This window comes from Chelon labrosus (genome assembly GCF_963514085.1).
Source record: "Chelon labrosus genome assembly, chromosome: 24".
Classification (NCBI taxonomy): Eukaryota; Metazoa; Chordata; class Actinopteri; order Mugiliformes; family Mugilidae; genus Chelon; species Chelon labrosus.
Window position 1 is genome coordinate 1,185,265 of NC_140357.1, and position 144,179 is coordinate 1,329,443.

The window sequence follows — 144,179 nt, forward strand, 5'->3', positions numbered from 1 at the left end:
TATGTGTAAAACTGACATATGGCGGAGTGATTGTGTTTAATCAGCTTAAGTTCAGACCCAATGAAGTGAAACTGTTTCTCTTGAGAGGTGATTGGTCCTCCTCGTGTGCCCCCATTATCATTGTGTCACTCAGTCCCCCTCACTGAGTGGTGATGTGTGAGAATCGTTCAAGCAGTAACGTAACTGCTGCTGAACACAGGGAGACATGAGACGCAGCAGAGTCTGCTGTCTCCTATTAGACCAAATCATACCTAATGAAAAGCAAGATGTGTTCCTTAATGAGCTAATACACAATGTGATTTGTTCCCTATTCCCCAGTGGAAGTGATGATAGAATAACACAGGTATGAATAATAATCCAATGAATTTTATTATTAAACATGACTACACATCGGATTAGATGGTAAAAATAAGCGGGAGTGGCTTGCTGTGAAGATGCGTCTTTGTGTGTGTGTGTGTGTGTTTGCATGGCTATCAATGAGAAGAAGGCAATCTTTTGGGGGAAAAAATTGGAGGAACAGTGTTTCCATCAGTGCACTCCAAGCCATACAAGAAAAAAGATGGAATAAACAAGATGACATCCCCCTCACTTATATTCCACAAGCAACGCAAAAGCAACAACGGCTAGGGTTGCCAATGCTCTGCTTACTCCATAGCTGAAGAGTCCTGCATTTACACAGGCATCAATGGAGGCACCAAAACCGTGTAGCAGGACCTTCATGGAATGGGTTCCCAGGGCCGAGCAGCTGCATGCAAGTCTCGCATCGCCAAGTCCAATGCCAAACGTTGGGTGGAGTGGTGTAAAGCACACCAACACTGGACTGTGGTCATTCAGATTTGCAAGTCTGGGTTTGCCGGGAGAACGTTACCTTTTTTTCAGGGTTTGGGCTAGGCCCCACATCGGAATACCACAAAATTTTGGACAACGCTATGCTTCCAACTTTTTGGCAGTTCGGGGAAGGCTCATATGACTGTGCTCCAGTGCACAAAGCAAGGACTGTAAAGAATCTTCTCAACCCCAGCATCTTTGGGGGGAATTGGAACAGAGATTGCGAGGCAGGCCTTCAACGACCACTATGACATCAATACCGAAATAGAGTTATTTAGATGGAAGAGGATGTGTCACTTTTTTTTTGTTCTTGTTTTACTGGGCTTCACTACACCAAGGCAAGTAGGAAAAGGAAAGGTGGGGGGCTCGGACTGTCTATTAACACTAGGCGGTGTAACCCAGGGAATGTAACAGTGAAGATAACCATCTGCTGCTGTGATGTAGAACGTTTAGCCGTGAGTCTCCAGCCATACCACATGCCCAGTTCTCACACACCATCGCTGTGTGTGTTTACATCATGCCGATGTTGCCTGTGACTCCACACGACTGTCGCCAGACTTCAGACACGGCACCCCGACGCCTTCACGCTGATCTCTGATCACAACTACGTAACACTGGACTCTACACTGCTTTCTTCCAGTAGATGGATTGTCCTACCAGGGCAAATAGGACTATTGACGTTTTGTACGCAAACATGAAGGATGCATGTTACACCTTTACCATTGCTGGGGAAATGGGTCTAAAATCTGCTCCAAACTCACTACAGGCCACAGGTTGCAAGGCAACCCACCACCACGTGGTCCTTCAGGAAAAGGTCAACTGACTACATCAACTTCTGTATGGATGTTATTCAAACCAGAACTGTGCTCTGCTTTTGAGGATGGCGACCAGAAAAAGCGTGCAGCAGGAACTCAGGTTCTGGCTCAGCTACTTCCAGATCTATGGTATTAACATAAAAACTAACTATGGCTGAGGCCTTTGGCAGTGGTATGCAATATCCAGGTAGAGAAACCACCACTATAATAGTTGCATAGTGAGTAATGGGATGAATAAAAGCTACAGTAAACAGCTTTATAAAGACCAGGCTTGTAACTTTTAAATTCCGCTTGGAGGTATTCATTTTAAATGATTTGCTTTGTGGGCCACAAACCACAAAGTAAATATTGTCCCATGAGAAGCCAATGACATCCACCAACCGAGTCGGATACAGATAAATTACTAATTTACGAGTTTATTTGGGCATGTATTTATTTGTTACGTTTTCCACCTTTTAAATCAATTTAAATTGCACAGCATGTAAGATAAAACAGCTAGCCCATGTAACCTCCCCACCTTTTCTGCAGTGCATTCTGCATTTTAAGAGGCTGCATACGTAGCTAAAGGTAAATAGCATTCAGCACATTGTAGCTCAATAAGTCTGTACTTCTGTATTGCTTGTGGATTCTTTTCCAAGTGACACACTGGGTGATGCCTGGGACATTAAGTAAATATAGTCTCTTTTTTTTTCGCTTCCCTCTTCTGAACACGTTATCAGCATTGGAACTGTCTTGGAGTGTGAAGTTGCTTACAGTTAACAGGCAGAACAGAGAATCACATGAAGCTACTCTTGAGTCCTTGTATAAAAAATATAGCTGGATAGATTCAGAATTGATATACTTCAGTGTAATGTTTAATGTATGTATGGATTCAGCACTTCCTTCATGTGTATATCATTCGGGAGGTGAGTCAAAGGAATTTCTGAAATATGATTTGAGCAAAGCATCCACACTGAGATATATTAAATCCGTTGAAATCTAATTGGAATTGCATTTTAAATCACTTCTGGGGTGTATTTTTTTAGCATCACACATGCTAACACATGCGCAGTAGTGGCCAGAAACAGCCGCCCGCACCATGAGAGCAGCTCAGCTATACATAAACATTTGAAGAGGAAACACATTTCTGAAAAGCGAAATGGAGCCCCAAGTGGACGGCTCCTGCGGGGGTATGGGGGTAGACTGAAGGAAGCATGGTTGTTGAAACCCACCCATTTAACTCCCAGCTACCGTGTTGGCTCAGGCTACTGAGCTAGGCTAATCGCTATCCGAGGTGTTAGCAGCCGGCTAATACGGTGGCCTTGTGGTCGTGTTAGTCCAGTTCTTCATCAAGTCTATCATTAAAGTCAACGTCAACGAGACATGAACGTCACCTACTTTACGCTGTGGACTAATATTTCCCAACCTCAAACTGACTCACTTTATTTGAAATAATTGCCGAAAGGTTGTCATTAGCTCAGGGGAGGACTAGCAGAGAGACCAAGGCTAGCAGTTAGTGGCCTCTGGCAGCGCCCATCCGTTAAGTGGGAACACCCTTAAAGGGGAACTGCCGTTTTTTTACAACCTGGACCTTATTTCTAGCCTAAAATACGATCGTTTACTCACCCATACAACTTTGGTGTTATTGTTAGTCCTTCGAAAGATATTTAGCTTCAGTGGAGCACCGCATATATCCATATAGTGGGAGTGAATGGGGCACCGAAACTCGTTCATTTCACCAATAGTTTCTTATGATACGCTAGCGCTATTCCCCATTGAGTACGGAGTTACCTGTTATCATCATCCGGGGTCTGCAGATTGACCTATTAACTTCTGACCTGGATGATGTCATCTCTGAGCGCCACGCGCACCTGCGACAGTCGGCTTGTTTACCTGTAATTTACTACTGCTAGTTTTTTGCAACATGGCTGAATATCTTTCCGATTCTGAGGTTGTGGATGACGACTTTGTTTATGACGTCCTTACCGTTTTGAGCCAGAGTATACGGATGAGGAGCTCGCTGAAAGGAGGATGCGGAGGCAGAGAGAAGAACAGCTAGCCAAAGAACAACAAACCACTGCACGTCCGCAAATAGATAACAGGTAACTCTGGACTCAACGGGACATAGCACTAGCGCATTTTTTTGCGCTTCTGCATGGGCTTCATTGCCAGACCCTGAGGTTGCCCCTTGGACGCACCTCGTTAAAATAGTTAGCTCCCATGCTAGTAGCTAGCCTATTACTGTCTATGCAGACGACAACTCTGCCTGTAGTATTTCTGCGAAGGATCATGACAGTTTAAAGAGTAATGTCGTCATTTTGTCTGACAATTTTTTTTTGTATCAAAATAGTCGTTAGTTGCAGCCCTATTGATGACTAGACCAAATCTACCACGTGTCACCTGAGCACTTCTTCGGTTGAAGGACACAACTCGAGGAAAGAAAAAAGTTCCCATGTTAATATAATAAATTTGGTTAAATGTATTTAGCTACTCATCCAAAAAGGAAATAAACATATTTTTGATGTAGTCTCAGAGCCACTGCATATAAATGACATATTGAATAACTGAATTTGCAACTTTACTATTATTTTGTTCACCAAAGTTTTTTCATAAATATAATGATTATCATTACAGCTTTATTGTGCCAAGAGTTTTGAAAAGTAAATCGGCTTACTACAGCTTTAAGTTATCCGCATACAGGCAGCCCATATAAATAAGATGAATACGGTTGCATAAATTCATTTCAAATTTCTCAGCTCCTCGTTTTAAATCAGATTATAGAATAAATTAAGTCATTGTATACTATTGCATAAATGTACAGATCCCTTTTCTGCATCATACAGCACTATATCTAAGTCTGGACCGTTATAAAAAACCTTCTGCCACACTGCAAATGACTCATCGCTTAATTTCCTGACTCTGACCAGCCAACGGACGAGAATCAATCTGTATGCTAAGTTTTTCCGTACTGATCCCGAAAATGACAGCCATTATCCAGATTTACATTTTATCTCCTGCTAAAATAATGACAATAAATCATCGGGGGTTGTCACGGCTGTCGATAATTACACAGTGAATGCCCGGTGAGGGGTTTGTCGTGGAAAGTGATCTGCTCACAGACGAGACAGGGAAAGAGGATGACAGTGAAAAATGAGGCTGCTTCACATACATGGGTGAACAAATGGAGCGCGCATCATAAATAAGTGATTTTGGTTCGCTTGTGCACTAATGTTGTTCTCACCGACTGAAGAGTTTGTTTGTGTGACGCACCCTGATCCTGTTCTCAGCGTCCCACTGTGTGTTTCTAGTTGCAAAAAGTGTCAGCAAAGAAAGTAATAACTGTTATTTAGGTTCACTATGCTCATAATTTAGCTTTCATTCATCCTTTATGGAACCATAGTGATGACTTTGTGAAACTACAAAGAATAATAACTTGTAATTATCTCAGTTGCCTCTCTGGCCTATGAAGATAAACAAAAAAAATGTGAATTTGTCCACCCCTTAGTTTCTGAGTGCAGGGAAACACAATGCACACATTGATCAGAGGCATTTTAAGGTCACTGGATCCTTGGAGCCAATCAAAAAAACAGTACATCTGATTGAAGTTGGACCTTTTTGGAAGCCGTCCTTCAACTGTAATTTGAAATCCAGAGAGTGGAAATTTAAAGTTCATTGGCTTGGCTGGCTCTCTTACCTAAAGTCAAAAATATGAGATTGATATCAATGTACTCTGCATGGATCATGAGCAGGTGTACAGAGACAGATGAAAATCATCAATCTTATTGCCTGGCTTTGTGCAAAGATTATAAAGCAGAGGGAATTTGTTAACCGAGCTCCATAAGAAGAGAGAGAGAGAGAAAACGAATCTTGACTCCTAATGAAGGGGAGAAAGGACTTTTGAGAAGCTATCGAAGAAAACACGTATGTTTGTAACGTACTTCTACACCGTTTTGTAGACTGATGTCTTGTCTTCGCTTCATGTTCCAGCCCTCAAACCAGGTTACAACAACCTCCCGTTCAGTTGTTTTCCGCATTTTCCAGTGTGAAGCTATTAACGCATCTAACTTTTTCATTGAACACGTGTGCAGTGATTTTGGGGACCGAGCAGGCCAATTGTTGCCAGCTACAGAAGCTGGGAGAAGAAGCTGTTGGCTGTTATTTAGTAGGGGTGAGGTGGTTTGGCAGTCGTGAATTAAAGGGGAACTACTGTTTTTTTACAACCCGGGCCTTATTTCTAGCATAAAATACAGTCGTTTACTCACCCATATAACTTTTGTGTCATTTGCACTCATTTAGGAGATAATTAGATCAACAGAAATCCATATAGCGGTAGTGACAGGGCACCGAGACGCAGCCTCTAATAACGCATTATCTGCCGAAACTTGTTCATTTCACCAATATTTTGTTATGATACGCTAGTGCAATTCCCCGTTGAGTCTGGAGTTACCTGTTATCATCATCTGGGGTCTATAGATTGACCTACAGACCCCAGATGAACAAAAACAATAGTTCCCCTTTAAGTCAGTTATGTTATTTGGACTTAAAGAATATTTTGTGGCAGTAAAATAATACATTCAAGTTCAATTAATTGAAACATTAATTACTTGGACATGTTACACACATGATGACATGTTTAGCTGCGGAACTGCATACTGCTCAATTGTGGTCCTGTGGTCCACTCCGACCTGAATGCATAATTCTCCAGCTGGCCTTTGATACCTCTTAAACCTTTTTAATATGAAGTCTGGCCGAGGTAGAGTTTCATATGCACCAAAACAGAAATTCATATGTTTCATTCACCAAATATAGTCTAGTCATACTTATTAAAAGAAACGTGTCCCTAACCTTTGCATGTGCAGTTTATAGTCGATCATCTTCTTTGGGGCTTTACAGTCGTTGTTTTTCTGCTATCTTCCGGATGTGAGAAGTTTCTCAATTAGAGATGTGACGTTCATGAACGAACCGTATCTATTGACCGGCTCGTTAAGATGAATGATGGGAGCATACTCCTAGTCCTAGGCATAGGCAGTTGCAAATAGAATATCTGTTAGTGGGATGGTGATAGTGGAATGATTCTGATCCAAATCTTTACACGAAACAATATTAAACTGACTTTATATTTGGACCTAATCTGGAAAAATTAATATGTCTGCTTTTTCTGTTGTTTTCTGCCAACATGATACAAAGAATCAGCAGTTGTAACTGTAAAGAATCTCTATCAAAATATTTCGGCCTGGGATTTTTTCTTCTCACCACTCTTTCTAGAAATATAACAGCACAGATACACCTAAACCTTGCCCATTTTGCAGCCATCTGACAGGTCCTAGTGGAACTGGTGTGTCATTTACATTCGCTTTGGGAGGAAGAAGCAGTAAAGAAAAGAAAAAGACTTAAAATACATATCCATATGTATTATTTTTTCCAGTTTGACAGGAGGACATTGAAAGGGAATATGTGCAGAACATCTGGGTATTACCTGTCAGGCTTCCGTTAGATGTGCCACTCCCCTGGGGCAACATATCAGGAGGCTAATCTGATGAAAATTGATTTGTAAAGGTCTGTACGGGAAGTAAAGGTCAGCGCTGCTTCAGATATTGTTATAATTAATATTTAACCATTTTCACACACAATTCTCTAGAGGACGCAGGTTGCGAAGAAGAAATCTGACAGCGGGTGATGCCATTTGTCGCAATTGAAGCGCGCGAGAATTACCTTTGCAACAGCATGAGCTACAGTTGTAACAAGGCTAAATTACAAAATGTAATGTTGTTATTAAAAATTGGAAAATACATTGTTAGCTAATTTGATTGATGGGAAATGCTTTATTTGGAACATGGAAATCCACAGATGCAGTCTTTCTGTGTGTGCTATTAAGGTGAACTGTTACCCTCGAATGTTTTAAATTTGCTATGTAGATTTCCAACTGCTTAAATCTTTATTCTGATAATAGTTTTAATTCGGCTATTGATTTGATTTCCATATTGATAGAATATCTTACTAGACTAAATGTCTAATTTAGTTACTGGGTCCCTGGTGTCATGGTGGTGCCCTGCAATATTTAATAGTTGTTAATAATTTGCTCATTCTAGTATTCAGTAATTATTTTAATGAAAACTGACAGTTGGTAATAACTGTACAGCCCTAATTTCATTTACAGTGTAATTGAATGACATCTGGCTAAATATAGCTTTACAATCTATGCAATAGGCAGACAGTCCATCTGTGGCCTATTTGCAGAGTTTTTTTGACTAAAAACAGACATACAAGGCCTGAGCATTGACCATGATTTACAAAATGAGAGTGAAATTGTATTTCCAGCTGCCATTCTATACAGGGTGAACAAATCTTGATATCGCTAAGTGATGTACAGTACTAATATGAATACAGTCTAATTTTATATCGCGGAAATTTCGCTATATCGCGGAAAAATCCGGCCAGTAAAATCGCATCATCCCACGCATACACCAAGCGTTCAGCATCTCGCCTTGTCCATTCCACCTCTTGATCTCACTGCACGTAGTGTTTCTACTTTCGGTAACACATTTTGCAGTCAATTAATTAATTTAAAGCCGTACGATGCCTCCCTTGTTATTGTTAAAATTATTACGTATGTATGTTTAAGAGTGTAGAAAGTGTTTAAGAGCGTTTATAAGAGTATGGAAGGTTAATAAGAGTGTGTTATACTGTTGAAATACACATACAACAGAATAATTAATGAAATAAATGCATATAAAACAGTATAAATAATAAAATAAGTATGCGGTCACTCCTTCGCGGATTCTCACTTTTCGCGGGGGTCTGGAACGTAAACCCCGCGATAAACGAGGGAACACTGTAATAATATAATTGTACTGTATTAGATAATATAGTATAATTAAAACATTTTTCTACATAGACAGGATGCATCTTTTATTGCTGCCAAAGTTGCTCTGTGGTCTTTATTTGCCATCTAAGGCAGAAAACCGTTGTTGTGAGAAAAAGTTTCATACCAGTCATTCGTGCAAGCACTTCATTACAGTCTTGTTTTAGAGTGACAGCGCACAAGTGGTCATAAATATAATGGAGTGGAAATAAAAGGAAAAAGGTGAAAGCTACTTGATGATGAAAATGAATGTCAGGCAAAGTACGGGGATCCTCAACACTTCAGCATAACCTTTAAAAATAATTGATAGGCTCTTAAGCACTTTATAATTCAGATACAAAGCACAGTACATTTTTGAGAAAAAAAAAAAAGTCCACTTTCTTTATTCATACTTTGCGCAGTAAAATAATCACCTAAACAAGAGACTAATTTCTGCTGAAAGGCATTTTGAGTGAAAGTACCTGGACAAGAAATACACACTAAATGAAGACTGTCGGACAAGCTGTCATAATTGGAATCCAAAGAATATGCACTTTCACTGCACAATGCAATTACTGCAAACCAAAATGCATTTAAGCCAATGTGTATCAATTCAAAATTTGTAAAAGGACATCTATTCACTTTCTCTACATCTCACAAAAACATAGTCGTTGATTTTTTTGTGACTGAATGTGAAGAGACTTCAAAAGTTCTTCACATTTTTCAGACTTGACTGAGCCTTGACAGACCCTCCAAAGACAGTAAGTGTGGTGGTACAGGTCAGGTGCTGGATTTAAGTGCAAGTGCGTCAGCAAATGAAGAAATGTGTCATAATGTTAAGACTTTGGCCTTTATCTATAGTATTTGTTTGATGTGGTTGCTGCTGTGCTGTCTTCAGTAACTGTATTTTTTCTGGCGAACAACAGAGCATAAAAATAAGGCTTTTATGAAAACAGTGAATGAAAAATTGCATACCAACACACAAACCATGTCTAATTGCTAATTTAGGCTAAAATAGAAGGCTCCAAGTGATCCTAAATGAAGAGCCGTTTGGGAGCCATAAGAGTCAAAAGAGTCGGCTCCTTGAAAAGGGACAGACTTCCCATCACTGGCGCTTCTCAAGTTCTAAATGACTTCAGAAGGGCATGGCTCAACACAAAGAGTCATTTTGTCAGGTCAGGACCCGGCAATCCACCTACCTACACCTGAAGGGCAAGGGACACTCTTTTGAGGACAACAACGTCCATATCTGCCAGTGAAGACAAATGGTTTTAAAGGAGCGTGAAGGAAGCCATCTATGGAAAATTGGAAAATCTTTCTTTCAACAGGGGAGGTGGAATGAGACACCATCGGTCCCTTGCAACAGTCAGTTGTTGTCGGTTGCAACAGTTAGCCTTAACTGATCAGGCAGTGTTCAGCTAACTGAACAAGCATTCATTACACTGACCTAACTCACTAATGTAAATGTAACTCAGCTGCATTGACTAACACTAACTGAACAGCTCCTTGTAGTTCCAACTTAACTGACTTAAATAATCAGTACTTGCATAGTTTTCTTTATTATCAAGTTGGTGATTAATGTTGGACTTGCTAAACCTAGTTATGTCAACAATTTCCACACAATGTAGTCAAGTAAATTCAAATTACAACACCTTAGTTCTGTGAAAAATATTATTTATTAATGGAAAAATACAACCATCACAAACAACACCTTCATTCATCTTCTTCCTATACCCGCTTAGTCCTGTTAAGGATCTGCTGGAGCCTATCCCAGCTGTCATCGGGCGAAAGTCGTGGTACACCCTGGACAGGTCGCCAGTCTATTGCAGGGCCCACAAACAAAACAAACTAATTTAAAACGGATTGTATAAAATGCCCAATGAAAACAAAAATCTCTTACAGGACCTACCAAAACCAAACCTCAAAGCTATATTCTTTAGGAAGCAGAATGAACATGGCCGAATACTTTTTTCCCCTCACAATTACTGAATTAAGATGAACTATCTACATGAATAGGGTGAACAAATGTCAAGTAAAAATACTTCAAAATAATCTTTTCCTCCCTGCCAAAATGGCAAAGATTCCCAGGACTGTCTGGTCCATAGCCTGCTGGTTGTCTTCAACATCCTCAAAAACAGAACAAATACACCTTCAGTCACAACATACGCACCATTTATTATCTATGCATATTTTCTATTGTTCCAGACTACATTTATATTGTCTGAAAGGATGTAGCACCATCCGTAAATCATACCCTAAGACAGTAGTTCACAAACTGCTATTAATGTGATTTCAATGAAGGGGTTTTTACTACGGAAGCAAGGCTCGAATCTTTCTGTCTTTTCTTCCCCGTTGGGCCATGTACATGTACCATGTACTCTCTTATGAGATTTTCAGGGTCTTCATTGAGGTAAACCATTAGTGCTTTCAGTACTTGTACTTGTACTTCTTGTTTCAACAGCATTGTAATACAGCAGAGAACAGAGAACCATTAGCTGCTTGGCTGCAACTAAAATACAAGCTAATGACACTGTTTTCTAACCAAGCTGTTTAAAAAACTTTCGGTCCCCAACTTGTAAATCAACAACACAATTTTTAAGGTCGCCTTACCTTGCTACCAGGAGCTCTACTGCCCACACAATGAATTGTTAACAAAAAAAATGCCATTAAAACTAAACCAATGTAATGTTGCATTTAGTGAGAAGCTAAGCTACAATTCCAGAGTTAAATTGTTATTTTAATGTACGTTTGTCATCTGGTATTTTGTTAATTGGCTAGCTCGTAAGCTAGCTAGCATGAGCTAACGTGTTCATATATGCTAGATTTTCGCAAGACAAGTGCAGTAGCACCGGCAATATCTCTCTCTAACCATTCACAAATGTTCCATCATCAAGAAATATACTTACTTAGACAGAGATAGATGCCAGTTTGATGAAATCAGGGTACGCTCTTGACTGAACACATCCACCCGCCAAGTTTCACAGCAACAGTGGAGTTTATGGAATCAGCTTCTGAGCATGCGTAGAAACCCATCGAGAATATTCTTGGTGTGATTGTGCAGTTCACTCAACAGTGTTATGCTGAATTTACTTAGCTGGCTTCTTTTGCTTTGACAAGTTTTCATTTTAAGTTACACTTATTAAAGCGGACTTGGTTTTAAAATCAAACACAGAAATGTTAATTAAATGTAATATGGGATCATTTATTTAATTCAACAACTCACAGAGTTCACTTTTTTGAGTGTAGTTGCACGGACTGAACCAGGAGAAGTTTTATTATATTTTTTACATGTTTGACCAAGCTTGTGAAGCGGTGTATCAAATAAGTATTTGATTTGATACACCGCTGATTTTTCAAGTGTCCCCCCTTATAAAGAATGGAGAGGACCGTAATTTTCATCATGGGTACACTTCAACTGCGAGAGACAAATCCAGAAAATCACATTGTATGATTTTTAAATAATTAATTTGCAAGTGAATTTGAAATAAGTATCTGATACACTAGAAAAACAGAACTTAATATTTAGTACAGAAACCAATTACAGAGATCAGACGTTTCCTATAGTTCTTGACCAGGTTTGCACACACTGCAGCAGGGATTTTGCCCACTCCTCCATACAGATCTCCTCCAGATCTTTCAGGTGTCAAGGCTGTAGCTGGGCAAGTCGGACTTTCAGCTCTCTGAAAAGATTTTCTATTGGGTTCAAGTCAAGAGACTGGCAAGGCCACTCCAGGACGTTGAAATGTTTCTTATGGAGCCACTCCTTAGTTGCCATGGCTGTGTGTTTCAGGCCATTGTCATGCTGGAAGACCCAGCCACGACCCATCTTCAATGCTCTTACTGAGGGAAGGAGGTTGTTGCCCAAAATCTCGCAATACATGGCCCCATCCATCCTCTCCTCAGTATGGTGCAGTCGTCCTGGTCCCTTTGCAGAAAAGTACCCCCAAAGCATTATGTTTCTACCCCCATGCTTCACAGTTGGGATGGTGTTCTTGGGATTGTACTCATCCTTCTTCTTCCTCCAAACACGGCGAGTGGAGTTTCTCCCAAAATGTTCAATTTTGGTCTCATCTGACCACATGACCTTCTCCCATGCCTCCTCTGGATCATCCAGATGGTTACTGGCTAACTTCAGACGGGCCTGGACAGGTCCTCCCTTGAGCAGGGGGACCTTGCGTGTTCTGCAGGATTTTAATCCATGGCAGCGTAGTGTGTTACTAATGGTAACCATTGAGACTGTGGTCCCAGCTCTCTTCAGGTCATAGACCAGGTCCTCCTTTGTAGTTCTGTGCTGATCCCTGACCTTTCTCATGATAATTGACACTCCATGAGGCGAGAGCCCCAGTCTGAGGGAGATTGACAGTCATCTTGCGTCAACACTTCTCACCAAGCTGCTTGCCTATTGTCCTGAAGCCTATCCCAGCCTTGTCAGGTCTACAATTTTGTCTCTGGTGTCCTTAGACAGCTCTTTGATCTTGGCCATGGTGGAGAGGTTGGAGTGTGATTGTGTGTGAACAGGTGTCTTTCATACAGATAACGAGTTCAAACTGGTGCAATTAATACAGGTAACGAGTGGAGGATAGGAGGGCTTCTTAAAGACAAACTAACAGGTCTGTGAGAGCCAGAATCCTTGCTGGTTGGTAGGTGATCAAATACTTATTTCATGCAATAAAACACAAATTAATTATTTAACAAAAGAATGATCCCAGTCTTTTCCGCATGTGACACCCTGTGGGCCTCAAGGCCTGTTTTCTGTTTAAGATGGCTACTAGGATCTGGGGAGGGGCTAATTTTCCCTTATCGCTGACACCTGTGACCGCCCACCTGTATATACTGGGACAGGCAGTCTCAATCTTTCTCTCCTTTCTGGGTTGTGGTTTGAAGGAACACAGCGGTTTGCATGTTCTCGCTTTTGCGCGGTATTGTTTAAGTTTGGTTAATAAATTTGAGTTTTACTTTAAAAGAGACGTGTCTGGTCTCCACATTTTGTCCCTCCTCTGAGCCAGGTCGTGACACACACAATGAGACATAGTTCGTTGTTTCGCACAGAAACTTTTCTGTTGTAGTAATGGTAAATGGCCTTGCTTTTATATAGCGCTTTTCTGCCTTTTGGTACTCAAAGCGCTTTACAGTCACAGACAGATCTACCCATTCGTTCACACAAACGCACACGCACATTCACACACCAGTGCCACGTACTGGAAGCAACTGGAGGTTCAGTGTCTTGCTCAAGGACACTTCAAACCGCTAACGCTCTGGTTCGTGTACAACCCGCTCTGCCTACTTAGCCACAGCCACCCCGGTGTGATGGCTTCTACGAATGCTTCTTCCACGAATGGGTTTCCATGCTGTGTAGCATCCAGATAAAACTAATCCCATGCAAATAGGGCTGAAGACCTAGAATGTACGTGTACGTTGCAGTTTACATTTTGAAACGCATTGGTATTGTGCGTTCTGACAAGATTTGACTTTTTGAATCTGTGGAGATGTCCTTCGATCCCACTCTCACTTAACCAGCATGCTTTAGAGAAAAAAAAAAAAAGTGACTAATTCTCCAGAGAGCAGCAGCCAAGGTCAAACCTCCACTCTTTTCCATCCATTTTTTTTATTTTTCTTTGCCACAAGACAAAGCCATCCACACACACAAACACGCTTCCGTGCTCCCACCTCCCAGGTGAGTGTCAACCCCTGCCAGCATGTCATGAGAACTGACATAAATCAGCGCGGCCTCATAGCTCATCAGTCCTTGGTCTAGATTAACAGGTGCAGCCAGGCAAGCAGTTTTTGTTCCAAAGGAGAAAGAAAAAAACTAGGAAGACTTTCAAACAAGTGAAAATAGGACAGTGTGCAATATTACCTGGTAAATTTGCAGAACAAGAACTGTGAAGATTAAAAAAAATAGCTAGATCAGATAGAAGGCATAATTCACTTATACCAACCTGCAGAAACAGGTTAGAACCGCATTTTGGGTGAATCACTGCAAAAAAAGTGGAAGCCAACCCAACTTTCAAGTCTCGACTGACACATTGCGTCAAGTTAAACGTCAGCTCGCCGCTTCATATCGCCGGCTTCCATTGAAAGTATTTTGTGGCTTACTTAGTCTTACTGCTATTGTCAACGCCCCATAGGCCTGTTCAGTGGTATATTCACTCGGTATCAGTAATTTTAAGTGTCGCATTAACAGTGCCGAGTGTCCTAATTCTGACATTGAGATGAGCTTGTCTGGCTAGAGCAAGGGGCTCTCTGTCAGTCATCTGCCCCAGCGTGTACAGGGTGGAACAGGACTTCTTCTGAGAGGCTTAGTGTCAGCATCACATCATCCCGCTTACATGCAGACAGCTTTAACCTCACATGCCACTCTGTGCTGCGTTATTGATATTGCCTCACCTGACTTTGGTTTGTAGCGAGAGTGTTTGTCAGTTGCTAAAAACTGACTGTGTGTGTGCAAACAACAGAAAAGCTCTAAGTTAGTGCTACTGTGCACTGTATTTCATTTGTGCTGCATGAAATTTGGTGGAGCTGCACTTGAGTAGCAGTCTTGACTCGTTATAAGGCAGTTTTTGAGCTCTGATTAGGTGAAAATATAATGACCGTTTTTGCTCGTAGGCGGCAAGAAAATGCCCAAGGTTGTTACTTTTAGCCTTGACCCCGAAGTAGTTCGTCTGAAGTTAGTATGCCGTAAAATACGGTATATTAACTTCAATAGAACAATAAAAAATACCAATGTTCCGTACAAATACGGTATTTGTATTCATCGCGGTGTCACTGTACGGGCGTCACGGTTCGGTGCAACATAACGGCAATGGAATGCGACCGGACAAAGACTTCAAAGGACAGGACAAAGACTGTTTCGCGGAGGTGCGGTATGTTGCTGGAAACACATCAGACATGCTAACACACATAAGACGGCATCACACAGACATGTGTATTTTTTACTTTTGTAACAGGAGGTGGTTTTTATTTATTTTTCAGTAAATTGGTATCTGTGAGTTTGCTTTTTTCCCGTTGTACTGAACAATACTGAACCGTGACCCCCACACCGAGGTATGTTCCGAACCGTGACTTGTGTGTACCGTTACACCCCTACTATAAACCAATTTAACTCTTGCAGCTGTGGAGTTGTTATGTTCAAAGTAGCGGTTTTAGAATTAAAATGACCTTTTATTGTAACTGCACAGGGAAAAACAGTTAAACGAAATTTGCTTGTTTGATTTGCTTGATTGATTAAAACAATGTAATAATGCAGCTTAGGGTTCCTCAAGTTTCCTCCTAAAGTGTAACACATGCCAGTGTATGCTTCTTTGTACGTATTAGATGTTCGACTATTATGTTGTGAAAGTCGAGTCGAAGTTGAATAGCTGCAGATGACGTCACTAGTAAAAAATACAGTAAAAAGCAATGTTCTGCAACAATGAAATCTATGTTCTTTACCTGAATACATATTGTAGCGTCTCACACAAAGGAAGGTACGGAGGCTTTTCTGCAAGTTCATTGAAGCTTGAAGACGGGCTACTGTCAGTAACAACCGTCTGTCAATATATGCGCCTCTCGCTCTTCAAACTTTTAGCTCTACTGTAACTTACGTCTCACGCATGGGGCATTCACTGACATCAAGGACAAACAAACATGTTCTATAACCACAGCAACAATATCAACTAATAGAACACCACAGAACCGAGTACAAACACATGCACTTATCTGTACTGTGCGCTGCAGATATGTATACCCTATAGACACCATCAATAACATTTAATAGTACTTCGCAGCGTGTTAAACCATTAAAGGATAATTGTGGCATCTTTTAAACTTCTACCATATTTTCATATTTTTTGGTTAATAGGTACGGAAATGTTTGACATGGGGAGGGAGGACACTATGACCAGCAAATACAAAACAGCAGTATTGTAATTAAATGTGGTGTTTGTCCGCAGTTCAGTAAAAGGGCTTGTTTATTTGTGCTTGCGCATTGCAATTATAATTGTCAGTCAGCATCATGGAAAGAATTCCTCCAGAGATAAATCCTTTTGTGTATATTCTTCAGTTATTGTCTCGATCAGTGATTGTATTATTTGTTCAGGCATGTTTTAATGTTTACAAAAGAAAAAGTAATGCCACAATCTTATTAGAGTAGGTAACATTTCCGGTAACTGCTGATCCGTCGTAGGAGGAGTATTAGCCCCAGTACACAACTGCTTCAACTCTAAGATGTTGGTGGGTTTCCTCACATGAACTGCTTCATGTCCTTCTATATTTCTTTCGGATTAAGGTCAGGACTTTGACATGGCCATTCCAAAACATTTTTTTTGTTTGTTTTTCTTTAACTATTCTTTTGTAGAACTACTTGTGTGCTTGGGGTCAGCGTTTTGTTGCTTGAACCAGTTCCTCTTAAGATTCAGTTCACAGACAGATGTCGTGACATTTTCCTTTCGAATTCACTGTTATGATTCCGAATTCATTGGTCCATCAATGATGACAAGCCGCCCATGCCCAGATATATCGAAGAAAGATATATCTTTCCTGTTATAACTCGCTTCTCGTTTAGTTACAACACTGAACTCAACAGAGGACCACATAGATATTAATATATATTTTTAAAATAAGATGCCGCTTGGGGATTGGACTTAGTCTGCTGTGTCAATACACTGACTTCTTTGGTGCAAGTTAAAAGCGGTTAGTGCGCAACCGCAGACGGCACCGGTGATGGTGGGACCCCCGAGTAGTTCGTCTGAAGTTAGTATGCCTATAAATTAGCTAGTATGCCAATTTTAATTGTAAATAATACAAACTAACACTTCATCACAAGCTCTGCAATAATGTTTTGGATGGATGGCGGTATCTAGCTACATGTGATAGTTTACTGCGCTGTTAATTCCATTCACTGGTAAATGTGACGGCTATTAACGCTAACGCTAGCTTAACTAGCAACCAAACAAACCATTGAAGTTTTTGTTTTTTATTTCATTAAATTACACAATGGTCTAGTTAATGATGTCTTGTATAGTTTGCGTTTATATATGTAGTATTAAAATCCTGCATTCCTGATTAATTGTCTACCAATATACTACTATAAATTACCATCGTCAATTTACTACTGGGTTTATTCATCGTAAGATATTCCAAGACATACCTGTCTTTTTACCGCAGATTGTGAAGAACACGGCTGAGGCTCTTGTCTCTCCACTGACCTGGGAGATCAGTGGAAATCTGAACACCACTGGTGTTACGAGCCCGAATGTACAACCCACCAGCAGTCATACTGTTACCTCTGCCCCAGCTCTTAGCGCCAGTCAACCATGCTTTAAAAAGGTTAGTTGGTACTTCCCAGTACCAAACAAGGACACAGATAAACTCCCCCTCTTACAACAAGTCCTCACACATGCTGTAATAAATATTTCCAGCAATCAGTATAGAATATTTATTGTAACACTGGTCAGTTAGGTGTTTTAGCCATTGTAATATTAAGTTAAAGAGATTGAATCAAGGTAATTAGTCCAGTTGCATTGATTAATAATATCAATGCATTTGATGTATTTTCATACTAAAGTTTAACTAAATAATGAATTATTTAATTTGAATTGTTTAACTCAAATTGTATGAACACTACTAAAATTACTAATTAATTACTTGAAGTTCAGTCAGCTGACTGTGCGAATAAAACACCTGAAAAGACTACTGAAGGGGTACTCGTGTCTGGCCACTAATTACCTCGAGACCAGATGTGGTTCTTGTCATTTTTCCCAGGGAATCTGATGTGTCCAAGAAGGTAGCGTTTATATGGCTATATCAGCAGTTTCAAATTTTGGAATTACCGACCTCATCCACCTACAATGAGCGTCTACCAAGTCATTACACCAGCTTTTCTGCTCTAAAGGCAGACACGACAGTATGTCTACAACCTGTGGAGGGTGGCTTTGGCCTTGTGTGATTAGTTAGCTCTGTGCAGTTTTCTTTTGTTAAACTGGCAACATTTAATAGTTCAAAAATGTCACTGAAACATTTAATGGCTGCCGTGATGGTCAGTGATTTACCACAAGTTTGATATTTTCTGAAGACATGCATTTTGTAAAACATTTGTTCTTGAAACTGACTGTGCGTTGCTTATAACAATGAATCTGCAATACAGTCACGCGCAACTAGATTGCTCGGTACGCATTCGTGACCCCCCATATTCACACACAAATCGTTGTACGCGTTTGTCAACCTCGCGTTTCACTTGTGGATCGCGGAACGTGCATTTGTGACCATTCTGAGACTAATTTCACTCCGAACTCTTTAGAGATGTATTTTTACATCTTCTCCAGCCTGATGAGCATCAGCTACAACTCACAGATATGTAATATTTGCTCATTTTTCTGTATAAACAAATACAGAAGTCCAATATTTATCTCTTATTTATTTGATTGGGTTCTTTTTGTCTACTCTCAGGACTTCTGTGAAAATCTGCTGATGCTTTGATTAATTTTTATGCAGAAATGTAAAAAAAAAAGAAAAAAAGAGACGTTCTTTTTTTCACTATGCACACAAACTTTGGCAACAATATTATTCGGATAATGTAAGCTTGTTGATATCCTCAAGTAAATAATTATGTATGCTAACTGCTGAATCTATGTAGTTATTTTATAATGAGTCGAAATTGATACGGGAGCAGTATTTGTGCGGTGCTACTGCAATGTTCAGAGCTAGCAGCAAATCTCTTCCCAGCAAGTTACATGGACATACAGCATCTGACATGTATGTTTAGATGCCGTTTCGGGATCCTTCAACCGGGACAGATCGTTTTTCACAATGTACTCTACCATTTGCAGATTTTACAAAGATATTATTGTCAGAGGGTTTCAACATAGGTAGTTCATCAGTACTGTTTTTGATGCTCCAGTGTCGCACAGGAAAGATACTTCCTGGCCCAGGATTGTTAGGGTTATTTCAGGTCTGCACTACTTCAACATGTTGCAAATTTAGAATTTCTTCATTGTCTTCCCCTTGTTTTTCTTCCACTTGACTTGTTTTATTTCTTGCTTACTCTTCATGTCCTGTACGCTGTCCCCTTTTTGTGTCTGCATAGTCGGGCCCAATGGCCATATTTTCCACAGACATAACACACATCCCTGTTTCCTTTGTTTCCTCCTCTTCCTTGGCCTCTGCCTCTTCCCTTTCCTCTGTGTTCTGTCACTAGATAGATGGTATCTTCCTCTATCAGGAGTATCTGTCCTGTCTTTCCCTTCTTCTTGCTTTTGTAATGCTGCTCTGCGTGTTTAGCATACTCTTGTACATCGGTCATTCTGGCAGTGCGATGGGTCACCATATGTTTAGTGATAAAGCTGCGTATTTGAGGCAGACAGCCTTTCAGGAAAGCATTCTTAAGCTGTTGTTCATAGGGGCTGTCCTGGTCTTGGTTTGCTGGAGGAGTCACTCCACTGTGGGTGTCGCAGACTTCCGTAAATCCAGCATAGTATGTATCTACATCCTCCTCTTCCTTCTGGACACACCTATTTATTTCTGTCCAGTCTGCTCTAACCTGATATTTCCCTCGGGTCCTTGCTTTAAGGGCATTCAATCTCTGGTTCTGGTCAGCGGTCTCATATGCTAAGGGTTCGCCATTGTTTCCTCTGAGATTTCAATCTCCACTAATTACGTACCAATCAGGACCCATTGTCTGGTGAACTGGCCTTTGTAGCTCTAGGCCATTCAGACGGTAGCTTTCTGATGCCCTCAGCCCATTGTCTAACATTTACTTTAGGGTGAGGGATACCTTCAGTAGCTTTCTTTACATCTTCAGCAGTCCACGGTCTTACTGGTTTAGTGTCTTTGCCCTTGCAAGGATTAGGATTGGACACTGCTATCATTGGGAATGTTTTAGTCTCGTCTGTATGGAGATGCAGTTGTGGTGCAAATGGGTTTAGTACTGACCATACGCCCAACTTTGTACTTGGTAATTCTTCTAGATCTTCGCCTCCTTTTCTTCTCCCTACTACTGTATTCTCAATTTCCTTCTCTTCCTCTTCTGTGCCTCACCTTGCCAATTTCTAGCCTGTGATTGACCATCTTCCTGTCTTTTCTTTCTAGACATGGAGGTCTTTCTGTAGGAGTCCCAGACTCCACCGTGTATGGTGTCGGTGCCCAAAATCTGGACGGAGGAAAGGCTGTTGGGATCTGGCTCAAAGGACCAAGTTGTTACAGACTCCAGAGTCACTGGAGTCTCATTCAAAAGTTTTACTTGCAGCAAGGAGTCAATACATGCACTATAGCAAGTACAGGATCGACTGCCAATAGTAAGGTTACATCCAATTCACTTTTATACAGTAGGTCCTGCCCTAGACACAGTTACAAAGAGAGACAGCCTTGCTAGGGAGACAGCCTTGTTAGAAATCAGCTAGTCATAACAAAGGAGCTGTAGACTGGGTGTATCTATTGTGATACACATTGTGATTCTTTCCCCTACTATTTAACAAGAAGATTAGAGAGAATATCTTGTGCAACAGTTTAACCTTGTATTTTTCCAACACTCATGCAAGCTTACACGACCTCTCTAGGGAGAAGCCTTGGGCTGTTGGTCATTGCAAATCATGCAAATGTGGGACATATATTAAAACGCTGTCAGCTCCACCTATCTGACGTTAAGAGCCTGTTCAGACCTTGCATTAAGATCCGATCAGGGCTATTACGATCCCAAGTGACCGGCTTTAGGTGCGTGTGTTCAGACCTGGCATTTAATGGATCTAATGGATCTCTACCGCTTTTTCAGAAATGAGAACGGCATTGTCTTATCTGTATCGGCATGACACTGGCAAACACGTTCAGTTATTATTTAAAAAAACTCAGATTATAACTCCAGCACTGGAAGTTTCCATACCAACCATAATCTCTGGTGATAAAGGTAAATAAAGACTTCCGTAAATACGTAACTTAACCACACATGGCTCCTCATATCAACATGACGGATTACTAATTAACACTGAATCACACTTGTGTACTCATATTAAATACTTACATTCACTGATATTAAATACATATTACTTGTGTTTTAGGACAGGGACAGAATATACAGATTGACAGTGCTCAGCTTTGGGTCCAAACCTTGTGTGATTAAAAACACAGGCCCCAGTTCTTGTCTGCGTTGACGAGCCAGTGGTGACTCCTGTGTTCTCAGGTAGTGGTTAAAAGGCTTGGGCTTGGAAAAGCATGGCTGCACAGTGCTAATGATCAGCCAGGAAGAATTTATTAGCCTCCATGGCCAGAACAAAAAAATAAATAAAAACAGGCTTGTGCTCTCCCAGGAGACCCAAACTCAATGTGTTCTAACAGCTTGGTAAAGCACACAGAAGTGTGCTTGAGGCAAGTTTACCACTCTGGCTTCAGTAGAACTCCAGAGGACTGACATCACATAATAGAACTTTGTGGCGCTCGCTGTGATGCCTCGTAACGCAAACAGGACATCCATCTGAACCAAGCTGAGGGCGAGGACTCAAAGAATTCCGACACCTTCAGAGAAAACGCTTTAGTTGTCTTGGAATTGTCATGAAGAGCTGTCACTGTGGCTCATGGGAGGACAAAATGCAACAGTAGATAGTAGATATGGACAATTTCACACTTTTGTTTTGTTCTCTTTGTAACACCAAACTCTTCCGTCCACTAGCTCACCACAGAATGGACTGTGAAATTGGTTAACAGAAGGCTTCTGTCCCTCTTCATGAAGAACAAATACTAAAATAAAAACCAAAACAAAACATCAACAACTACACACAGACACTATAGAGGACGCAACTATGTTTTCAACTGTTCAGGCCAGAATAGTGAGTTTAATTCAAAATTTTAGCCTGGAAGCCAGTCCAACTCCCCTTGCCTATTTATTTATTTATTTATTTGCAGCAGAAAGTTAGTCTGGAGGAGGTCTCACGTTAACTGAATATTTTCCGTCATTAACCGTTTTTTTAAAACTGACGGAAAAATCTGAAGGCCATCTGTCATTTTGACAAATTGCAATTCACACCCCTGACCACTTGGTGGCGAGTGAGGTTATTAATTGGCTCTTGTCTCTAATCACAGTTTGCATCCCAAGCATCGCGGAACTTTTGTCAGTGCACGATTTCCTAGTACACCGATTACACTGATGCACACGTCAGAGCTCGGCTAACGAAGGAATTGGACGGAGGAATCATTTACCATTTAATGAATGAATATTATGGATATTAATTAAAAATGAATGAAAATTAAACGCTATTGAATATGTCATTATTATCATTTAAAAAAAATTAAAGTGATTGGTATTTTTATGACCCTGTCAATCAAAATGACAGACAACGAAAAAGTCTAGCGCAACCTCTGGTCTGGGGTTAGTCTGATTATGCCCTGGTTAAGATCTGCCAATCAAATCGCCTGTTTCATGCAGCAGACTTGACGTAAAAAAGATTAACAGCCATGTAGTCATACACCTAATACGATTGCCATGGGGTTTAATTTGTTGACAGCAAAATGGCTCTGATTGGTTGTAGGAAAATCTAATTGCGTGTAGTTTTCAGTTGAAACAGGCCGTACAATGACTCCTTGTAGTGATGGGAAGTTCAGCTCTTTTCAAAGAGTCGTCTCTTTAGGCTCAGCTCCCTTAAAAGAGTCGATTTATTTAGTATCACTCGCAGCCTTGTATTTTAGCCTAATTATAAATCATTAAATTAAAAACAGGCCAAAGTTTTAACATTATGACACTTCTTTATATGACACAACACATAATGGTGTGATCCTATTTTGTCCTTGCATGTGATTGGCCGCATGGTGTACCTACTGGCTCATAGATCCGGCTCGTTTGAGAACGACACATCACTAACTCATAGTCTGCCAAGAATTGAGTCTGACTTCATCGGGCTATCAAAAAGTGTGCCACTTTTGTGGGATGCCTTTTTATAGTCACCACCGCTCTTAGCCACACGCCTAGCATGGTCCGCCGACCTTCTTTTGCTCTTGCTGAAACTTCATTAACGCCAAGAGAACATTCTGTCACGAAGCAAGTGAGCTGTGAGACAGAAACATGTTGAGAAAATGCTTGACAACAAGAGGTCAAAATATCATTGCACAGCTTGATTTGAGAGCAGCACACAGCAGGGTTGGATCAGGGTTAACATAGAATGGCCGTGTGCGGTACTAACAACTGGGGGGTATATTTAGCTTCCTTTAAAAAAGAGAAAATATTCCTCAGGGTCTTCATTTAAGATACTGCCGTTACATCTCTTACCTTCCTTTCAAGTGCATAAAAATGCCAACTGCTACAGAATAATTTTTGAAAATAACAGCAGGCAGTAGATGTGTGCAATAGGCACAATGAGGTATAATGCCATGAGGCACAAAGTATAATGACTGAAGTGCCCATTCATGAAATCCATGAACCCAGCCACTTTCAAATCTTCAGCACGCAGCGACCAGATGCCGTTAGCAGTCGACTGACTCTTCTTCACCTCCCGCGGACCGCTTTTCAACAGGTGGCTTTCATCCGCGCGGCGTACAGGTCGTGCCCAGGCATACTCATCGGCGCGGCCCGGCTCATTAACAAAAACGACGGCCGATGTTTTCATCAGGGTGCCCCCGCGCACAGCAGCCATCTGGAGCGGGAGCTCTCTTGCCCCGCTGCGCCCGCCGGCTCGCACGGATCCTTCTGTCAAAGAGGGAGAGGCGAAAACAAATTTTTAATTTTCCAATTTCGCACGCAGCTGTTCTGGAAGTCACTTCGGAGAAGAGTTGGAACCTGTGTTTGCCTGTGGGTTGCTGATGCGGCATGATGCACCGCCACCGTCAGCGGTTTGTGGATTGACGGATCTTACGTGGAGGACAAAGCGTGGATGCATCTTTTAAAACAAAGTTAAAAGAAATTGCTTTCACAGACCTGACACTGTGAATTTATTGAATGCCAAGCCTTAGTGAGGTGTAATATAATTTGACTTTGATTGTTGTTTTCCCTTACTTATCTTCAGCGTTTCACTGATGTACTGTGATATCATTCTCTCTCCTGTTCGTCTTCTTACATAAACCGCCAGATCTCTCTAATTTGGATTCATCATATCTTTTTATCCAGTCATCCACTGTGCGCTTCAGTCAGATGTATGCATCTACGACAGATGTACGTTTATCTCGTTCCACCTGCTGTTCTCTCTTTTCTTTCTTGTCTCTACCTGGCAGGCCTTAAGCAGATGGGTCCCTCCATATGAGCTGGGTTCTGCTCAAGGTTTCTTCCTGTTAAAAGGGAGATTTTCCTTGCAGTCGTCGCCTTCAGGCTTGCTCTGGGAATTTCAGACCGGATGTTGTAAAGCGCCTTGAGACAATTTGTGACTGAACTCAGCTGAAATGGTGGTAAGACTTTGTCCCCATCCTGAGCCATGTTTTGTACATAGAAATCCCAACAAATCAGCCACGGCGAACTTTTTTTCCCCCTTTTTTAAACAGAATTACCATTTCCTGTTAGGACAAATTGGTGATTGCTCTCTTAAGTGCATTAATCACGCGTTAATGTCATTTACTTTTCAGCACCATCAGGTGCCTTCAAGTCTAAACCCACTCCTACGTTAAAACCGCATCTATAATCAAGGACTCATGAATACGCACAGGGCCTTTCTGATTATACCTCTGAAGATGTAAACAAGTATAATTAACGCTGCGATTATCATCTTTAGAGGAATTAATTACTTTGGATGTGTGAACATCTCGAGGAGCTCCCTTTGGTGTAAAAGCCTGTAGAGAAACTTGGTGAAGCAACACCCGTGTTCATGGCCAACCTGTAAAGATCTGTGTACGGCTCCCAGTTAGCATGGATAACATGATTAAGTGACACACCGCCGCCTCTAAACAAAGCAATGGATACAGGCAGCAGTCATTAATTATTGAGGCGATGGCTTGCCCTTAGCGGCCTTCTTTAAAAATCAGCTCAGCTAGTCACTATCATTGATCCGTACAAGATGTCTTCAGGATGTTCTGCTTTACACAAAGGCAACATTGTAACCAGCTTATATGATTATACCTTTAAAGGTATATATCCAGGCAAGTCATATAGATTTATTCCACGCTGCCTTAGGATGGAGAAGTCAGACGGTACATTCGTCAAACGTTCGTTCATTCGCCAAACGTTCGTCCATTCTCTCCTCGAAACAGCTCCTACAACCCGGTTGGGAAACCATTTTTAAGGGACGACACTTATAAGATGATGCGAGTCTTTTAAAGGTAACTTTAGAAGACACGTAATATATCATGATCAGATGTAAAGATGCTTGTACCGCCTTTTTCCCAGGCATTAAATCTGTCAAAGCAACGCTCGCGAAAAGGTCCATTCTTGAGGGACAAATCCCTCAGTTGAGGACGGGCATAAGTTGGAACTCTCGAGGCGCGCGCGGACGAGGATAAAGTTAGTTCTTTGAGTTTTTGAGACGTTCAATTACCCCAGCACGAGGGCTTGTTCCAGGCAAACAAAGCTGATTTGGTGGTAAAACCTCGAGTGGCTCCTTGAAGGTTACTGTTAATTGGGGCTATTTATCAACACACTCCAGCCAATAGTGACAAGTACATGCTCTTTTCCCTGTTTCTCATTACCACTATCTGTAATGAGTTGAGAATGTATCTTTGAATTTACATACAAGGGCAGGGAAGGGGGAAACAGGGGAGTTTTGGAAATCGGTAAGTAATGGAATGAATCATTTAGCTTTCTCTGTAGAATGTTTACATGCCAGACTGGTGTGAAGTGACGTGATAGTGAGCCCTGTCAAACAAATTGCTGCCGTCAATGGACAAGTCTCACCGGGCCTTTGGATGGTGTAGCATTTTACCAAGGGGAAAAACAAACAACAACATTTAGTTACTTCATCCAATAGCCCTTTATTCCCCGCAGACCTCTTGATTTGTCCCGGTTCCATTAAGTGTCAGTAAGCTATCCCAGGCCTCCCCTAAGTGAAATGAAGTCATTGCTTTCCCCACAATGACTTGTTAAAATGTGTGCCGTGAGAAAGGCCTACCGGCTGTGCCACTTCGCAGTCCTGAAGTCAGGAAATAGTTCATCCTTGTTAACAGTTGAAGTTGCAAACCAGCTTTAGGTACGTGTGTTCAGACCTGGCATTAAACATGGGTCTCCAGATACGTCTCCATATCAGTTTTGCAAATAAATCCCGACATCGTCTGGGGCGCAGCAGAATATTATAACAGCGGCTGTCTCTGATGGATCTGATGGATTAGTTACACCTGCACGAAACTCGGATTATAACTCCAGCCCTGGAAGTTTCCACCGTAATCTCCTGAACCACACACGGCTCCTCATACAGCAACATTACCGCATCAATAATTAACACAGAATCACACTCGTGTACTCTTTATTTATTTATTTTTAGTCACAGCTACAAGGACAGAATTTTTTAAAAATGCTCTCATTACTAATGACCAAACATCACTCGCGGTGCTTACGGACACATGAGACCCAGACCACGACCAAATGTGGTCAGAGATCGGCGATCTCAGCGCGTCTTTTACGTGATCTGATCGCTCATATCAGATCTTAAAGGTGTACTACTATTTTTTACAACCTGGACCTTATTTTTGGCATAAAATACGATCGTTTACTCACCCATATAACTTTTGTGTAATTTGTAGATCTGTGTATATCCATATAGTGGGAGTGAATGGGGCACCGAAACGCAGCCTCTAAATAACGCATTACCTGTCGCGAAACTCGTTCATTTTGCCAATATTTTGTTATGATACGCTAGTGCTATTCCCTGTTGAGTCCAGAGTTACCTGTTATCATCATCCAGGGTCTGTAGATTGACCTACAGACCTGTATTATGTCATCTCTGAGTGTCGAAAGGTTAGCTTAACTCACTTTTGATGTAAACAATCGTTTCATTTGTAGAATCGTGTTTCTTTGCAAGATTTATGTACAATTTACATGTATTTTACCAGTCGTTTCCACATGACTATTATGATTAAACATTATAACTATGTAACTACGTTATAGGGTTTACTGTGTAGGGTTCAGTGGATCAGAAATGTTTAAGTAACCACATCGTACCTTACTTTGACAGCTTCTAATGACCTTTGAGGCACAGTGCGCTCACATTTCATTCCAACTGGTACCTGCTATCTAAACTGAAACAAATAAAGCCTGCATTTTATCTTGAATCCAAAAGGTGACATACAGTATGCAATCTAGGCGAGATAGAAACTGCCAGAAGAAGACAGGGAGGAAAAATCTCTGCACAGGGTCATCCCGGCTCTTTCATTTGCTCAGAGACTAACGGTGCTAGACTATTCCAGCTCTTTCATTTGCTCGGAGATTATCAGTGCCAGGTTGATTTAATCATCCAAATTAATGAAGCTAATTAAAATTCCAGCACCCATATTGGCGCAACGGCCTTCAGGACAGAACCTACCTTGAGATTGTTGTTTGTCCCCGGGATCATTGGTATGCAGAGGCGGCGGCGCTTCACGGCGTGCTTGACAAGTCTTATCTTCAGCAGTCGTCCACAGGTGTTCCCTGTCACAGGAGCGTGATCAAAATGCTGTGGAGATAGCGAACTGCAGCCAAACGCTGTTTACCCATCAGATTACAGGCGGGTCGCTGGGTCCCTGGAAGTAAAACATTGCCGCATGCATCTTCACTCCTAATAATGGTAACAGCAACGGTAAGATATAACCTATAAACAAGCAAACTAAAACATTTAACAAAATTGAAGGCTGTGTAGTGAAAAATATATTCACAAAAAGCAGAGGCAACACAGCCATTTAGATGTGTATTAAGATTTCCAATATGTATGCAATGATCGTGTTTAGGCAAGGGACCTCTGTTTTACATTATACAGCCTTGTGCTGCACAGAAGACCTACTAGATTTTATGACTCCCCACAACTTGAAAATGAACAGCATACACATACACATCATTGCATTGTCAGGCTTAAAGGGGAACTACTATTTTTTTACAACCTGGACCTTATTTCTGGCATAAAATACGATCATTTACTCACCCATATAACTTTGGGGTTATTTTTAGTCCTTCGGAAGATGTTTAGCTCCAGCGGATCGCCGTGTATATCCAGATAGTGGGAGTGATTGGGGCACCGAAACGCAGCCTCGACATAACGCATTATCTGCCGCGAAACTCGTTCAGTTCTGCTTTTAACAATATTTTGTAACAAAATATCAGATATTTGGATCCACGTATATCCACATAGTGGGAGTGACTGGGGCACCGAAACGCACCCTTTAAATAATGCATTACCTGCCGCGAAACTCGTTCATTTCACCAGTATTTTGTTATGATACGCCAGTGCTATTCCCCATTGAGTGTGTCATCTCTGAGCGCCTTAATTACCATGTGATTGGCACTAAATGAAAGTGATCATCCTGTGTTTGACATTAAAGTGAAAATAATTATCAAAAGGCCAATACATTTACATTGATTCCTTTCTTTAACACCACAAATATGACATGATTCCCTCACTCTTCACTTCACATTCAGGGTTTATTATTTGTCACATGCATGGCTCAGCAGCAGTGATACACTGTTGCCCGCAAGTAAACTTTATGGGCAACAGTATATATTTTTGCAAATAATAATTAAGTAAACGTCTAGCACTGTGCACAGAGTGAAGTAACAGCACTGCGTTAAAATATTGGGACCCCACTACTGAATCGATATGCATTGCTGTACTAGAACAGTCACTTCACTGTGCTATATTTGTTACAGGATTAAGAAGATACTATGACTCATCTAATGTGTTTGACTAAATCACATTTGTTTTATTTTGGTGGCCTTTCTTGTCCTTGCAGTGGAGGTCTGCAGACAGACTCTTGAGCACAGTGGTACGAGTGTGAGCGTGGGCTTATCGAATAAAATGTATAAACAAATTTTACACAAACTTAGAAATTGAACATTTGAGATCAGCCATAGAAAAAGTACAGCTAAAACTCTAACGAGACTTACTTCACCCCTGGGATGCAGGGACAGCAGAGACATGACAGTCTATTAGAACATTCTGAACAATTTGCAGCCACATCATTGATAAAGGGTTGGCTTTGGACATTATGTATTCAGTCATGAGGACTAAATATCTGTAAGAGTGACGGGTCACTGAGAGGTAGCTTAAAAATAGTTATTTTCCTCTTTGACAGAGTGTTGTCAGGTCGCTGAAAGGAAAATGAAATTCCCACGCAGATTTGTCTGCACGTTAACAAATCTCAATACTCTAGGCAGAGGTTACGCTAGACTTTTCCGTTGTCCGTCATTTTGACTGACAGGGTCATAAAAATCCCGTCATAATCTATTTTTACCCGTCACTTTAATTTTTTTAAATGATAATGACATATTCAATAGCATTTCATTTTCATTCATTTTTAATTAATATTCAGTCCAAAAAAGCTGAACAGAGAATCCACACTGTGGATACGGCTAACTTTTTCAGTGACAAAAACAACTAACTGTGGCCCCAGTAGCTACATATCAACAATGAAATGAAACGATTTAACTAAAAAATTGGGGTGGGACTAGATTTAAAATAATTAGTCTAATTAATTAGAGGCTTTGTAATTAATTAATCTCGATTAATCACATTTTAATCGCATAACAATATTTGCCCCAAAAGCAAAAAGTTTTTAATTTTCATGGGTTTTAGTGGACGACCGAATCAAATAATAGACACAGTGCTTCGGTTGTATGCAAACAAGAGCCAGTCAATAACGTCACTCGCCACCAAGTGGTCAGGGTTGTGAATTGCAATCTGTCAAAATGACAGATGGACCTCAGATTGTTCCGTCACAGTTTTAAAAAAATGGTCAATGATGGAAAATATTCAGTTAACACGACTCCTGACTCAAGGAGAGAGCTCAAGTTTGGATATAAAGTTGCTTCATTAATACCTCAACCTTTTTAAATGTACATGCTATAGCTAAGATCCTAATAAGGTTTAAACATGACCATTATCATGGTGAGAAACAGACTTGTGTGGACAGACATTTTAAAAAAAGGAACATAGACTTTTCAAAATAGGCAATTATGAAAAAATAAAATAATTTTACCTAGATTATCTCTAACAAGTAGTGATGTGTCATTCGAGAATGAGCCGGCTTTCTTTGCAGCGAACAAGAAGAGCCGACTCCCGCTGGGAAGAGCTGAATCTTTAGCCAAACCTGCTCTGCTCTGCTGAAAATCCATGCAGGCAGGGATGGGATTTTTTTTTAATAGGTACACTATGCGGCCAATCACATGTGAGGACAGACTTAATCATACCATTATGTGACAGAAGGAAGTGGCGCAGACATGAACGAAAACTGGACAACCAATGTGAGGATTCCGGTATTTCTAAATGCCAGCCTGCAAGACTTTTATCTAAAATTTTAACTTTTTTGTGTTTGATTTGCTTGCTGTTGCTGGAGCTGTTCATTTAAAGATTTTATTAAAATGTTCACACAAAATAACAGTTTAGTTTTGTAATGAAAAAAAAAATGCATAAAAGTAAGTCTTATGAAAATGAAGCCAAGAGCCGACTATTTGAAAAGAGACAGACCTCCCATCACTACCAACAATCTATGTAATATTTTCAAGGTACGTGTGTCCTTTGATTTCCTGGAAAATCTGATGCAGTTTTGCAATTGAAGCTAACCAACAATTTATGGTGTGTTTGTTTGTTCTCTTTGCTTATCCACTGCAGTTGTTTCCCCCAACTGAGGTGAGGAAGTTTGTGTTCAATTTGCAACAATCTGGGCAAGAATGGCTTGCTATTACAGCATCAGTGGGCTTTTTGTTAGGCTGATGTGGATTTCTCTGTACTGCTGTGAAAAATCTGACTTCACAAAGGAAATCCACTTTTCAGACTGGTAGTTATCCGTAAGACTGCAATACAACAGCAATAGCATTTTTAGTCAACAGAAAATGGCAAGATTCAAATTAAGAAAATCTGTAACTCTGTGACCATGTGATATGAAAACGGGATTTTAATCCAAAATCATAGGAACACTGGATTGGAAACAAGTTGAAAGGACAGAGATGTGTTTGTGTGCTCTTGTCCAGCTATCGTTCTGAGGACCAGTTTTTACGCCAACGTTGTGAGGACATTTTTGCAAAGTGAGGACATTTTGGCCAGTCTTCACTTCTTTACAAGGCTGTTTGAGGCTTAAGACTCAGCTGCATCAGTCTTATCCACACGTGTTACGCTAAATCTGTTTAAGTGAATTTAGCCAATTTCACTGACCCTTTGAAGACGTCAGGCCTATTTCTGCATACAAAGTTAATTAGGTCAGCTGCTTTTTGCATTCCAGTCCAAACACCTGAAATTAAAATAACGTGAAAAGTCGACAGCCAGACCAGGGCATATAATTAAATAACTCAAGGAGCAATGGCACCATCTTACCTTCCTCCTCCCGTCTGTGATAGGATTCCACTGGATATGCATTGTGGAGAGCTTAACCAAGTTAAACTGTCTGCGAAAGCTGGCAGAAAATACATGCAAAGAGCAGTGTGTGCTGCTAAGCTTTGGGCAGCTGTTCAGAAAAACGGCATTTACCAGTGGAAATATTGCCTTTCTCTGCCTGATGTCCCCACAATTTCTGACGCGAGGGCATTTACTGGGAAGTGAATCTGAAAAGTGTATTGCAGCCCTACAGATTTCAGGATGTTTTCACGGAGTTTTATAGAAGAGATTTGAACTTTATTCTTTTCAAAAAGTGTTCCGTGAAGAAAGGTTGCTCTGCAGGAACTAATGGACTAATGGACATTTACAATGATCTGTTTATGATACCTTAAACAGTTGCCCTTCTCATCTCTTTAATCAGTGGATTACTCTAGATAAACACAGTTAAACTCTGGACTTGTTTTGCCCTGGAATGGCGTGTGGAGTCTGTTTTTACCAGGGCTGCAAAACTTCCAGGTCTAAGCTTTTAAGTATGAAAAACAGCCAAAACCATTAGAAATGATAACTTACGCTACAGACACAATAGAGAGAGATAAATTCTCCTTTAAAGCAAACTCGCCTTGTGTTTTTAGATATTTCACCACAGGAGGCTTGCTTCAAAAACTGTGCAATGATTCACGCTTTCTCAGACAACAGATACAATACCAATCAAAGCGTGCAACCGCTTTTGGGCATTCTCCCTTCAATGTTTTTGACTCTGTCGTGAGTGGATTTTCGTAGCGTGAAAAGAATGAGTGTTATTTTCTAAAACGCCCTTTGGTTATTCCATTTGTCAGGCTTTCAGCTGCGCGCTGAAAATGCTATTGAGCCCTGTTTGATCCAGCAGCCAGCTGGTAGACACTGACAAAGGACTGTTGGAGCTGATTACCTTCAAACTGGTGCGTCCAGCAAGAAAATCTTATAGAGAGGTACGTCAAAATTAGCTGAAGATGTCTTACCGGTTAGAAAGCAACACCTTGGGCTCAGCTGCGTGTCTTTAATGTTGACAGATTAGCAGTTTTTCTTCCATCAAAGGCACAAGGCTCCCGGAGCTCGTTGGAGTTTTTATCTCCGATAAAGGTATATGCTCGTGGGCAGGCTGTGTGCCAGAGATAGAAACTAAAAGAAAAAACTGTTAAATGGGCTATTTTTCTTTGCTTTCTTGATGTGCCCTTGTAAAGAGACTATTAAGTTGTCTTCAGAGACAAATTACAATACTGATAAACTGGGCATGCTTGTTGATCCGACTGATCTCACAGTGCCATAAAGGAAGCTGGAAGGGTATAAGGTTTTGCTGTAATAGCCAAACAAGTGTCTGATAACATCTCATACCGGCATTATTTGGAACCAGATCTATCGCAGTGGTGCATTGTGTTCCACGTTAGCACATTGTCTTCCCTTAATATCCTCCCCTCAGCGAGCCCTCTGGAAAAGATAATGTATGTGTGACAACTTAAAGGGGAACTACCGTTTTTTTTACAACCTGGACCTTATTTCTGGCATATAATATGATCGTTTACTCACCCATATAACTTTGGTGTAATTTTTAGTCCTTCGGAAGATATTTAGCTCCAGCGGAGCGCCGCGTATATCCACATAATGGGAGTGATTGGGGCACCGAAACGCAGCCTCTACATAACGCATTACTGCCGCGAAACTCGTTCAGTTCTGCTGTTAACAATATTTTGTTATGAAATATGTTATGATGATAGCACTAGCGTATCATTAGCGTATCATAACAAAATATTGATGAAATTCACGTATTATATGCCAGAAATAAGGTCCAGGTTGTGAAAAACGGTACTTCCCCTTTAAGGTGACGGGGTATAGTTCTACTGTCCAAAAAAAATTGGCATAGCAAAATCTGAAAAAGGAAAGAGTACACTAAAAGAATTGACAGAAAGTGTTAGTAGAAAAGGACATGAAAACAGTTAGAGGCACCAAAACAAAGTATCCACTAATGAGTATAAAGCAATTCAGACTGCTGTCCATGTATTTTATTATGTGTAATGTTAGACGAGTGTGTCACTCTATTACGTAGGCAATGTTGAGGTTTTCCTCAGCCAGAGCAGATTTGGTAACCAAGTTCTTATAACATACTAGAGATGGGATATATGTCTCTTTGAAGGGAGCCGGATCTTGTGGATCTGTTCCCTTCAGAGAGCCATTCAAAAGACTGGCTCATTTTGATATTTATTTATTTTTGAGATGCCAGCCTCTGGGTAACTAATTTTATCCTCAAAATAACCCCTATGGTCTGTCCAGAACCCCACAGTATTTTGAGGTGGAATGGCTTTTCCTTGGACATGGAGCAAACCTGTTTAAACTGTGAACTCCTTGGCTGAAGCTTATAGGACTGCAGAGTGGGCCGAAACTCCCAGGGTCTTCGCATCAGATAGAGGCTCTCCTGACCGCAGTCCAGTCCCACCGGAGGTTTGTGAGAGTAGCACACACAAGTGCAACAAAGCCTGCAATCGATTCAGGTGTCCGTGCGCAGACCACCTGGTACAGAGCAACAGAGGTGATGCTACACATTCCATTTAATGAGGCCGACAGCATGTGGTTTTCGTGCAAAAGGCCAGGAGGTCCTGCTATGGCTTTCTCTCGTCTCCACATGGTCTGCTTTTTCCCTGGATTGGCTGTGTTCCCGGGAGAGGAACTAGTCCACAACACAGCAGTACGCTATTAAAGCCACATATGCGTATTTACATTTACAGGCTATCAAGCGTATTGTAACCAAGGAGTAACAAGCTTTTCTGTGTATTAAGAAAAACCTCTTTGACTTATTTTTTTCCACTGGCACTTTAAAGCATGCATTTTCTGAGCTGTGTGTAGCTGAGAGTAAAAAAGAGTTTCACAACCGCATGCTAGTATAAAACCTGATGTAAATAGCTGCAGGAAAATACCACAAAACGAAGCTACATGTAAAATATTCAGGCTGTGATGTGATGTGAGTATTTGTAAAAATGACTGTACAGGCGTTTGCACTGCTTGTATCTCATTTAAGCACAATTTGTTCTACACATTTGCAGATGTTATTTTTGATGTGTAGACCAAACACTATTTCAAAAGCATCATTGTATTTCGCTTTATTTGGAATATATTTACACAGGTTGAGACAGATTTTGTGAGGTCAAATACATTTTATTCAGTACGTCTTAGAGGTGTGATGTCCGCAAACGAACCGAATCTATTGAACGGCTCTTTAAAAACGAACAACGGTAACCGAGTCACAGTCCCAGTGATTAATTCCCGGATAAAAAGAGTTACCCCCAGGCTGGCACCTTGAAAAAATAAATATCAAAATGAGCCAGTCTTTTGAACGGCTCTACCGAGGAACAGATCTACAAGTTTCGGCTCCCTCTTAATAGCCGTAAATCCCATCTCGAGTACATCTGTAATTTTATCACATTAACTGTACTCATTTCTCTTGGATTTTCTCTTTGGTAATACATCTACACGAAATGACAACATCCAAGCCAAGGTTTAAGAGAAAACTCTGGTTTGCGGTTGTCATTTTCTAGAGAGCTGATTTAAATGTATTTTTCTTGTGTTTTATAAGAGTAAGTGCAACGATTCTACAGTATTCTTGTTTGCTAAAGTGAGCAGACCAAATTGGATGATGTTTGTCTGTGAAGGTTCTCAGTGATCCAAGTCATGGTATAGCCAAAAACAAATGTCTCAAACAAGGGCAACTAGATGTTTCTCAGGCTCTAGGTGGGGAGCTAGGGTTTAAATAGAAAACTCTGTGGATACCATCCACCTGGAACTCACATGACTAGGTCTGTTAACAAGAAGGTACTTACCTGTATCTGGAGGAAATCATTTCGACCCTGTTATCTTTCCTCAACGAATGGTTCGTCTTTGACCAAGGCAAACCATTGACTTGACAGTCGAACCGCAGGTAGCGCACGCTCAATTTCAGCTAAATTCCCAAGGCTCCCGCTCCACGCTGGGAGTCTCTCATACATTCACAGATGCGAGGCAGCATGACGCGAAGAATGAAATCCCGAATGTGCCCAGCGTGCCGTCATTGTCGCCGCATGTGTGTGCAGTTGGGCCAGTTATCTTTTGTCAAGATGTTTCGCGCCTGTGCACTCCGGGCGCACCATTCTGGCGATATAGGTTTCCAGATAGTTCATTTAAAAAGTGTCCCGCATCTCAGACAGTTCTGCTCGAGCTGACATTAAAAGTATATTTACTTTATTGATAGTAGCAAGTAAACTAGAACTTATAAAGTGCTATACGTTAAATGTGACTTGATAGATGAGAAGGCTCACCTGATACAGGAGAGGAAGGTGGTCCTTTTTCTGTCACCAATAGTCTGGTCTTTTGTCAGGGTGTCAACTCCGTGTAGACATGTTGAGCCACTCTGTCACATGACACTACTCCTTTAGATTAGGATGTGTCAGAGCTGTCACCACTGCAAGATCAGGAAGGGGACTGTACCTTTCAATGTCTTACCGGAAAATACAAGCCGCTGTTGAAATACCACTGAACGCAAGCGATGAGAGGAGGTGTAGAAAATGGAAATGAATGATATTACTGCCGGAAAAAAAGCTTGAGTTTTCATGTGATCACTGACTGTCACCAAGGAAGTGAAAACATAAATATGTATTAAGATTTATGTAACATGAGGATTTATGCCTCTGGCAATGTGGATGTCCACGCGTAGGCTAATTTCAAATTCAGCGTGCAAGTGTTCGATGTTGGAATCTGCTGGTGGCGACTGAGCCCCTAGGCAGCCGGGCATGAGGAGGCATCGGATTGCTGGATTACTTGTGACATTTTGGGGCTATTGTTTTCACAGCTCATAAGGTGCCTAAATCAAGCTTCGACATTTCCCACCTGTAGCTGTAGTCAAACGCATGCTGCCGGTACGCTGCACTTGTGCGTGCCAGTCGCGGAGGAGTGTGGTGTGTGCCGGAGCAAATAAAAGACAAGAGACCGAGATTAAATAACAAATCGAAAGTCCTTCACATAACTTTACTTAAAATAGGAGGGGAAGGAGTGTTCAGAAGTTGTTTACAGTGGTGCTGATTCAGAGGTCGGAGTTAAAACAGCATCAAATCAGCTACAACTGTACAGCAGCATGGTTTGATTGACCTTGTATCCCAGTACATCGATGCCTCCAAAACAGTTCTGACTCAGAGAATGGACATGGGCCTTCTGAGGGTGTCCTGTGGTGTCTGAGAACAGAATGTTGTTAGTGGGGGCCTTTGGGTCCTATGGGTTGAGGGGAACAATCAGGCTTGTTCCAGTGCATCCCACAGATACTTGATCAGGATACTTGATCAGCCATCAAGGAGTGTCATTGCTATGGGGTGGGGTTCCCGGTCTGGTCTAGGTGGGTGCTACATGTCTAAGTAACATCCAGATGAATGCCAGGTCCAAAGGTTTCCCAGCGGAGCATTGCATTGTCAAAAAAAAGCTGAAACAAGGTCAACCTGTACCTGCAGAGTTTCTTGAAGACGTTTTGCCACTCATCCAAGAGACTTCTTCAGTTCTAACGACCCAAAGAAACCCCGGATCAAAACAATTTCTTCAACTTACAGGTAAGTATCTGGTTGTTAACAGACCCTTGTCATGAGAGTTCAGGTGGACAGCATCCACAGATGTTCCTCTTTAAACCCCAACTCGTCTGTGAAGGTTCTCAGTCATCCAGGTCATGGTATATCCAAAAAAGGTTCAAAAAAAGGCAACTGGACTTGTAGATTTTTAGAGAAGACGTTTCACCACTCATCCGAGTAGCTTCTTCAGTTCTAGGGGACTGGTTAAACCTCAGACTTCTCACCAGTCCCCTAGAACTGAAGAAGCTACTCGGATGAGTGGTGAAACATCTTCTCTAAAAATCTACAAGTCCAGTTGCCTTTTTTGGATAAACCCCAACTCCCTACCAGTAGTTTAGAACTGAAGAAGCTACTTGGATGAGTGGTGAAACCTCTTCAAGAAACTCTACAAGTCCAGTTGTCCTTGTTTCTGCTTTATTGGACATACCATGACCTGGAGGAGTGAGAACCTTTGCAGACATGATGATGTATTATTAACAATAGGAATCCTTACTATTGTAAGCACTGGGTGGATTCTGCACAGAGGATTCTGTTCTATTCCACGTGAGATTATCTCAGTCTTGCTAAGGAGCAGCATACTGTACGTAGTGTGGGATTTTGTGGCTGTGTAGGCAGGTAAGGGATTAGATCACATTCAGTTTTACATAGTGCGACAATTTGCAAGTATAATCAATCTGAAAAGCATACATCTAGCTACACATGTGCATGAAGTCATTTGTCAAGTTAATGCACTGTGTTGTGCGTGTTCCCCAAGCAGCGCACATGCTAATTAACTGAAATACATTCGAAGCAAATAAAAGACATTCAGAAGGACATACCTGAGGGGGAATGAAAATTCAGCACTCGCTCGTATGAGTATGTAGTTGCACATCAAAACACTACCTAATTCACCAGTGAGTGATTCCCGATTTACTCGATTACCTGATTTATTGGTTTATTCACTGGTTTGAGTAAGTTGAGTGGGTATTAATTTGGATTTAGAGACACTGATTCACTGGACAATATGACATACAGTATATCAGTGACTACATTATTATTCGGATCTGTCTTTTCATAGCAAATTCTAAGCATTTAGAGTAAGTGAATATGTCTAATATTCACTTACTCTTCATTGTCTTTTAGTTCCAGGTTGTGATCGGATTTTTTAGCTGCTCAATTGCTGCACCCCAGCAAAGACTTTTTGTGGTGTCTACTGCTCAGAAGGTGGTGTACACTGGCTTTATAAGAGCCTGTAAAACAGCCTCCTGCCGAAGTCAAAACATCAACCATGATGTTGGTGAGATTGAAGCAGCTCAGTAAAGGTGTAATCTGAGACTTATACAATCTGCAATTTACTTTAAAACTCCAAATTCAGCTCATAATTCTCTACCAGTTAGTGTTTCCATTTTATGTGCATTGTTTCTCACAGCCTAGCTTCCTGAGATGAACCCCACGGTGACTCTCAGTGACTCTACCATCATCAGTCTACACATTCCTCCCCTTCATCCCATCCCCTCGATCCTTTTCATCCCATCCCTTCAACCCCTTTGACCCATTTTCATCCCATCCCCTCAACCCCTTCACATCCGTTTTTATCCCATCCCCTCAACCCCTTTTCATCCCATCCCCTCGACCCCTTTTCATCCCATGCCCTCAACCCCTTCACATCTGTTTTTATCCCATCCCCTCAACCCCTTTTCATCCCATCCCCTCAACCCCTTCACATCTGTTTTCATCCCATCCCCTCAACACCTTTTCATCCCATCCCCTCGACACATTTTCATCCCATCCCCTCAACACCTTCACATCGGCCCCTTTTCACCCCTTTTCCTTGACCCCTTTCATCTCATACCCTTCAGCCCTTCTCATTCCTCCATCCATTTATCTCACGCAAAGACCAATAAACTTATTTTCATCAGTTAAGGTGTGTTTTTTGTTTGTTAGTGAACTGTATATTAGAAGTGCCTCACTCTACTGTCTAATGTAAAAGAGATCACTTATAATATTCATATGCAGTTCACTAAAGCTCAGTGAAACTATAATTTATTTAGATCCACTTTACAGCTTTATATTTATGGTTTAATTTTAACACGATTATCAATTCCAAAAGAGATGCGACTAGAATTTTCTCTTCTTTAAGGCTATCAAAGTAGGTTTTAGTATATACAGTGGGGATCAAAGGTCCGAAGCCACATTAAAAATCTGCCATGTACATCCTGGGCATAATGGGAGAGTTTAAAACATTAAAAAAATCACACAAGAAGTTAATAACGTGCTGTAAAATGGAGATGAAGCATTTCAGATTCTGCACTAATTTGAATGAACTCTTCACCTGTGAAAGATGGCTGCGATTGAAGTTTCCAGTAGAACAGGGCTGTTCAATTAATTGCGAATTGGGGGCCAGCTCATGAAACTGAGGGAAACTAAGGGGCCAGAGAATATAAGTGATAACGGTAACAAATAAAGGAATTACAACAGCATACTGAGGGAGTCAATATATTCTATTTTGTAAATGCGGAACATATGGACAACTACTGGACTCACTTTTGTCAATTTTTGAAAATAAATCAGACACCTTAACAACTAGTCTAGGTCAGCTACTCGTACAGCCACTCGTAATGATGCCACCGTGCTGCTCTCTCTTGATCCATACAAGCCCGGAACAACATGTAAGCCCTGATATCTTCTGCCTCCGAGCGGGAAAGTTGCGTTAAAGTTAGCATGCGTTGTGTTGAAATGCCTTCCCAATGTATACTCTTTACACTTGACGAGGCACTCGTTGCAGATTAAGCACACATGATTCGCATCAACAGCAATAAACGCTTATTTCTCTGTCCATTCGTTGTTAAACTGCCTGTTCTCGGAGTCAACCTTTCATTTTTTGAAAGTAGAGAGAGACATTTTGTCTTGTTAGCCAACCTTCGTGCTTGAAAGAAAGAAGTCAGAGCGGTCGGAGAGTTGCACTAGAGCGCGAACGGCGACTTTAATTGGTCGTGTGCGGCCCTTCAAAATATAGGTCCGACTTAAACGTGTGCATACCACCTCCTACTGCACGAGATAATGTACAATTAGCCATAGTCATGCGCTGTATTAGACTATCCATATGTAATAACTACACTACACTGTAAGGGCCAGTACAAAATTAATCAGGAGCTGGACCCGGCCCGGGGGCTGCCAAATAAGTAGCCCAGCAGTAGAATATTGCTTACCAAGTACTGTAGCACTGTGGTAATTGGTGTACTATGAAATTCACCATCAGCTCCATCAAATATCTGTGAACTAGGGGTTACATGATCACTAATAAAAGTAGTCACTAAAAGTAGAAAGTAAAGAATACATATGAGAACAGACAGCTCATACTGTGCGCTGCAGATATGTATAGCCTGTATGAAAACAGGCTGCAACTCAGCACCATCAACGAGTGTAATGCCACTATTTCTCTGAAGCCTTCTCAGTGTACTGCAGCTAAAGGTCTAATATCTTATTGATTTCCAGCCTCCTTGTCTGGCTAGCATTAGCGGATGCCTTTTCAGAAGAGTGTGCGCTGCAGTAGTACTTTTGCTGACTTAAACATTTTGCATGTCACGGTAGCGCGGGCTTCATCTTTAGTGAACCATTTGCACACACTTAAAGATCAGATACTTCACCTGTGTTCTTGGAGGCGTGGATGTTGTTATTGTCATGTGATCGACATTATGCTTAAAGCATCATGGAAGTTGACAAACTGACTAGACAGCTAGTCTTTACAACCATTACTGTGCTCTAGATTTATGTTTGTGCTGGACACCCTTGGAACTGGGGTGACCTACAGTGTCCTTTGAGAGTCACCTCTTCAGAGAGCAGAAAGACATCAACTGTCGTTTGTGCTTGTGAACAAGTTGTCCTAGCCAGATGTCTTCCTGCCAAATATTAAGAGCAAAAAAAAAAAAAAAAAGACAAGGACACTAGCAGTTCTATAAACATGCAAGCCCCAGGCTTGTAACATCGCCAAAGGAGTTCACAAGCAGCACATAATGCAATCTGCAAAAGGATAACAGCTGGCGAGGTGTTCCTGACATGAATGCAGAGGCTCTGGCATCATCCAGATTCACTTATTAAAGGAAGGTCCAGGGCCCCAGCAGTCATTATCAGTCTGTCTCAATCATCTGCTACAAACAGGTCTTGTCCTTCGTGAGTGTCAGAAGAAAGATGCACCTGTTTTATTTCCAGATGTGACTTGAAACGCGAAAGTGCGTTCCTTTTATAGGTTTAAAATAAAAGGCGAGTTAACCAGCAGTAAATTACTGCTACACACAGACATCTTTTGTTGTTATTCTTCAATCTACACTTTAATTTGTTGTATTGTTAGTAGGTTTTTGTCATGACTGGTGTGTTCTCGTCCCTGTTACTTGTGTTTCAGGTATTTCCTCTCCTTCCTGTCTCTTGTCCTTGTTTTGCCTCCGAGTGTGAGTGTGTGCGTTTACCTGTGCGGTACCTCACTGTTACCGTTCGTCCGAGAATTCGATTTTTTTTGTCCTCGAATCCCGGCTTGACATTTTGTAACCCGTTCCTCTCCGTGTTCCGCGATCGTTACCAGTCAGCGTAATTGCCAGATCTCCATCCCTGCTCAGCACCAGAAATTGAAAGTGCGTCACACTAACTCAGCTTCTGTGTGCTGCTTGTGATCATCATTACCTGCATTTCATCAAATAAGTAGTTAGATAATCTAAGATAGAAAGAAAGAAAGACAGTCTGACAACCACCTACAGATTATTAGACCAGTTAATTCACTTTAAGAGCTCTGAAATCATTTGGTTATGTAAGTATAACAGTCATGGAGGTTACTCAGAACCTATTGGCATCGACACACGTCAAACTCAAGGCCCGCAGGCTGGATGTGACAATTGTATCCGGCCCGCAAGATAATAATATATATATATCTATCAGAACTTCAGTGTTACAAAAAGGAAGAGCGTGTGTTGCAGGTTTTCCATAAATCCAGTGGAACAAGTCTGAGTTTGACAAATTAAGGCAGGGTCCTGGGGTGCAATAGCTTTTTTATTTTAACTGATATAATTCAAAGTAGAAAACGTGAAATTATTCATAGTCTGGTGTACAGTAAGTCGACCACATAACCTTTTAAATATTATGCAAGCTTCTTTTTTATACTTTATTAGTGCCTGATAATTCAGAAGCACGAGGGCAGAGCAACGAATGCAAATACTAACCTTCTGATTTGCGGTTTTCACTGCGCAAAGAATGAATGGCCCGGTGCAACAAGGCGAGAAGTATTTTTTGGTTAAGAAAAAGCGAGGCAGATTGTTCATGTTGACCGTGACACCGTAGTGAATCAAGCACCTATTACAGAGCTTGCCGCTGTGAAGCCAGAGAGAAATGAGGCTTTAAAAAAACATTTAACAAGAAGGATAGTCCGCTGCTTTTCGCAAAGCTACGCCGCTCTGTTTCGTGTCCAAGGAACAGAGGCCTTCTGATTCTTTTGGAGATTTTTGGATGAAGCTTTTTTTGACCAGAGGATCTTGGCTCTTTTTGGGTGTCTCCCACTATGACCTTGTGATCTATATATATTAAATACACATATGCATAAAGTGGTAGCGCAGGATTTGCACTTTGTAGCAGATGTATTATGCAGAGCTTTGCCGCACTCAACAGAGTCAGCAAAGCATAAAATCTTGTACCGCTTGTACCTTTTTTTTTTTTTGATGACGAAGATGTTATGTGCAACATTCTTCTTGTCCAACCAGACTGTGTGAATATAAAAGCGGTGGAGGCACGATATACAGTGTGATGTGGCAAAAGTTGTTATTTGGAGTCCTTTGTAAGACATTTAGATCCGCGTATATCCATATAGTGGGAGTGACTGGGGCACCGAAGCACAGCCTCTAAATAACGCATTATCTGCTGCGAAACTCGTTCATTTCACCAATAATTTGTTATGATACGCTAGTGCTAGTCCCCGTTGAGTCCGGGGTCTGTAGATTGACCTACTAACCTCTGACCTGGATGATGTCATCTCTGAGCGCCACACAGGCCTCGTCTGGCTTGTTTACCTGTAATTTGCTATTGCTATTTTTTTGCAGAATGGCTGAATATTTTTCCGATTCTGAGGTTGTGGATGACGACTTTGTTTATGATGGACGTCCTTACCGTTTTGAGCCAGAGTCTACGGATGAAGAGCTCGTTGAAAGGAGGATGCGGAGGCAGAGAGAAGAACAGCTAGCCAAAGAACAACAAACCACTGCACGTCCGCAAATAGATAACAGGTAACTCCGGACTCAACGGGGAATAGCACTAGCGTATCATTACAAAATATTGGTGAAATGAACGAGTTTCGTGGCAGATAATGCGTTATTTAGAGGCTGCGTTTCGGTGCCCCATTCACTCCCACTATATGGATATATGTGGATCTAAATAGCTTACAAAGGACTTCAACTGACACCAAAGTTATATGGGTGAGTAAATGATAGTATTTTATGCCAGAAATAAGGTCCAGGTACTAAAAAACGGCAGTTCCCCTTTAAGTCCGTGGCAATAGGTCATGGGATTCCAAAAGCAAACATTTCTAGTGTCCTCGAGTGTATACATATTCTTTTTCACTGAGAGATAAGGGAGACGCAGAGGATATTTTGGCTCAGACTAATTCACGTGCATCAGCAATCAACCTGTAGCTTTTTCAATGTATATATTATGCACTCGAGTAAGAAAGATCCAAGCTCAGGTTTGATCAAGTCTGGTTGACAGCTGCCACACAGAGGGAGCAAATTGTCATGGATTAGAAGAAGAAGAAGCTTTATTGTCATTGTACAGGAAAACGCAATTTCGTTCGGCAGCATCTCTTGTAGCAGCTACATGTCACAAGCATAGAAAAAATAAAGGTAATATAAGTAATATATTAAAAGTAAATATTTAGTTGCTGTAAAAATATTATATATAAATAGTCTGTATTAAAAGTAGTGCAAAGCAGAGTTGTAAAACGCAGTAGTCCGTTTAGTGATGTGGAAGGTAGTAGTGTGGCATGGTTTGGATTATACAAAGGGGGATCATTTTCACAGAGGCATAACTGAATTCCCTTCAGCTTCACAGTAACAAGGAGAAAGCGCCTCTACACCTACAACGGAGGATGCTGGGCAACCTCACCGAACAAGAAACATTTTCCGTTAACCTTGATTTCCTCAAAAGAGAAATCGCTAACCCTTTATGAGGCAAGGAACTACATTTGGTAACTTCCACACACATTTTAAATTGCATCCCTGCGCCTCTCTTTGAGAGAAAAACGTGGTTTTCACCCAGCCAATCAGAGAAGACCAAGGCAACATCGTCAGGCAAAATCAGGGTCAAATGTGGTCTACAAGGTCCACCTCTGCATGAACACTGAGCACAACTGCTGTATTAGGTACCATGAAGAAGTGTCCATGATGAATGTTGAAGTGTCTGAATCAGCACTTATGTTCTAATGGTCTAAATGGTCTACATGTTTGCATTTGTTTACCACGTAAGGACAAGGAACCATATATGGTAACTTCATTCATCTTGAACTTGAATTGAACACTTCTCAACACTAACCAGTGTTAGTGTCGCTCAACACTAGTGTATAGTGTTAGATATCAACTTTCTCATAGTGTCAATTGTTAACTACTACAGGTGTTACATGTAAAATAAACTATGATGAAGTAAAGAGGCCATGTTAAGCTTAAAACATGTATTTTAAAATGCATGGAACACTTCACAGACACTTATATATCTGTGATATAGTCTTTTTGAGCCACCAAACAGTCAGTGAGTGGTGCCACAGCGGTACCAGGATACAGCAGCCTGCAGCGGTGCAGTAAAGTTGTACACGGCTAACTTTACTACCACTCGCTGTCTTGTTGGTCTCTGTCAACTTTACCCGTATTTTATTGTGGAAGACAAAAAACTCCCAAATAACGCATCTGAACTGTAGGATATTTGGAACTCTTTCTTTTCATTAGTGTATAACGGCAGCGATTGCGCTGGGCCCGCTAACCTGACACGGTTTAGCTAGGTTCAAACTCAATGCTAACCGACAAGCGTGTTAACACCACCGCAGTCATACAGACTATGTCTACTTGGCCGCTGTTTCTAACTGTTAGATTAGTTGCTGTTTCTGCATAGCCTACTTGTCATTGTACATGAATTTACTTACTAGGTGTGAACTCAAATGTTAGCGTTAGCTTGGTGCCCGGACACAGCGCTGTACAGGGCATGCGAGATTAACAGTCAATTTTTACTGGACGTCATGAATGCGTAATGCAGTTTTAGCGCCTCCCATTGGTTCAAAATGCGTGAAACCGCTGGTGTCACACACCTTGGTTATTTGTAAGGGTTACTCCCCACAGTCAGTGGTCTCATATATGGTCTTGTAGGCCTCCCTGCGCTTTGGAGATGCTGAAAACCAGTCTGCTGTACCAAGTACTCCACATGGTGTCATTGGAAGCATGACTTACAGCAAGCTGGAGAGAGTGACACACACAGCGAATAAGAACCAGATCTTTAAGGCCATACTCCTCCTTCAGCACTTTATGGACCCCATTGTAAAGCCCCGTCATAACAGAGGCATTGTCAGTCCCTATCCCCAAGAGTTTCTCTTTTTTAAGACAGCATTTCTCCAGGAAAGCCACAACAGCTCGGGCTATAGATCTGGCATCTCCTCCCTCCAACTCAACAAGCCCCAGAAATGTTGAGACAATTGTGTGTTTGGTGTCACTAAAGTACCTTGTCACAACCCCCAGGTACTTAGAAACACTTACATCTGTGGACTCATCGAGGAGGAGGCGAAAACTCTGGTCGCCCGCATCGGCGAACACCATTAATCATTTCCGTGCACTTTGTTGTGTGCATTTTGAAGTGAGTGGCAGCAGTGGAGTGTGAGAAAGCAGCTTTACATGCTTCCCCAATATGATCACATGCCAGCATGGAACAGTGTTCAGCAATAGCTAATGCCATGGTGGCTTCAGCCTTTTTTGCAGAGTCAGTTTTTCACTCATTAATGGCAGCTTGCTTTAAGTGGAACTGTTATGAGCCTTTGCTTTTTGAGTATGTTTTTGAGTTGTAATGTGTTTTTTATATCACATAGAAATCTGCCTGTATTACAATACAGGCAGTCTGCCCGTATAGCAGGGGTCTCAAACTCAAATGAGCTGGGGGCCACTGCTGGCACTGTCATCTCAGTGGGGGGCCACTTCAGTGTTTGAGACGAGTATGCAAACAGCTGGAAAGTGTCATGGTGAGCCATGGAATCAGCAAATCGCTCATCAAACTCTTGCTGCAGGTTTTCAATAGCAGAGACATATTCATCGCCACTGAATACTGTTCCTTCTTCTGCCAAAGATCGGCATGCAGCAAAATGGCAGAGGTTTTTTTTGCAGACAGTTGAGTTTTCCACAGTCTCAGTTTTGTGCAGAAGGCCTTCACGCTCTCATAGGCTGTTGTGATGAGCTGACCAGGACCCTGCAGCTTTAAGTTCAGGATGTTTAGTTGTTGTGTTATATCCACAAGGAATGCTAAATCCATTATCCATTTTGGATCATATAGTTCAGGAACATCCAGTCTGCCATCTTCCATGAATCTCTTTACTTCAGCTCTTAACTCAAAAAATCTCTTCAGCACGTTCCCCCTGCTGAGCCAGCGCACCTCAGTAAAATACAGTCCATCACTATACGATGCTTCGATTTCTTCCAAAAAAAGCCCGGAACTGGCGGTGCTGTAATCCTCTGGACCTGATGTAATTCGCACATTTCACGACGACAGACACGACATGTTCAAATTTCAAGCATTTGCTGCACAGCGCGTGCTGGTGTATAATGCAGTGCAGAGCGATCGCCGGGTCTGAGTTTTCCTCCGCTAACTTTCTCTGAACCAGCGCAACCAGTCCGTTTTTTTTTTTTCCCGGCTGTGGACGCCGCACCGTCGGTTGTAATGCCCACCAGTCTGTTCCGCGGCAGACCAAGCCGCTCCATCGCGCCACACAGTTGCTGAAATATATCTTTCGCTTTAGTGTGGCCATGCATCGGACCCCAACTCTTCTGTCACCTCAGACCTGTCATCCACACCCCTGATGAAAATTGCAAGCTGAGCATTGTCAGTTGCATCAGTACTTTCATCAAGTGCCACAGAGAATGCAGTGAAACTTTTTGCTTTGTCCCGTAACTGTTCATAGATATTACCAGAAAGTCCATTAATCCGCTCCGCCACAGTGTTTGCCGACAGCGAAAGGTTGTTAAACAGGCTTTTTCTTTTCGGGACACAGAGTATCAGCAACTCGTAGCATGCAGTGCTTCAGAAACTGCCCCTCGGTAAATGGCTTTCCCGCCTTGGCGATTAATTCACTGACCACGTAACTTGCCTCGACTGCAGCATCGCTGTCCTTAGCAGCTTTGTGGAAAACTTCTTGCTGGGATAACAGTCCTCTTTGTAGCTGCTCGGCTCGCCTTTTCCTGTCATCTCCGCTGTATTTCTAATACTGCTCTCCGTGTTTAGTCGCGTAATGTCGCTTGAGATTATATTCCTTAAGAACGGCAAGTTTCTCTTTACATATTAGGCAGATGGCATTTCCATCGAACTCAACAGAAAAATACTGTAATGTCCATCTTTCTTGGAATTGTCTGTGTTCATCATCCACTTTTCGCTTACGTTTGGAGGGCGACATCTACTGCGTCTTCTTCTTCTCCTACTATTTACCTTGTCTTCTTCTGCGCTTCTCTTTCATGTCGTCAGCACTGAAATCATTTTGGATTTATTTATTTATTTATTATTAGGTTTTTTAACAATTTAAATTGCACGCAAAATTATTCTTGTAATTGTGGAAAACAAATAAATAAAAATAAACTTGAAGGGCTAAATTGCGTTTAACTTTTTACGTCAAGATGCGGGCCGGATGTAGGGGGGCCGCGGGCCGGAAGTGGCCCCCGGGCCGGGAGTTTGAGACCCCTGCCGTATAGCATCTATAATAAACGGCTTCAACCAGCCTTTGAATTCAGGGTTTGATTCCCACTTCTTTCTGTATTTTTGGGTATACAGTTTAGACTGAGACATGATGAGCTAGCTAGCTAGCTAGATGTTTAGCGTATGTCACAGAGAGGCACATTTTGGCGCCTTTTCTTTTGCAGTCTGGACCCGGAGTGGTGTGGGTCTCCTTTTTGCTCTGCCTGCTGCTGGGACTGCTGCGCGGGGCTACTGTGAGGCTGACCACCTGTGAGTGCTTTGGGACGGGGGAGGGGCTCATGGCAGCGGTTGGTGGTGAGGACAGTAACTGCAAACCGATACGTGCTTTCACGTCAGAGTCTCCAAGACACCAGAAAAGTCTCCAGTAAGTTGCTCGCTTTGTTGCTAGTTGCTAGATTTGTCGCTAGTCCCTTTTGACAACTCTTCAAGGAGTATAATTAACTCTACTCTTGCTAAAATGTCGCCAACACCAGAATTTTAACTCCATAGCATTTGCTGTATACAGTTGAAATTTAGAATTTCCAAGTATTTCAATAAGTGAGCTATAAAGTGTCAAAAAGGAAAAGGTTCTCCTGTTGTGTTTGTGTTTCCTGGTGTTAAGTGTCTCTGGTTGTGTCCAGTTTCTCCTTTGAGGGATCTTTCACAGCACTCGGCAGTCTGAAAACGTGGGTCCGTAAAGGGGAACCACCGTTTTTTACAACCTGGACCTTATTTCTGGCATAAAAATACGATCGTTTACTCACCCATATAACTTTGGTGTCATTTGGAGTCCTTCGTAAAATATTTAGATCCGCATATATCCATATAGTGGGAGTGAATGGGGCACCGAAACGCAGCCTCTAAATAACGCATTATCTGCGTGCGGCGCTCAGAGATGACATCATCCAGGTCTGAGGTCAGTAGGTCAATCTATAGACCCCGGATGATGATAGATAGATAGATAGATAGATAGATAGATAGATAGATTCTTTATTAAACCCAAACTGGCAAATTTCACTGTTGCAGCAGCAATATACAGGCAACAAAAAGCTAAAATCAACAATAAAAAATAATAATGCAAGTGGCCATAGATGTGGGGCAACAACTATAGATGTCTGCCAGTCAAAAAGGCTCAACAGCCTCTGGCCAGGCTTACATGATAACAGGGGACGTGGGATTTTACTTATTTAGATGTCACGCAACCTGTAAGACCTCCTGCCCCGGAGGACCGGCTGGCACACTATGACTAGTGACGGCGGCTTGTGCGCATCCAGACACAACGTGGCATGACAGCGCGGCACATCTCGTTCCAGTGAAACAACAAGCTGCCTCCGCGGCGGGCGCCTGGAGGCCCGGGGCATTGTCATAATGATGCAGCAAAAGCAAATAAAAATAAAAAGTGCCTTCCTCTGCCTTTCTTCCTCTCTCTCGCCGAGGCTGCTGTCGCACACATGATTGACTCGCGGGGCAAATGATTCGCGGCACAGACTATCGGCTCAGACACTGAAACACCATGCATTTTGCATTTGTATAGCGCCGCTACACACTGCTTGAGAGGTGTATTTTTTTTTTTCTTCCTGAAATAGAAAAGATGAGGACCGTCGGTGTTTGCCGTCCTGGAAATGCATTCCCCTCGGAAATCCCCAACATGAGACAAACAAACATCCTTCCCACGATACATTAGCTATTCATTCACATTTGCATGGTTATGTCTGATGCTGCCAAGACTCACTCTCTGTGCAATGCTAATCAATTCCTGCAGCGGCTGGATAAGACCACTGCACCCTCCCTTTGAGCAAGAGCCAACACTAATATGAATGACTCATTTGCAATGTAAAACAAGATCAATTAGTAATCCAGCATGGAGGGTGCATGCAAACCACCCCTTAACCTAAAATATAAAAACCTGTTTCTTGAAATGACGGGCTGTTGTGGTGTTTTATGTCTAACAGGATTACACAGTTCTGCATGGTCTAGTGTTGATTGCGAGGCTGTGAAGAAATCTGTTTCCCTGAAAGGAAAATAAAATAACCTTTTTTTGCACAATGGACTCCAACAATCTTCCGGCGCCACTGCAGACCTTTACTTTTTTGACGCTTCATCGAGGTCGCGGCAGTCACGTTCAATTCAAATGCCTCTGAAAGTTTTGTGGCCTTTGCTCTTCTAGTCAAAACAAGTTTTAATATCGGAGACCTTGTCTGTCATTCGTTTTCTCTTTCACCCTCCGTTGCTCCTTATCCGTTTCCCTCCAAGCAATGGCGTCAAGTGAGCAACAGAGCAAGAGTACATCATTATTTAAGATGTGGGGGTTGACAGCCTCATTTGGAGGGCATTCCATCCTTGTTCATCCCCTACTGGAGATGAACAAGGAGTTGTCTTGTTTCACCCCCCCACCTCCTGCTGCGGTGCCTACCAAAAAGGAACGCGGCGCTTACTCTTGAGTGTCAGGAAAGCTTAATCAAGGCACAAATTGGATTTTGGTGTCCCTAAGATCAAAGTGTGTGTGTCGTTGGAGCAAAGAAGGAGTCGTGTCTCGGAGCTCCACAGATGCCAGGCTAAAACGGGAATGTTGCTAAATAAAGAGTCAGCTTGAACTTTCGCTTTCATATCTCATCTGGAGCTTATTACTTTTATGTCTGCATTTCCTGCTGCAAGAAGTCACTGTTTCCCTGTAGTTTGAATTGAACAGATGCGCGATGAGGAGGTGATTAATGAAGTTATTATAACCTAAGTTCAGGAACTAAACCGTTCTTCAACAAATCATTCTAACTCACGCACGTACCCATAAAAGTGTGTCCCAACCCTCTTTCTCTTTTTGTTCATCTTAGTTCTCAACCCCAACCCCATCACTCTCTTTTCTGGTCTTCCTCTTTCACCTTTCATTACAGGAACCATGGCCTGACAAGGATACAAAGCTTCCTGAGATGTGCCTCCACTCTGAGTCTCAATCCCTAGGTTCCTCTACCATCATCTGTCTACACATTTTCATGTCTTCTCTTCAACCCCTTTTCATCCCATCCTTTTGACCCCTTTTCATCCCATCCCTTCGACCCCATTTCATCCCATTTTCTCGACCCCTTTTCATCCCATCCTCTCGACCCCTTTTCATCCCATCCTTTTGACCCCTTTTAATCCCATCCCTTCGACCCCTTATCATCCCATCCCCTCGACCCCTTTTCATCCCATCCCTTTGACCCCTTTTCATCCCATCCCCTCGACCCTTTTTCAATCCATACCCTTCGACCCTTCTCATCCCTCCATCCATTTCTCTTATGACATGTCTCCCAGTAAACGTACTTGCACCAATTAAGGTGTGATCTTTGTCTTCAATGAAAGATAAATTACACCCTCACAACCCAGTTGTGAGTAATGTATAATAAAAGATAATCTGGGAGAAATGACATTTAAATCAGAACAGACAACACAAGTTAACAAGAATTCGGAGGCTTTATTTGAGAAAGACTTTGGCATTGACCCTGTCACTTAGTTAGACCTGCAGAAGAAGGAATCGATTGGAAATATTTCCCACTGAGTCAAGACATTTATACTGGCGGTTTAAATATCCTTCAGATCATCAGATGATATGAAACCTTGTCAACAACAACCTTGTCGATAAGAAAAAGCTAAGTAACGCAGAAAGAGAATGGCAATTGCCTTTCTACTTGACTTTTACCCTAAAAACGTACAATTAAATATGTTTCTGGGTATGTTCATTTCCTGTTTTATTTTGTAAGTCCCTAACTCCCTATCATTTCACTTCCCCTGTGGGGTTGTTGTCCCTGATTGTTTCCCCCGTCCTTATGTGTCTCACCTGCACCTCATTATTCCCTTTGTATTTAGTCTTAAATCTGTCTACAAATCTGTATCTGGTGGCCCATTGTATGATAATCTGTAATTTGCTGTTGACTTTTTAATATTTCAAACTTTTGTTTAAATTTTGCTTGAGAAAGTTGACCCATTTGCAGCTACTGGCCTTGTAAGAGCTACTGTATTTACACCTGACCTTTCTTTTGTGTGTCAAAATTTCTTTCTAAGGCGTCATCTACGAGCAGAAAATGTACCCTATACAAACCGTTTTCCCAATCCCATTTGTATGTCATTACATGCTTTAGTCCTTAGCTCAGTGCAGACCCAGAAAGGTGGGGTGGCAAGAACATTTCACACTGATTTTATATTCAAATCGTCATCTGTTCTACATGTCATAAGGAGATTATGACGTCGCTCGCCCCCCAGGAGCGCCGTCGGGGAACGCTGCCTCGGCACATTTCTCCTGAACATGAATGGAGGGAAGTCCTCCATGTCTGCCATCAGCTAGCCTGAATGCTGCTTCCTACTAAATCTTACCGCATGCATTGTTCACACTTATGGACTAACTCTAGCAGCTTCATAAAATGCTACAGCAGTGTGAAGCCTCTTGTTACCCACCCAGATTGTTGTCATTGTCGCTGTTTCGTGAGGACGTTGTGCTCTGTATTACAAGGAAAAGCAATATAACAAAGATAAGGGATGCGAGATGAAACATTTATAGATTTGTTAAAAAACATTAACTCTTATAGTAGTTGCATTTCTTTGTGTGTGTCAGGGGTTGCGTCTCCTTGCTTGCATATGCCGTTTGTGAGAAGCCTGATAAAGACGAAAGCCGGGGAGGTGTGAAGCTGTGCATTTTAATGTGCTCCGGTGAGCGTGTGATAAAGCGGTAACACTCTGCAAAAGCTCTCACCTCCGCTCAGCTGAACATGAAATGAAAATGCAGTAGCACCCGGCCGCAGTCTATTTGAAGGGGAAGCCAGTGCAATCTTTGCATCAGCACTGCATCACATCAAGGATTTTAAAGCACTGCAGGCGGCGCTTTGCTCCCGGCACAGCACTGGCTGTGGATTTCAGTTCATCTCCTATGACTTGAGCTATTTGCACTGAAAGCTCATCAGTGGAAGCACTCGATCACATATGGTTTATAGGGTTTGGGAGAACAACTCGTGCGCATGGTTGTGTTAAAACAGTCTGCAATATATGAAATCATATGCTCATTTAAGTCTAATAGGGAAGTGTTCTGATGGGTCGCCAAGGAGATCATGCAGTTGAAGCTGCCAGGATTTGTAGTGAAGCATTCTGGCAGGAAGTAAATCTCTCTTTTGTCTGGATAAGTTGCCACACAGAGAATGTTCTTTTTTTAGAAACTGCACCTGGCATAGAGTTTATGTACACCCAAGGAATAGTTTACAATGAAGGCAATGATCTTTTCCCAGTTTACTGATTTATTGGAAAGCAGCATGGCTACTTCATAGTTCCTCTGCCACACACATCAAGCTCAAGGCCCGTGGACCACTTACAGCCCGCAAGAAAATATTTTATATCTATCAGAATTGGCCCGTAGGTATTTTGCGTGCGCATCATTGACGCTACAAATCCCAGACTGCATTGCAATAGCTATGCTTTTGGCACCGGGCAGGTATATCACTCAGCTCTCCCTCCCAACTTTATTGACAGACTCATCGTATATGTTGATTTCTCGTCAGCTTATAACTGTATGCAGCCATACATTTTAGCTAACAGCCTCTCTGAAATATCTGGCTTAGACTAGGTACTATATGTTGGCTGGTCAACTTCTTGACTTTGAGCTCACAAAAGAAGAAGGAAGAAGGGCACGGCCCTGTGCTGGACATGGTGCAATAATTCATGCTTACAACTAAACGTCATTAAAACTAAAGAAATGCTGATCCATTTTCGAAAAAATCCACCTGTCCCAAAACCCACTTTCATTAAAGGGGAACTAATGTTCCCCTTTAATGAAACAATATTATTTTAATCTGGACCTTATTTCTGGCATAAAATACAATCGTTTACTCACCCATATAACTAGATAACAGATATTCAGATCTGCATATATCCATATAGTGGGAGTGACTGGGGCACCGAAACTCAACCTCCAAATAACGCATAATCTGCCGCGAAACTCGTTCATTTCGCCAATATTTTGTTATCGTACGCTAGCGCTATGTAAGCCAGTACAAGTATTTTCAAGCGTCACCTGATGACATTTATTAGTTATATCTATCTTTCTGTGTACTGTGGTGTACTGTTTTATGGTATGAATTTGCCTGTCGACTGCTGTTACAAATCAAATTGCCCAAATAAGGACAATAAAGACTTTCTAATCTAATCTAATCTAATCTAATCAGTCTGGGGGAAAAGTGTTTGGAACACACCTGAAAGTGTTTGCTTTTTATTGGCTTTTCTTTTTGGCACGCCACACGCCCTACTAAATGTAGAAAAAACGTTCAAAAAGTGAGATTTTCATCCCCCTTTATCCCCCTTCATGTCTCCTTTAAATCTTTTGAAGTTGTGAGAAAAAAAAAAACATTTTCAAGTCAGTGGAAATAGGGAGTAACACACAACAAAAGGTTATAGATGTGTCTTTTATTTGAGTTATTTTTTTTAATCAGTGAGCTTGGTTTTATTCTAAATTCATCATCATGGCTCAGAAAACATTGAATTCCTATTTCTGTGTGAATGATTTCTGATAATGAACCTGAAAATATCCATTCTGGTTGGCCCCTGATTTGGAGTCAGTTCTTCATTTTGGCCCCTTCAATGACTGAGTTTTACACCACTGCTCTTACCTTATGTCTTCCCATTGACCACTTTCATCCCATCCTTTTGACCCCTCTTCATCCCATCCCCTCGACCCCTTTCATCCCTTTTCATTCCATCCCGTCAACCCTTTTCACCCCTTTCATCCCATCCCCTTGACTCCTTCACTTCCCTTTTCATCCCATCCCCTTTGATCCCCTTCTTTCCGTCACCTTGACCCTTTTTCATCCCATCGCCTTGACCGTTTTCATGCCATACCCTTCGACCCTGTTCATCCCTCCCTCCATTTCTCTCACAACCTGTCTACAAATACACTTGTTCGCGTCAATCAAACTCTTAATTAAATTAAATGAGTTTATTCTATGAATGTCCCATCCCATCACCTCGACCCCTTTTATCCCTTTTCATTCCATCCCGTCAACCCTTTTCACCCCTTTCATCCCATCCCCTTGACTCCTTCACTTCCCTTTTCATCCCATCCCCTTCGATCCCCTTCTTTCCGTCACTTTGACCCTTTTTCATCCCATCGCCTTGACCGTTTTCATGCCATACCCTTCGACCCTATTCATCCCTCCCTCCATTTGTCTCACAACCTATCTACAAATAGACTTGTTCGCGTCGATCAAACTCTTAATTAAATTAAATGAGTTTATTCTATGAATGTCTACACGGAAACTTCCTCGGGAAAATCACACACCTTTAACTCAGCTACAGCTGCATGGCATGTGTTGCAGTTAAATGCCAGCAGGATGTCCTTTAACACAGGTTTGTGCAGGTAAACAGAGTCTGCAGCCGTGACGGTGCAATGTTGACTTGCCATATATATTTCAAGATACAGAATTATGAACCGTGACCTGCAACACCGCTCGATGCCAATAGACTAAATCCTCCACATATATATCCTTCAACGAGTATCTGATGCTTTGACACGACAAGTCACACATGTCTTGTACAGTCAATGCCTCAGTGGGTCGGATCTGGGTCGCACCAACAGGATTTTATGCAGGCGGTCGTGACGTTGTTTTGCACAGTTTGATGCGGCGCCGCCTAAATATCAACTTGGCCTGTCACAGACATTGTGAAAGCAGTTGATGGGAAAAGCATACCTTTTATCCTTCTGCACTTAAGAAAAGCCATTCTGTGCTCAAGTAACAATAGAACAAAGCAGATCTGACTAGGGCCTTGTAACATTGCGGGTGAGTCCTTGGATGACAAATACTTAATTCACTTGTAAACACTCCCTTTTCACTTACCTCAAAGTTAGATAAAAGTTTATACATGTCAATTACCGATGGGATTGAAATTAATAAATAGTATGTCACTTCAAATAGATAACCTTCAAAGCAGTATTCACTGAGTTCTGTTTATGCCTCAAAACTCACAGAGGAAGAGCTACAATTATTGTGTTTAAAACAGTTGTGACTCATCAGAGAATGGACATGGACCTTCTGAGGGTGTCCTGTGGTGTCTGAAAACTGAATGTTGTTAGTGGGGGCCTTACGGATTGAGGGGAGGGGCCTCTGTGGATTAGGCTTGTTCCAGCGCATCCCACAGATGCTTGATCTTGAGTTGCAATTTGAAGACCAAGGCCAAGGATGAAGTTATCATCATACAGCCCTGGAGACACAAAGAAAAGGGATTAAACATTAGAACACTAATATTTGCTCTCCCATCCTCTCCCATACTGCCTCAACCATAGAGGAATACATGGTTTAAATGCTCATTATTTCCCTCAGACGGACTAGACCTTCAAGCGAGCAGCCGATCGTGAATGCACAGAAAGACAGATTCAACCCATCAAAGGACCACCATGGCTTCATCCCTGCTCTTTGAGGAAGTGCATCAGAGCTCCTCCTCACTGAAGTCGAATGAGGACAGGACCACCGCTGCGAAGCCATCCCATAGGTGTCGCAGACACCAGCACAGGTGAATATGTGGTGTGCCACCATGTCAGTGCAGTACAACGACAGAGGCTTCAAAAGCTTGTTCATAACCGGCCAACTCTGACGCACTGTACTTATCTGTTGCCGTTTAAATACAATCAAATGTGATAAGCGCTGTTTTCTTGGAGCCTTTTGATATTTGCATTTCAAAAGCCAAAAGAACATGTGTGGCAGGAAGTAGAGTATCAGTAGTTTTAACATATGGAAATGTGGCCGCCACTCAGAGGACCGTTTTGTTTGGTGCATAAACAACTCCCCTGAAAATTCAAAAAAAAAAAAAAGTAGAACCAATTTCCTTCTCTTTTTTCCATTTCCTGTATTTTTTCAATGTGTGTGTAGATGAGAGAACGGAAAGTTTTTTTGAGGCTGGGTTGCCAAGAGAGAGCGAGTCACACCGCATAAATGGCTGCTTATCAGTGGGAAGTGGTGAGGCGTAACCGGGGCCGACGTGGGGGCCCTGGCAATGAGCTGCTCTCTTCAAAATGGGCATCCCGGTGTGGCCAGCTAGCCACTTCCACAGCCCTTTTCCTCCTCCTGGAACAGCAAATCAGAGATGAAAGGCTGCTGTCCTGGCAAGATGATTGAAGCTGTGTGAAGAACCCAGTCAAATGGATGAATAATTTTGATGGAAAGACTAGAAAGTGTTGAGAAATGGGTTGCTCTGATGTTTCATAGTGTGTGTGTGTGTGCGTGTGCGTGCGAGTGTGCGTGTCAGGTTCTCCTGCTTTGTGTGCCAAGATAAAGCAATGTAAAAGATGTAAAAGCAATGTAAAGTGCCTGAGATCTTTTGTTTTTACTGAGTTTGAGAAAAACATACATACGGTATATACGTATATGCAGAATTTTCAATATTTCTGTACAAAAATGACTCAAAACACACAGATTTTCCACACAAGTCCTGACAGTAGACAAATAGAACCCGATTAACCTGATTAAACAAATGAAACAGGAACATTATGCTTTGGTATTTGTTTATGACCCAATATTACATGTCTGTGAGGTGTAACAGTAAGTGCATCGCTAGGATTACCAGTTAAAGGGGAATTACCGTTTTTTTTTACAACCTGGACCTTATTTCTGGCATAAAATACGATCGTTTAGTCACCCATATAACTTTGGTGTCATTTGGAGTCGTTCGGACGATATTTAGATCCGCGTATATCCATATAGTGGGAGTGACTGGGGCACCGAAACGCAGCCTCTAAATGACACATTATCTGCTGCAAAACTCGTTCATTTCACCAATATTTAGTTATGATACGCAAGTGCTGTTCCCCGTTGAGTCCGGAGTCACCTAACAAAAATAATAACAAAATATTGGTGAAATTAACAAGTTTTGCAGCAGATAATGCGTTATTTAGAGGCTGCATTTCGGTGCCCCAGTCACTCCCACTATATGGATATACGCGAATCTAAATATCTATCGAACGACTCCAAATGACACCAAAGTTATATGGGTGAGTAAACGATTGTATTTTATGCCAGAAAAAAGGTCCTGGTTGTAAAAAGTGGTAATTCCCCTTTAAGGGCAAATTAAGAGTCCATCTGTTCGCAAATGTTTCTGATGAATGTAATGGAACTCTGGTGTTATTTAGTGCCATGTTCTGTTTAAAAAATGAGGGATTTGTCACAGTCTGTGGAAGTGTATGATGGCACGGGCAAAGGAGCTTTCTGAGGAGCTCAGAAAAAAAGAGTTGCTGCTGATCATTAGGCCGGAAAAGGGCACAAAACCATCTCTAAAGAGTTTGGAATTCACAAATCGACAAATCCGCAGTCTTAACATTGTGTTTAAACTGTGTTTGAATTCTCCTGGGTGATGCTGTCTGTGGCTGACAGGATGCACCTCTGGCAGATTTTGACAAGTTTCCTGGTCCCTTCCTGTTGTTGTAATAGTTTACACGGCTGCAGACAGTCACTACTTTGGCATTCTTTTTTAGAGTAAACTATTTTTTTCTGCAGCGTACAGCATTCATTTAACGGTTCATCTGGCATGCTTTCTGCTTTTTTCTTCTTTTTCTTTGTCAGTGCTCACTCTTGGAAGTTCTGTCTAAACTTAATTAAGTAAAATTAAGTATCTTTGTACCAGAAAAGCTTTTTTTTTTTCATACCCTCAGGTGGCATTTTCCTCTTACATTTTTTTTCTTTCCTCACTGTCTTGAGTTTAACATTACCTGTCAAATTACAGTGGCTTGTTGATTTGTGGTTCTCATATCACAACACAAGTCTGCTGTCCCTATATGGGTTTATTGGAGCATTTCCTTTGCTACCTCCAAAATGCCTGACACATGCATCCAATTCAACATCAAATGCGATTCATAGCTATACTCGGGAGAGTAAGAACAGATTTAGCTATCAGTGCATGTTATTGAATCGCAGCCTTTTCCTGACCCGGACAGTTTGCACACCTAAGTCCTTATGTGGAGGCCTGCTCCATGACTTATTGTTTAAATTGGGGGAATATTTCTTGGCAGGAAGTAGAAATTGCAAACCTCTTTGTTCACATATTTGTAGCTTATAAAGTTATGTCATGGTTTTGGGGTTTTGTCTAATTTATTCAGTTCAACATTCAGTCTGCTTTTTCTTTTTCCATGTTCCGCAGACATGCCTATTCACGACAGCTACACTCTTCTTACCTGATCACCTGTTAATGCACTTGCTTTCAATTAGTTTCTACTTGTTTTTCCCCTTATGAACTGAAGTGAATTTGACCATAACTAGATTTTTTTTTAACGCTATAATACTTCCTCTATGTCCAGTTGCCTTTCTTTAATTGGGACAAGCACTCTTCAACTAGTGCGGGAGTATGAGAGAACCTAGAGGAAATTTGCACACAGGATTACAGAAACCACCTACATTTTAGGGCTGGACTGAACCATCCCTTAGTCATGCTGCTATAGGCCTAGGCTGCTGGGGGACGCTGCACCGAACACATGTCCTCTTCTCTCTTCTCTCTCCTCTCTCGCATCCTCCACTTTCTTTTCTCCGGCACAGAGCTCTTGTCCTCTAACTTCCTATCTACTACTATTCATGCAGTTCTGCGCTATTACTGTATAGCATGTTAACTGCTGTGTGTCCTAAATTTCCAAATTTGTGGAAAGCGTACGAAGGGACGGCAGAAACAGAAGTTTCTTTTCAAGAAACTCTACGAGTCCACTCGCCTTTCTTTAACGTTTGCGGATATACCATGACCTGGATGACTGAGAACATTCACAGGCCTGAAAAGCGAAGGGAAACACAAATTGCTACTCACTGAAAGTGGTAGAACATGCTCATAAAAGACAAATAACAAAAGAAAGTTTGGAGACTATTCAGACTTTGCATTAAGATTTGGGGCGACTCAATCACGTAAAAGACAGGTGTGAACACACCCAGGACGCATTGAGATTGCATTTGAGAGATCCGTCTGAAGGTTGTCTGGTTCATGTGTCTGCATGTCTTTGGTAGTGTGAACACAATGTGTATTGAGTTGCATTAAAGACTGCCTATACTCAACAGGGGTTGAGTAGCAAAATTTTCATTGAATCATTCAGAAAAAAAACACACCGCTATTATAAATGATCGCCCGGAAAGGAAAAGACACTGTAAGTGATGTTAGTTAACAGCTACAAGGACAGAATATTTTAAAAGGCTCTCATTAATAATGAACAAACTAACTAAATAATTAATTTGGAGACATGTACCTGAAGCTGGTCACTTAGGATCGGACAGCCCAGATCGGATCTTAACGCAAGGGGATCCTGACTGATCTGCACAGGGAGCACAGATGAATCTGAATGGGGAACTTATATTAAAAGTCTGGACTCTGAATTTTGAAAATTTAATTTATTCACATTTTTTTTATTTTTTGTTTTTCTATCACATTTAGTGGAAACGTAGCCTAAGGGTTTCTGAGTCAATAGCCTTGACTAAGTGTATCATAGGATTAAGGTGATTACTACATCCTGAAATGTTTGGTGAATTTGCCTTTCTCTGTCAAGACTTAATCTATGCCATACTATTCCTGTTTTTTCCTTTATTTGTGCCATACACTGTATCTCTCTTTACTCTGTCAGCTCTGCGACCCCTCTCAGCTCATCTATAATTCAGCGTGAGTATGCTCCTTGACACAGTGCAATTAATTAGTCTTTCTGTTCATTAAAGGCATGGCTTTTAGAAGACCATCATGTTTTATTTTAGTTTTAATTACTTTGTGTATTGGCAGGATTCTATTTCCGAGATGTATGGAAGCCAGGGCCGCGGCCGCTATCCAATTAAACGATCTCCCTGTTTATCCATCCCGACGAGGAGAGCAAGAACATCAAGAGTGACTTTCAAAGTGTGGGGGATATTTGACTCTGTGCAAATCTGAAATTCATTTTACATGTCATGCAATAAGATTTGCATACCTTTGAAATGATCTGCGGTTCCTCCGGGTCAATTGATTTGCCATTCAGTTTTACGCCGACAAGAGACCCGTAATGCATGAGTCTTAGAGTGCAAGCTGTTTGATATGTGTGTAGTCTGCACACCAGAAGCAGGCCACAATCAGATGTGTTCGACAAAAAGATAAAAGCAGAGATAATGGTCGCTGGGATGGATTCAATGGCAAATTGCAACCCCCTGCAAATATACTGTACGTTCACGGTTTAATTAAATAATGGAAAGTAATGGTCCCCTGGAAGGTCAGAAAAAAAAAAAGAAGTCAATTAAATACTGGGGAAACATTTAAAAAAAAGCAAGAGACCTTGTCATTATTACACGATATACAGGGGCACATTGTCAAGACAGGCAAACCAATCAACTGTTTGATGGTTTGTCCTGTCCTGGCATAGTGGGAGTTTACGAATGGTACCCAATTGTTCGAAGAATCCTCACAAACAGTCCAAACCCTGTCTTGTCTATTCATAAAGGCACTTAAACTTAAAGCTTGACTCTTTTGCCTCTCACCAGCATTAGGCTAATCTCATTTGTGTTCTCGCGAATGTGTAACATCACGCAGAAACTCGTGACAAGAATATTGGAAGAATGGAACGTGCCAGTAATGTTGGCCTGGCTCCAAGAAGGCACAAAGAGAATGTGGCCCGCAGCAGATTTAGATTTTGACAGGTGAATAAGTGTAGTGGCCTTTAGAGTGCGGATCGGGCCGCATTTTTCTGTCCGAGCCCGGCCCGCGTCCGACAGAGCAGTAACCGAACCCGACCCGAGCCCGACAGGCATTAAGATATTTATGTCCGAGCCCGACCCCAGCCCGACACAGTTAAAATCAAATTTTTTTCTCATACTAATGACACATGCACTTTTTTGTGTGGAAAGCCCGCTTTTATTAAGCAACTGTAGGAAGGCGTTCGGAAATGTCAACAGATGAGCGCATCAGCGCACACGGGGCAAAAAGCGCTGTTATAACACAGGCGCACAGGCCCATTGGCTACCTACATAATAAGCAGTTTTAACTTTTAAATGGTCAATGCCTTATCGCGCTGATGTGACCGAGCCCGACCCGAACCCGAGCATCCTTTCTAAATATCTGTCCTAACCCGACGGTACCTGAGGGTATCCATCCTCTAGTAGCCTTCCATCGTCACAATTCTTTCGGTGTTTACTTTCTGGAACGACCTCGACTCATTGTAAAATATTTGTTGACCAATAAGGTGACATAAATGTAATTTAAATGAACTGCTCGTTGGCTAGCCTGGAAGCCAGACGGACTTCCTTGCCCAGGATTTTTTATTTATTTATTTATTCATTTTTTGTGGCAGAAAGGTTTTCTTGAACCGCTCTGCTGGAAACTGATTATGCTCCTTCAAAGATCTTCTGGGACCATCAGATCGTTTGGGCGGGCTTAACGCAGTAATGGACTGAAGCGTAACTGACTCTTTTTGAGCGCCGTGGAGTCGATTTTGTTTACAACAAAGCGGCTCTGATTGACTTAGACTTAGGCTTTATTGATCCTCAAGGGAAACTGCTTGGTTCGCAGTAGCTCAGTAGCTTGTCTGTGAAGGTTCTCAGTCATCCAGGTCATGGTTTATCCAAAAAAGCATTTAAGAAAAGGCAACCGGACTTGACTGGTAGAGTTTGCCTAGAGAGTCCAGTTGCCCTTAGCTTCTGAAGAAACTTCTCGGATGTAGTTGCTTCTATAAAATACAATAGTATACGCAAAAATATACAAGATTTGGATATGTACAAATCTACAAGAAATAGTAGAACTTGTAGAAAGTAAATATACATAGGAAGAATAAATGATAAGGTATAATAATATGGATGGAAAAGCATTTACATGAATAAGATTGGTTGTACGTCTATCCTATTGTGTGCAGAGGTATTTGTTTTGCTCTGTATCATTTGAAACGCATTCCGTATTGAAAACCAAATGTGCTGACAGCTTCATATTCTGATATGAAGTGAGAAGCCCCTTCTCCACGCCAATAACTTTGGAATACACTTCTCCAACTTTCTACAATGAAAATGTCTTGTCTGGTTTTTCTTCGAGTTTTTTAAACAACAACTGGATTTGTTCTAGCTCGGTTCGAATAAGCAATAAGAGCAAGATAAGAAAAACTTGTGTGAGACTCATGAAGTGCAAATCAAAAACCAACAAGCCGCAGCAATTTGACAGGTAATGTTAAATTCAGACAAAAGGAGAAAATTTCTGAGAGTGGAGCAAAATGGAAAACAAAATATATGTCTTAGGCTGAGTTAAGTAAAAAAATGAAATGAATCTCCTTATTAAAGACATATCTTGACAAAACAATAAGCGTGATCTTTGTAGTACCAATACTCTTGCTTAAGAACTTCCCCTGTCTCGAGTCTTTCAGCTATGCAAGACGCATTTTTACTGGTCACAGGTGAATTTGGTATCTATCCTCTGATCTGTTTCAGGATGAAGTAGGAAATGAAATGCATTTCTTTAAAGACTTCAGGACAGTTTTCATCTAGAGAGAACTGAAAATGTGCAACACGCCGCTGCAGAAATACACAGCAAAGACCGAGCTGTTCGTAAGTCAGGCAGCAACAAGAAGTCAGACATTCAAAGTCTCCTACCATCTATATCAGCATGCTCTTTGTAGCTGTGTACTTTTATCTTTCCCTGGGCAGCGATGGGTGTCAAACACAGCGTGAACGCCGAGCTCCGCCGCCTCCTGCCCTCATTAACTCCACCTTAAGTGACACTAAACGCAAGCAGTGGGAACGCTCAGGTGTCTCCGTCAGCGGCAAGATCCCAGCCTCCGTGCCGGTGCTTTTAATTACGCGCGCCGCCATTAAGTGTTGATGAACTTCCGCGGCGGTAGCAGCCGAACATCTGTGGTTCTGCCGCGCGAAGACCCAACAGCCATGTCTGACACATCCCCACGGAGCCGCGGAAGGAAGGGAGGACGTCGACATAGAGATGAACTCTGCCGCAGAATTATTTATACGTAATGTCTGATATAGTTACTTTTCACGTACACGAATTTTAGCCATTGAGAGGAATTCTAAGAGGAGTTCTACCAGCAACCAAATCAGCTGTTATAACAGTTATATATATGATGATTGTTATAGGGCAAAACACAGTTGTTGATTTATGTAACGTCTTTAATGGAATGCATAAGCCTTTTACCTTGTCAGTTCAATTATAGAATGTTAATGGCCTCTTAGTCTTGCCACACTTATGTGTTGTAGCAGACTATAGGGACATAATTCACCATAATTGTTGGTTTGGTGTATGTTCTAGATGCTTACTGTATGTATTATGCCGGTCTGCATTGGTGGTTGGCAGCCTCTTTAAAGGGGAACTACGTTTTTTTAACTACCTGGACCTTATTTCTGGCATAAAATACGATTGTTTACTCACCCATATAACTTTGCTGTCATTTGGAGTAATTCGGACAATATTTAGAGCTGCGTATATCCATATAATGGGAGTGACTGGGGCACCGCAACGCAGTAACTGCCATGAAACTCGTTCATTTCACCAATATTTTGTTTTGATACGCTATTCCCCGTTTAGTTACGAGTTACCTGTTATCATCATCCGGGGTCTGTAGATTGACCTACTAACTACTTCGGCAGGCTTTATGGCGAAATGGACAGAAAGGTTACCAAAATGGAGTTTAATGTGCAACAAAATGGCTGTGACTGGTTGTAGGACTCATAGACACATAGACGCCTCATTGAGCGGGTTGGCCCGTTGTTGCGGTACGTCAACGTCGCCGCCATATTGGGGGAGGCAGCTCTGTCCCGCGAACCAATACGAGTCAATGGAGTGAACTTTATTAAGCGTCTAATACAAAGTGCTGTAAGTTAATGCCTCTCATTTACATGTTCACACACGAATGTATATATTGAGGAAACCGATAGGAACCAAAAACAACGTCTGTAACATTAACTACTCAGAATGTAATCAGACGTTGTTTTTAGTTCCTATCGGTTTCCTCAATATGTTCGTGTGTGAATGTGTAAATTCTTATAGTACTTTGTAGAAGACGCTTAATAAAGTTAATTCTATTGACTCGTAGGCCTATTGGTTCGCGGGACAGAGCTGCCACCTCCAATATGGCGGCGACGTTAACGTATGGTCCAGCACTCAATGAGGCGTCTATGTATATGTGTATGGTAGGACTATCCAATGAGGTATAATCTTTCTCTGTATCAGTTGAAACAGGCCCCATAATGAGGGTGCATCTGTAGGGGGCAGTGTTCCCCGTGAACTCACGTCAGCTATCGCGTGAAGTCGGCACCTGTGTGCAACGCTACTTCCTGTAAAACGCAAAGCATACGCTGAGCAGACAGCAGCAGATGCGAGGTAGACGGTGGTAAAACGCTAAGCAGACAGCAGCAGATACTGAGCGGATAATTGGAAACAAACATTTGTAAACAGACCCCGGTAGTCACAGACAGCAGGTCCAGGTTTCGTGCCGATAAGCTGTGAGCCGAGGAGGATTACCCTTATACTTGATGACACTCTGGTGAGTTAGCAGGTTGTTAGCTGGCTGTTAGCTAGCTGTTCTGAAGGAAAAGGGGCATATATTGTGCTATTAATTTGGTATTTGCTGGTCTATAATGTCAATGTGTGCACTATATTGTTTTTTTAAGCTTGAGAAAAGATCGCTAGTTTTTATGCTAACGCAAATCGCTAATGTGAATTGCGACCGCGATATGCTAATTGCTTGCAAACGCTAGCGATTAGCTAGCTAATTGTTTGTTATATGTAGCTCTTGCTAACGGCTAAGTTAAAACTAAGTTTACATACTTTGTATTAAGGAGATGCACTTCATTTATTTTATTTTTTTATGCATCCTGAATTCCTCATTTTGTGCTTCTAGCCACGACAGTGGTTTACAGTGCCAGTAAGGTGTGGTATATTTCATTTGTGGTTGAAAAATGACACAAATTGGGTATAAAAAATGGTAATTAATTTTATGTTGCTATTAAAAAGGTGGATTAAATAGCTTAAATTGATGTTATGAGTCAAGTAGAGGTTAAAATAGATGCATAAATTATGTGTTTGTTAAAAAAAATAGTACTATGTATGGTAATTCATGAATATTTGGTTACGTTTATGGTTAAAACTAATTGTTATTCATAATAATTTAGTGTGTGTATGTATTTCCTTGATGCTTGGTGATGTATTTCACGCATAGAACTGAGAAAGATGTTGAGATCTCATGAGAAATGGACAGAATCAGATGAAGAATCTTAAAACTTTGGACTTTCTGTTCAGGTTTTTTTTTTAATTATTGTTTTTTATTTTTGCTAGTCTGATCAACTGTCAGAGAAACAGAAAGAGACGACTTGGACGGCGAGCCCAGCCCAGCGATTCTGAGAGAGAGGGAGAGTTGGAGATGCGGCGTGGCCAGCCACAGAACCTTCCTTGAAGACTCCAGATCACCTGAATTACAAATTCAGAGAACAGATAAGACACACACACTCCTCAACTACCCGGATAACAGAAATTAAGGACGCAATAATCGAGTGGACGCAAAAAAACAAACATTTGGATCCCTTTTCATAAGTGAACTCACCAGAACCTTGACTTCAACGGACTCTTATTTTGTTTTCTTTTATTTTCTGGTGCCTAATTGTTTTGGTAATTTTATACAGCCAAGCTGTCACTGTTAATTAATTGTTGTGTGCCGACATTAAAGTGTCACCTGTTCATAAACCAACACCCACTCCTTTTTGTGAGTAACTTCCTGGTGTAACTCCTACTGGACCTAGAGCAATGCGAGTATTTCTTGAATCTAAAAGTTAGGACCAAAGGTACCTCTCCCATAAAAGGGATAAAAGTATGTAATTCAGTGGTTTTCAAAGTGGGGGCCGTGGCCCCCTGGGGGGCCGTCAGGGGGCGCTAGAGGGGCCTCAGACAATTGGAGGGAAGATAAGAAAAAAAAATTGAAAAATGAAAAAAATGTAATCGAATTATTTTTAACCATTATTATACAATATAATCTAATTGTTTTTTAAATCATTATCATAAAACGTAATTATTTATAATATATCTAAATGGGTTAGGGTTAGGGTTCTGATTCCCTGCCAGTCAAAACATCGTTCATGTCCTCATAATCTGTGTAGACCTGGCAGTTTGCGCCATTTATCAAGCTGCTTTGCTCCTCAGGCTAGCGTGTAGCTAGCGCAAAATGGACAGGTTTTTGACAAGAAAGAGACCGAAGGAACAGACCAACAGCCCTGTCGTGGAGGACACTGCTGCAAAAAAAAAAAACCTAAGAACTCCTGGCCAACTAAAATCAGAAAATATGAGGCAGCACTTATGCTAAACAAATGTAGTAGTTATTGAATAGTGAATAAAAGTAAGAAACATTATAAAAGATGATGTTTCTTTACATATTTTGTATCATTGTCTGAAGGTTTGCAAAGGGGGTCCCTGGCCAGAAGCTAATGCTGTTTGGGGGGCCTTGGAATGGAAAAGTTTGGGAACCCCTGATATAATTGACCCACCAATCACAGTCAAGTTCCTAAGCATGGTGATAGACCTAAGCTGCTAAACTTGCGAAATAAGATAAGATAGGACTTTATTCATCCCCGTGGGGGAATTAGGGTGCTATAGCGGCAGGGAACAACAGTGCAAGATCCAAAAAAGATGCAAAAAATAGAATAAGGTAGACAAGAGAAAGTATATAGAAGTAAATACGTTATGGTACAAAAAATATTTACATATTGCATCAGGTTTTCAGTGGCTAACCAGAAGTTTAAATAACCCACTAGTGTAAATTGAGGGTTGAGGTGGTAAGGAGGTTAAGTATACATATTGACATTCATGAATATCATGAATAAAAACAAACTCCAATAGGAGTTGCAGCAAGTATTGCACTAGAAAGACGTGAGATAATGACAGGTTGTATATACTGTGCTCTTGTGGGTCCTGAAGAGAAATGCTGACGTTAAAGACCCAAAACACGCGGTGGATTGGTTCACAAAGGCACAAGGTGAACTTTGTCATAATAATTAGTTATTTTATGCGTCCACTTTTTAAATTAGTAGTCCAAGCACGTGCTTCGAGCCATCGCAGCTGAGCAGGCTGGGGCATCATATCAAAGGGTTGTTGTCACTCCTGAAAATCAATCAATTTGGAATTAAGATTTATTTTTATTTATTTATTTTTTTATGCTTCTGCTAAAGCAATTACAGGATCTGTGTTAACTGTGATAATCTGCAAAAAAAAAAAAACAAGTTTCTACCACAACATGTTAATATTACATTCAGTCCAGAGATGAATCTCAGGAAAGGAGATCAAAGCAGCTGTACCGATAATCATGGCTCTTTTGAAACCATGAAAGACAGACAGAAAACCAAAAAAAATAAAAGTTTTTATTCATTTTCTTCCTTCTCTCTCCTTCTTGTGTCACCGACTGCTGTGTCTCAGACCTGATTTTTATGCTGTGACGCAACATGAGAGAGTGGGGGGGGGGGGATGAAAGCAAGAGACACATCTGGTCAACTGCAAAGTTACTCCTCCCTCAGGACCTCCTACGAGCGCCTTCGCCCGGCTCGCGCTACTCCTTTTTGCTGTTAATTAGGCAGGTAGCTGGAGAGTCTCATTTGCGGGCTGGGTTTTTCCACAAACTGTTTGATCCTCGATGGCCCGCAATGTCAAGTTCTAGCAACGTAGCATCGCCATGCAAAACGAGTAGAAACTGAAAGTTTTGCCTTTTAATTTTGACTTGCTCAGTCGTGGGAATATGAATCATTTTACCTCTTTAGCTCTCACATATTTTTGTCCTACTATAGGTGTCGTTTGTAAGATAAAGCCTAAAGCAAGTATCACATTAAGAGTGTCAGCTTGGCTGCGTTCATTAGTATGCCATGTACACATCAACCCAGCTAGCCCATCCACCTCGACACAAGGCCGTGGTCAGGCGGAATAATAATTGCACTCTCCTGCAGCAGGGCTTTAATGCACGGAGGACACAAACAAGGTACAATGTGATACACACACACACATTAGGTTTTGTCGGGTTCATCGCACCACCTTTGATGCATATATTTCTTGAATAGCCTCCAATATGGAGATGAAACAATCTACGCTGTACACACCCATATTCGCAGCATGTCCTCATTAATTTGCTTGGCATGTGTGCTAAAGCCGCAGCTAATTAGTCAATATGAAGATGAACACATGCTTCCTTTGAGTGTGTTAAAATGAAGCCAAGAAATCTGAAATACAGTTTAGAGAAACGCAGAAACTGCATCAGTCTGTTGGAGGTCAAGATTAAGTATAAATGTCAAGTAAATCTCTTTAAATCTATCTAATGTTGTGGGAATGATATCAACAAACCGAACCGCTGAATCATTATATCCTGGGGAAATACAGAAAGAAAATGGAGACGCGTAGATTCCTTTCTTTAGACAGGACTCAGTATTTGGAACAGCTACATTCACAGTGGAGAAAAAGGACTAAGGGAGATCTTTTTCTTAAGATGATATAGTTGCTATTACAGCAGTAAAATGATATGCGTTAATGTTATTGTCACCAAAGAGAAATTACAAGAGTTGCTGATAATTACAAGTTGATATTGAATGAAATATTTATGATTTTGTGCTGTAACCAGTGTTGGAGGAAGTATTCAGATGCCTTAAGTAAAAAAAAAAAAAAATAATAATACCACAGTGTAAAAATACTCTAATACTTTAATAAATGCAAATATACAATACTGGAGAATGGAATGGATACGTTAGGATTAGTGATGTGTTGTTCTCTTACGAGCCGGATCTAAGACATGATTTTTCATATCGAATGAAAAGAGCCGATTCCCGAAGCTGAAGCTTCAGTGGCTTCTGAGAATCCATGCAGGCAGGGGCAGGACTTTATATTGATGAGCACACCATGCGGCCAGTCACATACGAGGACAGATTAGGATCAGGATTAGGATAGTGTGTAGGAGCTGAATTTAAATGCAAGGTTGCTGGGAAATAAAGTGAAGAAATTAACAAAAACTGGACATCCATCCTGAGGCATCTGGAATTTCTGAATGCTAACCTGCACTAAAGACTTTTGTCTAAAGTTAAATAAAGTTAAGATTTTGGCCTTTTTTATTTGATTTGTTTCAGCTGTTCATTTGAAGCATTGATTCAAATGTTAAACAATAGTAACAATTTTTTTTTTGTAACAAAAAAATGCATAAAAATAAGGCTTTTTTTTGAAAACAGCGAATGAAAAATTGCAACACAAACCATTCATTATCGCTAAATTAGGGTAAACAGAAGGGAAATGAAGAGTCATTTTGGAGCCATAAGAGCCGGCTCTTCTAAGGGAGCCGAACCAAAAGAGCCGAATCATTGAAAAAAGCTGTAATTCCCATCACTAGTTAGGATGTCATCAAAGAAATCCAGCAGAATTTCAGGAGAGTCAAAGACTGTCACAACAACACGACTCAGGGGAAGATACAGCAGAACAAATAGATACTGTCGACTAGCTTAAAAAAAATGTTTGATTAAAAAAGAAAAATTAAGTAATAATAAGCTACAATATGATTTATGTGGGATGAAATATTGATTAAAACATTAACCAATTAAAAAATGGAAACATATGGAACATAAGCAGTGATATGCTATAGATGTACTGTATATTTGTGGTCTATCTATCAAAAGTAATTTTTATACAGACAGTATACACATCAAGGGGAGTGCGAGGATCCCACAGCGTTAATAATAACAGAGTGGAAAAGCGGATAGACCTCGAAACATTTATGTATTGATTGTCTGAAAATTCCTGATTCTGAGTGTGAATACACACTTCTCTCTCCATCTCAAGCAAATCCATTTTAGTGATCCTTTCTAATCCAATTATTATTATTATTTTCTCAGCAAAATTGACTCATTGTCCACTTACTGCCAATTGAAAAATATCCTGTTTGTGCTAAGTGGCCAATGAATTTCTGTCTCACACACTGCTGCCTTTCCCTATCTCCCTCCCTGATCCCCACCACTCTGGAAAAAAACACTTTTACAAACGCACTCTATAAGTTTGGAGGTGATTCTGTACACTGTATTGTATCGTAATAGCCTTGTGAAAACCTAAGTGACATAGAACAGTGGCTCAGCCCGGCTCTGAAATGACAATATCCAATCACGACTCACAGATCTCATTGAGCAACTTTGTAGAGCTCCACTTGGTTGCTTTGTGGCATTTTGCATAGGTAGGGAAAATAAAATTGAATGTTTTTCCTTTTTTGTGGCAGTTAATGACTTTTCAAAATTGATTTCAACATACTTCGAATATGCAAAGATGAGATTTATGGCTCTTTGTCAAAGAGCTGTTCAAAAGACTCATTTAAAACTTAGATATCCCACCAATATATATTCTGTTTGTGGGATATTTTAAGTCTTTATCTATATCTAAAATAAGATTGAGAAAACCTATAGATTCTAGATAGACGGATGCTTTATTTGTTGTGTGAAAAACACCTTTGCGCTGACCAGGAAACGAACACAAGTCCACTGCTATGCTCCATACCAGCTCCGTCGCCAACACTGCCTCATGGCAAGGCGGGGGCTTCTGTGCGCATATGTGTGAAACACAGCAAAAAATGTAACAAAGCAACAAACAAAGCAAAAAACAACAAGTGTAACTGTGACTCAGTTCCCATTGTTCGTGTTAAAGAGCCAGTCAATAGATACGGTTTGTTTGCGAACGACACAATTCTAGCAAATGTGTCAATGTTCTTTCTTTGTACATTATGATGTGCCTACGTTTCGTTATAATATTTTGTATTATATGTAGATAGATGGAGAGAGAGAGACAAAGAGAGAGATGTATGTGCATCAGTATGCAGCCGCTCTTTCAAGGATTGTCTATTCAGAAGGGTCACACTTTGAATGCTTGCTGTTTCCGCCCATGATACATAGAACACGGTAAGACAGGGCTAGAATTGGATTGTTAATGGATTTTTTCGAAGGGATCAATACAGTTGCGGCTGAACATGGAAAAAAACCTGCCAACTATACAAACTTCGTCAATACAAAACGGCAGGGGTGCACCGATAAGCGTTTTGGCAGCCGATCGCGGCCGGCTCCATTGGCCGATATTGATCATGGAGAAACTTATTTTGGCTCATTTATATGCACGGACTGTGGTTCCAATGAGGGGTTAAAGAAACACTGTAGTGTCTTTTTTTTAAATTTTTTTATACAGCAGTTACTCAGGAACCTAGAAAGTAGCAGACATTTGTAACACATAAAAGAATAACAGATATAGCCCTGCTTTCCTGTGGAGTGGAAAAAAAATATTAAAATTTTGTTTATGAATCAAAAAAATTGAATGTGCACAGACCACCGAGTTTGAAAATAAACAGAATTATACCGAAGCGACAACAAAAATCAATTTTAGTAGGCTAATATAAATACAAAAAAATATATATATGCTTTATCTATTTGCTCACTGAATGAAGAGTCTTTATCAATTTACTCCTTAATTAAATTCCGGTAGACTCATGATGAATAAATGGTCTGCAGTGCTGAAAATCCGCTCGCTATCTGCACTTGTGGACCGTGCGCAGAGGTGAACCTGTTCTGCATAGGGCAGAGCGAAAAAGAAACAGGGGTGATTGCCTCAGATAGGAAGATGTTTATCCGTGGTGATGCTTGGCTGCTGACGTCGGCATACATAGCAGTTCTGGTCGCTTTCTCCGGCCTCTACGTTCTGCTTCTCCTGTCCAGACAACGTATCTGGGGCTTGACCACGTTTTGGGAATGGGAGAATTATTGAATTATTATCTGATTGGACATTATAGGTTGTGGATCGAACTATTTAAGTGGAATATTGGCCGATAATGATTGGGTTGGTGCACCAATCACGTATTTCCACCATGTGCATGGAAAGTGCTTCCTGTAACCTCTCTTCAGTAAAGCTATTAATCAGCGTCAGGGTGTTGCTCCGGTCCCTGTCAACGCCGCTTCACCTTCACAAGATAAAAGATGCTCGTTTTCTCTGCCATTGTCTCTCTATTGAACGCGGCCCCGCTCCCTCCCGACGTGACGACCTTGGCCTGCTGCCTGCTCGCCCGTCTGAGGTCAGTTTATCAACACGCAGCCGGAGCGTCAAGTCGGCGAGCGCCCGGAGGCGGAGGCTCTTTTCTTTCGGAGAAAGCCCAGAGATAACGGAGGGATGGGCTGCAAAACGGCAAACGAGTTGGAGTTCTTCCTGCAGACATGTACCTGGCTTAAGCTCAATCAATCAGTGCTGTCGAGGACTTTAAGCTCCCGTTACTGCAGCTATATCACTAATCCAGAACTACAAGGGCTTCAGCACTAAGATGAATCTGGTGCAAATTGGATGTTGCAGGGGAACAATGCTATCCCCCTCCCAGGTTAGATTGCTTCTCAACTGTTCCTCATTAGGGGACAATCGCTTTGGGCTTCACACCGGACAGGCAAGGCAATACAATTCTGTTAAGACCACAGGACAGAAATTAGAGTCTGTTCACTGACTGTCTAAAAGCACATTAGTGGAAGACGGCCACCGCCTACCTGGAAAACCTGCTGAGGAAACTAAAAGCGAACGAGGCATTTTAAAGTGGGAGCTGGGAGCTTTGTTTACCCTCTTTAGAAATCAGGTATGAATTAATTTAGAGTTCCAAATTTGTTAATAAACGACGCAGGCAAAATTGTGAGTGGGTGAGTGAAGTTAATATTTTGTGACATTTAAAGACTGAAAAATGACTTCTGTACAGTGGACTAACCCCTTAGCAAAAAGTAGTTTATTCAAGTGTACTACAAGTTACTTATTTTATACTAAAATTGAGGCAGTATACTTGAAGTTCATTTTATTAAGTATGCTTGAGTATAAGTACACGTATAGGAAGTATACTACAGACCAAGTACTTGTAGTGTACTAGAAAGTATACTAATTTAATGCTTCTTCGGACTAAATTGGAACATTTTTAAGTTTATAAAAGTATACTTTAAGTTTACTTTATAAGGTCATTTTAAGTTTACAAAAGTACACTTTCAAGTATACAACAAGTACTCTCATCTATATATTACTAGTGTACTAGGTATATACTTCTAGTCCACATTTTAGTTTATAAAAGTATACTTAAAGTATACTTTAAATGTTCCAATTTAGCCGGAAGAAGTATTAAATTAGTATACTTTCTAGTACACGACAAGTACACTCATCTATATACTACTAGTGTACTAGTTATATACTTCTAGTCTACATTTTAGTTTATAAAAGTATACTTTTATAGGTAAACTTAAAGTACTTTCATATACTTAAAACGTTCCAATTTAGCTGGAAGAAGTATTAAATTAGTATACTTTCTAGTACACTACAAGTCCATGGTCTGTAGTATACTTACTATACTTATACTCAAGTATACTTAATAAAATGAACTTCAAGTATACTACTTTTTGCTAAGGGACCACAAGCTATTGCTGGGAAAACAAGCTACAACTGAATTTACTTTTTATTGTACACACGTTTGCATTTACACCGATCAAGCATAACGTTAGCACCACCTGCCTAATAGTGTGAAGGTCTCCCTTGTGTACCTAGATGCGTGGAACATGTCTTAGTAACGAGTCCACATGAATGCCAAGTCCAAACGTTTCCCAGCAGAACATTGCATTGTCACAAGATGGTCAATGTTATTTACTTCTCCTGTCAGTGGTCATAATGTCTTCCCTAAAAGAGCAGCAACTAGGATTCTGTTAAAGAGCTAAACCTTCTTAAAAGGGACCTGCCAAAAATAGAGAGGCCAGAGGAGTCTATGCCTGTGCCAGCGGACTGATTTGTAGTCCTCGGCCTGGTGTGGCAAATGGGAGACCAGGCGAATGTCTTCTTTATGACTCTACAGGTCAAGTTACCCATTAACCAATGTCAACATTTGGTATTCCTATGCATGAATAAGATGTAAAACGGGGATGCTAGTGTTTGGCAAAGTCAGTAAATTATTTGTTGGATTGGTGAGCTCAATGGCTGAAAAAGGTGAATAGGAGACTCACTAAATTCCCGCTGTTGGCATATCTATGCTAAATCAGTCGCGTAAAGGACATCCGGAACATTGTTTGAAAAAGAACTGCAGCAGTATAGAAACCATTTATAAAGGGTGCATAGACCTGCATAGTCAGACTCAAGTCTATGGAATTACTCAAAAGAAATTGTTGACCTCGCATAGGTCAACACAGCATACCGATTGAACACAAATTGACTGCTAGTCAACTGGTTGTTTGAACTGACCAGTTGCTGTGAGTGTTGCTGCAGCAATGCTTTCCCGGATACAAGCCTAAGCGTCGTCTATTGTACATATGCTTTTAAAAATGAATGGGGTAAATTTAATGGGGTAAAATACTACTCAATTCATCGCAGATCATAAGAACTGTCCAAAACAGTTGTCACTGAGACCTCTTAAAGACACTCTGGGAGTCATAATACCGATACATTTAAATGTATGCTGTGTTTTAAGTCTAATTGAGGGATGTGGCTATAGATAGGAACCAATCTTCAGGTTAAAGTAGTCTCGCAACTTTTCCCCCTTAGTTCACCCTCCATCCCTCAGACAAGGGCAGAGAGCGATCCCGCGGAACGCTACCGGATTCCACACGGCGTGTTAGTGAAGAGTCTCGGAGTGTGAGATTATTTCGGTGCGGCGTGCAGAGGACAGTGACATGAAAAATGGGGGAGGAAGAAAAAGGGATGACATCCGCTAAAGATCATGAATCACAACCGAGCCTCTAACGGGATTATATGGTGTGCACTTGAGCTTTCGGAGTCACCAGACACGGCAGCCTCTGATGACAATGAAGCTCATGTGGTGGACCCTGATACTGGATCAGCAGTGCTATACCGTAATACTATTCAGCCAGCCGTGGTAGCATAGTTAGCATATGCCCATAGACATTTCTATCTCAGGACGCATATTGTAAGAGTCCCCTATATGATGATGCCACTTACCCTATGATCAAAATGCGCATGACACACATCCACTGTTAAAGACGGTTGTGTTTTCACCACCCACCCTATGTCTGCATCATGATATTGTGCTTTAGTACCTTTAGTACCGCCGTAACCTACGTTTGGTTTCCTGTTTTATTCTGTATTGATTTTCTCTTTGTATTTTCATTTTTATTTTCTATCTTGGTTTGGGTGTTGGGAGGCAGACCCCCTCTCTACTTTTGAGGCTAGGCTTAAGACTATTACTTTTTTTATGAATAGCTAGGGCTGTCTCAGGTGACACTGAACCATCCCTTAGTTATGCTGCTATAGGCCTAGGCTGCTGGGGGATGATGCTCTGAGCAAATGTTCTACTGTATAGCATGTTAATACTTGTGTGTCACATTTAGACTGCCTGCTTTTTCATGGCAGCGCTTTATGTCACCACCTCAAGTAAGTTTTCTTACACGCCATTTGGGCACGACCTCCTTGCCACACATCGTAACAGTCCCCTGTCTCTTAAACTATCACCGCTACAGTATGATTGGTTGATGCATCGCCGCTTCAGTGGAGCGGCAAAACAAAAAAAAAAAAGTTGAAGCCAGCCCAACTACAGTATCATGTTGCGCGTCTCCTGTCAGCTTGTCACTTCATATCACCGGCTTCCAGTGAAAAGGTATCGTAAGCTTGTCACTCTCTCACAGCTTGTGTGAACGCACTATGAATACTTTGGCTGACCTTTCTGGGCGCAGCCCATCGCTGCGGACCCATAGCAAATTCCAGTCCTTTTGTGTCAAAATGCCTAGACTTAACAGTAACAAGTGTTTCTATAGGTTTCACAGAGACTAGAACTGCATTGAGATAAGTATGGAGCCAGAACGGTGACTTCAAAATTTGGCATTGGGATTGAAACATTTGTGTTGAAAACAGTTGTATTGGCATTGAAACAAGCTAGCCTCAGTGTGTAAATGACTGTTTTTTTTCCCTGACACCCAGGAGCTTAGCTACACAGGGGGTGGGCAACTCCATGTCGATAAGGTTTGTAGCGGGTCTGACTAGATTTAATGTTGGGGTGCCAGTCAGAGTCAAGTCTGACAAAGTAAAATAAAACAGACAAAACATAAAATAAGGAAATAAACTCAAAACAACCAGAGTCGGACATTGCTCCACTGGACCCAGCATCTCCCGACTCCTGAGACAGCTGATCCAACGGGAATAAACACATCCAACAGGCAGTCGTGCCGACGGAACTCTAGCGAGAGGATTTAGTAGACAAGACGGCTATATCGCAGAATTCAAAACACGCTTAATGTCGCTGTCGCTCTTCTCCTCCACAGACTCTCCTTCTCACTCTTCTTTCTTCGTTCACCGGCGACTCGCACTCATCCCAAATGTCCTGGAGGACGGATTCAAACTGCGCGGGAGGGAATCGGTGGCTTATTTCCATTGGAGTAGGAGATGAATGTGGGTGGATGACGGAGGAAGACATGAATGGAGGTGCGTTTTAATGGAAAGGTGTGTAGCAATGGGATTCTGACTTTGCGGGCGCTGCAGGTTTTGGAGACATTCTTTAGAAATTGCAAGTTTTGGCTGTCCCCTACCACCCCCCAGAACCTATACATAGGTGGCAGCTGGATAACTCTCCTCTTGTAAACAAAGAAGTCTTAATAAGTCAGATAAAGCACGAACAACATCTTGAGGCAGTTCTACTACACTGGCAAAAGAGCGTACAACTCCCACTTCATGATTTAAAACAAAGTGTAAATAATCCAAATCCACAGGCTGACGTTGCAGAACTTCCTGAAGCCTTCTCAGCATTCTCTCCATGAACTGCCTCACAATCAAAGGTTCCTGAAATTAATATAAAAAAAACCCCACTAATGTCACGACGCATTTATCAGCGCTAAAGTTGCCATGACAAGCTACTCTACCTTAGACCTGCCATACAGCTATAGAAATGTTGAATTGGCGCACATTTAATTAAATATTAATTACATTTAAATCAAATAATTTAATGTTAGAAACGTCTCTTTCCACCTATGAGCAAATGCAGAACTTTAATTTTGATTTCAAATTGTTACAGAGAGCTAAGCAGAACTCAGTGCAATTCATGAAATAACAAAATATGTTATTTAAAGAAACTTGTCATTTCCTTGGATCGTCAGAGCAAAAAGCCAAATATATAAAAGCTAATAGGCAAACATATTTTGATTAACTTACCGTCATCTGTTGGGGTCGCGATTCTGCTCTCAACTTCAACACCACCTCCCTTGAACTGAAGTAATATTCCGTGTTTGTGCTTGTTGATTCTGTTGCTCATGTGACTGCACTGGATTCTGCTGTGCTGGGGTGTGATGCTGCTGAATATTTTGCGTTAGCACGTTTATGAGGCCTTGTGCAGCAGCAATGACACTGGCCTCTAACTCCTAAAGAAAAAGAAAAGAGACATCACAGGGCTGGAGAATTAACGCTAACTAGCATTAGCCACAGATTAGCTAGCCAACACCTATTAGCTTAGCTTTTGTTTCAGTGGACCGCTGCCAAACCAGCACAACAGCCGTTCAAAGTTAACTTTAACTCGGCCAGGGTCTTTGTGAAAAACACAACGGCAAAACATCACAGGGCTGGAGACTTAACATCAGCTACCATTTACCCAGGGTCCACATTTAACTTTGTGGCTCATCTGCTCAGACTCTCCGCTGGAACATTTTTATCGTCACCAGAAGCAAATTCACGGCCCTTGTAAGAGTTATTGTGTACTACCTGCGTTGAAGCTGAGCTAGCGGCTCAAAGATGAGAGGCTGTATGGTGCGTGTGCGTGTGCTGGGGATGTCAGTATCTTAACTTGCACAGCCGAAGCCCTACTGTTTATCATGTCAATGTTAACGTTCCAGGCTATGTTACTGTTAGCCACTGATGTGACTTTTTTGATCCTGCATTAACCACAGGTTAAGTTAGCCAACACGGCTAATGTTAGAAACGTACATGTATCCAGCGGACCTCTACAAAAACAGCATAACGTGGAAGTTCCCGGTGAACTAGACGCCAAAGTTATATGGGTGAGTAAACGATCGTATTTTATGCCATAAATAAGGTCCAGGTTGTAAAAGATGGTAGTTCCCCTTTAAGGTCGAGGTTTGAAAAAGCCCTGTGGTTCAACAATCATCTCTGGCAGTCTTTTCACGTTGATATCGAGCCATAAACAAACCAACAAATGGCACAAAATACAAAGTTATGGATCTATAGTAAAGTCTAGTCTTTATCAAGCCCATATGCAATGCTATTGCATGTTGAGCTGAACGAAGTGGCATTGCTGTAACAACAACAACAAGCGGCTATTTTGTCAATTGTGATATTATGAAAAAAATAACATAAGGTAACCCTTTATTTATCACACAGTCCAAAGGACAGCGCACACAAGAGATGAAACAGAAAATCAAACACAAGCGAAATTACGTATTTAACACTACGTATTTTCAGCAAAGTCAAGTCATTTTAAAATGGTGACTTGAGCTTTGATAATTTCTCAAATTATTTAACAACGTGCGATTTTATTCATGACCCATTCTCCAATTCATGTGATTTGTTTCATAATTATTTAAAACCGAACACATTCTGTTCTCTGTGATGCTTGAGCTGGAAGAACAGCAGCACAGCGCGTTATCGCCCGCGTCACTTGTGCCCCTAGCGCCAAATGGGAAGTGGCGTGCTGCATCAAGAAAGCCACACACCCCGAAATGTCATGTGCCTGTTGCGGTGTTCTATTTTTGATTAACAACTTGAATTATATCCGAGCCAGGGCAGAATGTTTTGAAAGCAGCAGATGAACCAGTGTAATTTGTAGCTATGATTTACCAGGTCTTTGTAATGGCAGGATTGAGGGTCAGAGACAGTGTATAACCAGTATGTGATGCTTATATTAAGCTACCACAGTAAATGAAAATCGTAGAGGGTGACCAGATTCATAAGACTTCAAGGATGGCGAATGACAAATATGAAATACATGCCACAACACTGCTGGGGATGTAAACCACATTAAATTACAGCATTTGTAGGACAATCCAAATAGTGTGCATGTTGCATGTAATGAACTGGCATTTGGCTCCACATATCAAGCGTCTAGGTTACAAGATTGAATTCCACATGGGCTGGGGCTCACCATCCATTACACAGAAGGTTCTTATATTTTTTCTGAGTTCAAGTCTGTTCTAGATTTTCTGAAGCTGGGTGTCTTCATCTCGCTGGTCTTCAGAAATCACACTTAAAAAACTCACTGATAAACAAGGTAACAGTTTGATCCTGCTTTTTCTATAAGTACACACTCAGAGATATGACAATGCATCAATAGCACTGTACTACCAGCACAGTAGTTCAATGTACACATTTTTCACATTAGTCCACCTACATCCAGAGCCACTAACTGGTTTGAACAAGAGAATACTGCAGTTAAAATTACAGATGCCTTAGTATTCTCTCTATTATACACACTAGAGTTGTGACATTTGCGAACGAACCGAAGCTAATGAACGGCTCTTTAAAACAAACTTTTTTTTTTGCTGAGATTCAGCCAAAGAAAACAGAGAAGCATCTGGGTGCACTTTTGTGATGACAAAAACGGTAAAACAAAGTCAACACTAAGGTCATTACCAAATATCCCACGCCGTAAATAAAGTACCTATCCGAAATCAATATTTCAGGTCAGGTCAAAGTCAGGAAGCCCACCAATGACTCAGATCCCAACCTTACCTTATTATTCCTCCCAGTAATTAATTGAGGGATAAAAGGAGTTGTCAGGCTGGCATCTTAAAAATAAATATCGAAACGAACCAGTCTTTTGAATGGCTCTTTAAAAGGGGAGAGGGAGCCATAAGATCTGGCTCCCTCTCAAGAGCTGTAAATCCCATCTCTAATGCACACATTTTGGATTTTTGGATTTGTTGCCATTTTTTTTTTTTTTTTTTTTTATTTATGCCGTCGTCTTGACAACTAACAATACTAGCGTGAGTGATGTGCATTCACATTGCTCCAGGTTAGACTTGGACTTAGACAGACTTTAATCATCTATATGGGAAATTGCTTGGTCACAGTAGCTTAGTTGCGCTTAAAAAACACTCTTGAGAACCACTAAACATGCTTGAGAACCACTTTAAGTAAAAAGAAAGATAAAATAAAATAAGATTAAAATAAAAATAAAAATAAAATATGAATAACGTCCTGTACTGGGAGATACTGGTGACCTGCTGCCACTCTTCATAGATCTATCTCTGGGTTTGGAGCCACTGGCTCTTTACAGAGGGAACAAGGACTTATACAGCTTTGGGTGGGCTCTATGTGGACGCAAAATAAATAAAGATGTAAGGCAGAACTGTGGACAAACCTAAGGATTACAATAAGCACCATGGACAATGCTATGTCAATAGACCTTGAACTGATGATTTATAATCAGCTCAATTGCTATTTCACTAAGGTACCACGGATTTCATCAATGGTTTGCTCAAACGTCAGTCAAACAAAGGATAAATCAGTAAGGTGGACAGGACATTCTCAATACACAACCACACATCCATAACAAGCCACATCAAACTATAGATGACTGCAAGTATGCAACCAGTATCCTTGATCTTATTCATTATTCCAACAGAGGTAGTGTTTAGTCTATGAAGATGAAATGCCCTTTTTTGCATTTTGTTTTTTTGCAAATAATGGATGGCAGAACACCTTCTCTGGTGCTGAGCTTTAATTTTTCCTGCACACCGCATGGAAAGAAACAAATTCATCCAACATCCGCTCAGCCGTAAAGCAAGTTTCCAGCACAGAAATTGGCTATACCCTAGATTCGGTTGGTTGGCTGTGCCATCTCTGGAGAAGTTTTGGATTCAGGACTGAGGAAAAAAAAGGCTGGTCATTTGTCAAAAACCTGCGCTCCAGCTACCTGACAGAGGTTGCTACGTGCACCTCATTAACAACCTCACTTGCTTCATCGCGTAGTAGCGGGGGCTAGCGGCAGGACACGTGTTGGGGTTGGAGGGCTGGGATGAAGTTTGGAAGTAACACATTAGTCACAGAGAAAACACGCCTACCCCTGGCAGAGATAGAAAGATATTTTGTTCCTTATCATTTATCCTTTCTGTCTATACAGTGTATATTTACTTAAATTACTTGTAGATTTGTACATATTCTAATCTGCTTATACTATTGTGTTTTATTTTAACTATATTAAACCTTTTCTAAGTGCAGTTAAGCTACTGTGACCAAGAAATCAAATAGCCAGGGTGGCAGGGGCCACCTTTTTTCTGTGTTTCTGAGGTATTTTTGCAGTTGTTAATTATGACCACCAACCCATTCCCTAATGATTTGGCTATGTGTACAAAGACGTCATTCAGTGGCTCAATTGGATTTGGCTCAGGCTGCTTCATAACAGACCTTGCCCATTGTAATAAAATCAAACATCAACAATTTTTTCTCCGTTCGCCGTTCCTGTTACTGTTATCTGTTGTTTATTCCGCGCTTACTCCCACAATATAATCCCTTTGTAGGGCCATGGGGGTCTACTGTCAACACTGACATTCATATACACTCAGTTGCCATGTTCATTGTGTACACAAATGCTTTCTAACGTAACAGTTCTGCACCGAATAGCTTTGCTAAGGTTATGGGGTTCAGCATTTATCGAAAATAATTGAGAGAGCTGCTTATGCTACTACTATTAAACTGTATCGGTGGTTTTGATTATTATTAGCCTAAACTGTAGGACTGTTGTATTAGAATGCATTTGTTTTCAATAGCGTACCTAACCTATGATGTTTGTAGAAGTGACCTAACTACTTCATTTCTGTATTAACTCTCGCTCGAAACTGGCTTCATCTGAAAGCAATCATGTCTAAACTGAATAGAATGAGTACACTGTTTACACCGATCAGCCACAACATTTAAACCACTGACAGGTGAAGTAAATAACATTGACCACCTTGTGACAATGCAATGTTCTGCTTGGAAACCTTTGGACCTCAGTGTATTCATGTGGATGTTTCGTAGACATGTACCACCCACCGAGGCCAGACCAGGCACCCCCACCCCGTAGAAATGACAACCCTTGATGGCAGGATGACACAATCACACACACACAAAAACGGGTTTAGGAACAACTAAAAAAACATGAAAAACAGCACAAGCCTCCAAATTTCCTAGATCCCAAACTGATCAAGTATCTGTGGGATGATCCACAGAGGCCCCTCCCCTCAACCTATAGGACCAAAGGCCCCCACAAACAATGCTCTGTTGCCAGACACCACAGGACACTCTCTGAAGGCCCATGTTCATTCTCTGATGAGTCAAAATTGTTTTGGAGGCACAAGGGACACCTACATAAGATTAGGAAGGTGGTCATAATGTTATCGCTGTATATACACACATATGAGTGCTGCATTATAATTCTAAATATCATTTTTCCTCCTAGGATCCCAACTGGCTGCTCAACACTCCAATGAAAAGCTGTCAAGCTTGTAAGCTACTATTCAGAGTAGAGATGGAATTTGCGGCTCTTTGAAGGGAGTCGAATCTTTTGGATCCGTTCCTTTCAAAAAGCTGTTCAGAGGACTGGTTCATTTAGATATTTATTTATTTTTAGGATGCCAGCCTGGGGGTAACTAAGTAGATAAGATTTGGATCAGAATCAAACTTCGAGAGTCTGCCAATATATATCCTATTAGTGGGATGTTTGAGTGAGTTTGAATTATCATGAAATATTGATTCTCGATTGATAGATACTTATCCCATGGGAAGAAACAGTAAATTCCTTTGCTTTTAGCGGGAATCAAACCTAGGAAAACTACTTGAAAGGAAGGTATGCTTCTTGGGACACTCACCTGTGAAACAGAGAAACCAAAAAGAACGGCTCACAATTGCGACTCAGTTCCCATTGTGCATTTAAAATTGCCGGTGAATAGATTCAGTTCGTTCCCAGACGTCACAACTCTAATTCAGTGTGGCAATCCCCAAGTCACAAAGGGGAGAATATACACTAAAGCCAACACAAGTAGAGCCAACACAAACTTGTTTCTAAGAATAAACAGAACTAAAGAAAAAACACTTTTGCACTTTTATGATGACAAAAACTGTAAAAGCAAAGAGTAATATTTTTCTGAATATTATTGTGGACTTTACCAAATTTAGATAAATAAAAAATCTTTCTAGAATCAATATTTCAGATTAATTCAAACTCAGATATCCCACTAATAGAATATATATTTATGGGATGTCTAAGTTTGAATGATTCTTATACAAATTTCACTCCAGTGATTATTTCACGGATAAAATGAGTGAGTCTTTTGACCAGCTCTTTGAGAGGAACCACAAGATCCAATTCCCATTAAAGAGCCGTAAATCCCATTTCTATTATATCAATTGTATCATTTCATTAACGTTGTAGGGCTTACAGCCTTCACAATGTGCCATTTTAACGAGAATGCTGTCAAGTATTAAAAATAACTTGTTTTATGTAGACATAAAACTCCAGTCCTTGAAAATGTCCCTCTTGGGTAATACCCACTAAGCTATGTGTTACTGTAGCAGCGTTTAGATGTAATGTGCAAGGCTGTTTTCTTACTGCTGGGTGCCTACTGTGAATAGTAATTAATGTTATAATTTATGAAAAACAAATAAATTAATGGTATGAATTATCTTAGCAACGTTACATACGTTGATGAGATTTGAAACCTGAAGTGAAGATAAGGGGTTACAACTGGGAATCCACTTAGCCACATATCTAATAAATAACTAATGTTAACATGTCAGATGGTGTTGGTTTTATTCCAATTAAAATTACAAAATAAAGAGCAAAAAGAAAAAAAAAGAGTTATGTGCTGCACTATTTAATAGGAGCAAGCAGTTACCAGGCAACCACCGCATGCTCCAAGTTCAACAATTAGTGATCTTTATAGGTGCTAATGGGGAGACTTTTGTTACCTTCAAGCAGAGCCAGGCAAGCTGATCTCTGGGCCAGTTCAGACCTTGCATTGAGATCCGATCACGTAAAAGACAGCTGTGAAAACCCCTAGGACGCACTGAGATCCGAGTTTTGGGAGATCCGATCACTGACCACATTTGGAGGTGGTCTGGCTTGCACTTGTCTGGATGTGCCCACATTCCGCTAGAAGTGTGAACGCGATGCGGGCTGGGTCGCATTAAAGGGGAATTACCGTTTTTTTACAACCTGGACCTTATTTCTGGCATAAAATGCGATCGTTTACTTATCCATATAGCTTTGGTGTCATTTGGAGTCGTTCGGACGATACTTAGATCCGTGTATATCCATATAGTGGGAGTGAATGGGGCACCGAAACGCAGCCTCTAAATAACGCATTATCTGCCACGAAACTCGTTCATTTCACCAATATTTTGTTATGATACGTTAGTGCTATTCCCCGTTGAGTCCGGAGTTACCTCTGACCGTATTTTATGCCAGAAATAAGGTCCAGGTTGTAATAAAACAGTAATTCCCCTTTAAAGACTCCCTATACTCAACCTTCCTGCTAAGCTAAGCTACACAGCCAAGTACTTTTTTTGATTGAGACCATTAAATACTGTATATTGTCCTACTATCCATTACTTATTACTACTTATTACTGAGCTCCTGTCCTCTAATTTCTTCTCCATGCAATTCTCGGCTACTACTGCATTGCATATTAACCAGATTCAAACCAGTCAAACCAGATTTTGTAAAGCATCTTGAGACAATTTGTATTCTTATTGACGCTATATAAATAAAATTGTATTGAAACTGAAGTGAACTTGTGCAGGACACCACTACATGAATGAGTGTCGCTTTATATGCTCAAGTGTTAACGGGCATCTTAGGGTGTGAATGTGGCGTCAGATTCGGAATGTGGGTTGAATTTCCATAATGCTCATCTGGTATGTGCTGTACTAAAAGTGCAATGTCATTCGAGCGTGTAAATGAGAAGAGGGGCCTTGAAAACTGCGTTCGAACGACTGGAGACGTTCAGAAGGAATGCGTGCTTTTGTGCTTGTCGTGGAAGTCTTTTGGAGTTTTTGGAGGAAAAAAAAAACGGGGCAGGTAGACTTACAAAGGCCCATTACTTTCTTTATATAGTCACAGCCTGTCCAGAATATAGATCAGGTTGCGGCACGGTATCTGCTCCTCGCTGTTCTGTCCTTGAGAGGTGGAGGGGGGGGGGAGGAAAAGAGACGAGGAGTATCTCTTCCATAGTGGACTTCTTGAAAAGTTGGTCCATCTACAGAGCGGGCAGCAACGTTTTGATAGCATTGATTGGACAGGAATGGGGGGGAAACCGAATAGCTACTGTACCTCATCAGCCAGCAAAAGCGTGCCCTTGAAATATTATTTTTGTATACTGGATTGGCGCCAGAAAACATATGGATGGACTTCTGTTCTTCAGACATTGGTAATAAAATATCTCAGTTGCCTCCTCTTTTCTTTAACTTAACCAACTTTGTCAAAAATGTCTTCTTTAATCAAGCTTCCAGGAAGTTGAGGATATATACATAATATATTTATAAGTGAGTGACACAAACAGAATATCTGAGCTTCTTTTGTGTGTCTTCCGTGTCCCACCTGTGTCCTTTCAGGTGCTGCCCTTGCCCAAGGCTGCAGCAGGTGATTGAATGCCCCTGGGGCCACTTCCTCATCAAGGCGGCGAACATAAAACTCGGAAAGAAGACACAGTGTCTCATTGCTAGTGGGCCAGTGCCAGGCTTTGTACTGCGAGTTTTTCTTTCCTCAAAGGATGGTGATCGACATCTCTCCGCTCCTCTTTATTGGAGACGGCATTTCGTGTGTTTTATCCACATTCTAATTGACCTGATTTTGTGCTTAATGCGCTCGGAGGAAGCCCGGTGTTTCCGCTGATCTTTCTTTCGTTGTCTTTGTTATAGATTTTTTTCCCTTTAAGTGTAAATTAAAGCTGTTAATGTGTGTTCGAATGCCTTCCACTGACTCTTTTCCACCCAGTTAACTTTTCAGTTGTTATACCCCATATTCTCCATCCAACAGGAATCAGCCGATGAAACTGGTATTTTTTCCTTGTGTTTCCTGTTTTTATTTTGTAAAGTTCTTCCATGGAACTTTATGTCGATTGACCACGCCAGCCCCAAGGTCGATCGACACTCGGCCCAGGCCAGCACCACAGTTCCAGTCTGCTGACACCTCCCAGGTTGCGGTGTCAAAGGTTCCTTCACATGTGTCTGAGATTCCTCCAAGCGTCATCGTCTCTGCCCCTCGTCCTGTTCCCGAGGTCGGCTCCATTCCTGTTGCCGACGTTGGCCTCGGCCCTGTTCACAAGGATGGCTCCGGCCCTGTTCCCGACGCCTTTTCAGCTTCTGGGTCGTCCAGCACCTCTTCGCCACCTGCTCGGGCCCCAGGGTCGTCCGATGTCTCTTTCCCCACTGGTTGCCTTCCCGGGCGGCCTCTCTTGTCTGCCCACCCGAACGGCGTCTTCGGCCTGCACTGCCACGGGGCCAGCCTGGTCTGCCTCCGGGCCGGCCCCCTGAACTCTGAGCCTGTGTCTGAGATTTGTTTCCTCAGACTTTTCTGCTCCTTGTAAGTTTTTCAGATAAATCCTTCCTTCTAGACCCCCTCTGCCCACCTGGTTCAATTGGGACTTTTGGTTTTTGGACAGTTTTTTCGTTTTTTCCTTGCGTTTCCTCTTTTAATTTTGTAATGTTCTTCCTTGGTGCCTCTTGTCTTGCTTTACCTTCGATGTCTGCCACCTTTGATTGTTGGATTGGTTTCTCCTTGTGTGCTAATTAATTTCACTTTTGTCTCATTCACCTCTGGTGTATATGTCGTCCTGCTTTTCCCTTATCTTGTGATTCCTGTTTTTACAGAATTTTTGTATCGCTTTTGGTTCTTGGATTACCCTGCCTCTCCACTGCAGCACTTTTTGTTTCCTTAATTAGGTTAGCATTAAACTGAACTTCGTTATTTCATGCGCTTTTGCTTCCCTGTGTTTGTGTCCTGTGTTTGGGTTCTACCTCACCACCACAAATGTGGCAGGCCGAGTGGGCTGTCTGCTCATCGCGGAGTTGGAGGTTTAATCCATGTGTCAAAAAGTCCTTGGGCAAGACATCGAACCCCAAAATTGCTCCCGATGGCAGGTGAGTGCCTTGCATGGAAGCTCTGCCGCCTGGTGTTTAAGTGTGTGTGTGTTTTTACACCCCTGATCTAAGGCTTAAATTAGCATGTGAGACACCTGACAACACTGATGAAGAAACATTTGTACTGAGGTACAGAAGTGGATACGAAGGTGTTCAGCAAGTGATGTCAAAGGCCTTCTGTAATGTTCCCAAAGTGTGTTGCATTGGTTCAGACCGTCTACTAGCAATTCTAAAATTCTAAAGGTTTAACACTCTTAAGAAGTCTTGTTTCAGACAGGTCTGTTACTGGGCTCATTAAAGGCTGTTTCAAGGTCTTGTATGGGGATGTCATCATTTCTTGCTAGATAAAACATCTAATTACACGAGCGACAGAGGAGCAGCCACGAAAATAACAACCTCGAATGAGACTGATCGAGCTGTAAAGGTTGGACGTCAATTCTGTGATTTAAGAACACGCCATGTTGGGCGATCCTACGTTTCGTGATTTAGTACACGCAGTGGTAGCACTCAGTAACTCTGTAGCGTGCCTTTTTGTGTAATGAGATGGGGAGCCAGCTTGGGAGATGCTAATGAGCATGAACTATAGGATGGAAAACTTGTTTTTTGGCGTAAGCACCACTAAGAAACTCTCGTTTCGAGGTATCAGCCATGTTTGACTGCAGTATCCAGTTCTGCGGCATCGTCCCTTGCATTCCATAACACTTTACTGAGTCATATACCCAACAATAACGCTTTACCTAAACATGAAACTTAAAGGGGAACTACTATTTTTTTACCACCTGGACCTTCAATTCTGGCATAAAATACAATCGTTTACTCACCCATACAACTTTTGTGTCATTTTTAGTCAATCGGGAGATATTTAGATCTGCGTATATCCATATAGTGGAAGTGACTGGGGCACCGAAACGCAGCCTCCAAATAACGCATTATCTGCCGCGAAACGCTAGTGCTATTCCCCGTTGAGTCCGGAGTTAACCGTTATCATCATCCGGGGTCTGTAGATTGACCTACAGACCCCATCTCTGAGCACCACGTGCACCCGCCGGTCAACTTGTTTACCTGTAATTTGCTACTGGTAGATTTTTGCAACATGGCTGAATATTCTTCCGATTCTGAGGTTGTGGACGAACCATAGAACCCCGGATGATGATAGCAGGTAACTCTGGACTCAACGGGGAATAGCACTAGCGTACAATAACAAAATATTGGTGAAATGAAGGAGTTTCGCAGCAGATAATGCGTTATTTCGAGGCTGCGTTTCGGTGCCCCATTCACTCCCACTATATGAATATACGCAGATCTAAATATCTCCCGATTGACTATACATTACACAAAAGTTATATGGGTGAGTAAACGATGGTATTTTATGCCAGAAATAAGGTCTAGGTTGTAAAAAAACAGTAGTTCCCCTTTAAGGAAGCCCGATTGTCCAGTTAAGAAGTTTTAACAAATTTATTCTTTCATAGAATATTAGTGCCTTTATAGGACAGACTGAGGACATTTAAATAAAAAAAACTACTTGCCACCTTTACTGAGCGAACACTTCAGACTACCTTACGTCTCACGCATGTGTCTGAGCTTCTTTTAATCAGACAAATTGCTTCACCTCAAATACATTCACACTAAAGAATACGCCGACCTTGCTCTGTAATCTTACCATTAATTAATCACTAGGTTCCGCTTTGGATGTTCCTTGGGCTGCTTTCTTTCAGTCGTCATATGGTCAGTTTTCTCTCCGACACAGATAAGAGAGCATTCCTCATCAGTGCTAACGGGGGTCTCCGAGACGAGCCCCGATAACGCCGCATCTGCTTTATCTTTTGTGTTAAAATCCCTCCCCTTGTTAGCATGTTAAATGATGGATCGTGCTCTCGGAGTATAAGGGGCCTTCATGCCCCTGCGGCTTGTAAACCACGGCGGCCTATAGTCCAATGATAGATTGCCCCGCCGTTATCTCAGCTGGCTGATTATTCCTCCTCTATCACAAAAGCCGAAAGTCTGAGTAAGGGTGTGATCGCCTCGTAATGTGACCTGAAATAGCTTTATTATTATGCTCAACCTCATTTTTACCTTATTATCAGCTTGGATTACGCTCTTCACATTCCAGCAACAGTCTGTCATTAGTACAGTGCAGCCACGTTAAGATTTCCTGTTTGAAAGATATATGGCAACGGGTGGTGATGCGGCTTCATTGTATTGCCCTAATAGCTGTCACATATTTTTCTTACGTCTGGCAGACACTAAGTATAATCAACACCGAATATGACAGGAATTAAGTAGCTTCCTCATTGGTATCCCTAACATCATCAGCGCGAGCTTCAGGAGGGTGACCTATTTAAACCGTCTATCAAAGAATTATTAAGCCAACAATCACTCACACAGTAAGAAACTAATTACAAGACATATTTAAAATGAAGGAGGGGCGTTCTACATGACCGTCTATTATTACTGCGGTTATTAATGATCACAGCTTCACTGTTTCGTGGCATAAAATCACAGGCTAGTTAGTGCGATGTCTGACCTTCAGATGACTTAGATAGACTTTATTGACACATAAGGAAAATTGCTTGGTCACAGTAGGTCAGTGCATATTAAAAACACACTGTTGAAATCCACTAGTAATAGAAAAATCAGTGTAAGTTAGAGTATATATATATACATATATATATATACTCTAACTATATATACTGTATATAATTATAAAATAAAAAATGAGAAAAATAACAAAATAAAAGAAAAATTGTCACAGTAGCTCACATAAAAAATACTCTTGAAAACCACTTGTAAAAATAAATATAGGTGAAAGGTGCCATTTATACCTCTGCGTTAATTTCGTAGCTATGGCACCGTACACAGATCCTAATGCTGTAGCCTGATGTGCACCTCCCCAGAAATAAAACTATGCGTCACGACGACGCAGACCGCAAGAGCTGTGATTGGTCTGCTAGGTAGTTGCGTGTCTCCACTTTAGTATTTCCGACTGCTTCTCCAGCTCCACAGTTTTCAAATTGATTGCTTTGAATCAATAAAGATGGAACACATCGAGGAAAGAAAACTCGCCACTGTTAAAAGTGAAGCAGGAAGTGGAAAGTGAAGCAGGAAGTAGGCACAAAGTTTAAAGGGGAACTACTGTTTTTTACAACCTGGACCTTATTTCTGGCATAAAATACGATCATTTACTCACCCATACAACTTTTGTGTAATTTGTAGTCATTCAGGAGATATTTAGATCTGTGTATATCTATATAGTGGGAGTGACTGGGGCACCGAAACGCAGCCTCTAAATAGCGCATTGCCGCGAAACTCGTTCATGCTACTGCTGGAATTTTGCAGCATGGCTGAATATTTTTCAGAGACTGCGTTTCGGTGCCCCAGTCACTCCCACTATACGGATATACGCAGATGTAAATATCTCCCAAACAACTACAAATTACACAAAAGTTATATAGGTGAGTAAACGATCAGTAGTTCCCCTGTATATCTATATAGTGGGAGTGACTGGGGCACCGAAACGCAGCCTCTAAATAGCGCATTGCCGCGAAACTCGTTCATGCTACTGCTAGAATTTTGCAACATGGCTGAATATTTTTCAGAGGCTGCGTTTCGGTGCCCCAGTCACTCCCACTATACGGATATACGCAGATGTAAATATCTCCCGAACGACTACAAATTACACAAAAGTTGTATGGGTGAGTAAACGATTTTATGCCAGAAATAAGGTCCAGGTTGTAAAAACACAGTAGTTCCCCTTAAAGCCGATTGGCAAAAAAGACAGCGCCGACTAGCATTTGTGCGTAGAGCAAGATTTGCATATGTATAAATGTACAAGAAACGGAAATATAAGTAAACATGCACTATATACATAGGAAGGACAAATGATATGGTGCAGTTATTGCAAATGTGGCTTCAACATACCATCTTCTGCTGTGAAGGCTCTCTTTCACCCAGGTCCATATCCAAAAATACAAGGTACTTCTACGTGGACTTGAAGACATTTGTGGACAAAACACCCAGGCAAAAACAGAGCAATGAGGAATATACAGACTTGTACGCCTGAAGGACAAAGGACAATGCTTTAAAGACAACAATGTCCACATTTTAGCCAAAGAGGACCAATGGTTTGGAAGGTTAAATTGGGAAAAACTCCTCTCTAGTTTTAGTTGCAAATGTTTGCCCTTGCTGGGTACTGACACTGGAAAATCACACATTTATTTAACAGTATTTCCATTTCATTACTTCTTCTCTTTTGTTGTAGTTGGCCCCTTTCCAATTCGTGGCGATGTGTCAGAGCCTTTGCACTCGGCGTAACACCTTCCCTGATTTAGTTATTAAGGGGACATTTTTCAGGTCATTTGAGGTCCTGAGGTAAATCATTTGACTTTTGCTGAGTAGTGGAAAAAGTGGCCTCTTTCCAACAATGGTAATTGCAGATTTCTGGTGTATTATCTGCTGGGCTATTACCAAATGAAGTATTGAAATCCCTAAAGGCATTTTCAGTTGTTACACTAGCCTCGGGGGACTGACAAGACGCGCACACGGTCACACAAAATGCACGTTGCAACAGCTTCTTTCAAATTTAACTGCTCTCGTCTTAACACAGGCTTTCAGTTCAGTTTGTCTGATGATTGAAATCATTCACTAAAAGAGGTTAGACGACAGAGATCTGACATTTAAAAGACCACATTTAATTTCCCTCTTCTGTTCTACCAATGAATTTGTATTGATTTGTATGAGGTTCCTATGAATAGCTCCTCTTTTGTTGTTTTTTTGATTTAAAGAATCTGGGAGCAGACAGAATATCTATGGAGTTTTGAGAGATTTGGGTGTGAGACAGTCCTAGAGAAGTGGCAGAGAAGGGGGTTAATAAAATCGGCCATATTCCTAGAGATGAGAGTAGCAAGCACTAAAGTGGGGTGGATGCCATCTCGCCTAATCAGACCAGGCTTTCCCCAGAAAGTTTTAAGAAATTTTACCATATTTAGCCTTAGCCTTAGCCTTAGCCAGCAGTTTAAGGTAAGATTCAGTGACGCCCGCTCTGGTACCTGGAATGCAACTATGTTTGCTGGATTCTCTATCTAACCCTATCTTCACGTTCCGCAGAATAAAGTCGCCAGTTGCCAGAGTTGGTTTCTTAGCGGGTGTGTCGCTAAGTGGGGAATATCGGTTGGAAGCGTGAAGAGGTTGGTGGTGATCCATGGGACAGGTAGGACTATGCTTCCTTCGTACTGTCATGCAGCTGTCCTGCTCGGGAGCTGCCGGGGAACAGCTAACAGGAGCTACTCTCGGTCGGTCGGCACCGGCTACAGGGCCCTGGCTAACTATTGGTTTGTTTTCCATGGTGCGGAGCCGTGCTTCCAATTCAGAGAGCCTCACCTACAATTTTACAAATAAACTACATTTATTACCCATACCATTACCGCTAAAGGAGGCAGAGGAGTAACCTAACATATTTCAGGTCGTGCAGGAGAGAGAAGGAGAAGCAGAGGGAGACAGAGTGGTCACCGCTAACCGCTAAAGTTAACAGACCAAAGTTGATAAAGTGAGAATGAGATGTAAGGTTCAAAAGGAGCTATGGAGAACACACGGTTGAGTAAAAGACATGTAAGAATTCCCCACTGTACACAGAACGTTTTTTTTGTGATTTCAAAGAATCTAAAGCAGGAAGTGATGTAATCAACCATAGCAACCGTGGCGCTGACTGACTGTTCACCATTTGAATCCATTATTAGCTTCACTCAGTGCCAAATGGCTCCGTATTACCGATTTTGATAAACACCTTTTTACTGAGAGTGGTAGCTGACATGGTTCTAAGCTAGATTTTGAAAGTTAAAATATCTAGTTATAGAGATAACTGTGACATTTGCTTGAGCTGCTGTCATCCCACTTCCTTCTGGACTTGCATCCCTTGCATCATCTCACCACCCACTGGACCTTTTATCAGTGTCCACAATTCATTATAGTTCAACTTCTTCGTCATCCTCATCTTTAGGAGCCAGGTTGAAAAGTCTTTTTTTGCCTGAGTAGATGAGATTGGTAACGTTTGTGGCCTTAGGTAGAAGGAATGCATTTTAGAAAAAAACAAGCTCATACATAGTCCCCTTCTACATTTACATACTTTCTCCGGCAGTCCTGGAGCATATGGTCCCTTTGCATTTCAAAAAATGAAAGTCATCACAGCAATCTCCTCTCAGATTTGACTTTCTCAGGAGCCAGAGAAATTGTTCTTTGTTCTCTTCTTGGAAATCTCTCATCTGCAAATTACCAGAGAAATCTCCGGGGATCTGCCTAAAAAGTGGCATCTGCTTCATATCAGCCCCAAAAAGTTTTTGTACCCTGCGAGCTGACACTTTGGTTGTTGGAGTTTGTTGTGAATAGTTGAAGGTACATGCTCCTGAAAAATACCGAGCACTGTGACAATGCATCGTTATGTTGTTCAGTGATATGGCGCTTTATCCATGATCCAATCACAAGTGAGCAACTTAAAATGCTTAATTTTCACGCCTGACATTTTAAATTTGTTCCATCAAACTTTCCATAAGTAGAATAATCAAACAGCTGCTTGACTTGGGTTTGACTTGATGACATGACACACATTTTGGAACAAGTGTCTTTCACTGACTGAAACCACACATGCTGAGCGCATTATATTTTTATTTATGGATTTATCCATCCATAAATAACCATAGTTATTATAGAGACCTGCACAAAGCTCAGATTATACCTGGAACCCTGTAGTTTTGCCACTATGCTGTTTGCACGAGTGAAAGAAATATTTGCGGTAATGAAGATAAAATTAGATGGGTCAGTCGCTGCTGAGAAAATACGTCAGCTTCACTCCACATGACTGCTTTGTATGTATCAATATGATCACATCCATAATTGACCACATGCCGATGCAATAATTCTTGCTTTCTTAGATTTATTTATCATTTAGCTGGTTAACAGCTATACGGATGGAATATTTCGAAAGGCTCGCATTACTATTGAAAAGACAACACTTACTGGGCTTTTTTCCTTTTGAGGCGATCATTTATCACAGGGGTTGTATGTTTTTATCTGAATGATTTGGCGAAACCCTGTTTATGCAAGAGAACCTCTGCTGTGATGGTCTTAAAGTTGGCCACTTGAGGACACACTACAAGATTTGTTGCCAGATTTCACAAATGATTCCCCGTTGGGCAAAGTCTGCACTAGTTGGGGACAGTCGGCATGGGTAGTTGGCACAAAAATCTCTTAGCGTGCGATGGGGTGAAGACGCAAATCTGTAAGTGTGTGAGGGGTACAGACCTGACACAATCTTAGTCACAGTCAGTCAAACTGAGATTTTTTTAGCCCAATCTGGACACAATCGGGTAGTGTGAACCGATTAGCGACCCGACTGCAAGACACGTGTCGCCAACAGCCAATGAAAAAGTGAGGGTGGGTAACGGGAAAGAAGATGACGTGAAGTAGGGGGAACATCAAGACAACGATGGCAAACAGGAGTGTTGGTTGTCATGCATATCATAAGAGTCGCCCTCACGAGAGTTTGCGCAAGAGTTTGATGCGTTCAGTTGGTTTGACAAATCTTGTAGTGTGTGATCCCCAGTCTTTGAGTCGTCATCCAAAAATCTGCCGAAGCCAGTCTGTTAGTGTGTGCTCCGAGTCCTTTAAAAATCTGTAAAGACTCTGAAAGCTGTCTATTTTGTCCCCAGCTTGAGATACAATCTCTCACATAAACAAAACCGTTCTTATTTTGTCGGACAGTATATATTGTACTTCACTTTATTATCATTTAAATAAATCCTTAAGAATTTATAAAGTGGTTTATATAAAGTTGTACAAGAGTGAATGTTTCCAACCTCTATTCAGGTCTCCAAAATCCTTCCACCTTTCATAACTATTAAACTAGCATTCTAATTTTGATTGTTCTTCCTTGTTTAATCAGTGGACTGTTTAGAGAAAGATTAGGCAGTAGATTAAAAAAGATTAATTAAATTAAAATAAATGAATAATAAATATGGGGCGGTGGTTGGTGTGGTGGGTGGCACTGATGCCTCACGGCAAGAAGTTTTTGGGTTCAAATCCAGGCCGACTGGGGCCTTTCTGTGTGGAATTTGCATGTTGTCCCGTCCAAAGACGTGCCCGTTAGGTTAATGCTCGTCAGAATGCGATCGACTGGTGACCTGTCCAGGGTCTATCCCGCCTCTCACCAGATGACAGCTAGGATGGCTCCAGCCAACCCTTTGGGGCCTATGGGTTGAGGGTAGGGACATCTGTGGATCATCCCACAGATACTTGATCAGTTTGTGATCTAGTGAATTTGGAGGCCAGGTCAACACCTTGAGCCGTTTTTTTTTTTTTTTTGTTTATGTTTTTTTTAGTTGTTCCTAAACCTAGTTAGGTTAGCTTCCTAATTTTGTGCGTGTGTGTGCCTGTGTCAGGCTGCATCCTGCCGGGTATGGTTGCTGCGATCACAGAGTGTCATTGCTATGGGGTGAGGGTGCCTGGTCTGGTCTAGGTGGGTGGTACATGTCTAAGTAACATTCACACGAATGTCAGGTCCAAAAGATTCCCAGCAGAACATTGTACGGTCAATGTTATTTACTTCTCCTGTCAGTGGTTTTAATGTTGTGTCTGATCGGTGTATATTTCCGTACAGAGGTTTTAGGCCCCTTAGATATTTAGATTATATAGCAGTAAAAAGCAACAAAGTGCTTCGGGGAACAAAGCAGTAAAACCACAAGATAAGAGTCATTTGGATAAAACCAATAGCAGGACTGTCAGAAGAATGTGAAACCAAAATTAAAAAGTAAATAGTCTCCATTTAAAGGAGAATTACTGTTTTTTAGAACCTGGACCTTATTTCTGGCATACTCACCGTTTACTCACCCATATAACTTTGGTGTCATTTGGAGTCGTTCATAAAATATTTAGAACTGTGTATATCCATATAGTGGGAGTGAATGGGGCACCGAAACGCAGCCTCTAAATAACGCATTATCTGCCGCAAAACTCGTTCATTTCACCAATATTTAGTTATGATACGCTAATGCTATTCCCCGTTGAGTCCGGAGTTGCCTGTTATCATCATCCGGGGGTCTGTAGATTGACCTACTAACCTCTGACCTGGATGATGTCATCTCTGAGCGCCGTGCACACCCCGTGCAGCTTGTTTACCTGTAATTTGCTACTGCTATTTTTTTTTGCAACATAGCTGAATATTTTTCCGATTCTGAGGTCGTGGACGACAACTCTGTTTATGATGGACGTCCTTACCGTTTTGAGCCAGAGTATGAGGACCTCGTTGAAAGGAGGATGCGGAGGCAGAGAGAGGAACAGCTCGCCAAAGAACAACAAACCACTGCACGTCCGCGAATAGGTAACTTCGGACTCAACGGGGAATACCACTAGCGTATCATAACAAAATATTGGTGAAATGAACGAGTTCAGCGGCAGATAATGCGTTATTTAGAGGCTGCGTTTCGGTGCCCCAGTCACTCCCACTATATGGATATACGCAGCTCTAAATATCATCCAAATGACTCCAAATGACACCAAAGTTATATGGGTGAGTAAACGATCATATTTTATGCCAGAAATAAGGTCCAGGTTGTAAAAAAATGTAGTTCCCCTTTAAAGCATGGTAAGAGGCAAGATGTTACTGGCTCAGTCAAGGATATATCCTAAGTCAGGCTGTCTGAGAGACTAAATTGTGCAGCAGGACACAGAGCCCTAACTAACTATTTTGAGCCACAACAAGAACACAGAGTCCTGGAACAAATAGTATGACTAATACGAACCCCATAGAGCCCTTTACTCTTTTATAATAGTGGTGTTATTATGGAGTTAGACTCGGAGTGCATGAAAAAACAGAAGATACTAAATCCACTGCAGAGCTGTGGGTATTCGTCCAAGGTGTTTATGTTTAATCGACTTCTCACAAAATATCTATAGCTGTGTATATTTGTGTGGATGTATATATATTACTATATGTAAACTTCACTCACTTTAATTTAATGAAAAAGAAAATAACCATAAAACAAGAGAGGATACAACAAATAACTCATCAGTCCGTGCATCCAACCTCCATTATTCATTTCCCTGGTCACTTTCTCTCACCACGCACACTGCTGCTGATAGCCACACATCACCGCTTTTCAACCTTTTTTTTTTTTTTTTTCCATTATTCGTATCCTTACTAATAAGAATAACGATGAATAAAACATGATGCTTTGTAAATGTGTTTGTCCGGACTTTTCAATCAGGTTTCCAGAAACAAAAATTAAACGGAAAAAAAAAAAAAAAAAGAAAGGAAAGGAAGAAAATTGGATGTGCTTTTTAATTTTAGAATGTGCAAAAGGAAAAAATAAATAAATAAATAAAATGAAATATTTGTTTTGTTGTCCAAAAACAACAGATACCAGTGTGAACTGGGTGTTTTCCCCCTCCTCTTAAGTCCATGGTGCGGAAAGATACGCATCGGACGCCAGTGGTGACTTTCCAGTGGTGACTTTTTGTTACTTATTATTATTTTTAAATATAAATAATGATTAATAAAAGCTGAATCAAGTGCTTTATAGATGTTGTACTGTAATGTGCTCTAGTGAGTTAAAGGATATTACAGTATGACAGAGATTGCCTTTAGAAGCCTAGGTTTGTTGGTTTGTCATTTTGACAGATTGCAATTCACATTCTGACCACTTGGTGGCGAGTGACGTTATTAATTGACTCTTGTCTCTAATCGCAGTTTACGTTCCAAACATCGTTGAACTTTTGTCAGCGCACAATTTCCTGGTACACCGATTACACTGATGCACATGTCAGAGCTCGGCTAACCATAGACATATATACAATATATATATGTCTATGCGGCTAACGGCTACCAAAATGGAATTTGCATACCACCGAAGCCTTTCAACCCTACGGTACTGTCTAAGAGCTGTTAGTGCTAGCAGTCCCAGTCCGAGTACGGACAAGGCGTGTCGGCAGCCCAGACTTTTTTATTATTTTTTTTTACCATTTAGAGTCAATACTGTTCTGAAAAAGTACTTAAAGTTAATGAAAATTAAATGCTATTGAATATGTCATTATTATCATTTTAAAAAATTAGTGACGGGTAAAAATAGATTATGACGGGATTTTTATGACCCTGTCAGTCAAGATGACAGACAACGAAAAAGTCTAGCGCAACCGCTGATATTAAGTGCCTGTTGATGGATGTTCCACAGCCTCTACTGCACTTAATCTCGTGTCATATGGCGTCAATGGTTACATGAATCATGACGGATATCCATGTTGGTAAATCCAGACTTTGATCATCCGTGGGTGTACCGATCTGTCAATATTTCACAAGCCTTCATGCACTTCTTGGTGCTTTCTGATGTTATTTTGATTCGCCCAGATTGCCGTTGCGCCTCTGTCGGAGTACTTGACTGATCCCTAGCAACAGCCTCTTGTGCTTTACCACTGATTTTATATTGTAGCAAGAGTGACCGGAATTCAAAGGTTTGGAGGAAGGCGTACCTGTAGCCTTTGCCGGAGTAACAGATACTTGGGCTTTAGTCTGAGCCTCAAGCTGGCGCAGTCATACTGCTTTGTCAACCTAGATTTCCAACTTTGTCACCTCTAGTTGGAGCAGTCTGTGCTGCTCTCACGAGACTCCAGCCGCAACCAGGCAAGGTGTACCTCCCTTGAGTCAAGCCTCGACTTGGGACCCATCACTACTGTCTACTGTCAGGAGTCTTAGTCCCACCACCAACGGCATCGTCCACTTTAAGTATTTTCGGGCATCTCAGTAGCAACAGACTCGGACTGCATTGGCAACACAACTTTCTTCATTGCCATCAATTTACCCAGAACTAAGGATTTTAGCTCTTTAGCATGTGAGACAACAAAAAAAAAAAACTGCTATTTGCAACAACTCGTCTTTTCTACACAGGTCCAGTTGATCAAGAGAGGGACTGGCCAAAAACTGCTCAAGATCAAACTGTGCCGTGATGACAAACGAGAGCAATCAGTTGCAGCTGCACAGCCTAATTACACACTCAACTCTCTAATCACAAAACAACCCACCTCAACTTTTAGATTTGCCGCTAAAAATATCCTGGTCCTGGATGGAATTATCCCAGACTTACCGTGGATATCCCGGAGGAGCCCCCATTAATGTTATGACCCAGCTCTGCTAGGGGATGAGGGAAGCAACATTAAAACAGATTTAATTGGTTTTTGTCTTAGGAGGGGAGTTGTTATGGCCCCTGCCATTACTGCCCTGGCTCTGTTCTGTTCTGTCTGTGTTATGACTGTGAGTCATGTAAGTCTGAGCGCCTGTGTGGTACTATGCTCCCTCCCTGCCTGCAGGGGTTGCTGTTTTTCTTTTTTTTCTTTTTTTTATTCAGCTTCCTGTGGGCCAGCCAGTGATTGGAGGAGACTGGCTGAACTGGAGTTTAACATAAATTGTTAAACCCCAGTTTCTGTGAGTGGAGTGGTTCAGCTCTGAACCACGGCCCTTCGTTGGACGGTCGTCTGATTGGTTCGGGGTCCTATTTAAATGTGCTGATGTTACTCTGCGGCAACCGGAATAGCAGTCTGACAGTTTGCCCAACACTGGCGTATGGAACCGTGTATTGTGATTTGTGCTCATCGTTATTATGAATTACCTTGAGAAGTAGTTAAAGAGAACTTGGAACTCTTTTATTTAATGACTTTGTTTTGTGGTTTCACTGTGACGAGCCATTGTTTGTATAGACAGATTTAGCTTTGGATTGTTGCTTATTGATGTGTTTTGGGTTTGGATAAGGAGTTAATTAATTAGTGTGTCTGGTATGGTGTCACTTGCCTTTCCCAGATCGAGCCAGACCACTGTTAGATCCTTCTTTTCCATCTTTCCCAGAGATGTGACGTCCGTGAACGAACCAAATCTATTGACCGGCTCCTTAAAATGTTAAAACGAACGACGGGAACTTTGTCAAATTTGCTGTGGTCAGTTACAGAATTTCTCACACGATAAATAAAGCATCTGTCTATCAGGAATATATTTTTTTAGATCTAGATAGACTCAGATATCCCACCAAGTGAGCATGTATTGATGTGATGTCTAAGTTTGAGTGATTCTGATCCAGATCTTACCCTATCAAAGTGCTTATTTTGGCGATAAGTTAAGTTTCCCCTAGGCTGGCATCTTAAAAATGAGTAAATATGAAAATGAGCCAGTCTTTTGTACGGCTCTTTGAAAGGAACGGATCCACAAGATCACTTCAAAGAGCCATAAATCCCATCTCTAATCTTTGCCTTGCTTGAAATGACACTGGTATGATCCAAGCAGCTGTGAATCAGGGAATGGCACCATTTTTTTTTTGGCACCACTCTGTTGATGTGTTAGTTCTGTGTCAAGAAAAGCTACGTGACATTGAAACTGTCATGACTACATACTGTGTATATATATATATATATATATATATACACACACAGTACTTGACAGCTACAGCGCATGGAGCTGGGAATGTGCAGCCACAAAACAGAATGGTTTATTAACTTGCAAATTAAACCTGAAGCACTCAAGCCTTGCTAACATTTTAAATATTTAAACAGAGACGAGAGTAGAGCCTTTGGTGGAGCCTGAAACACAATTTTTGATTACTGTGTCCAAGCCAAATTAAGTTTGCCTGTACGGCAAATAATTAAATAATTATGTTTTGTTGTTGTCATTAAAATCCTTTTATTAATTTTCAAAGAAAAATTCTCCGACCTGATCCTGTTACCGGCTGTACCTCTATCATTCTAATGTGACGATATGGCAAACACACTTCTGTGTAACTGTGTGTGGATGGAGACATTGTAACAGTGGAATGGCACTGCCTCTGTGGTGTTTAACTGGAAATTTATACTTTTCTCTAGCAACTTCAAAGGTTATTACGTACTTCAAAGATGTCAAATGTCTAAAAACTCTGGGTTTTCATTGAGTATTTTCAAATGACAAGTAATGAGAAATACGAGGCAGCCAGGAATTCAAAGATCCAAAAGGTCCAACATTCACTGTTCAACCACACTATTAAAGACACCAACCTGTAAAATAAATAACACTGACGGTCTTGTTACAGTGTAATGTACTTCTGGGAAACCTAGGTAATGATGTTTATGTAGATGTAACTCTGATATCTACCGCCCCATGGACGTTTTTGCAGAATAAGCAATGGCAACCCGGAGCTCCATACAAAAGGAGCTGACAGCTTCCTATCAGAACCAGCAACTCTTTCAGCAATTAGAGCTACCGCGGCTTCGCCGCTGGATCGGACCACAAAGGCCAGCGTTCACTCCCCATGTGCCTCGGTGAGCCACGACCCTGTTTGCTGGTTCACCACTTTTCCTTCCTTGGGTCACTTTTGACCACTGCAGACAATGAAGACCCCACAAGAGATGCAGTTTTTGAGATGCTCTTACTCTTTGACTCGTATAGAATGTGTCGTTCGCAAACGAGCCGGCTCTAAGAGCTCTATAGTATTAGTGTATTTTTTATGAAAACAGCAAATGAAAAATTGCTTACCAACGGAGAAACCAGTCATGATTGCTAAATTAGGATAAAACAGAAGGCGCCAAGTGAAACTAAATGAAGAGCCGTTTGGGAGCCGTTTGGGAGCTGTTTGGGAGCCGAGCCAAAAGAAACGCCCCTTCCATCACTGTACTAGTGATGGGAGGGGCGTAGTATTGGTCTTTTCAAAGTAGCTCAAAAACTTTCACTTGCCTATTTTCCTTCTGCTAATACATCATCTTTGAGGACAAAATATTCCCTTACTGCCTAATGTATTCCACCCAGTGTCAGTTGCCATGGTAAAATGGTAAGATAATCAGTGTTATTCACTTGACCAGTGACCATGACCAGTCAGTCATAATTGTAAAATGTAAAACATTTTCTAACATGTAAAATGTAAAATATCTGAATTGGAAAGGAGGAAATACAAAAAAAAGTATTTCAAGTACGTACAGTACTTTTGTAAATGGATGCCCATAATTTAATCTAGTTTGGAACCACGACTCATCAGCTAAATGAGATCTCACTGGGACAAGCCAACACTTTGCCTGGAGGTTTTTTTTTTCACGAAAGAGACTGCGAGAGAAGCAAGGCTCCGAGATAAAAGTCTTGCTTCATTCGGCGTGACTTTGTTCATAAATCAGATTGAGTGGAGGAATGCACACTCCGAATCGGTGATGGCAGAAAAGCGTTGGAAACAAATGTGCTATGTCGTTCTCGCTCACGGAGCAGAAGCTGATAATGCAGTTTGATGATTACGCGCGCATAATGAGCGAAACTGGCAATGGCGCAGTTGCATCAACAAAGCCGGAGATGTAGGCAGGGAGTCGACTGCAGCAAATCTGCTGTATTGGAACACAAATCTGTTGAGATTTGGAGTAAATCACAAGGCGCAGGCTCTTCACTTTACCCGACTCTTAAAGATAGTTATTGAACACTTATCAGACAACCAGCGCAACAATTTATTAGTTACTTTCCTTCCCTTGGATAATAGGAATTCATTCTTACTCATCAAAAAAATATATATATATCACAGCAGAACGTGCCACTGTGAAATGAGTTTTGTGTGTCTGTGTGAAGTACATGCTAGTCGCTGTAATAAGGAGAACTGGATAAAGATGGTGCCGGCTCACTTATATAAGTTTTGTAGCTTCTGGATTTGCCTCAGCATTGTGCAGATTAACAATGGGAGCCCGTAGATTTTACGCTGCGATGACGAAATAAAACTCACATTTCTATCAGTTGGGTTTCAAATATGCTTTAAAAAATCCATTAGAGAGAAGTACAAAACGACCTTTTTGTGTTGTGGAAAAGAATAAAATAAGCTTTTTTGGCCGCATGCAGCAAGTGACCTCTGGGGAGCCTGGCAGCGAGCAGGCAGGTGCCATGTTCGCCTCGCTTAGCCCATAAAAATTGTTCTCACAGCCTTGGTTTGGCTCAGGTTGCCAAAGATTTTCAGTGGGTAAAGGAGGAAAAGAAGTGAAATCGGAACCATTTTCGTAGCCTCTGGTGCAGGTGGACGATTGCCAAGGGGGCCTGCTTTCAAAAGCTGCCCAGTCATAACAGAGCCAACTCATCAGGAGGACTCAGGAGCCTGTTTTAGAAGATGATTTGTCTGTAGAGGCCCAGAATGAATGCAGTGTTGATGTCCGCTTCCCGTTCAGAATGCTAACAACCAGGGAGATAAAAAAAAACTGCCAGTGTCGCAACAGTTAGCTAAATGTCGGCTTTGGTTAAAGGTCCTTTGTGGAGTACTATTAAAGGCTTTTTTTGTTAATTAGTTCACTTTGAGGTCTAACGGATGTTTTGAAAGCTATGTTATTTACACCCAGCTCTGCAGCATACAATCAAAATGGCGCATAAAAGAACTGCTTTGTCGCACCGATTACTGTCCAAGGCTCAACAGTGCTAGCCTGGATACCAGACTCTCTGACTTCGCAGAGAGTCTGGTCTAGATCCATTGGCAAACGTTTATTTCCTGGTGGGAGGGCACAGTTTGAGGTTTAAAATCATTGGAGTTCCTTTAACCAATCACTAACGTTTGGTAATGACGTATGTTATGCGCCGGAGCCTTCAGGCTCTGCTGCCTCGTACCTCCGCTTTCAAGAACGCAACAAGTAAACAAATCGCTACTCTACCATCCCCCATTGCAATTCAGGACGCGAAATTGGAATAAAAGTGCTGTAATGCCAGGAAGCATATCCACAACGGAGCGAATGGCTTCGAGTATGTCCGTCTCCGTCGCCATTGTTCGTGTAAACATTTCAAACTCGGCGCGCAACTGAAACGTAATCGCTCTCAGACCCGCCCTCTGTTCGCTGATTGGTTCGCCGACCAGTTGGCCAGAGTAAACGTAAGCGGATCAAGCTATTCCAGACGGAGTACTGTAGGGAATGCAAATGAGCGGAAGTACGTAGGCAGGCGGAGCCAGGCTGCAACAGTGCACTATTAAGCCGAAACCCAAGAAGGCTAATTGAAATTCTTTAAGGTTCAGCGCCACTCCATGATCTTCCCTTGACTAGATCTTTTTGGCGGTAATGTAATGGTTTCTGTTGAGGTAATTGAACTCCAAACCCCCAAAGAGAGAGAGAGAGAGGGGGGAAACAACTATCATCAAACTACCTGATGTGTTGAGGAAGCCTCTACGGTATGAGCTCGCATAAACTCACCTAGACGTGTCAGCGGGATATATGACACCAGAACAAGTCTGAAGCAAACAATTAGGACGATCCAGTATAAAAGTTATGAAATTGGGATAAGAAAGGAGCAGTTATTAAATTACACAATCACGTTAAACCTATAATGATTAATTATCCTGGATTTAATAAGGGAGTAGTAGGAGGTTTAGCCTCATTATAATTAATTAAAAGGAGGTTTAGCCTCTTTTAATTAATTAACTAATTTAACCATTGTGGAAATTCCATATCAGACACAATAACCTGAGGCAGAAAATGTCTACGTCCTGAAACATGTCTGGAGGAGGTCTTGAAGTTATTAAATGAAGTTATTATAACTTAAGTTCAGGAACTAGACCATGTCCGATATTATTTTATTTACCTATACAAGTGTGCCCTAACCCTCTTTCTTTCTCTGTTCGTGTTAATTCTCAACCCCCACCCTCCCCATCCCACTTTTCTTTTGTTCCTTTTCCATCTTTTATTACAGGAACCAGCGGTCAAGGAGCCGAAGCTTCCTGAGATGCGCCCTCAACCTGAGACTCAATCCCTGGGTTCTTCTACCATCATCTGTCACCTTCATCCCCATATATATACATATATATACATAGACGCCGCATCGACTGTGGAGGGACGTGCCTAAAGCGCCGCCATCTTGGTGCAGGGCTCGCAGAGGCAGCGGTGCATGAACCTTCAAAGGAAAGAGGTACTCCTCAATCTCAAAGTAGAATTATTCGCTGAACTTTGGACCGATTTCCAAACGTATTGATTTGTTAAAAACGTCACACATGTAGATATGATAAAAAATATGGTTTTACTACCCAAATACAAATTCTACTGAATGTTATCAGCAGACTAGCTTCTGACAGAAGATTGTAAAGAAAAGATGCCGGACTTCAACTGAGCGATTTATGATCACTTTTATTGTGTAGAAACACCATTCCTCCGTAGATGTAATGCACTGTAGGAGCGAGTGGCCCTGTTCCAAGATGGCCGCCCTGTAGGCACGCCGCTCCAGCAGGCGACAGCGCTCAATGAGGCGTCTATGTATATATGTCTATGTTCATCCCATCCCCTCGACCCATTTTCATCCCATTCTCCCAACCCCTTTTCATCCCATCCCCTCCGACCAATGTTGTGCAAGTTCACACTAATCAAGAACTAGTTCAAAGTTCAGTTGGCAGAGATAAAAGTGACCTAGTTCAAGTTCATAGTTCACATTTTTTAATTTTTAACTAAGTTCATAGACTCCAAAACAAACAGTTCGAGTCAATCTTCTCTGTTTTTTGTTGTTGTTATTTTTTTTAAATGAGCCGCTTCAAACTATTCTTGTTCAATAGAATCTCTGACTGACCTGCCCATCTATCCCGAGCCTGTGAATTTTTTTCCGCCAGGATCTGTGCTTTTTTGAATAACCATTGAATGTATATACTAGGAAATAACTCAGCTGTTTGTGTGGATTAGTTACTTCTGTGGTGCCGGAAGCGGCTTGTGTTTCAGCTGCACCAGCCATGCTGTATGTCGTAAATCGCACGTCGGCTGACAGCTGTCATAAAACTTTTTTTTTTCTTTTTTTTCCTGAACGGGGGTGAACGTCATTATTTCTCTCCAGACTGAGCGTAACTCACATCTACACTCACATTTGGAAAAAGTTCAGTTCACTGTTCACAAAAATGTGAACGTATTCAATGAATGGCATTCTTTGAACCCTTTCCACCCCATCCCCTTCGACCCTTTTCATCCCATCCTCTCGACCGCTTTCATCCCTTTTCATCCCATCGCCGTGACCCCTTTTCACCCCATCCCATCCCTTCAACCCCTTTTCATCCCATCCTGTCGACCCCTTTCATCCCTTTTCATCCCATTGCCTTGACCCCTTTTCACCCATTCCCATCCCCTTGACCCCTTTTCATCCCATACCCTTCAACCCAGTTCACAGTTAACAAAAATATGAACATGTTCAGTGAATGGCATTCTTTGAACACGTTTATACACAACACTGCCTCTGACCCTTTCCACCCATCCCCTTCGACCCGTTTCACCCCATCCCCTCAACCCCTTTTCGTCCCATACCCTTCAACCCTTATCATCACTAAATCCATTATTCTCACTACTTGTAAAACAATTAAGTTATTTGCATTAATTAAGGCATAGTCTTTGTTAGTGAACAGCACTGATAATTTGTTGTGGATTATTTGCTTGTACATTTTTGACTAATAAATGTGCATATTTCTCATACATTTAATCTCAGATACCAGATTAAACGTTTTTTTCCAATAAATTAATCTTAGAAATATCACTCCCCCTGCCCTGGGTGTGAAGGCAGCTGCCAGCATTAAGTATGTAAGAGAAGCGGTGAGCAGGAAAAAAGAAGAGATAACACGCTGCAGATTACCGCAGGTTGGACTGAACGTGTTTCCATTTATTTTCATTCACACACACACACACACACTTACAGCAGGGTGAGAAAACAGCAATGTACATGAAATCTTACAGGCAGAGCCACATGAGATAAACACAGACACGGATGGGAGAAAATTACTATGTTATTGGTTTGTGAATGGAACTAGAGACCTGTGTATGTGTGTTTGTGGGGTGGGGGGGTGACAGACTCCTGTGTTGTCTGTGGTGTGTGCATTGTTCCGTCTCACGGTATGCACGCCGCTGGCAGCTCCTCCACGTCAGCGTTGTGTTAACACGACTTTACATGGGCAGCATGTCGCCGCTGGCGGTGACAAGGAGCGGCAGGCAACAGCCAGCTGTGTCTGCAGACGCCGAATGCATCATGGACCTAGGTAGTGTTTGTAGTGGGGAAAAAGCGTAAAAAAAGCCACAGCTCTAAATCACCTGTAATGAAAACAAGCAAGGGGGAAATCTATAGAATTATTCATACTTTTTTGTTTTTATTATTGAACAGGAAGATGGTAGCGTAAAGCAGGAGCAGCAGCAGGGACAGACACAGGCCCCCTGGTGCATTTCTGAGATGAGAAAATAAACTGAATCAATATCCCCACTGTTGATGCCACGTGGCAGAGATTGATACTGATGCGTATGAAATATGCATGCCTTTCTAAATCTGAAAACATTGTTTTCGTGGAGCCGAGACGTAAGGCTCCGGCAAACTTTAAGATTGTGTTACAGCGGCAAAGAACACAAGCCCCCCCTCCCCACCCTCTGTGGCTCCGTTCGGTACCTGAAACAGTTTGCTACCCTTTAAACATTACCTCATGGACACAATTGAGCTGCTTCAGTGATATCATGCCAAGCTTAATAGATGCCCATGTCGTAAGGTATATAAGATTGTCTGTATTGATTAATATGGATTTAATTAATGAGAGGGCATGTGGGACAGAAGCCTAAAAAATTGCATCTCAAATGCCTCCTGTGTGGCTATGGCAGTGTGTTACAGTCAATAATCTTGTCAGCTGCCAGTCAAAGATTCTACTTGAAACTACATTGAGGATATTCACTGGCTGCTGTTAGACCTGAATTTAACGTATAATATGTTCACATTGCTTGGCAGTTATTAAAATGTGAATTTTAGTCGTTGTGAGATGTGACGTTCGCGAACGAACCTAATCTATTGAACGGCTCTTTTGTCTCAATCGCGAGCCGTTCTTTTTGGCTGTTTCAGGCAAAGAAAACACAGTAGCATCTGGATGCACTCTTGTGATGACGAAAAACGATATTATCTGACAGATTATATCGTCAGGGGTAAAGTGTTGAGCATAACTGCCTGCCCAGTAGCTAACCCGGTTCGATTCCCAGGCAGGTAGGCACCAATAAATTATATTTCGAGTATAAGTTTGAATGATTCTGATCCAAATCTTGCCCTATCCCTGCCAGGCTGGCATCTTGAAAATCCAAGCGAGTCAGTCTTTTGAACGGCTCTTTAAAAGCAACAGATCCACAAGATCCGGCTCCCTCTTAAGAGCCGTAAATCCCATCCCTAGTGAATTCATGACCACCCAGATTCACACAGAAATCGTTCTACTCATTTGCGAATCTCGCGTTTCACTTGTGGATCATCGAACATGCATTCATGACCATTATGAGACCCTGATTTCCGTGAAATGAAAAATATTTTATTGACTGACTGAGAGATGATCCCCGGTACACACAAATCTCATTCCAAACATGGCTTTAAAGCTGCAACCCTCGACTTTATAAAGCTATGTATTGTGGTATTTATTTATCTGGAGAACTTATATTGTTTGAAAATCAAAATACACACATTGAAGGCTCAGCGATAAACCACACACTAAGCCACACACCCGCTCTCTTTACCTGGATATTGCCTTCCGCTGCCAACGGACTCAGCGACAGAAGTGTGCCGCACCCAATCAGCATCTTTCCTCGGCTTTCATATAGTTTGCGGACGACTATGACGGGCAGAAGAAGAAGCAGTTCCCGTCAACTGGGTATTATTAGACGAGATCCTGCTGGTAGCTTATTTACCTTTTACTGTGTAAGCCTGTTGATGATAAAACGCAAATTTATCACCAAATTATTGAGACTACATATTCCATGACTTTAGAATTGATTCTTAGACCAGAGAAGACAGGATGGAAGTATTGAAATGTCAGGCACATTCTGCAGCCTTCTGGCAGCCCAAACCCCGGTATGGTTGCAGCTGGGTAGGCTTTGGCTGTGTGAGTTTGGCCCAATTTGGTTCGACAAATGGCAGGCGCATTTGGACAATGAGTGGGGGTGAGAAATAGCAGAACCAGACTAGTTAATTAATGAGGATGATTTCTTTTAAAGATTATTTTATGACCACTATATTACTTAATGAAACATTTGGATGTCATGGGATTTGCATGCTATAAACTTTTACTCACATTTTAGTGATGTGTCATTCACGAACGAGCCGGTTCTGAGAGCCGACTCTTTTGTGGTGAACAAGAAGAGCTGATTCCCGTCGGGGAGAGCCAAAGTTTCAGTGGCTGCTCGGAGTGAAACTAAATGAAGATTCATTTGGTAACCGTTTGGCAGCCATAAGCGCCGGCTCTTCTAAGGGAACCGAGCGAAAAGAGTCGGATCTCCATTAGTAACAGTCATGGTATTTCTGCTACTTTCTACTCCACTATAAGCGCTTTTACCACTCCACTTTTGGACAGCTTTAGTTTACCGATCTGACAAACACATAAGTGAATCACTAAATAAAATCCAGTCCGTGAAAATGTGCTGCTGTGCACCTCAGTCTCATCATCTTTCTACAATTTGCTCCTCATGATTGACTTTTGTATGAATGAGTGTCCATGCTGTGCAGCAACATCCCAACTTTGTGCAATTGCAAAACTGCTTTCCAGACTTTCATTAATAATTGGAGACACAGCCTTAATGACTCTCCAGTGAGAAGAGGCGCACAAAAAAATAATCAAAACACAGCCCAAATCATCCAGAAGTCTACTGGATAAGTTTTACCTCAGTACTGCTGTGTTTGGAGAATTATCTCGGGTAATTTGCGTTGTCTCATTTATATGCATGTAGTATGGTTCCTATAAGGAGTAAACTAATCAATGTAATATGTTGGATTTCCGTCACTTAATCAGGACAAACTCATTAAAAAAAAGCTAAAGCCACATGGCTAATGTCTTCTTCTGGTCTATAAATGACCTGCAGTGCTGAAAGATGGCTTGCTACCTGAACTCGTGCTCAGGTAGACTTGTGCTGCTTGGACTTAGCATGAAAGGAGCCGATTTTGCGTTACTTTCTCTCGGGGGCCCGCAACGCTCTGCTGCTCTGGTCCAGCAGCCAGGGCATCACAAAGGCATAGATAATAATCAGTAGCCGATTGATCGGAGCTCCCCTTGCGTGAAAAAATGATTAGCATGTTGCTCCAGTCGAAGAGGCTGCTCTTCTGGGACGCCAGCCGTGGAAGCCTAGTTACCAAATTGGATAATGAAGGATCCCATTTCTAGGACACATGCTTAAGATGGATGACTACAAGAGAATGAATTGTGAATGTGAATTGGGTTTCATCTGGTTACTGCGTGAAACTCTTCTGGTGTCTTGAATTGGAGCTTCACTTCACGCACCAACAAGGAAAAGAAGACGTTTTGATTGCCATTGTAGCTCTTTAGTTCAAGCAACACAAATAAAAGCTATAGCAGCTAAAGCAGATTTGGATGAGATTTAGGTCTGGCTGCACCAAGCTAGCAATTTTGGACAGCCACACGATGTTTTTGTTTCTTCTCCCTACCTTCTGGCCTTGTGGATATTGTCTTTGTTTGATGGTGTTGGTGTGTTCCAGAGAGCGGTAGGAATCAAATAATAGCTGCCGGTCTTTGTGTGTGTGTTAATTCCCTATTCGCTTCACTGTCGAGGCTTCTGTTCTCATCAACATGCATTGTACAGCCTAAAAAGGACTGCTTTCTATGCCTTCCACGTAGAGACCGGCCAATATAGGTGACACAGGTGGCCCATTTGTACGGCCATGTCTTTGCCCGTAGAAACTCCCTGTAAATTCGAAACAGGAGGTAGCCAGGGAAAATGTTAAGCAAGACACAAATAAGGTCTGAAGCAAGATTGGTTTTAACGCCCAGAGTGTTCTGATATTGTAGCTGTTTCCTTTCCACTCTTGCTGTATCCGAGGTGGCAAATTAATGTAAAGAGAGAGGCGATATCCTCGGATGCGATTGAGGTGTCTGGGTCCGGTTGGATTTCCCTGACCTTGTTAACAAATTCTGAGATTTTTGGTTGTGGTTTAGCAGTAACTGTATTGATACTGCTCACAAGCGTCCTAGTGGTTGCTACTTCCTTGTGTATCTTGGGGAGTCAATGTATACAAGTGGTGGCCTCCCTGTTGTACAGCCGGTATAAACTTGTCGCTCAATAGCCTTTTCCTTTTCCATTTCTCGAGGGCTGTTTAAGATTGATCACTTTGGTGTGATAATCAACCGGTAATTAGCACCACTGTTCATCTTCTGTTATTGGCCGACACTACCTTTCTTTCCTTAGTTGTTCCACCTCTGTGTTGGTAAGACTGTTCTTCTTAAGCCACTGCATGGCTGTGATGCGACCTATGGCAAAGTTGGCAAAGTTCAATCCCTTAGCTAAGACATGTTTTATTGATTGACTGAGCCCTTGTCCAACTGTTTCTTAGCCCACGTCTCTTGGATGTCCATTTGCATTATGCGATTTTTTTCCCCACCATTTCTCAGCCATTCCTTACCTTCAATGTGTTCTGTGCCTTTTCCGCAAATTTGGAGTCTTCCCTCAGAATCTCCTCAGGTAGATTGGACACCAGTTATTTAACGGCATCAGCGGTGAAGTGAAGTTTACCTTGCTCCCTTATTGAGCAGCTGGTTTTAGGCTTTCTGGTCAATTTCCTTACGGAGAATTAGTACAGGAGTCTGGGTCTTGGTGCATACAGAAATGTGTGGGGTTAACATTAAGAAAAGGCCAGATATTTAATGTGATGCAGCTTCAAAATAAAATAAACACAACTGGAATAGTTGTGCCTTAAATAAAGTGGGGAGCTGGAGCACTTAATTATATCTGGCCCAGATACTCTGATACTACCCAGTACACCTGTTTTGAAACACTATGCAGTGCAAGGTTTGCCGAGTATCAGTAAATCTCTAGAAAACACACTGTTTTTTCCACAACCTCTGCTTTGTCTCATTGTCCTTCAATGAGGACCATTCATACTGTTGAAATTTATAAAAAACTGGACCCTGAATTAAAAATGTTCCAAAACTCTCCTTGCCCAAGGATGCTCGTCATTATTCAACATATCCTTTTTTTTTTATTTTTAACACCCACTGATTCAATAATTGATAATTTTGTCCCTGGCCTGGATGAAAAAGCTTCATGTCTTCATTTTGCCCTTCAACAACACAGTGTGGATCATGAGGCCCAACTTCATGAATTATAATCAGCACATTATAGATAACCATTTGCTCGGTTTGTTCAACTCTTACCTCGCAGAGCGAACCGATGCTGACGGTTTGCTGATGTCGCACAGCCAAGCCCTCTTCCATTAGTAATGGACTGCCGCAGGGCTCTATTCTTGGTCCATTACTATTTGCATTATTCTTAATATCGTTCTTCCGACTCACTCAGTACTTGACCGTCCGTTTTCTTTTGCAGATGACACATTTTTACACGCCCGGGGTGTGAACGCGGAGAGGAAATGAGGGAGCCGAAGCCGCGGCGCACACAGGAACAGGTGCGTAGAGGAAACACAAGGCGAGCGTTAAGGAAGCGGGCGCAGGAAACCAAATTCCACGCCGAAAAAACTCGACACTAAAGACTAAAATTAAATAAGGCATAAACTGAAAAGCACTCAATGCTAAAACTTGGGCTTCATAGAAGAGGTACGCAGCACAGATGAGCACAAATGAACAGATAAACCCACAGAGGGAGGGCTGGATATAAATACACTGAACAAATTGCGTGACAAGACACAGGTGAAACTAATGAGGAATGAGTAGGAAATCTCACAGAGTTAATCACTGCTGTAATTGATCTGCTGATTGTGAGTACCGGCAAGGGACGTTCGCGAGTCTTCTACTACTACATCTCCGAAACTCCCATATGGTATGCTGTCAGGAAATGGGTCCATGTCCAAATGACGGATAACTAAGGTGACGGAAGTGCTGGCTCATTGGGAGGGTTCGTATGAGTGTGTTCTCATATGAAAACCCAGTTGTTTCGTTACTCCTTTCCATTTTTCAATCTCACTGGAATCAAATTTCTTGTGTCTTGTGAGCCTTTGTGCATACAAATCAGATGAAACGGCCGTGGTCTACATTTCCCTTTCACAAGTGCTGTTGTCTAGATTCCTGCCAAATTTCAAACTCTCTCTTACGTAAGAAAGATCCTTCACCCGACATTATTGCAACAGCTATACTAATAAATTCTGAATACTTGAACTCGGTTTGACTGTTCAAACCTCAGGCCTCAATCTCTGTCTTGTTTTAGATGTAACATCGACTCTGACAATGTGCCGCTCCTTGCTCGGCCAGATTTAATTGCTGTTTATGATACTGTAGGTCCTTGTATTTCAATCTCCCAGCCTCTCAGGACACATGTTAAATTGGCTTAAATCTTTTATGTCTAGAAGCCCTTTTGTTCTGTCTTGGGAATGTGTGTTTCTTATGCTATTAATAACGTATGAGTTTCAACCAGGTCCCCCCCGGCTGACTCTTTGTGTTTACTCCCTTCAGGGAAGCAGTCACAATGAAACGCTGTTAAATTTAGGTCGGGTTTTGACACTCCACGGACTGAAATCAGAGTGAACTGATGAGATTTCAGTCTTGTCGACAGGCTAATGCAATCTGAAGATAGAATGCGAGTTTTTTTTTTTTTCGGCTTTCCGGTGACTGTGTCATTCTTGCGCTTTCTGTTTGACTGCCGCTTTCGACACAGTGGACCATGAAGTCTTAATCTCTCGTTTGGAGCAGTGGGTGGGCGTCGGGGGTTTAGCACTAGAGTGTTTCAGTTCCTACTTGTCACACCGACCTTTTTGTGTGAGCCTCCGGGATTCTGTATCCTCCTCCGCTCCTCTTACAAAGGAGGGGGGTCCCACAGGGCTCAGTTCGGGGCCCTCTTCTCTCTCTTCTTGCTTCTCGGTTCCATACTTAGAAATCATGGCATCTCTCTCCAGTGACGACTGTTAAATTTATCCTTCTCTTAAAAAGGGTGATGAAAACTCTGTCAGATGGTTACTTAAGTGTCTTAATGACATAAAAGCCTGGATGGCTCTTAACTTTTAAAATTTCAATGAAAAACAGACTGGAGTGATGGTTTTTTCGGTGGCTCCGTCGCACCCCCTCTGTAAATTTGGGTTCCCTGGCCCACTACACAAAACCAACCATCACAAACCTGGGGGTTAGATGGCGATGGAATTTTCGGCTCTTTGAAAGGAGCCAGATCTTGTGGACCTGTTCCTTTTAAAGAGCCGGTCAACAGATTCGGTTCGTTCACCAACGTCACAACTCTAGTTTTTAAGTCACTTCTTAAAACCCATCTCTTGTTCTTGGCCTTTGACACCCACTAAAATGTTGACTTTAATGTTTTTTTATTGTATGGCTGCAGTTGTCTTTTTAATTTATGTATTCTATTTATTTCATCTGTACAGCACTTTGGTTCACTTTTGCGTTTTTTAAAGTGCTTTATTAAAAAAAAGTTGGATTGGATTGGATTTCACGTGTCATTGTCCAGTGTCCACTGACAATGCCAATTATTTTGTATTCAAACAAGATGACCGTGCCCTCACAAAAAGGACAGGCAACATTACTTTGTGGAATTCCAAAGCCGAAATTGCAACGCCATTTTAATGGATCAAATGAATAATGAATATGCTGCACTTGTCTTAATGGACCTTTTTGTTTTATTTCATTTCTTGTATTTTATACTTTTGCTTTTTGTGATGGAGTGTCCATTCATCTCGCGTTCCGCATGAGCGCTCGCTGGCACAGTTGGAAAAAACGAGTCGTGGCAATGCGTGATGTTCTAACAAACCACGGAATGGGTAATTTGTGTGACAACTATAAAACAACACATACGGTGTCTGCAAAAGTGGGCACTGCTGGGCAAACATTAAAAATGAGCCTTCTTCAAAAGTTAATGCGTTGTCACATTTTCATTTCATGAACTTGAAGTGTGGGCGCCATGCTAAAACAGTACTGCCACAGTGACTATTGCATTTTAATTGATTCAGTTGCTTTTAGTGTCTTGGCTGTGATGGTTTTATGCCTCTGTACTTGCAAAGTAGTTTTATTACAGATGGCCCTCATGTGGCTTTCCGAAGATCCATTTGTGCTCTGGAATTTTTTTATTCCTGTTATGAATTTAAAGGCGGGCATTTTTTTTTTATATATACTCATAAAAAATACCGGGAATTATGGTTATAATGGGAGATTAATTATAAACCTTTTCAGCAAATTGCCTGACATTGCACAGACTTTTTAATGAAAATAAATCAATTCCGGAAAAGACTAAACAGATCTAATTGAACATAACTGGCCACAGTGAATTGGGCTATTTAGTGACTAAAGTGCGCACATATTTCTTTCAGTCAAAACGAGCGTGCACACTTGAGTTTGGTTTGACAATACATTGCAACGTTGCGCAGCTATTTGGGGATAATGAGCGGGACTGCTGAGAAACTGTGATAATGAAATATTATTAACATTTAAATCTGTGTCAGCTCAGATTAATTAGCAGGCATTGTCCAGATGTTGGCAAGCAACATAGAGCCAAATTGACCTTTGACCGACAGAAGCTGATCAGAGGAGGGAAGGATGGGAGGTGGATCACTATCGCACAACTTGTTGTGGCATTTTTCTTTACTTTTTTAAGTGGTGTCTTATAATGATGGGAGGTCCAGGTCTTTTCAAAGAGTCGTTTCTTTTGGCTCGACTCCCTTGGAAGAGCCGGCTCCCAAATGGCTCTTTATTTAGTATCAATTGCAGCCTTGCATTTTAGCCTAATTTAGCATTCATGAATGTTTTGTTTTGGTATGCATTTCATTCACTGTTTTCATCCGCCTCTCGCCCAATGACAGCTGGGATAGGCTCCAGCAGACCCCGCGATCCTTCACAGGACAATCGGTTACAGAAAATGAATGAATGAATGAATGAACAAAAAAAATGTACTTTCCTTTAACATTTCAATAAAACCTTTAAATGAACAACTGAACACAAAACCACAGCAATCAAATCAAATTTAAAAAAGGTCAAAGTTTTAGCATTATGATACTTCAGATAAAAGTCTTTACTGCAAGTTGGCATTTAGAAATACCAGATTCCTCGCCTTGGATGTCTAGTTTTCGTTCATGTCTGCACCACTTCTTTTTTTTCATATCCTATTCTGTAATTGGCTGCATGCTGTTACAGTTGAAATGAAGTCTGAATGAAGGTCGGCCCCTCTCATCCGCCAGAAAGAGTTGACTCTTAGAGAACGGCTCGTTTGACAACAGCACATGACTCGCAGAAAACTAGCTGACGACCATGAAGGAGGAGGGGTGATGAGAATACTGTGAACAAACTTTATTTAGGAAGTAAAGGCTGTGGATTGCAGAACTCCGCCTGCATGGAAGCCACTTAAGAGGCTCATTGCAGCACTGTGCCTCTCTTTTCAACAGACATCGGTGTGAATGGTGACTGTGAATAGGCAGGGTTTGTTGAGCACTGAAGAATTTGTGGACGGAATCACAGAAGGTCACAATTTTCAGAAAATACGACAACACAGGTGTGATACACAATTTTCCAGTCCAGTCCAGAAGTCCAGTGATTCGACAGCACACAATTTTAGCTGCTGCGTTTGCTACATTCGTTCTACATTTACCACATGATGGACACAGGTTGATACGTTTGGTCCGGTTTCATTTAGAAAGTCTAGATCATTTTATTGGTGTCCATTCATGTGCATGGAGTCAAAAAGATGTCAGTAGATAAGAAGAGACTTGTTTGTCCCGCATGGCCCCTGCTGAGAAGGACATTAATAAGCTATGAACCTTAAATTAAGGAAGGCCATTGTGGAGGATGCTTTTCCAGCATATGGGCCACTGAGGACCTTTAATTTGAGATGCCATGCTGTAATCCCATTTCCAGTTCTTTGTCGTGTACCTATGTTCGCCAGTTTCCATTAAAAGGTACGGATCTGTAAAAACAAACTTGACCGCACCTGTACAGAAAAACTCCTACTGTTGCTCCTTCTCTCCTCCCCTCAGTTGCCAAAGAACCATTGATCAGCAGGTTTGTGCCCATGCAAAATTAATTAGGTGCTTTGCATTGAGCATTGAGGGTTGTGTATGTCGGCGGGGGAGAAAAGGCTGATCCATGAGCGCACATTTCCAGGTTGACTATAATTTATAACGGGAACACTGCCTGGCAGCCAATGGCCACTGTGTCACTGGTGTTTATTGATGGCGTGACAGTAGACAGAAGCAGCTGTGTGAATTCTTAAGTGTGAAGGGACACATTGTCCGCTCAGATTAAGTCAAAGTCGGCAAAGTTGCATTGTTAGCACTTCGCGGCACCTACGGACAATGGACAATCGTCCAAAACGTACCGCTAAAGCGATCCCATTCTGGAACGGCTGAATTAGTCAGTCCGTGCATGAATGCATGTCACTTCCTGAGGACAAAACTAGACACAAAAAGACCCGTGAAAAACAGCAACAACTGGAGATAGCTGCAGTAAAGTCCCTGAAGAGCATCACAGAGGAGGATTCATTCTCACCTTCATTCTTGCTGATGTTCATGGGTTACACATGTCATCCAGAGGATTCTCTGTTGAGATTTTCTTTATTTATGATTATTTAAATGTGTCCATTAATCTATCTATGTAGTTCATGGCAAATAAGAAAGGAGTAAAGTTGCATGTGATGGTGAGTTGGCCATGTCCATATGCACCGATCAATATGGCAGATTGTATGCACCAAAACCGGAAAAATGCTATGCACCGCTTTGTGGAGAAAGTTTGTTGCGCCCCCTGTGGGTTGAGCTCAAAATGCTTTGGTAAACCTTTCTTTCAAACCATAGACTGTAAATAAAGATGGACGACGGAGCATCTCCTCAAAAGTGAAGCCAAAGCAAGTAGAGCTCCCCCTGGTGGCTGGCTTCAGTAGTCAAAAGCTCCACCTCCTGCATGTTGATGGATGGGACTTTGGGTCAAACCAAAACACAAAAGTACATCACAAAAGTAAGTCAAATATTTATTTTTTTCAAGAACAGTTTCTGTCATTTTAGGTAGTTAATATAAAGCTGATGAATGTTCAAGTGTCCATTTGTCTGATAAGTTTCGTTGTAGTTGGCTCTGGCTCCAAACTCGCAAGATGGCGTCGCCCATCTCCCCGGGAAACTAGCATCAGTTTGGCAAATGCAAGGGAGTGGGGACGTGTAGTCCATATTTATATACAGTCTATGTTTCAAACACAGCCTGAAAAAAAAGTATTATGATCCCACAAATGGTCAGAAAGTCCGGGCCAGTTTCCTCCAAACTTTTTGACGACATATTTTGGCTTATGGCTGCCATGTTTTCAGAGAGTTTTAGTAGAACTTTATAGCTCAATGCCACAATTCAGCGAACCAAATCCAAAAAAGTCAGCCCTCGTTGCCCTGCAGACTAGGGGATGGGCTCACATGGCTTTGGTATTACTATTTCCATGATATTTGGACAAACATTAAGTGAGATATGACCAATTTCTGGGTAAAGGCTGCCCGATATGCTGTGTTTCACAGCAGTTAGAGTGAAATTAAATTAATTAAAACTAAAATCTCTATGATTCCAGTGACTTTGCAAAAGGAAAGAATTGGACGTCCTGGGATTGGGAAGACTTGCCTGTTAACGTAACACTTGATCCACTAGGTGGAGCTGTATTTTGTGCCGTGGCATGTAACATAACAACACGATACGATAAAACAATTGCAGAAATAACAAAAACGGTTAATCGTCAAGGCAACATCTCCACAAACACCAACATCAGATCTTTCTTTTTCAGTTTTTTTTCTTTCTTTTGGCTTTCTTTATCATTTTGACATTAAAATCATAAAGAAAGCCACTGTAATCGGCACAACCCACAGCTTGAACCCCTATTTGTGGAAAATCGATCTCAAAACGTCACATCACAAAACACCGGGTGCTTTGTCTCTATCTCCCAATAATAGTTTTGTACACCGGGCACGTACTCACCTCATGCACATGTACACATCCAGAGACCGCTCAGCATCTTCTGTGATTGTGTTTACTGACTTCCCCCGTTTCGGCACGCCGCAAGTTCGGCTGCTCTGCAATTTCCTGCGGCATTTTTTAGTGATGTCTTCAGAGGCTTCCTCAACACATTCAGTAGCTGGAGGTCCAAATTGTACTTTTCTTCACCTATATTTTCCCTTTGCCTCTTGCTGTCTGCTTTGTTATTGTGTCCTGCGTTGTTAGGCCCCCTGCTTCTGTGCTCATCTGGTCTACTCTTTGATCTGGCATTGACGGGGCCCTCTTAGTATGTATGGACTGGTCTTGCAAGTCTTCCTCATCGCTGCTATCCGAGCTTTCCGCAGTGAGCTTTGCATTTGGAGTCCAGAAAAACTGATAACAACAAAAAGACAATAATTAGCAGATAAACCATTGCAACATTAGGTTTCATGTACGCAAATAATATGTGAAATATCTCAAACGCTCCATGAATAAGAAATAGATTAAATTCATATATTAAGATGCATTTTTAATCTTTAATAAAACAATAATATTAATATTAGAACTGACATTATGGCAAGCATAGTGAAGACCGCATCAAGAAATACAATACAGGGGCGACTGAGGTAAATTCCCATACACCGATCTGGCATAACATTGTGACCTAATAATATGTAGGTCTCCCTTGTGTTTCCATAACAGTTCTTACTCATCAGAGAATGGATAAATCCACCAGGGGGCAGATGACAAATTGTTGTCCAGGGAAGTATTGATTATGTAGGTAGTGTAAGGGGGTGACATAACATAAGGAGAAGGGGGCAACACAGAGTCCTTTAGGTTTGCAGTCGTGGCATGCAGGCTGAGGTGAAGCAGGGAGGAAGCAGGCCGAGTTGGCTCTCCGTGACTAGGTGGAGAACTGCTAAGCTGGGCTGGAGATCTGGGGGTCGAGTTGACGAGTAATGATCCCGGAAAACGGAGTGGTACGGGTTACAAAAAATCAAGTGAGTCTAGGAGGACACCAAGGGTAGACGACAAGGTAGGTAGACAAGTGGATGGGCTTCAGGTATGCAGGGTGATTGGAGGGCGTGCGATGATTGGTTAGCCATGGCCAGAGACTTGGGACAAGACATATAAGGGAGGGAAAACACCAGAAACACTAGGAACTGGGAAACAAAGACACCAGAGCCGTGACAGTATCAAACGTAGAGTACATTAACATTTAATCCCCCACCCTGAGTCTCTCTCCCTGTGTTCCCCTGCCATCATTAGTCTTCACGCTCCTCCCCCTTTTCATTCTGTCCCCTCGACCCATTTTCATCCCATCCTCTTGACCCCTATTTACCCCTTTTCATCCCATCCCCTGGAACCCTTTTCATCCCATTTTCTCCAACCGTTTTCATCCCATCCCCTTCGACCCTTTTCATCCCTTTTTCATCCCATCCCCTTCGACCCTTTTCACCCCTTCCCCTCAACCCTTTTCATCCCTTTTCATCCCATACCCTTCGATCCTTCTCGTCCCTCCATCCATTTATCTTACAACATGTCTACCAGTAAACTTATTAGCATCAATTAAGGTGTGGTCTTTTTAGTAAAAGGAGTTGTGTGAAACTACTCAGTGACTAGAATGACATTTAATCACTAATGACGGTAATGACGGTAACAAAAAAATAAATGGCAATAATAGATTAATTAATTAATATACAGTACTTGAATCAAGGGTTAGGGCTAAATATTGTAAATAGTTTTTAATAAAGAGTGTCAATAACTCTAGAGAGGGTACTGAATAACACACACCACGCACTATTGCAAAACGCAAACATATAACGCATGGTATACCCTTGTAGTCGCAGCGTGTCGCATCGTCATCTACTCCCACACATTACATGAACATGCACAAACAGAATGCCTGGGGCTGATTGACTGTTAGGGAGTATCAGTTTAGTGTTTACTGGGGTTGCCCTGTCAGGGGTGGAACAATCAGAGACGGAGGGGAGGGGAGGGGAGGGGGGAGGGGTGTGAGTTAATGTTTCGCATCCAACAGATTAAGAGCAAGCCGCGAGACGTCAAGTCCAAGCAGACACGAGGGAGTGAAGGGTAATGGATCAGAGAAATTACTCCGCACTCGGTTCAGGAAAGAGACGTTCAACCGGAAAAGCCCTTTTCAAAGAGCCTTCATTAGGTGGCGGCAGTTTCACCACCGCTGTCCCGGAAGCATTGCCGAGAAGTCCAACTCACGGTTGAATAATATTAACTCTGGGTTTTATCCTTTGTCTTTACCAGAAACATCAAATAATAAAAATGTTTATGTTAAAATGTTGACTTAGGAATTGGTCCCTATTTAGCTGGATAAGGAAAACAATATTGAAAGGTGCTGAAGTGATGAGCAGGTAACCAAAGTAACATAAAAAAAAAAAAAGAGGAACAAAAACCAAGGCACGTGGAGCCAGGAGGCACAGGAAATGGAGTGAGGAAACACTTGGGAGCACATCCCGAAACCATCAGGGACAAAAAGCTATAGAGCACAGCAAACAAACTCACTCACTGGACAAGGGGAGAGACAGGGCTGTGTATACACAAGGGCTGATGGAGTAACGCGACACAGGCGAAATCAGCGAGGGCGGAACAGGCAATCACACAGTTGGGAAAACACAAAAGAAGCAAAACCAACAGGACACGGGGACAAGAGTCTTAAACAGGTAAAACAGGAAGAACTTACACGAAAACCCAACAGTGAATAAAAGTCCAAAGCTGAAAGTCATGATATATTAGGTGAAAAGTTCATAAAAATCAGAGGAAGACCTCAACAGGTGACACTCAACAAAATTGTTTTATCAGTAAAAAAATAATTTGTAAGTTGTTGTCAGGAGGAAGACAGGTACAACAAAGACTAATCGTGTCATTAATGGAGTTATTACTTAAGTTCGGGAACTAGACCACGCCCAATATCATTCTATTTCCCGCGCTTACTTGTAAAGATGTGTCCAAACCCTCTCTCTCTCTCTCTCTGTTCATCTCAGTTCCCAACCCCCTCCCTTCTCATCCCTTTTTTTTTTTTGTTCCCCTTCCATCTTTTATTTGTGGAACCAGGGGACAAGGATCCGAACCTTCCTGAGATGTGCCCCCATCCTGAGTCTCACTCCCTGTGTTCCTCTGCCATCATTAGTCTTCACGCTCCTCCCCCTTTTCATTCTGTCCCCTCGACCCATTTTCATCCCATCCCCTTGACCCCCATTTACCCCTTTTCATCCCATCCCCTGGAACCCTTTTCATCCCATTTTCTCCAACCGTTTTCATCCCACCCCCTTCAACCCTTCTCATCCCTTTTCATCCCATACCCTTCGACCCTTTTCATCCCTTCCTCTCAACCCTTCTCATCCCTTTTCATCCCATACCCTTCGACCCTTTTCATCCCTTCCTCTCAACCCTTTTCATCCCTTTTCATCCCTTCCTCTCAACTCTTTTCATCCCTTTTCATCCCTTCCTCTCAACCCTTTTCATCCCTTTTCATCCCTTCGGCTCAACCCTTTTCTTCCCATTTCATCCCATACCCTTTGATCCTTCTTGTCCCTCCATCCATTCCTCTTACAACATGTCTACCAATAAACCTATCGGCATCAATTAAGGTGTGGTCTTTGTTAGTGAAAGGAGTTGTGTGAAAAATACTCGGTGACCAGAATGGCAAGCGTCAGGATCTGACGACGACAGAGCAGTGCATCTGAAAGCATACAAAGCTAGCTATTTTGTTGCGACAAAACGTCATCTGCAAAACGTCTTTAAAGATAGCAAATTCTTGTGCTTTTCAGAAACGTTCAGTATTTCATCTTCGGAATGCTGCACGGATGTGTAGTTGGCTGCTAAGCATCCAACGATGGCGGTTAAATGGAGTGAAATCTAATAATAACAACAGCACTAAGTGCAATTGAAGTTGGAAAAAGGCTTTGAGTTTTATGAAAATATGCTTCAGGTAAGGTAAGGTTGGTTCAAGGCAAATAAAAAGACTATTCTTATGAGTTATTTATGTCTATTATTTATGTATTGGTAGCATTAACAGTATCTGCTACAGACCTATTCTTCACTCCGTTAGTTTCCAACTCATATAATGTAAATTATCTCTTGTCCTCAGTGTTGGCATAGGATGTAAGTCGGGTGAACAGAATTGTCCGACATGTACATAATTCACAAGGATAGCGGGCCGGTGAAAGCAACATAATATCAGAAGTTGTGAGGTGTAACCTATAAAATATTAACTGGACGGTTTAATAAACAGAGAGCTGTAAGATTTTAATCAGCTTCGACCGCTCCGCCGCTGCTAATTGCTGGTCACTGACTCCCCGGGAGCAATGTGTGACTGAGCTGAAGGGCCTCCACTGCCTTTCAGGATCAAGATATCAATCATTCAGTGATGTGAGAACACTGGAATGAGCACGCCTCAGGCTGCAGACACTCTGAGGATTCGCTCTTTTTCTTCTTTCAGGACGGTGGGTCATTACCGAGAGAAAGAACTGATGAAATTGTAAGAGGGTAGACGCTGTGCTCGCTTGACAAAAAAAATAAAATAAAAAAAAAAACGCCAAAGCGCTGAAAGGGGGATAAATCTGTTGTGGAAAATTTGACAATGGTCCCAAAATACCACCATCGCCCAGGGGTTCTGCGTGCGCGCAAGATGAAACGCACTCAATAAATACAGTAGTGAGGTTTGGGGAGATGATCTTGTTGGTCAAGTGGGAATCTTGACCCTACATTTGAAGCTAAATATCCCTGTCAAATAATGTAAGAGAAGAGAAAAGTGGAGTTTTAAAGCAAAAATCAAACAAATACTGAAATTTATGATAGCACTTTAAATGGAAGCTAAGTATCTATGCAAGCTAACATGGGCCCATGGTATCCAAATCTGCTTTTAATGCTTCCCCTGGATTGGTATCTGGTCCTGCTGCTTTGGAGATCGTTTGTTTCTGTGCAGCCTGCTCTGATCTTCTGCTTTATGGGTATTCAGAATCACGGCTTGTAGGACGATTGGTTTCTGTTAGGGGCCGCTTTAGTGTATTCCTCAAAGTGTTCCGTCTATCAATTGATGTGGCGAACTTCCTCTGCTCTTTGAAGCTCGCTATACTCTTTCTGGCGGTGTCGTGCAACCGCTTCAAGTTGCCGCCGCCTGCTACCTCCTCCGCTTCCTCTCTTCGACTGTCAGAGCGTTCCAGCTCGTCCTTTCTTGACACTTCTCGGGTTAGCGTCTGTGTACATTCCCGGAACCTTCGCCTCGAGGCCCCTCGTATGGCTATTTGCCACTGCCGCGTTGCTCACTTTTCTCACTGTGGAATTTTTTTGTAAGGTTTGAGAAGATCGCTGAAGTTCCTGGTAGCCCGGCCGCTTCTTGACAGGTTGATATCTGTGGAGCTTTAATATCTTGCCACCGGCTGTCAGTGCTGGCCTTGGCCCCAGCGACATCCTGTAGATTTTCAATCTGTACTTCTCTTGACTTTCTGCGTCCAGCAAACTGTCCAACTCATATTTTATTATCGTCTTCTTTCCGTTGCCTCTGTCCTGTTCTTCCTAAACTTTTTTTACTATTTAGCAAGTGTGCTCTGCTCTCCTTTCCCCTCACACCTTGAAGTGGAAGGAAATGCAAGTCAACTACTGCAGTAACCCTCTGTGACTCTTTGGCTTTCTGACTTTCTGTATCTTACATAATGGATATATGAAATATATTATTGTTGTGTGCAGGACGATAAAACATTGATTTCAGGTTGCATTATAGAACATGGGAAAACATAGTTTTTCTCTTATGCATCCCCCAAATTCATGAAGGTGCTCGACAAAATCACTGGAGAACCCCCTGTAAAAAATTTGCTACTATTACTACTACCACTAATGAAGTCTTGAGAGCAGTTTTAGGTGTCAGCCCATTTTCTCTATGTGCAATTAACTTTACATTACCAACAATACATACTCTACAACTATAGAGAAATCTGCATATAAAGATATTGGCTGTAAACGGGGGGATGGGATGAAAAGGGGTTGAGGGGATGGGATGAAAGGATTATCTTATCTTCTAAAGTATCTATCTAATTCTCTATGCACTTTAACACTCACTATACAAGCAGCTGGAGCAGCCGGCCACATGATAAATGCTAGGTACCAGAGCAGATGGGGCCGCATGGCCCAAGAGACCTCTCGACTGGTGCGGCCCCATCTATTGTTGCGACATCTGAGATCAGACGTTTTTTGGTTTTAACACAAATGGCCCAACTTCCCAAAAAATATAATTGTTTATTAAGGCTCAGGCTATCTCCAAGCCCCAGCTTGACCCCCAAACTAGGCTGCTGACAACAGAGCTTGTGTCTCAGTAGACAATTACATAATAGTTTCGCTTGCTGATCTATTACAGAGCGACTTGCGCTGAGTCACTGCAGCACAAGCACTGACGACTCAAAACCCCTGCAGTAGGTATGCTTTAACTGCAATACAACTTTATGGCTATTTAAGTTTTTTTTATTTATTTTTTTAGATAGTTTTTATTAAAAATCAATCACTTTTACTATGGCGACCTGGCCAAGAAGTTTGCAAAGCCTGTATCCTACGCATAGCAAGTGAAGGCCATCCGATGGCAGGGAGTTCTAAAGCCTAAGTTTTGGTATATATATTCAGGGGTCGCGTTGACCGAATATTTTCCGTCACTGACCGTTTTTTTTAAAACGGTGACGGGAAAAATCGGAATTGCAATCTGACATTTTAACAGATTGCAATTCACACCCCTGACCACTTGGTGGCGAGTGAGCACAATTGGCTCTTGGTTAAGCAGGGATCCACGAGTCTCGGTTAAGAGTCGGTTAAGTTTCGTTTCTCTGCGTATTGTGCGTAAATGAGTGAGTGCCTCAGTTTGCTAGTGGTCAAGTCAGGTAGTACGTTTTGTTTCTCTGCCAAGTGAGATGTAAGACATTTGAATGGTGCCGTTTATTGATTATGTATCAATCAAACGTGGTAGGATTCAACTGAGCCGGTTAAATAGACTCTAGATTCATGATTCTTGATTCGTCTTTGATAGCTGGTTATATGAGCCGGATCCCAAATATTTTTTTCCACCGCTACTGAATATTAATTAAAATTGAATGAAAATGAAATGCTATTGAATATGTCATTGTTATCATTTTTAAAAAATGTAAGTGACGGGTAAAAATACATTATGACGGGTTTTTTATGACCCTGTTAGTCAAAATGACAGACAACGAAAAAGTCTTGCGCAACCTCTGATATATGTATATATATGTGTGTGTGTATATATATATGTGTGTATATATGTATATGTGTGTGTATGTATATGTATATATATGTATATGTATATATGTGTATATATATATATGTATATGTATGTGTGGGTGTGTATATTTATATATATATATATATATATAGAGAGAGAGAGAGATAGAGAGATAGAGATATATAGAGAGATATAGATATATATATAGATATATATACACAAACAAGGAAATTTGAAATCTTTAAATGGTATCACCATTGTGTAACTGGGACAGAAATAAGTCAAATTTTTTACACCTCGCAGAGTTGCCTCTTGAGTTCAGCTGAGCCCAGAGAGCTCACCAGTGCACCATGAGCTAATGAGCTGCCAGCACCCACATGGATTTTCACCTCATTTGGGCTTTTAGAATCTAAGAATGTCATTTGTAGAAATTAGGTTATACTGTTTCATTTATTAAGAAGACTGTCTTCACCCAAAATCCTACAGAGTTTCGCGCTATGAATTTCAAGGAATTCAACTTCTTTTAGCGCAATAGTATTAATTCCATCACAAAATGAGGATTAGGAGGTCATGGCTGGAGCTGCAGTGCTTTTATTGATTACTATAACGTCCCATGGAACGTCACAGGAAAAATATTTAATATTTATATATTTTTGCATATCATCCCCTGGACACACATGTGATACACCAAGATCCATAAGGTCCCTGCATCCACTCTGGATAATAATCATCTGCTGAGAACTATTTCAGTAAAAAAAATAGTTTTTTTCTAAAATCCTGCCTACGAAATAATTTTCTCTGTGAATTTAGCCCCTAAACCTTGCCCCCCTCCCTATAAATCCCACCTTAACCCCTGTGCACATGTATTTTTCTTCAGGCTGTAAATGGCGGCTGTTGAACTATCCCCCTAATCCTGCCGCTGCTGCAGGAGAACCGCAACTGTCCCGGCTGATAATCGTAACGGATGGTGTTGTGGGGCACAAATAAATCAGAGTGTATTCCGCGTTAGAGCGATGGCTGTAAATAATGATGTAGAAAGCTGCGCTATCGGTACAGACCTGTCACCGAGTGACATTCCCTCATGTGTAGTCATGCTGAGAAATGATTTTCCAGCATTATCTGTAGTCAAGCAGTAAAGGACATTGTAATCACAAGGCTGCGCTCAGCGGAATACTAATGTGCAGCAACTGCATCCCACTGTCTCAGAGTCACATTAAAAGTCAAGAGTTAAATCTCACAGCGATTTGCATTTTATTTAATCAGCTTTTAGTCCTCGTGCTTCTGAGATGTAAAGCGATGCGAAACATATCAGAGAGTATGTGTTTGTGTGCGTATAGAACAACCAACCTAATGAGTGCTTGAATAGAACAGAAAAAGAATCCTGTGCTCTTAGAAAGATGAAATCAAGGTTTCAAGTCACTGTCACTTAAGTAAACGAGCATTTTGAAAACTCTGTTACGAGGCTAAAGATAATCAGGCTCAAATCAAGGACTCGATTTTTTATTTTTTTATTTTTTTGTGGCGGTTAGTGCCAGCAGGCGGTTTGATGTTTTTCTGACCTTTTAAATTCATTTTGTCTGTCTGTCTGGTTTCGTGCCCAGGGCGGCGTGCACGGTGCAAAGGTGGAGGGAGAGGTCCAAGCAGGTGGGAGTTTGATTTGCGTAAATGAGGCAGCTCCAATACAAGGGTTGTTGGTCTGAAAACGGCCATGTAGAAAAAGCAGTAAAGCGCCAGTACCTCCCAAAGTCCAATACAGTTTTTGTAGAATATAAACTTAAAAGCCTGAAATACACTCCCGGGTATGACTACGATCCATTATGTGGACAGTGTCGGACAATCGATAACTTCTAGTGGATTTTTAGGAATTGAATTTCTTATTTTGAAAGTGTTCTGTAACAAAACACACCAATTGCTGCATGCAATTGCAATGTTGTGGTCTTTTACTTACTGGACCAAAATCCAAAATGTGCACTTCTGAGCAAAAGCATTATCACCATCATAGATGAAGCAAATAACTCATCTTGTTATCTGATATCTATTATATATTAGACGATAGGTGAAGAATTAGTTCTGGTCGGTTCTAGTTGGATTAAGGTGAGACATTACCAGTCTATTGTAATATGGTTGGTATTTGAAAGATTTCCTTTTACCCTGGCTTTCAACTTCCCAGGTTGCCGTGTGTTCATCCCTAAATTCCCCTAGTGCCATTAAGGGATGTACAAGCAGGAGACTCCTTTAAGTCAAAAAATTCCAGCGCCACATGGAACCGTTTCTTTCTAACAGTGGGGGAAGACAATTTGTGTTGTTATAGACGCTAGATAAATAAAATTGGATTGAAATTGAATTAAAGACTTGAACCGCTTTGAAACGGACCAAATCATTATGGACAGATGGGCTTTGATTGGAGCATCTGAAAAACAGCAAGACTTGCGGAGTGCTCTTGATCAGCTGTGGTGAGCTCGAGCTTACAGGCCTTGAAGGGATCTGCTATTGTCTGTGCAAATGGTAAATGGCAAATGGGCTTGTTTTTATACAGCGCCTTTCTACCTGTTGGTACTCAAAGCGCTCTACATCTACCCATTTGCTCACAGAAGCACACACAAATTAACAACTGGGGGTTTAGTGTCTTGACCAAACAGCTAAGATTAAACCTTGTTTAACATGATGGAAACCAATGGCGATGACCTGGTGACAAGGTGACTAGACTTTACTTACAACGTCCTAAAAGATACACAAAGAACCAACAGTATTTGTCATGTTATGGCTAATCATTATGATAACATGTAAATGCAGAAAGGGAATGCACCTGCTGGGAGTTCTTCATGATTCAAATTGAAGACTTGCTCACCAGAGAGTCTTGTGCGTCCGCAACACAATCACTTTGGTTAAATCTGAGGAAAGGCTGTAGTTTCAGTTGAACGTCGGTAATGTAAAACGGAGATATTAGCTCCGTTGGCAAGTAGGAGATCCATTTGTAGCATTTATGTCCACCAGCAAACCAATATGGCCTTAACCACCAATTAAGACCATGATACGTGGTTGAAAACACCAACACAAAGCTGCTAAATGAACCTTGAATTAGGATTTATTGCACGCCAACGACTAGGATGACGAAGTGAACACAATCTGATTATTTAATGCGGGCTGTTGGCTTACAAATGCTAAACCATTAGCAGACAGGTGTTGGGAGCACCCTGGGGTTCCATCTGCGGAGGCAGAGCCTTGGAAAACAAAGGCAGTCACTCTTCCGGGCCTATTTGGAGCACTTTTGTCCAATGTTGGTTTTGGAAATAGGCCGTTTTAGGCTTGGTAATGGCTGCAATCAATAACTGGTGCACCTCTCCATTGATGGGAAAGTTCTGGCTGATAGGCTCGTAGGCACCCAGATCTTTCAGGATTTAGCACCAGCTACATAATGACTAGGAGGCAATGGTTAAAGGAACAGCGTCATTACAATGTGTTTCAAGCATCAGCCACCTGCAGTTTTAATTGCGAAGGCACAGGCAGATTTCTTTGACTCCAGTTACACTGCCAAAGGCTCCACAGTTGAGAGACAGACAAGCCATAAAATGAAAGGAATATGCTATTGGGAATAATTTAATAAGATTAATGGGAAAATATTAAAATGTAAGTCAGTAATTTTGATAAAGTTTAGGCCAGCAGAGAAGGCTTTGCTGGCTCTGACATCCCACCACTGTGTTACAGTAAACTGTTATGCACAATATGTATTCCTCTTACCCTCATTTTTATTCTTCACACAATTACATTTGTCCCATCTGTCATTTTTTTGAGTAGCTGTAGCCTAAATCTAATGCTAGAGAAGTACTTGCTGCTTCCCTTGACTGGCAGAACAAATTTTGCTCATCACTTATTGCCATCCCCGAGGTGTCCTTCAGCAAGACCTATAACCCCAACAAGATGTGCTTCTGTGTGCTGTGTAACCGGAATAAGTGTTAACACAGTCCTCCTGAAAACAAGTGCAGCGCTCTCGGCAAAGCTGTCACTTGGGTAAATCAAGGTTCGAAGAGGAAAAATATGTAACTGAGTGCAACACCATGAACGCGTAACGCCCTATTAAACCGGCAGACCCATGGGCGGGTTTTTTAGGTTAGGTTTAAGTTCAAATGAGGAAGAGGCAAACAAAACAAATTTGACACGCAGTAGGCTAAGGCAAGGTGCAAAGAAACAGTCCTCAATCCCTAGGAGGTTTTACATTAGAGATCAAAAGGCTGGAACACTCAACACACAGGAGGAGACACACGTTCAATCTGCCATGTAAACGTACAATTAGAACATTTATAACAAGTGTAAACCCTTTTCCTGGGTGAAGCCTTTTTGTAGCATAGTGAGACCTTCAGATCAGATCATAGGTATCCAGGTATCCATAGGTATACCTAGGTACATAGGTATCTAGGTATACCTAGGTACGTAGGTATCTAGGTATACCTAGGTATACCTACCTAGGTATACCTAGGTATCTAGCAACTACTAGTAGAACTGTATCACCTTTGCATCAAAAGGCGTCAGTTTAAGTGGTCTTGTCGTCTTATCAGGTCGGCTCCTGGACACTTCCCTGTGGCGGCATTTCAAGTGTGACAAAAGAGGGGGAAACTCTTGACAATACTGTAAACACGCCGTTTCCCACACGCTCCCGGAAACTCTCGGCCTCTTTGAGCTGTAGCTGGAGGAAGTACAGTCAGTTTTAAATGCCTACACAAACCTGTTGAAAAAATTCTCCCAAGCTGTTCTCCTTCTGGCTGTATGCTACTACAAGAGCCTTGGGTTGCAAAGGCTTATGAAACATCAACAAGATCTCGGTGTTACAAAGAGTCGCTCAGGTGACGGATACAAAATGTTTGCACGGCCTTAGATGTATCGTAAAGCACATAAACAAATATGGCGCAACAGTAACATTATTATTAACCCTCTATTCAGCTAGGGTTTCACTGCTGGTACCATGAAGCAATACCTGCACCCTACAGAGTTTCCACAGGCAGTCCTCCAAGATGGCGCATCAATACGTGCCATTGCCGGAAGCTTCGCTATGTCTCCCAGCACGGCCTCAGGAGCATGGAGGAGATTCCAGGAGAGAGGTAGTTACTCTAGGAGAGCTGGACAGGGTCCGTCAGCAGGACGGGTGGGACAGGACGAGCACTGACTGCCGGAGCCCTGCGAAATGACCTCCAGCAGGCCACTGGTGTCAATGTCTCTGACCAGACAATCAGAAAAAGACTTCATTAGGGTGGCCCGAGGTCCTGACGTCCTCTAGTGGGCCCTGCGCACACTGACCAGCACCGCGAAGCTCGATTGGCATTTGCCGTAGAACACCATGGTTAGCAGGTCCCTAACTGGCGCCCTGTGAGCAGGTTCACTCTGAGCACACATGGCAGACCTGAAAGGGTCTGGAGAAGCCTTGTTTATAGCCTTTTTTTTTTCTGAAATATCTGCTTATGATTCGGTTTCCCATCCAAAAAACGGACAACAATGGCAGCTCCTAGAGGACGTAGCCTATGAGACATAGAATGTTGGTTATGTAGTATAACCCCTAGGCCTAGATGGGCGTATGCTACTGGTTATCGGCGACATAGCTGTGAATGGGTGTGATGTTTTTTGAGGTTTTGGATTAGAATACTGCTGATGTGGACCTTTACATGGACTTTACAGGACTACATGCTTTTAGGGTAAATCTACTACCGTTTGTCCTTACACAGCTACACTCAGAGAACCCGTGGTTACAATACGTAACTAATGATCACAGTCTACATAATTGAAGGCCCCAAAAAAGGAATCACAGATCAAAACCAAGCCGCAGAGGGCTGCTGTTGTTGCGTCTTCCTATTCAAAGAACTGTTTTCATTGCCGGGGAAACGCTCCTGTTCAACATTAATGAGCTTTCCACACAATATAGGCGGTGGAAACCATCAAAAACAGCCGAGATGCACGGATTGTTGTTGCCTTCACGGAGGTGGCGTTATCTAGCCACGCTGCAGAGGCAGTGTGTTTTTGCTCCTGGGCGCGCGAGGCTATTTTTACCCTCTCCTGGCAATTTGCAGTCTCACTGGGTGATTACCACCAGAATAACTATGCTAATTGTTTAATAAGCGCACTTTGCTATGCATCAAAGGAAAAGATTTCTGCATAATATTTCCCGCAAGTTCAAAGCTGTCGTTACGCCGAACAAATGGCCCTGACTGAGGAGGCTGCTTTTTAAATGCACCAAGAGACCGGGGTTAGGAGACGGCTATGTAATTGCGCAATTAAAACAAGGTTATCAGAGTCAAAAATATAGCACTTTTGTCATATACTAGCCATTAAAAAACTATAGGCTCCTTCTGTGCTTTATGCTCAAGGCCTTACAGATCTTAAGTGGTCACTGGTGTCAAGTACTTAGGTGCTATCTAATGTGATTTAATATTTTCATTTTCTTCCAGACACAAAAGACCCTATCTACACAATGAGTTACGCATTTTTTTTTGTGTGTGTGTGTCTTTGAGCCAGACATCCAATTGTCCCCGGCAGATTTCTTAATTCAGAGGGAAAATTTAAGCCAAGGTTGATTGAGCCGGGTCTCAAATGTTCCTTTCCGTCTCCTTGAGGTGCGCGGAAAAAACAGCCCTCCCTGTCCTCCTGCTACCTGCCATGCAGCGTCTCTGGAGGGGGGGCCGCGAGGAAGGAGGATTTTCCGGCGTGACAGACGCGGCGCCAGCCTTGGCCAAGGAAGCAGAAACCCCCTCGGAGGTCCGCGTTTGACTGGCAGTTAGTCGACAAGGTCATGATAGCAAAACCGGCCGCATGGCTCCGAGCCACCACCCGCGTTAATCCTCTCGCTCCGCCCGCCTGCGACCACTTCTGACATTTCAGTCGCTCGGTTGCGTCACGTCTTGGCCCTCGTATGGTAAGGGAAGGAGATGCGTGAGTGACAAGATGAACTCTGTACTTCGCGAACGCACGCAACTTTCCGTTCGGTAAATTTTCATCAACTTCCGTAACTGCCGTACCTCAACCTTAACCTTGACGAAAATAAACTGGTTAGTGGAAGTGGAAGTTAATTTCCTCATGTGCTTTCTCTAGGGGGTTTCAGGCTGGGTTCTGTAAAGCATCTTGAGACAATGTGTTTTATTATTGATGGTTTATAAATTGAATTGAATTGAAGACAGTCTTGTCCCTATGTGTTAGCCCTGAGATGGACTGGCAACCTGTCCAGGGTGTACCCCGCCTCTCGCCCAGTGCCAGCTGGGATATCTAACTGCACTTCTGCTGACAATCCAACATTTTAAGCCCGGCCCCCTCCTCTGGAGACCTCTCACCCTTGTGAATTATGTCTAACTGACTCGCTAAATACAACGATAGGTGCATTCGGTTTTCATTTGCTGAATTTTGGTTATCTGGCAGCCCTTTAAATCAGCCCCTCGGGACTCAAAATACACATACAGAACAACAAGGGTGGTTAGTAAAAGGTCTCACGGTGCCAAAATATTCCTCCTTTGAGCAGTGAATCATCCTCCCACTGCGTTATGTCAGATTTCGCGACGAAAGTAGACGTTTCATGAAAAGGGATCCTTCTCTCTTCTTCCCTCTCTCTCTCTCTCTCTCTTTCTCCCTCCCTCCGATTCCTGTCATCCCCGCGATCCTTTCTTCTCATTTCCCCTCAGTGTTTAATGTTTAATTTAAATCTCAAGTGCCGAATCAACAAGGGGCGCCGAGCCCCGGCGGCAGGCGAAGTTCCACAGTGCCCTCACATGGACGTCGAGGGGGACGTCGCCCGCGCCGCAGCCAGACGAGGAGCGGAGACAGGAGATGTAAGGTGCAGCAGGCACAGTTCAGCCGTAGCCGGGGGGTGGGTGGGGGGGGCTTTGCTATGTTTAGTCAGGACGCTGTTGCGTAAGTTGTCATTACGCACTCTACAATGCCCCCAATTCTCCTTTTGTGATAGACAGCTGGCATGAAGGTGTGCTGAGGGAAGGAGAGAGTAGAGAACAGGAGGGGGAGGGAGGTTGGTGTATGACACACACTTTGTGTAACAAAGATGGATTCCAAGCTGATTTCGTTTTTTTTTTGTTTTTTTTTGTATTGATCATCATTATTAACGTTGCATCAGTCTCTCCTCGCAAGGTGCAACTGACAGTCTTAAATGCGGGGGGGTGGGCAGGCTCAGCAATGAGCTGTCTTCCCTTAAAGCCGCGCCGATCAATACTTCTGTATTAACAACGCGGCAAATGACTGAGCATAATACGAAAGGTGTCGCCGGCGGTGACGGGCGCGCGGAGAATTTCAACCAGCTCTGCGGATTCTCGCGGCTTCCTCCCCTCGCGTTTTATTGTCAGCGAGATTACCCGTCCGTCCGTCCGTCCGTTTGCCGCCACCCATCTGCGTCCTCCCCGGGAAAGCGGTTTCTGTGGCGTCCCAGGTGCCTTTAAAGTGATTCTTCTTGTGGTCCGCAACGGCAGCTTTGTTAGATCTAATCAATCGGGGTTGTAGCCCTGCATATTCTATGGAAAATATTCGCCCTGAAAAAGAGCGAGTGCGACGGGGGGGACAGTTTTTCCGAGATGCAGCATCAACGCAGGCAGATTAGGAACCCATTCAAAGGCCTGATCCTGATATCTGGAGTCAAAATTACAACAAAAGTTTGAAGTGATGCTTTGAATTTGGTTTTTTTTTTTCTGTCTGTATCAGATTATTTGGAAGATAATGATGATGAATGCTGCCTGGAGAGGCTCCTTAGACATGTTTGCCCAGATAGAATAGAAAACAGAGCTTTTTCCGCCTTGGCAGTCTTGCTCGTCTTCTTGGCTCGTTGAAAAAGAAAACCGAGCGTGTGTGTGACACAAAATTATGGATAATGTTGTTGCCCAAAAAAAAATGCACGGGAATAAATAGCAACCCAAGTTAGACACTTGTATACACCAATCAGCCGCAACATTAAAACCACTGACAGTAGAAGTTGACCATCTTGTGACAATTCAACGTTATGCTGGGAAACTTTTGGACTACTTAGACATGTAGCACCCACCTAGACCAGACCAGGCACCCCCACCCCATAGCAATGACGCTCCCTGATGACAGCAGCCAACCCCAGCAGGATGCAGCCTGACACAGGCACACACACACAAAAACCTGGCCTCCAAATTCCCTAGATTCCAAACTGATCACGTATCTGTAGGATGCACTGGAACAAGCCTGATCCATAGGACCCAAAGCCCTTCCACTAACAACATTCTGTTGCCAGATGCCACAAGTCACCCCCAGGAGGCAGAGTCAGAACTGTTTTGGAAGCACCAGGGAGACCTATACAATATTACGAAGGTGGTCATAATGTTATGAGAGAGAGAGAGATTTATATGGCCATATAGAGCTTGTTAAATGGGGTAACAAAACACAAAAAAAAAGTCTTAAAGTTAAAAAAATCACAAAGAAACCTCACCCTAATCAGCGTATAAAAGGAAAATTGCTCATTTCACATCATTGCTGTTCCTGAGGAACGATCATAACAGGACGGTTAAACAGCAAGATGATGTGAAACTGTATTGAAGATATTTAATTTATTTTGCAATGTTTGTATGCTGGATAATATCAATCGACTTTTCGAAAATAAGCCCTAGGCAAACTTGACTGAGCTCTCGATCTTGAAAAAGAAAATAAAAGCTAGAAATGCCTATGGCCTTCAAACTTTGGACAAAGTTCTCATGAACTTTGGACAAAGTAGGCAGAAGTATTAAGCTCTGGTTAATACACTGGACATAGTTAGATACTAACTAGTAGGCACTTTAAACTTATAAGATCTGATATCTCCCCTAGGAGCTGGTGGAGACCAAACCAGAGGTAATAGGAGAGTGAATATACAGTATACGACCATCACTGTAAATCAGACTTGTTTCACTCATGATAACTGCCAGCATCACTAATGAGTGCAGTCATAGTGTCAGTTTCATTAGCAAAATATCTTCAATGTCTACGCCTAGCTTCCTATCCCTATAAAATAGTAAGTATAGCTACCATATATGAGGTATATGTCACTAGCACATACTGAGATAACACCATTCACCATCAGCCTTATCCTTATCTTACAAAAAATCCTCCAAATGACAGAATCCAGGTTTTCTGTGATTAAACTTCCCCGTCACTACAAGATTAAATCACTTTTACGAAATGAAGGCTGTTAAAGGGGAACTACTGTTTTTTACAACCTGGACCTTATTTCTGGCATAAAATACGGTTGTTTACTCACCCATATAACTTTTGTGTCATTTGTATTCCTTTGGGAGATATTTAGATCTGCGTATATCCATTTAGTGGGAGTGATTGGGGCACCGAAACGCAGCCTCTAAATAACGCATTATCTTCCGCGAAACTCGTTCATTTCACCAATATTTTGTTATCGTACGCTAGTGCTATTCCCCTTTGAGTCCAGAGTTACCAGTTATCATCACCGGTCTGTAGATTGACCCACAGACCCCGGATGATGTCTTCTGACCTGGATGATGTCATCACTGAGCGCCGCGTGCACCCACGACAGTCAGCTTGTTTACCTGTAATTTGCTACTGCTAGTTTTTTTGCAACATGGCTGAATATTTTTCTGATTCTGAGGTTGTTTCCCAGCAGAACATTGAATTGTCACAAGATGGTCAATGTCATTAACTTCTCCTGGTCATAATATTTTGCCTGAATGGTGTAATATGAACGGGACTGAAAATGGCAATGATTATTATTATTGCAAAATCTTGCACAAAGCTTTTCTAACTACTTGACAGTTGTTGGGCTTGGAAGCTTGGACACAGTTCTTTCATGGCTTTGTGAGACTGTTCACGTAATCCCGAACAGAATACATGATATTGAGACCAGGGCTCTGGGTGGGGGAGGGGTGGTTTAGACCATTTGTTTCAGGTGTCCTCCTCTTATGGTTGGAGTCATTGTCAGATTGATCTGGTGGCATTGCGTGTTGGATGTAGTCGTGTAGGGTATATGCACCTGGACTGCATGCTAATGCCCTAACGTGATGGGGATTGTTCTAAAAAATCCAGTCAAAAGAATATTTTTTTTTTTTGCTTTAATCCGAAGGCTCTGCTTCAAACCGGAGGCTAAACTTCCTTCCTTATTCATAATTCCTCTGCTATCTAATACTGGCAGGCCTGCAAGCAGCCTTGGAAAGAATAGTTCCCAGCAGCACTTTGCAAGATGTAAGATTGGCTCCTTTTTGAACGAAAGACTGGATCAGTCCTTTGTCTCTATTTTCTCTGCACAAAACCCCCCAAACTTTCCAAACAGTAGCATCCTCCCACCTCGTAGACAGCCTAGTTTATGAAGTGACCTACTTTCCATCAGTAAATTTACTGTTTAAGTATGATTATGGGGTTTGAATTGTCGTACCAGAGAGGGCCTGCTTTACCTTCTCAAATGCCAGTATACCATCCAACCAGATCTGCAAAGGTCTGGAAATATTCTGAGTGAACCACCTGTATTGATCGACCAGCCCCAAGACTAGAGTAGGACCATGACCATTATCACAACTAACAGTTTTAACTTCAGCCTATGTGTGTGCAAAACTGCTTTTGCATGTTTATCGTGTCCTTATGCAAAGCACCAGTAGGAAAGTGGTTAACAACAGCAACCGCTCCCTATCTTGATCCTCCGAGGCAGACTCTGACAGCTTCCTGTATTGAACCATGCTGCTGGATTAACGTGTTTCCTCAAAGACCACTTAAAATATCTTTATCTTCCTGCTCTCGATCAGACGCCCGCACGCGTGCAACTCTTGTGTCTTTTTTTTTTACCACTGAGGCACACAAGGAATCAACGAGAAATCTGCGTCAGCAATCGGTTGAGATATTATTTTAGCCTGTCAATGTGCCTGAAATCCCAAAGTCCAAATCTGCTGGTGGGCACTGTTGATGTGGACTTTAAGATCCTGAAATACAGAATGTGCAGGATAGTTTGCGGCAGAACCCCTGCCTTCTTTGACTGCAGGAACCAACCTTTGAACCTTCTGAAGAACTCAGGAACTCCATCTGCTGGTTAACAGGCCATCAGGCATAACATTACGACCACTGACGGATGAAGTAAATAACGTTGACCATCTTGTGACAATACAACGTTCTGCTGGAAACGTTTGGACCTGGCATTTGTGTGGATGTTCACTAGAACAAAACAAACTGATCATGTATCTGAAGGATGATCCACAGAGGACCCTTAGGACCCAAAGGCCTCCCACTAACAACATTCTGTTGCCAGACACCACAGGACACCCTCAGAAGGCCCATGTCCATTCTCTGATGAGTCACAACTGTTTTGGAGACAATAGGCAATGCTTTATGTTTCAGACCATGGATCGTTACAAGCGTTCACCATACTTTTTTTGTCGTTCATACAGGTTTGTCTTAGTTTCATCTGTGCAAAACATGTTCTTCCAAAAGTGCTTTGCATTCTTCAGTCATACCGAACAAACACTCAGTACCTATAGTGGGAAGTCTTATGGATTTGCCCTCATGAAGTCTTCTCTTCGTGGTGGACTTGGGTAATGATATGTGAACGTCATGCACAGTGTTCTTTGCTTGGCTGGATGTTGTGAAATCGATTCGTCTTTAACCGACTGCTTGTTTTTTTAGGTCGTGGAGTTAAGCAGTTTGTTTTTTTTGGTCTGGCGATGGACCGAGCTGTTGATTTAGCCAATCCTAGTGTTCCCGCTATTGCTGCAGTGGGGTTGTTTTTGCAGCATCGGGATGACCTGTTCCACTTGCACACATGCTGTCGGTTCACAGTTGGTGTGGGTTAAGAGTCCAAATCAGTCAGTCAGGAAATATTAAAGTATGCAACTTCTGTCATTCCATTTGGGTAAATTATTTTTAATTCATACACCTTTGCTCTAGTTTGGACGGAGAATACATTCAAATTGAAGCCAACATTCTACACTTTTACTTTTCTATTCCTATTGTACGCTCTGAAAGGCATAGCTCTTCCGTTTGCTTAAAGTTTAAATTTACTGATGTAAGCTCTTCCCACAGAAAAACAACTTTGATCAGCATGGAATCAATATCAGAACAGGTGATAACACTAGGGTGCAAAATATCCGACTCTGGCTGCAGAAACTTCCAGCTGCCAAACTAGAAGCAGCATTTTAAAACAGTGAAATGTGACAGACATTTTGGACATTTTTGTGTTTCACCCACAGTGCTGCTGGGGGCATTTAGAAGGCAGATTCAGGTCAGGCAGTCCCTCCGCTCTCCTGGGGTAGAGGCTGTAGATAAATAGGTAAGACTTGTTTAGCACTCCCAGCAATCACTGCACCGCTGCTCTGCCTCATGTCAACACAATGACATGAGCTGATGCTATTGTAGCCATCCTCTGATATATCTCAGGTGACTGAACTGCAGTGATACAAGCTTTCTTTTAAAGTTTACTCAGCAGCATTTTGGCACTTACAGTATACAGCAGCAAGCCCTCTGACTTCAGCCGGCACTCTTGCCTTGTTAAGGCTGATACCACACAACAGAAACCCTGTCAAAGCCGTGTTAATTCTCAGTTGAGCCAACAGGAACTCACCAAGGAGCTCCCTTACAGGCCTAGAAGAGACCCCAGTTCCTTGTGACTGAAGCACATTTGCCCTGAAACCAATTTAAGTCACCTTCCCACCGAGGTCCAATTTGCCAGTTTGCCCCAAGAAGACCCAAAAGTTGTGTAAGTATACCTGTCTGACGGTGTCAACCGTGACACAGGACCTAGATAAGTAAACTGCCAGCTTGTTTTCCACCTGTTTATTGTATGTCTGGGGTTCTCGGTGTCATGATTTATTTATTTATTTTGTTCAAACCCAGCTTTTTGTAACTGAGTACCGAAACGCATTTCTTTGGCGCAACCTTTGGCGAGTATCTCAACCCTGCCTCTGTTAAATTTATCAACTGGTCTTGTGTCATCAGCTGATAACAGAATACATAAGTTTATCAGCAGTAACAGTAGTACAGGGGAAAAAAATAAGTATTTCATGCTGAATATATTTAGCAGTGGTATAATCTGTGGGTCCCAGAATGGATCCCTGTGGGACACCACAGGTTATCTCGGTTTTAGATAACACTACATAACTCAGAAAATGCTTGAACCAGTTTAAAGCTGTGGCTGAAATGTTAACATGGGACCTAGTCGGGGTATTCTGATCAGTGTTGTTGTATGCAGCACTTAAGCCTGAATGCACTGATGTCTTTCCATCACCTAGATTCATTCATTGACTTCTTTATTACTTTTTCTAGTGCTAGTTTAAAGAGAGCAGAAGCCTGAACTTAAATATGTATCAAGAACAACTTCTCTATGACCTTGCTCATGTAAGAACAATTTGAGACTGACCTGAAAATTACTCAAGACCAGAAAGTTGAGATTGGTAAACTTTAAAAGCAGTTTGACACTTGCTGCTCTGAGAGCAGCCGGGGAAGTACATGTGAGATCGATTTACAATTTCTCAACAATCCTTCACAAGAAAACTAAAAGTTGTCCAAAAAGCAGTGGGGGATATTTTTTTACCAATCCACAGCAAAGCCACAGTATTTGGGATAAGCCTTTTAGTTCTTGTTCTGTCGTCCCTGTTTGTACAAATTACTGACAGCAAATACACAGAAGAGACAACAGACACACAAGACTGTTGGGGAGAAAATATCGATGAATAACGGTCTGTTGGGAACTGATCATACAGTCAAACTTACACCGATCAGGCATAACATTATGACCACCTGCCTAATATTGCGCAGGTCCCCATTGTGCTAACAGTATTAACATACAATGGGTCAAAAGTTACTACATCTTAACCACTAGGGTACATAAGGTACTGTAAAATGTTCTCAAGGTGACAAGGTCCAGCTAAGGAGAAAACCTCTTCCAGAAAGAACATATTGGGGAGATTTACCACTCTATCCTCATGGAAGAGCCCTGACGCCTCTTGATAATAAGGATAACCATCTGAATGACTTCCATAAAGGGGACAGACAGGTCTGTTTACACACGAATGGTCATTTTACTTAGACCAAATGACCACTTACATGTAGTTGCGTCTTTTCCATGGACGTGAGTACACAAAAAGAAGAAAAATAAAAGAATAAAGAGACTCTATTACACTATAAGACCTTTAAAAACATATTTTCTGAGGAAACTTGATTCACCAATGTGAAAAATCTACACCCGACAAAAACGTACACGCACATCCTCACTCCTAGGCGACCCTACGCGGCCTATGCCAAGATCTGGCTCTGTTCAGGAATTAGAGGTAGAATTTACATTTGTTCGCTGAATGGATTATTATTACTGAAACTACAAATAGTATTCAGGTTCTAACAGTCGCTGACATGTATTACCAAGGAACATAGTTTTACTGAATACACTGCACTTCCCTGATAATGTTTCAGAATTAAACATGATCCTTGGAAGCTCAATTGAGAACCGCAAACAGACAGCAGACTCATTCAGCTTGTTCTCCGATGCTTTTGACCTTTGTGGTTCGGTCTCATTTTATCTTCGCAAACCGCCGGCCTGCACAATATGTCTTTCACACCACTCCGGGCTCTCCACACCTTATCAGTTAGGGCGCAGAATAATGGCAAAAAAAAAAGCTTTCTGTTTGGGATTGATAAAAAAGGGAGACAATTTTTCCCATCAAACACTCGGGGCTTATCTGAGACGCTCGTCTCGAGAGGTAGTTGGATAGCGGGTATACGCTCTGAAGAGCACGCCCGGGCCCCGGAGTCACGCTGGTTGACTGTTTGGGAGAGATGAGATGCATTCAGTATGCCTCAGTCCCTTCAAGAGAACGGGACTTATTCATTAAACATCAGGGGTGTCAACTCAGACGCTGGCTCTGTTTCAGCGACAGATGGCCAGACAATCACTGTGTTACTGAAACAATGGCCACTTTGAACAGGGAGACCAAGTGGTGCTTGTCAGAAATAGGCCAACTCAAATTGTCCTTAAAATGACATAGAGAAGTACAATGGATAAATGTAGCACTGTGTCCTGGTTGGACACACTCTTTGGAACAAAAATAGCTTTAGTCTTCAACACTGCAGCTGTGAACAGGTATTTTACCCCCCACCCCCCTTAAAGGACAAAAATCACTGATAGCAGATCATTTTTGTAAAATATCATACAATACAATTTTTTTTTTATTCCTCTTTCTATAACACCTGTTTTAGGAAAGATCGTGGTTAAAGTTCCTAAACAGGAAAACCACAACCTTGACCTGTGCATTCTTAGAGGAAACACATTCACTTGCTATATACTCAGTAATCAAGGATCTGTATGCATGCATCTGGATGAGGCCCACATACAAGATATAAACATGATACTAACAAGAATACATGATACTAGGTGATGCATGTTACATGTAACATTGGTAATGGATTAAAATAATGAATAGAGCTAGAATTCAAAATATTAGTTGCAGAAGTGCTTTGTGTACTCGTAAAGTACTGTTGTGATAAGAAATACAGGAATATAGAGCTATGTAAGAAGTAGTTCTATTAGAGATGATTTGGCTGGCATAATGTGCAAATACATGAGGTATCACAAGCAGGTTGGAGAATTGTGCTTGAACTTGCAGTACCATGGTTCAAGGTCACCTGAGCCAGCCCTAGATACACTAGGGCTGGCTCAGGCATGATTATTAGGCAAGTTGCACTTTTGAGGATCAGTTTTATTTATAACAAAAACAGTGCTCTTGGTCAATCCAAAATGTTAATAAACCTCAAACCTGAACGTTTA